The sequence below is a fragment of the Cenococcum geophilum genome, assembly GCF_001692895.1.
Source record: "Cenococcum geophilum 1.58 unplaced genomic scaffold K441scaffold_7, whole genome shotgun sequence".
Lineage (NCBI taxonomy): Eukaryota > Fungi > Ascomycota > Dothideomycetes > Gloniales > Gloniaceae > Cenococcum > Cenococcum geophilum.
The window spans coordinates 1686418-1830596 of NW_027137565.1; the positions used below are offsets into that span (position 1 = coordinate 1686418).

A 144179-nucleotide genomic window follows, 5' to 3' on the forward strand; every position below is an offset into this window, starting at 1 on the left:
AATCCAAGCCACTAATTTGGCTAAAAAGCTCCTCCGCAGCCCTAATCTATAGTTATTGCAATATAAGATTATATAGAGATAATATAATAAGGAAGTTTGCGTGGCCGAGAGCGTCTATCGCGAGACTTGGTATGGTGGTAAGGAAGGCTCTAGTAGGAAGGCTTTAGTAAGGAGAAAGATCCTACTAGTAACTCTAACGGTTAGCTACTAGTTATACTAATTGTAGTAAGCTTACTACCTTATCTACTAGATTTTTTAAAGCCTATTCTTAAATAGCTGTAATTATACTATAAGGCAGCAATAATATTAGGGTAAAACTTTAAGCGACGTGGCCCTAGTAGATTACCAGCTTTACTAAACGCCTGTTTACAGTTATTGCTTATAGCCGGTATAGTTAATATATTAAGAGCTATCTATACGAGCTTTGGCTAAGTTGTTTGCTCCTACCACTAATAGAATATAGGGTTGTTCGCTAGTGGGCAATTATCTAATAGTGGCGGTAGAGTCTTCTAAGCTTTATATTTGTTTAACGCGTTAATAAAGCTTTAAGCTACATGGCTGATATTAGCACGAATATAATTATCTTTAGCTGATAACGCGTGCGCGTATCTTGGTGGTAGATAAGCCAATAGAGTATTTAAGGAAGGACTTGGTCGCTTTATATATTAAAGCCAAAGCTTTTTAAAGGATGCGTTACCTTTAATTAACCACTTTAGGTAATTATTTAGAGACGCGTTAACTACGCGATCCTTCTTCTCTTTGAAAAGCTTAAGCAGCCAATTAAGTGTAGGAATAATCTCCTAAATTACTCTATATAGGCCTAACCTACCTCTAGCTTTAAGTATCTTTATAGCGTCTTAAATTAGTAATAGAATCTTAATATAGTTATTAATAATACCCTAGTTATAATCGTTTAAGGCGCCCATTACTATAATAGGCGGTAGTAGAGGGACCTTCTTTTATCTAGCGCGTAGAGGAGCTGCTTCCTTCTTATATTTATTAATTATGTATTATGCAATTAAGTTAATTAGGCCGCGGAGGACGACGGCTCGTAAAAAGGTATTGTAATAACTATTCCACCTAGTCTTAACTGGCTTTACTACTTCTAGTATTTTAAAATTGGGGCTCGGCAAGGCCTTTTACTTAGCCTTTTAATAAGATTTAAATAGTTAATAAAGCTGCGGTATATTAATGAAATTAAGGATATTAATAAGGACGCTAAGGGGGCCTTCTTTTCGCCATTCTTTAAGGAACCGTTTTTCGTCCTATATAGTAGAAGTGTAACGGCGCTATCGCACGTTACCTGCCAAATTCTGCCATATTCTGCCGACCCGCGATTGGCTCGCCTGGAGCTAGCGCCTTAGCGGCTCACCCTATATATTTATTTACATTGGTCCTAGCAACCCCTTTTTCCCTTCTCCTTAGCTTAGTATCTTCGTAATACAGCATTCTACAAGCTTCGGTTCAGAGGCATTTATATAAGCCGTAACATTATACTAAGCTCACCCTACCCTACCTAGGAAGGCCTTAATAATATACTACCCTAAAAGAAACTTTGTCTGTAACAACGCGTTAACGTGCTATACTTAGACACTAAAACAACTCTATATTACTTGGGAAGGCCTAGATAATATCCCACCTTATAAGCTAAATAGGACTGGACCTATACCCCCGGAATTAAAACTAAAGCGTATAATACTAATAAACCTTAAGAAGCTAATAATGGCACCTAAAGCAAGCTTATTTAAGAGAGCTGCCTCTACCCAAGAGGAACCTAAGATTTAATTAGGATTAGAAATCGAAGATAATAATAATATCATAGACGTACGCGAGTAGATTCGCGCCCTCGCAGCCAGCTAGGAAGCCGATTGTCTTAAAGCGAGAAATATATAAAAGACCCTATAAGAGATCCTAGAAAGCCTTACGGCCCTATAAAATAGCCTAGCTTCCCCTTTTTAAAGCCCTAGCTGACCTATTTACTCTACTAAATATAATACACTAGGGAGTACGGATATAATAACGAAGTAATTAAAGTCCGTTAAGCTCCCTAACCCCCTATTACTATCTAATAGGATAGACCCTACCTTTAAGAATTAGAGGATTTAAGTATAAAAAAAGCTCTATATTAACTACAACCATTTCCTTTCTAAAGAAGCTAAAATACTCTACCTCTTTAGTTAAACTACTAGGGACGCCCAACGGCACCTCTAAGCTAAGTTTAAGGATAATTCCCCTGTCCAATTTATATCTATTAATAAGATAATACGGTACCTAGCGGCTATTTATATTAACCTAAACAAAGTACGGGACGCCCAGTATAACTATAATCGCTTAATAATAAAACTAAACTAACCCTTTGCTAAATTTTAGACTTAATTCCTACACCTTACGGGAGAAGGCTAGGTTCCCCTTAAAAACTACTAATTAGACCTATATAATAAGCTAATAATTCGGCTATAAGAGAAGATCGCTATAACCTTAGATAACCTGCCAACTTATAATAAACTTATAGCTTATTACCTATTATTAAACTTAGAACTAAAGCGGATTAAAGCCCGTCCTAATTGGTAGAAGTGACTCCATAGTAATTGGAACTCGCTAGCTATACCTATAAAAGCTAGAGTAGGAAGATAAGCTACGACTGCTTTTATATTAAAAGCGGTTATAACTACGCACTAGCGAGCGACGCCCGACTAACTACGTACTACGCCATTAACTAGTGTTCGCCGCAATACTCTAATTAACCCTGCCTCGGCTACGTGCTATAACTGCGATAAAGAGGGTTACTTTGCCTTATTTTACCCGGAGCTAAAGGATATAGGCAATATTAAGGAGATAGAGGAAGGAGAAACGTCTAATAAGTTAGGAAAAGAAGAACCCTAGGGAAAGACTCCCCCCTAGGGTACCCTATCGATCTTAAAGAGATTAATCTTAGTTAGTTAATAGGTGGAAAGCATTTTACGGTTCTATATATAGTATCTTAAAATAGATATGGAGTTAATATAACCGCCCTTATTAACACTAGAGCAAATAGCTTTATCTTTATAAATACTGCCTATATAAATAATGTTGCCAAGTTTCTAAATGCAGAAGCTATCTAACTAGAGAAGCCTATCTAGGTAAAGGGCTATAATAGCTAAGCCAGTTAGCCCGTTACCTATATCTTAAAGTTATATATTGCTCTTAACGGATAACGCTAATATAGTATCCCCTTTTGCATCCTAGACCTAGGGTCCTATAATATAATCCTTAAACAAAAATAGATGTCCTATTTTAATATTTAGTTAAATATACGATAAAGATAGTTTATTTAGCCGGAGGATAGACCGAGGTTGCCCTCCTTTATTAGGGAGATCCGAACTAACCATAAGATACTAGCCGTAAGGGCTAACTCTACCTACTAGTAGGATGTCCTAGCCCGTAATCTAGCCTTTACCTAAAAAAACGCTCGCCGCGAAGCTAAAAAGAACTCCGTACTAATAAAGATACTCTCCTAAAGCGCTATATTTAAAGAGGACTCTATATACGGAAGTGGGATAGATAGTAACGTAAACAATATCTAAATCGCGTAGATTTAACTAGTATAGAAAAGAACGCATTAATAGGATATAAGGGATGACCTCTAAAAGATATAACAGGAGTTAAAAGGAGTGATAATAACGCTAGTGCTTTAGAAGACTATAAAGTTATATACGCCTTTATTATTATATAACCCCCCTACTATAGATATTGCCGCAATTAGCGCTATAGTGTTTTACTTTAATATATACCGGAAGGATAATAAGGTCTTTATAATAAGCCTATATAAGATTAACCGAATTATTAATAATAGGAAGAAAGAGCCAGCTAAGGAAATTAACGAGGAACTAGTTAAACGCCTTTTTCCTACTATTTATACAAATTATAAGGATACATTTTTAAAGGCGGCTTTAGATAAGTTACCCCCTTACCAGACGTATAATTATAGGATTTAATTAGAAGCTAATAACTTACTAGGTTATAGCCCCCTCTACTAATAATTAACGGATAAGCTAAAAGCAATAAAGTAGTACTTAATTAATAACCTAAATAAAGGGTTTATCAAGCTAAGTTAAGCCCCTTTTACTTCCCCTATCCTATTTATAAAAAAGCCTAATAAAGGCCTTCGCTTTTATATCAACTACTAAAAGCTAAACGCTATTACTTAAAAGGATTGGTATCCTATTTCTTTAATTAATAAGACCCTTATACGTCTAAGCCGGGTAAAGATCTTTACTAAACTTAATATCCGTTAAGCTTTCCACCAAATTAGGATAAACCCCGTATTTAAAGATTTAACCATATTCCGTACCCGTTATGGCTCCTATAAATATAAAGTTCTTCCCTTTAGACTAATAAACGGACTAGCTACGTACTAAAAGTATATAAATGACGTTCTTTTTAATTACCTGAACGAATTCTACACGGTATACCTAGACGACATTCTTATATACTTAGATAACGAACTTAAGCATTAAGTTTATATTAAGAAGGTCCTAGAGAGACTACGGAACGCGGGCTTATAAGTTAATATTAAGAAATACAAATTTGGGGTAAAACGTATAAAATACCTTGGGTTTATTATAACTATAGAAGGAATTAAAGTCGACCCTAAAAAGGTAAAAGTAATCCGTAACTAGAAGCCCCCTTATATAGTAAAAGGAATCCAATTCTTCCTTAGTTTTTATAACTTCTACTACTGGTTTATCCGCAACTATGGAATTGTGGCAAAACCTCTTATATAACTGTGAGGTGATAAGCTCCGCACCACTCAGCCACACAAACCTACAAAAGGTAAGCAAGTGACTGGCTTGATGCCAGGCACGGCTGTGCGGAACAATACATATAGGCGAGGTGACTTCGTCACCTGACAATAACTAACCAGAAAGGATACACCTTTTATCTTTAATAATAACTATATAGAAGCCTTTAAAGAGATAAAGGATTAGCTTATCTCTTCCCTAATCCTTTGTCACTATAACCCAGACCTTAAATTAATGCTAAAAATGGACGCCTTTAATAGGGTCGTAGTGGGAATCCTATTACAGTTATATTTAGACGGCGAATAGTACCCTATTACTTTTTTTTTTAAAAAAAATAATGGACCTAGCTAAGTGTAACTACAAAGTACACGATAAAGAAATGCTAGCTATTATTTAATTACTCTCCTAATAGCGTGTAGAGCTTAAAGGTATAAATTTCCGGATTAAGATATATACAGACTATAAAGCCCTAGAGTACTTTATAATTATAAAGCAGCTTACTAAATAATAAGCCTAGTAGGCTAAGACACTCTCCTAATTCTTCTTTATAATTATGTATCGTTCTAGCAAGTAAAACTCTAAGGCTAATACCCTAACCCAAAAAGAATAAGACGTAGGACCCTAGGATAAGCTAAAGACCCAATATTAGACGCGCGCCCTCCTCTATCCTAAATAGCTTAACCTACGGATTTTTAAGGAGCTAGACTCTTAGTTAAACGAGCTAGTATTAATAGAGGAGACCTTAGACGAACTAATAGGGCTAGTTAACCGCCTCCTAACTGTAAACCGCATAGCTAACGCCCTAAAGGCCCTCCGCAATTAAGCCGTAAAAGGAGACCCCAATTTTAAAGTAGAGGAAGGGTTGCTCCTATATTAAGAGCGGCTTATAATCCCTAATATTAATAATCTATGGACTAAACTAATCCGCGAAGCTTATTGCTAAGTTTCTATAGTATACCCTAGCAAGAATAAGACCCGTAAAATTATTAACTGCTACTACTACTGACTAAAAATGATTATGGATATTAATTAATATATATGGAACTGTAAAGACTATAGAAGAGCTATAATCCTATAGGATAAGACCCTAGGACTACTTAAGCTACTCCCAATACTAAAGCGCCCTTAGTAGTATATCTTTATAGACTTCTATAAACTACCTAGGGACCGTAACGGATATAATATAGTTATAGTTATAGTTAACCACTTTAGCAAACGCCCGTTCTTAATTCCCTATTATAAGAATATTAATGCTAAAGAGGCGGCCTAGCTATATATCTATTATATCTACTAAATCTACGGACTACTAGATACTATTATATCTAATTATAGGCTATAGTTTATATCGGCCTTTTAGAATAAGTTTACCTAGATCCTAGGTATTAAGCTAAAGCTTTTTATAGCTTACTACCCCCAGACAAACGGCCAGATAGAGATTATAAATTAGTACCTAGACTAGAGGCTTAGGCCCTTTATTAACTATTTCTAGGATAACTAGTCTAAACTACTACCCTTAATAGACTATGCCTAAGCAACCCTACCCTATAACTCTATAGGGTTTGCCCTAATTTAGCTAGAAATAGGATACTTACCCCGTATAAGCTTTAACTGGAAAAGGCTAGAAAAACCCTAGACTGTATAAGAGAAGCTATTCTATGCTAAGGCCTAATAGTACGCTAAACGCTTAGAGGAAGCCTAGACGGTAGCCTATAAGAACCTAGAAAAGGCTTAAAGGTTAATAGAACAGTAGGCAAATAAACACCGTTAGGAGCCTAAGTTTGCCTCTGGCGATATAGTCTAGATTATAATAAGGAATTAAAAAACCGAACGACCTAGCTATAAGCTGGACTATTAGATAGTAGGACCGTATAAGGTTCTTAAGAAGATAGGCAACTCGTATAAGGTAAAGCTCCTAGATTTAATTAGGGTTTATTCTATTTTCTCGCCAGATAAGTTACGGAAAGCTATAAATAACCTATTACCTAGACAAAAGAACGAGCTTCCCCTACTAGTTTAAGTAAACGGTAATAATAAATAGGAAGTTAATAAAATACTAGCCTGTAAGATAGTATAGGGAACGTTAAAATACCGTATTTAATAGAAGGGCTATAATCTAGACCTAACCTGGTACCCTACGTAGAACTTTATAGGCTACCCCTAGAAGCTTAAAGAGTTTTATAACTAATACCCTAATACGCCTGGACCCCTAAAGTACCTAGACGAATAGATGGAATGCTAGTATAATAAAGATAATAAGTTACTGGAAGAATATAGGGATAAAAACGCCCTAAAGCCCTAATATAGCTATCTGCCAAATTCTGCCAAATTCTGCTAAATTCTGCCAGTATTATAAAATTTCAGATATCTAGGAACTTTAACCGCCGGTCGAAGTTGTCTAATTAGTTAGATCCGCGCTAAGACTTTTAGCGGCTACTCTTTCTAGCCTAGTACTTCCACTTCCTATAATTGCCTTTTATACTTAGTCCGAACGCACTTATGTCCCCTTTATCTCCTTATCTTATATTTTGTAATCCTATATTTATAAGCCTAGTACTACCCTATTTCTAACTAAGCCTAAGGGCAGGCTTTCTTTTAAAGAGGGGGGTGATATAACGGCGCTATCGCACATTACCTGCCAAATTCTGCCATATTCTGCCGACCCGCGATTGGCTTGCCTGGAGCTAGCGCCTTGGCGGCTCACCCTATATATTTGTTTACATCAGTCCTGGTGACCCCTTTTTTCCCTTCTCCTTAGCTTAGTATCTTTGTAATACAGCATTCTATAAGCTTTGGTTTAGAGGTATTTGTACGAGCCGTAACAAGAAGTTAGTAAGTAAGTAAGAAGAGAATATTTATTCGCTAACTTACCAGTACGTTCTCTTAATCGTTCTTATATACGTCTTTATCTTTTTTAAATATAATTAACTAAGCGATAAGATTAAGTGTATAAGCTATGCACTAAATATACTAATTATTCTTCCTAAAATTAAAGACGGTAGCTAGATAATCTAAGTAGGTGTTATTATTTCTAGTATTATTAGTAATAAAATAGCCAAGGCTCTCTTTAGTAACTTTAAAATGAGCCAGAACATCGCCAATTACCGCGGCGTAGTTAATTCTAGTATAGCGGCCGAGTGCTCTAGTAGAGCAATTAAGTAGTTAATAACTCTGCCCTTATAATTAAGATAATAAACGCAAACACTAGTAAGTAAGTGCTTACCACTACGTGTAGTCTAGCTATTAAATAAGAAGTAAAGCTTTAAGCGGGGGTTCGCAAGTTTATTATATACGGTTGGTTAGTAGGCTTTATAGTTAGCCATTATATAGACGTGAATTAATTAATGGTTCTTTTAAATACAGCTTTTAGCGTTAGGATTTGCAGTAGCTATTATACTACCAAAAGTAGGTGTTTTAACCCCTTATAGAGGGTAATTATTTATAGTTATCTATTTAATTACTAATTACTTAAAGCGCTTTGCGCTAAAGCCGCTAATAAGTTTATTTGTAAGTTCTTAAGAGATTATATACCTATTATAAAGAAGTTCTAAAACTGTTGCTTTACGCTTCTTTATCTCAAATATAATCTCACCGTACTTATTATATCTATAGCCTATTTTATTCTCCATAAGGTGTCTTTTAGAAGTAGAAGTAGCTATAGTAATATTAAATTGGCCGCCTAGTATAGAGCGCTAATAGTAATATACGCATTTCTAGTATATTTGTTTACTAACACGATATTAAAGCCGATATCTATACTTATAAATAAAGCTAGGGTTCCTTTCTAAAGCTTTATATAGCTGCTAGTATACTTTAAGTCGGTCCTAGTTAATACCGTTATAATTGGTCTTATTATTAATCTTATCTATAGAGGAACTATTATTAGGCGCGACGTTTTTAGATAGTGTAATTATTAGTATAGGCTTAGCTGTTATATTTAGATTTGCTTTAGTAAGGTCCTAAGATATAGCTAATAAAAGGAATAAAAGAGAATAAGTAAATTGGTAACGTTGTTGAGGGGGTATAGTAAGGAAGACTTTCTAGAGTATGGATGTGCTAAGGGCTTAGCACGGAAAAACAAGTTAATTAGGCTTAGTGGTTACCTAAATAGTCCTATTTACTTTATTTGCATACTTAAAAATTATTAACTATAATACTAAGAGTCTATTACGAACTTTAGACCTTTACCAAAATTATATAGATATATTTTCTATTAAGTGGGCAAGTAAGTAAGTAAGCAGGCCCTCTTCTAGCTTGCTGGCTTGCTTAATTACTAATTAAGTAAGCTAAGCAAGCTGTTAAGCCAGCTTGCTTAATAGCAAGTCTAACTCTATCTAGAAATAGAAAAAGCGCCTCTCTTCTTTTTTATTATTATATAAAATAACTTCTTTAAAGAGAGAAAAGAGCCTAGTTGCCTTTATATTTCTTTTCTCTCTCCCTAATATAGACTATAATCTAGTGGTAGGTGCTTTGAGTAAAGATTTGTCTCTATCTAGGTTTTAAGTTATTATAAATAGATCTTGTTAGGCGCTGAGCAGGCTGATAGAAATGATACATATAATACTCTATAAGGAAGAATCTTAGGGGTTTGGAGGCCCCAAGAAGATATCTACACGATAGCCCGCGCACTATCACGTAACACGTCGCTAAGCTTAAAGAGACTGATTAAATACCCCCCCCCCTACTAACACACCCCCCCCTAGGCTCTATAAGCTCTAGCGAATAGGAAACTCCTCTAGGATAACTACACCATACTCTATAAGGTTGTAGTTAATAAGTAAGGGTAGTATAAGTAGTAAGAAATGCAATTAGGAAAAATGGAATTTTAGAATATTAACAACACTTAATCGCCCATCTCCTATGCTGAAAAGTAGTATTAGTAAGCTTTTAAAAATTGGAACTAAGTTAATTGGCATTAATTCTAAGGTTCCGCTAGTTATAGTATAATTTCCTAATTAGGCCTAGGTGACCTAGGAGACTTTAATAACTCTAATACCCATCTTAAACGCCTTATAGGCGACCTTTAGTAGAGCCTTTATTAAGCCGTTTGCTAGCTAGTCTACACCCAGTATATAGTATAGTTTAATCCTATCCTATTTAATATCATCCTTAATCTTATAGAGCTTAATATTTATATAGCGCTCCTTTAGCACCAGTTGCTTGCCCTTAGTAAGTACTTAGATGTTCGCACTATCTATATAGATCTAAATTGGAGCTAGGTCCATACCGTTATAGTTAAATACTTTTAGAAAGGTCGCAATCTTAATCGCTTTTTATAGTACCGATTTAATCGCTAGGTACTCTACTACCGTAAAGAACGTTGCTATAGTTAATTACCTCTTTAAAGCCCATTTAATTAGAGCTCTAGTTAGTTTAATAAACTAGCCTTAAGTTAATTTGCGGTTATTTAGATTATTACCATAAGCTATATTAATATATACCTCTAGGTTATACTACTTCCCACTATATATAATTCTATAATCTTTTATGCCTTAAATATATCTAAATACTCTCTTAACGAGCGTTTAATATTTATTAGGTGGGTTAGCTAAATATTATAATAGCTTTCCTATAGCCGTTAACAAGTCTAGCCTTATCTAATAGCTTTTAGGTACTACTTTTTATAGGCCTTATCTATAAGGTTATCTAAGTAGCGCTTTCTTAATTAAAGGCTAGTAGCTATTAGTATCGCTTTTAGGTTAATTCTAGTAAGCTTAAAGGACTTAAGGATCCTCGCTATATAGGCGCCCTATATAATCGCAATCTTTTAATTAACTTGGTTACGTATTATATAAATCCTTAGAAAGAATCAAAGCTTTCCTAGGTCCTTAATATTATATTATTTCCGCAGGAGCTCCTTAAGGGCCTTAATTACTAGTATTATCGCCGCCGTAATTATAATATTATCTATATATAAGCAGAGATAGGCGTCCTAGTGTTCGCGATATTGAAATACGCAAGGATCTTTATTAATTAGGTTAAATCCTATCGTCTTTAGGTAGTCCATTTGTTACGGGACACCCCTATAATACCTTATATACGTCCACCTGTTTCCACCAACTTAGCGATTAAAAACCGACTACAAGACCGCAATTTGCCGCAATCTATAGCAATCTAACGGCAATCTGCCGCATTCTGCTATATTCCACTAAGTTTTACTAAGTTTTACTAAATCCTATTAAGTTCTGCTAAGACTACTACCTAAATCCTATTCTACTCCGTATACGTATTAACTAAGCAACTAAGTCCATAATATATACCCTTTCTTCCCATTTTCCTACCTTCTTTCCTTACGCAACGTCTTAACCTCCTTATATAGTTTATATATATAGCTTAATAATATCTACCTTGCTATATATTATCGTCGCTTATACTTACTCCGTAATACTATATTACGTTAACTACCTATACTATTAATATGCAGAATAAACCCGAAGCTCCTATAACGGCCGCTAGTATTATATCTACACTCTAAGAATAATTCGTAGAGATATAAAAGTCTTTTATAGACGCCCTTATATAGAACTAAGCTACTTTAAATTAATAATAAGCTAAATAAGAAGCATAATACTAATAATTAATTAAGGACCTCTAAGAAGAAGTCCGTACCCTTAAGATACCTACACTAGGGCCCTAAAACTAAACGCTATCTTTAGAGATAAACACGCGGAACGAGAGTCCTAAACCTATAGTAGTTATCCACCCTAAACTAACTACTATACTAAAACAATCTAAATAACTACTAGACCCCCTAGTATTTACTAGTAAATAATAAGAACTTTAATTATTTCTAAGCTAGCTTAAAAATAAGTTAACTAGTAATGCTAACCGTTACCTAACTAAAACTAACTAACTCTATTACGCCCTAAGTTAACTAGAAGAAGAGGTAGCTAACCTTATTAAACCTCTTTAGCCAAACTTAGTATAAAGCCTAGTTATACTTCTTAAAGCCTTATACAGTAACCTAAACCGCTAAGCTACTACTTAGAGAAAGATAAACTATATAGCTTAAGGAACAAAAAGTTTCCTAGTATACTTCTCCGAATTTAACCGTTACGTAAGGGAAATAGGTTGGAATAACTCCGCACTAATTAACAGCCTTATTAAATCCCTAAGCCCTAAACTAAAAACCTCCCTAATAGGCGTAGACCTACTAGGAGCCCTTAATACCTACGCAAACATTATTAACAAACGGTATAATAATATACTACGCCTAATACTGAAATATACTCCTTAATATAATATAATAGCCCCGCAAATATCCACTAAATTATCTTAGCTTAAGCACCCTAACGCTATGGATATTAATACTAGGACCTTAGGATATACCCTACTAAGGTCTTCTAAATAAGAACGACGCATTAAGCTAGGCCTCTATTTTAAATATAGAAGTAACTCCCACCTCTTTAACTACTACTCCGCCCCTTTTTAAAAAGATCTATAAATAGTTAACACTAGTAGCCTACTGCCCTAATTCTCTAGATACCGTCCCTAATCTTTATCTAGCTTTAGCTTAATAAGTAGTAAGCACTATTTATAAAAATTAAGCTCTAACTAACGTCCTATAAGAACCCCACCCTAATTACCTCTAAAAGGAAGGTCCTAGAGCTAAGTTACTCTCTAAGACGGCTCTGCTATAAAATCTTATTAAATGTATTTAACGTTACGAACTCTAACTCTTAGGACTATAGTATAACTATTAACTACTATCTTTAGTAGGATAGTTAATAGGCTAACGCTTAAATCCTAATTAATACAGGAGCTAGCGGTATAGGATTTATTAATAAGATCTTTATATAAGATAATAGTTTTACCTTAACCCCCCTTAACCGGTATATTAATATATTTAGATTTAATAGTAAACGCACCGCCTTAGGCTGTATTACCTATATAGTATTCCTAAGACTCTAATACCTAAACTATAAAGAATTAATTAAACTTTTTATTACCACCCTAGGTTACTTAGTAATTTTTAAACAACCCTAAATAAAGCTATATAAAGTAACTATTAATTAAAACAACCTTAAGCTTCTATTTACCGCCTCCCGTTATAAGCAGAAGTGCCTTATAACTTACTACTTAGACCTAAAACTAAAATCTAAAAAATCCACTAGGATCCACTAGTCTAAAATTTTTACTAAATTTTACTAATATAAGAATTCTACTAATATCTACTAAGGATTTAAAAACTCTACTAAATTCTATAAGTTATTATTAAGTACTATACCGCCCCGAGCAAAGTAGAAGCTTAAACTTAATATATAAAAATACTAGAAAGACTAGTATTCTACTATAAAAAGGATTCTTAAAGAACTTAAACCTAAATCTAATACTAACTCCGTACCTAATACTAAACCTAAACCTAAATAAGAAACTATAGACAATCTAAGTAAGCTTAGCACCCTAAATATCTATATAATTAGAGCTACCCTACTAGCGCAACTTGCTAAGAAACCCGAATATACAATCTTCGCTATTACTATAGCTAATATTAAGAAGGCCTTAGCACTAAAGAAGTACACTAACCCTGCTATAAAGGTACTAGTAGAGTACCATAACTGCCTAAAGGTATTCTTATAGAAGGAAGCTAATAAGCTACTAGAATACCGATTATACAACTATAAGATTATACTTAAAGAAGGAAAGCAGCCTAGATTTAGACCCCTATACGGAATGTCCTAAAATAAACTCTAAGTGCTATAAAAGTATTTAGATAAGAACCTAAGTAAAGGATTTATTAGAGTAAGCTTATTACCTATAGCCGTACTAGTAATCTTCGTTAAGAAACCCGGCGGCGGTCTACGCTTCTATATAGACTACTAAGCTCTTAACGCCGTTACCGTTAAGAACTAATATTTAATCCTATTAATATAGGAGACACTAAACCGACTAAGTAAGGCTTGCTACTATATAAAGCTTAATATTATCTCCATATTTAACCGCCTCTGTATAGTAAAAGGAGATAAATAGCTTACTGCATTTTGTACTTAGTATAGATTATTTAAATACTTAGTGACGCTATTTAGCCTCGCAAATGCTCTAAGCTCGTTTTAATATTATATAAATAATACCCTACGCCCCTATCTAGACATCTTCTATACTACTTATATTAACGATATCCTAATATATAGTAATAACCTAACTAAATATTAGAAATACGTTAACTTTATTCTATAAGCCCTGTATAGAGCTAGTCTATAATTAAATATAGATAAATACAAGTTTTATAAAATAGAAGTTCTATACTTTAGACTCCTTGTTTTATAAATAGTATATAAATAGACCTAAAGAAAGTTAAAGTAATTATAAACTAGTAAGAACCTAAGAACATTAAGGATATAAGAGCCTTTATATAACGGAATCCCCTAGAAGGTATATATTAGATAAGACAGTAGAAGGTTTTGTCTATATCCTATTTATGTTTTATCTATATCCTAGGAGATATAGTTAGATAGATAAGGGGTGAAGGGTTTTACTAGTGTCTTAAAAGGATTATATAGGGAGCTGGTTCTCCTCTAGAGAAGAACTAGCGATTAGTCTCTAAATAGAAGAGGTTAGAAAGCTTTTGTCCTTTATATATAAAGATTGTTCTATCTTAACTTATCTTCTACTTACCTATAACTTTTATTCTATACTATTAATTAAATAATTATACGTTCTAGTTAGACTAGCCTCTTATAATTCTAATTACTTATAATCCTTTACGGAAGGAATATACGGCTATTAATTAACGATGACGGGCTATACCTCCTTACCCCCTAAAACGACGCCCCTACTATAAAAGGCTTAGAGAGTCTCCCTAGAGGAGCGCATTCCCTCTTCTTATAAAGAAGCTACGGCTAGTCCATCTAACCTTACGAGACCCTTAAAAACAATTACCGCTAGGGAGTTATTAGAGCGGTTACTATATAAGACCCTATAAAAAATAAAGGATTTGAAGATATAATTAAAATAAGTATATTAAAACTACTAAGAATAATTGTAAGAACAATTAGGGGAAGTATAAACACCCTAGATATAAAGCGGACTTAAAGTGGCAACGCCACACTACGCTATAATATTAGAAAACCCTAAATTCCGTATAAAGGAACCTAATAAGTACTATAGTAATAGTTTCCGGAACTATAATTATTTTATCCATTAATATAAAACTAAGTTTTAGCTAGATCCAAAACGTTACTCTAATAAGTGTAATTAGATACTAATTGCTTCTACCTTCCTACGTGGTACTATTAAGAGTTTATAGATACGCTATAAGAAGAAATTTACTATACCCCTTAAATTTAGCAAACTTAAGTTCTGGTTAGTTAATTAGGTCTAAGACCCTACTAATTAAGAAATGGATTATAACTAGTAATACTATAACGCTAAACAGCAAGAAGGCTAGAGTATAGCCTAGTTTATAAACCACTTAGAAGAACTAGAAGATAATATACCCTACTTAGACCTATAGGATAACACTATATAACTTTACCAGCTACTTACTAAGCTATAATCTAAGATTTAATAGGCTATATAGGAGAAGGGCGAAATTCCTACCTCTTAAGAAAAGCTTATTTTTAAAGCTACTTAGATTAAGAATACTAAAAGAGACTATTTAGGTAAGTAAAAGGAACGAGACGCTAATAATAAAGAGCGTAGGACTAGACCTAGCTTTAATAATAGGGGTAAATTCTAACCTAACTACTCTATGGAAGAACAACGCGAGTAGGCTTTAAAGCCCTAGAGTAACGCTAGTTAGCCCTAGAATAATAATAGGCAAAACCCTAATTTAAATAAGTGGAACTAAGAGTTACGCGTTTATTATAACTATAGTAAAAAGGGCTATATAAAGCGCTTCTGCCGGTAAAAGAAATGAGAGTTAAATTAACCGGGAAAAGAAAGAGCCTAGTAGATCTTTACTCCCTTATACTAGGCTAGTAAGAGAAGAAGGGAGTAAGCTGCTGTATAGTTATTCCTGTCTCTATTTAAGTTAATAATAAATAGGTAACGTAAGACTGCCTTATAAACAGTAGCGCGACTATAGGGTTTATTTTTTAATTACTAGTAAAAAAAATTGGATTTGGACCTTAGTAGCTCGCAGGTACGTACTATTTAAAATATTAGAGGCTACCGGATTCTATACTATAGGGAATAAGCTTTTTCCGTAGCTAGCTAGGACCGCGGTGGTCTATAGGATATATAGGAGATACGCTTCTATACCGTAGAAATTAAGGGGTATAACCTTGTTTTAGGATACCTATAGCTTCGCTAAGTTAATCCAGATATTAATTGGCCTTTAGCTTTGTATTAACATCGGAAGTCTTAACCGCGCATTATAGTTAAAGATTAAAAGACTTTCTTAAACTATATATAAGAAGAAGGGTGGGTATATACTATATATACTACCCTTAATACTAAGAACGGGGATACGGGATATTTATTTTCAGATGTCCGGCTATATATAGTTAAGGAACTAGAGATTCTATAGGAATATATAAACTTAGAGGATGTTTCTAATAAAGAGGCTATATAAACCTTATCTAACCCTATATTAGTTAAGTATAAGATAGATATAAGGGACAAATAACCTCCTTTTAGACTACTGTATAACCTATTAGAAAATAAGCTAGCGGTATTACATTAATATATAGTAGATAATCTTTAGAGAGGATAGATTTAGCCCTCTATAAGCCCAGTAGGGGTACTAATTATATTTATACCTAAGAAGGACAAGACCCTTTACCTCTATATTAACTATTAGGCGCTAAATCTAAGGGTACTTTTGGTCCTTACTCGGCTGCATCGCCTAGGAGCTCTAAGGGGTAGCCAAGGCCTAGCCAAAGGCTAGGCTTGGCACCTCCTTATAAGCACCTCGGGCTTGCAGCCCTTCCCTCCTCATCGGTTCGTCTCCGTACGAGGCTATTGCCTACTCTTTACTATATCGTCCTCTTCCATCGACTCCCTATGTGACTCATGCTCGGCTTGCCTGCTCCCTACCGTATACCCTAGCAATACTGCCTTACACTAAATAAGATTACTATAAAGAATTACTACCTGTTACCCTTAATAGGGGAGCTTATTAATAGGCTATTAGGCGTAAAAATATTTACAAAATTAGATCTAAAAGATGTATACCATTAAATCCGGATTAAAGCCGGCGATAAGTAGAAAACGGCGTTCTAAATATAGTATGGCCACTTTAAGTACCTAGTAATGCCATTTGGGCTTACTAACGTACTAGCGATATTTTAGGCCTATTAGACACGATATATATAATCTACCTTAATAATATTATAGTCTACTTTAATAACTATAAAGTATATACGCACTATATATAAATAGTACTAGAAAGACTATAAGAATATAAGCTCTATATAAACCTAAAAAAGTACATATTTTATACTTCTAGTATTAATTTTCTAGGCTTTATTATTAGCGTTAACGGAGTATTAATAGAGAAAAGTCGAGTGGATACTATTAGGGAATAGCCCTACCCTATAATATTTAGAAAAGTATAGGTTTTCTTAGGTATAGCGAACTTCTACTAAACGTTTATTATTTACTATTTATAAGTAATACTCCTAATTACTAATCTACTAAAAGAATCTAAGAATAGTAAGAAGTTAGGACCCTTTATATTTAGGGAAGCTACTAAGTAGGCTATAGACCGGTTAAAGGATTTATTTACGTCGGCGCCTATCCTAATATACTTCTACTAGGAGCTATGTATATATTTTAAAACAGATATATCTGTCTTCGCCCTAGGGGCAATTATATCTTAATTAAAAGACGGAAAATAGCATCTTATGGCGTTTTAGTTAAGGAAAATAACCCCTATAGAATAGCGTTATATAATATATAACTAGGAGCTGCTCGCGATAGTTATAGCAATAAAGCACTGGCGATATTATTATATAGGAAGTAATTACCCTATTAAAGTCCCCATAGACCATAATAACCCAAAATACTTTATAACTATAAAGGTATTAAGCGATTAACAAGCTAGATAGGTAAAGGTACTATTATAGTATAACTTTAAAATTACGTACCGCCTAGGAAAGATAAATCCCACTAATAGGTTATTAAGACGTCTAGATTATAAGATAGGAAGGATTCAGGATAGTATAGGGAAAATAATTCCTATATTATAAAATTTGCTTAAAAAGAAAGAAGACTCTTTTTCTAGAATTATAGAATTTTATAGTAAAGTAAAGGTCCTAATAATACAGCTGCGAAGCGCTATAATTATAGAGCTGTAGGATATAGTTACGGACTAGGTTATAGGCTAGGCAAATATTATAAAGTTAGCGTACCCTAGAATTAGCGAAAATTCTGCGGGATATATTAGGGGTATTATAGCACCTTTAACTTAATAGTGTATTAGCTGCAAGCGTCCGGATCTAAGGGGGATAGGTAAGATATCTATCTGCAGTATAGCATACTATATAACGGTAGGAAAATCTACTAGCACTAATGGTTTAAAACGTCTCATGCTATGCCTTATATCTATAATAGCGGTAGGCAAAACGGAAGTAAGCGATTTATATAAAACCTTTTTAGATTTTCTTCTTTAAGTATAATAAAGGGACGCCTTTATTTCTAGGGAGAGGTAGAAAGATATAGTAGAGACTAACTGAGCCGGAGTTACTAAGAAGCTATAGCAGCAAGACTAAAAGGGTTTATTACGCTTTAAGGGTGCTATATATATCCTAAAGAACTAAGCAGTTTAAGACGAAATTTTAAAGATCTTTTATAATAACCCTTTTAGGGGTTACTACGGTGCCAATAGAACCCTTAAGGCTGTTTAAAGGAAATACTTTTAGGATAGAATGTCTAAAGAGGTTAAGGACTATATATTAAGATATAATANNTNCTAAAGGGTATANNTNTCNAGANATCGCCTATATAGNGAGTTATTANTGCTTNCTATTCCGNAAGNACCTATATTAGAATTAATAATAGATTTTATAATAGGCTTACCCCCTACTAAAATAAGAACTAGAGAGGTTACTAACGCTATTTTAGTAATTATTAACAGATATATAAAGTTCTTAGGGTACTTTGCTATTATAATAATAATTACGGTAGCAGAACTAGTAGATCTATTTTTAGAATAGTAGCTCTTATTTAGTACGCCTAGGGGAATTATGTCTAATAGAGGTACCGTATTTAACAGCGCATTCTAGTCTTTATTCTATCTCTTATTAAAAATATAGTAAAGGATAAGTACCGCCTTTTACCTATAAATAGATGGGCTAACGAAGCGTCTAAATGCGTTATTAAAACACTACCTCCACTGCTATATTAATTATTAATAGGATAATTAGATATTGTGGTTGGCTCTAGCGTAATATATATATAATATAAGTATCTATAGCAGTATAAAAATGACCCCTTATAAAGTATTATTTGGGGTAAAAGCAAATAACCCCTAGAACGTTAAGGATATTATTCCTAAAAGAAAGGCACCAGCAGCATCCAAGAGAATTAAGTAAATAAGAATTTATAAAGAAGAACTTAAAAAGCACTTACTAGACGCCTAGGCTATATAAAAAAGGTACTATAATAAAAAATATATGCTAAAAGAATTTAAGATAGGAGACAAAGTCTTACTATTTATAAAAAAAATATCCGAATAAAGCGTATTAAAAAGAAGCTAGATTACCAGTAGCTTAGACCCTTTAAGATAGTTAGGAAAACTAAAGGAAATTAAGCCTATAAATTAGAATTGCTAAAATTATATCTAATATATCCTATATTTTATGTTTCCTTACTAAAGCTATACTAGAGAAGAGATAGTATAGAACCGCTACTACCTAGCGAAATTAATAGGGAACTAGAATGGAATGTAGAAGATATTTTAAACTAAAGATAGCGCTAAAAGAAGCGCAAATTTTTAGTTTATTAGGAAAGATACTTTTAGGTATATAATAGTTGGGAACCTAAGGAGCACCTTTAGCTAGGATGTAATATAGTAATTAAAACCTTCCTAAGGACTAAAGGTAAAGATTTAGTAACGGTTCCGGATACGCTATAAATAAGATAATAGAGAAGACCCTATAAATTAAAACTATAAGGTTAAGCATAGGTATTAAGAACGGAAATATTTTGCTATTATAATAGGGATCCTAAAACCCTATAAGGGGAAGCCTATAAGATCTATAGGAGAACTACTGGAGATACTATCTAAAGAAGACGCCGTTTAATAACGAGTAGTAGTAATATAAGAAGAGGTCTTGGGGATTTAGAAAGACCCCTTAGGGATAAAAGGAGAGTATCTGGTCTAGTACCGGAGATACGTAATAGAGTTAATAGTATAAAGAGGAGCAAAAAGATAGCCTATAAAGAATTAAAAATTTTAAGAAATTATAAAGCACCTATAGGAATACTACCCGTTTATTATATATAGGGATTATAGTAGTGCACTGCCTTTATATAAATTGCTACTAAAGCTTAGAATAAGGGCATCCCTAAAGTATAAAGTTAATTCCTAATAATAGGGCATCCTAGGGGCACCTAAGAAGTACTATATAAAGCTATTTTATAAGAAGAAGGAAAGAACTAAATAATAACTTAAATACCGGCAGTAGTAATAGGAGCCTCCTCCTCTTCTATTTTAATGTTATTATTAACGGTATTATTAGTACTTCTATCCCTAGAAGTATTAGCACTTTTACTAATATTCTTCTTAGTATAACGGGAACTAGAAGGACTAGCACAGGCGGAAGACCGGTAAGAAGAACGTTTATCTTAACTTTTATTGCTATTCTTAGTATCCCTAGGCTCTAAATTAGCATCTAAGTAGGGATTTAAAAGCCGTTAGCTAAGAAAATTAGTATAGTTCCTAAATATATTACTAGAGAAATTTACCTAGCTAAAAAGGCCCGCGTAAGAGTGCGAATATTATTATTTATAAGGGTAAGCTGCTCGTATATACGCTCTTAAATACTATATATCTAAGATTATTACGTCTCTATAGTAGTAGAGACCCTTATTAAATTAAAGAGCCTATAAGTAAGGGTGGATACCTTCTATCCCTATTTATTACTATTTAAATATAGGCGGAAATCCTAGATAGCGTAATAGAGCTTGCGAGTCTTATATATATAGATAGCGGGGATTTAATATAATTAGTGAAATTTAGAATAGGATAAAATGGAAAATACTAGAACGTAGGTTTTTCTCCTACTACGGCAATATAAATACTTAGATTTGTTTTTACTAGAGTAAGGTATCTTATAGGCGTGGGATGGGTCTAGTATAAGCGCGTAAACGTAATAATAGTAGTACTTTAGAGAGATTACCGTAGGAGCAATAGAGGTGGTCTAGGGTGGTACTAAAATAATACCGCTGCCGGTCTGGGGACGCGTAGCACGACTATAAGCTATTATAAGAGAATACTATAGGAAGTTAGTATCGTTAATAGAGATAAAATAGGGATCTTATTGCTTATAGATATATTATAAGAAGAGAATAGAGTAGTTATAAAAGAATAGCTAAAGATATGGAAGCTAAAAGCTAAGATATAATAAAAACAGTTTACTAAAAGGCGAGACGAATAGTATTGTTAATAAAAAGACGTATAAAAGGCGATAGCTTATAAACTGGAGGAAAATTAAAATAAAGACGTTATTATTAGAACCTATTTTAGGTAAATAGAGATAGTAGCTTATAAACGCGTTATATAGGACAACCTCTAAATTAACTTATAATAAACTCTTATAATAAGAAAGGTAAATCCCATCTAATTTTTATTATTATTATTTTAGTTCTATTATAAAGGTATTATAAAGAGCTATAGTGGAAGAAGAGTAGAGGAATTAAAGATAAAGTAAGGTTTTACGCTAGCGAAGAACTAGCTATAAGCCGCATTATAGAGTACCTTTCTACTAAGAATCTTCCCTAGTGGTTTTAGCCGGAACTCTATAAAAGTTTAGTAGAGGCGAAGTCTTAGAGGACTAAAACTCTTAAAGGGGAGGCAATTATAACGGAATCCCCTAAAAGGTATATATTAGATAAGATAATAGAAGGTTTTATCTATATCCTATTTATGTTTTATCTACATCCTAGGAGACACGGTTAGATAGATAAGGGGCGAAGGGTTTTACTAGCGTTTTAAAAGGATTATATAGGGAGCTAGTTCTCCTCTAGAGAAGAACTAGTAATTAGTCTCTAAATAGAAGAGGTTAGAAAGCTTTTGTCCTTTATACGTAAAGATTGTTCTACCTTAACTTATCTTCTACTTACCTATAACTCTTATTCTATACTATTAATTAGATAATTATATGTTCCAGTTAAACTAGCCTCTTACACTTTATAGGATTTACTAATTTCTACTAACGGTTTATTAATAACTTCTCTGCCCTAGTTTTACCCCTTATTACTCTAACCTAAAAAAATAAAGCTTTTATCTTTAATAAGGAATATAAGAAGGCCTTTACTTATCTAAAGGTTATATTTACTACTGTACCTATACTCTAATACTTTAACCTAGAATAAATAAGTGTTATAGAAGCTAACTTATTTAATTATATTACTAGAGGTATTCTGTCTTAATACAACGAAGAAGGAGTATTATACCCTATAGTATACTTCTTAAAGCAACTAAGCCCTACTAAATTTAATTATAAGATCTATAATAAAGAATTACTAGCTATCATTAGATACTTTAAGCAATGGCAACTTAAACTAGAAGACGCTGGATTTCTAATTAAGGTCCTAGCGACTATAAGAACCTATAATACTTTATAACTATAAAATAGCTAAGTTATTATTAGGCCCGCTAGTTAGAATATCTATTACGCTTCTAATTCTTAATTACGTACCGCCTAGGCGTCTAAGGTTAAAAGCCTAATACCCTAACCTAACGCTCATAAGACGCGCCAATATTAGAAGAAGTATGCTCTTACTAAAATTAGACCCTACTTCGTCCTAAACTATTTAACCCTCCTACTAAAAACCTTATAGTATATGTCCTTAAAATAACCAATTGATTAATTAAATAGATTATAATTAACGAATACCTAAATAACGAGTTTATTTAAAAGACGCTTAAGCTAATATAAGATAGCATTAGACACTCTAAAAAGATTTCTTTAAGTAAATATAAAGCTTGCGGAAACCGCTTATATTATTAGAACCGCTTAGTTATACCTAACTACAATAAACTTAAGCTTAAACTCCTTAAATATATATATAATCTACTAGTAGCCGGCTACCTAGGCTAAGGGAAAACTTTAGAGCTACTCTAATAAGAGTACTACTAGCCGAACATATATAATATAATATAAAGGTATATCTTTAGCTGCTATATCTGCCGATAAGCTAAAGCTTTATATAAGATATACAACAGCCTTCTAAAGCCACTGCCTGTTCCGAACTAAAGATAAAAGGATATCTTAATTAACTTTATTATTAATCTCCCTATAAGTAAAGGCTATATAAATATTATAGTAGTTATAGACTAACTATCTAAGATAAGACACTTAATCGCCTGCCCTAATATGTTAATACCTATCGTTGCCTAACTATTCCTAAATTATATATAGAAACTCCATAGACTCCCTAAAACAATTATCTCCAATAAAGGTAACTAGTTTATCTCTATATTTTAAAAAGAACTAACTACTTAACTCCGCATTAAAGTACTGCTGTCTACTATATATTACCCGGAAATAGATAGTTAAATAGAATATATAAACGCTATAATGGAACAGTATATCTGGATATACATATTATATTTATAAGATAACTAGATTAACTAGCTTACATTTACTAGGTTTACTATAAATAATTCTATCTTAGAAACTATAAAAGTCTTCCTATTCCTAGCTAATTACGGCTAGTATTTATAAATAGGTTTTAAACCCTTTAGTAATATTCCTCGCCCCGCTTATTACGCCTTATAAGTTATAGAAGCAAATAAATTTATAAAAAAGATAAAGGAACTATAACGGTTCCTTACTAATAAAATAATATGGGCCTAATCTGTCTATAAAGCCGTAGCGAATAAAAATAAACCCTAGCACCGGCCTATTAAATTAGTAACTTTATCTGGCTAAATATAAGAAATCTAAATACAAAATAACCTATTAAGAAACTTAATTAGAAGAAGGTTGTTTTCTCTTACGCCTATTAACTAAAGCTCCCTAATACGGTTAAAATCCACCCCATATTCTATACGTTAGTCCTCCGCCCTATTACTCCTATATTAAATGCCCTGCTTAGATAAATATAGGACCCTCCCCTACTAGTTAAAGTGGATGGCGAGAATAAGTACTTCGTTAAAAGAATTAATAATATTAAATATAATAAGCGGAAACGCTAATATATATACCATATAAAATAGAGAGGCTTTACTAAGCCCTTATAGGAACCCATTAACTCTATAGGACTTATATAAGCTATAGAAGACTTTTATAAACTCTACTTAAAACTACTATAGCCCTATCTTGCAGAAGCTTAAGTTTAAAGGGGGGGTACTATTATGGGACACCCCCGTAATACCTTATATACGTCCACCTATTTCCATTAACTTAGTAATTAGAGACCGACTATAAGACTATAATTTACCGCAATCTATAGCAATCTAACGGCAATCTGCCGTATTCTGCTATATTCTACTAAGTTCTACTAAGTTCTACTAAATTCTGCTAAGTTCTGCCAAGACCACTACCTAAATCCTATTCTACTTCGTATATATATTAACTAAGTAACCAAGTCCACAATATATACCCTTTCTTCCCGTTTTCCTACCTTCTTTCCTTACGTAACGTCTTAACCTCCTTATATAGTTTATGTACATAGCTTAATAATATCTACCTTACTATATATTATCGTCGCTTATACTTACTCCGTAACACCATTAAGGTGTTATACTATAGTAGAGGTGCTTATTTAAGGCTATATATCGCCTTTAGCAATAGATGGACTAGTATACGGTTGTCGTCTTTAAATCCTTTTAGCTGTTATATATATATAGAGTACTTCCTTATAAAGCTATTTAGAAAGGCCGTAATAATATTAATCTAGTAAGCCTCTAGGTTATACACCGCAATTAATGCTAGTAGGATCCTATATGTAGTTAAGGTCATTACCACGGTATATATACGGTTGTAGTTAATATTTGCTACTTAGTAGTTACTATATATAACCTACTATGCCTTATACCAAATCACCTCTTTAAATATATTATATTTAAAGTTAAATACAAACTTTAATAGTAGTATTTATACGCCCTTTAGTCTCTTAACTAATTAATACGTCTTAGCTTTCTAGTATTAAGTTATTTTAACTATTAGTACTTAACGCCAGTAAGTAGCTTCTGGTAACTATAGAGCCTCCTTTAATATTCGCGGTATTTTAATTTTATATAGAGCTTCTAGATAAGGTTTTAGAGGAGCTAGCTGTATCTATATATAAGACGAGAATGTAATTACTATATAGAAGACCTTCTTCTTTTAGTTATAAGTATTTACTCTAATAGAAAGCTCCTTTAGTTTAGCAGTGTTACGGCGCTGGTGGAAAACGGTGGATAACGGTGGATCTTGGCAGACGTGGATTATGGTAGACGCGAGTCACGTGACTTAAGGACCGCATAAAACATCGAGCGGCGCTGCTATTCTTCTCCTTCTTTTCTCTAGCTTTGGATCCTCGTTTATAGACTACCAATCGTATAGGCTTGCGCGTCCCTCTTGCCGTACTCGTACCTCGATTGACTGAGTTGCTAACAAGCAGCCTCTATATCTATACCCCCCTTAAGCTGTTAGTTAATTTAGTAGACTTTATTATTATCTAAATTAATATTATCTTAATCGTTATAGTCCTTATTATTGCTTTTAGCAATTAATGGTATTATAGTCTCCCTACCTGTTAAGAGGGAGTTAGTAGTTAATTTCTAGGCTGCCTTTTTAAAGGCTTATAGCGCCTTTTCTACGTCCTTTATAGTAGGTGTATTGGTTATTTAAAATATAGTGGCGTACTATTATATATCTCTATATAGATCTATCGCCTTCTTAAAGGCTAGCGCTAACGCTAATAAGTCCCTTAACTCCGTTAAGGAGCTCTAACTTAATAATTAATTTAACTATATTAACGGACCTAGTTCTAGTAAGGGAGATAACTATAGTATTGCCTTTCTTAAACCTAGTCCTTTTAGAACTAAGTTAGGAGTATAGAGTCCTTTTAGTTTACTATAACCGACTACTAGACCTTGTATATTACCCTATTTCACTAGCGTTAGCACTACCCTCGTATGTCTTGGATATGGTTGAAATGACTTATAGGCTTCGAAGTTAGGAGTCTACTTTTATATATTTATATCACTTGATTTCCATAGATTTACAATTAAGTCGCTCGTTTAATACCTATACTGCAAAAGCTTACAGTTATAAGCTCGGATCGCACTACCTGCTAAGCAATTAATCTACTACCTTATTTAAGAAGTCACTACTCCTTCCACCTTTATAAGCGTCTTGAGCTTCTTCATTTACCAAATAGACGGACGATAGAACATCAATTAAATTAAATATTGAACATCGAACGTCGAACATATCGAACATTAATTACGTTGAATATTAAATATATCGAACATCGATCGAACCGAATCGCGACCTACCGTACAACCCCCGACCGTACGACCGACCGACGGACGAACTGACGAATCAAATTAAAAGTTCGGAACGTCCAAATAAGGTTACGCTAAGACACTAGCTGGACCTTAACCTGGACCCTTCTTGACCTATTAAATTCCAAAAAATGACGACCTTTACCGAATTAAAAATTAACCTTATCCTTAACAAGCTATCTGATTGGATTCAATGGTTCTTTATTATCTAAGACACTGCTAAAACCAATAAGGTATGGCAGTACATCGACCTATCTAAGAAGAAAGACGAGCTTCCAAAACTGGAACTACCGAATCGATCCTTACTAAAAGACGTACTACCTACGGCCATATTAATAGCCCAGCTAGACTAAAACCAATTCGCTGTTTACAGTTAGCTATACGCCAAATATAAAGACGATCTCCGTATATACAAGAAGCAAGAATAGGCTATAAACGGTATTAGCAACTATATCGTTCGCTCTACATTGGTAGCCTACCTTCCCCTTATTAACGGTCTTAAAACGGTACACGAACGGCTTTAAGTATTAAAGACTGCACTTGCCCCTACTACATTAGGTTAAAAGCACAACGTCCTTAATTAATACACGGCTCTAAAAACCTACAATACAACACAGAGCATTAATAAATAGTTAAATAGCTAGCGGAATATCCAGGGTAGGCAAAAATCTAATCTTATCTCGATACGATCGACGATCAATACGATATCTCGTATCGATCAAAGTATCGTAATATTCTCTTGGCATTCCCATAAAAATTTCTTTTATTAAATTTACTGCCTTTCTACTACAATATTGTATGAAATATGGCTTTAAAAGCGGATTTATCTCTTCTTAAAAATACTCCTAGCTTAATTAAGAGCTCTGGCATACAATAGGCTCAGCTTTAATCTCTAGTCTATGAATTTACTCGCCCACTATATAAGAACGAGCTAATATACAATAAAAAGAAACAAAGGCTTATATACTGCAATTAGTGCGAAAGCTACTTAGTATTATTAACTATAAATATAAAAAGACACCTTGCTAAAGACCACGTAATCTCTATTAACTTAAAACAGCCTTATACGAAGAAGTAAGCATTTAAAAAGCTTAAGGAACTTTAGGTATAAATAGCATTAGATTTTAGGACAGACGAAGTTAATTCTATGATTCTTACGAAGGTTCTAAATAAGGAAGTTATTTGGTAGGCTCTTATTAACCTAGTTATTATACAAAACCTTCCATTTCGGATTATAGAGTGGGAAGAATTCCATGTCTTCTGTTAGGCTCTTAACCTAAAGTCGTCTAATTTAATAACAATAATATATATAGAAATTTCTTAAATGATTACCTATTCCTTCTAGTTATAGAAAGATATTATACGAAAACGAGTTTAATCAGTATTAACAAGTATTTATCTTTTTATCGATATCTAGACATCTCTAAATAACCACCTTCTTCTTGCAGTCTGCGCCCACTTTATTAATAGCCAGGAAAACCAGATAAAAGCTCTTTTTACCCTTTATACAGTACCTAGTTACAGTGGAGCTAAATAATAAAATACTCTTCTCCTAGTCCTAGAGGAGTATAGAATTGTATAAAAGCTTAGAGCTATTATTGCAGATAATTCTATAACAAATGATACTCTTTGTCGTATAATCCATAAGTATCTCGCTGATAATAAGAATATTACCTGGGATCCTATCCAGTAATATATCCGCTGCTAAGGGCATACTATTAATTTCGCCATCCAGGCCTTCCTCTTTAAAGATACTCTTAAACTTAAGGCTATTAAATTATATAAAAGGAACGACGTAAGCGGAAAGGAGCAAACTTATAAGGAAGAGATTAAGCAGAAACAGGCTTTCCGAGCAATGGGCCCACTTGGCAAGCTTTATAATATTATAATATACTTTTATGCCTTAGCAAGTTATATAAAGGAGTTTAAGACTTTAGTTGGAAGACAATTTCCACTTAATAATTATATAAGGTGGAATAGCTAGTATTAAATGCTAAGCGTCTTACTTAAGCACGAGTTAGGAATTAATAACTATATTAAGAGCAACTTTAATATACTTAAGGAGGATTATATCTCGCTATAAGACTAGAAGCTTCTTTATATAATTTATACCTTTCTAAAGCCATTCTACCGTGCAATATTAGAGATATAAGGGGATTACGCAACACTTAATCGAGTACTCTTTATAATGGATGTACTTATTAAATATATAGAGAACTCTCTTATATAACTCTTCTTCTAACTACTTTATTTAAGCTAAAGCTAATATTATATAATAGGTACTCTTTAAATTAAATAAAGCTTTTTTACTTTAAGTAAAGAATATATAGGTAAAGTTTAACGAGTACTACCAGAGGACAGATAACTCGCCTCTTTACGCCGCTGCGCTTATTCTTCACCTAAATTATTATACAAAGTATATTAAAACATTTTAGAAGAAGGAGTGGTAGAAAATAATGCTTTTAAAGGTCTAACGGCTCTGGGAAATATACCAAGAATTAGAGAAACCTTCTCTTTAAATAGTATTATACAATAAGCTATTATAAGATAAGTATAAGGAACTTAATAAGTACGATTAAATTATAAATAAGTTAAATAAAAAGGTTATTTAACTAGCAAGCTAGGATAAGTACGATAACTACTGCTCTAAAGCACCGTACAAAATTAAAGTTTCTCCACTTTAGTAGTGGTCTTAAGAACAACAAATAAAGCGCTGGCTGCGGCTTTCCCTTTTTATAAAAGAGGTACTTTTAATTCTAGCTATAAGTAACAAACCAGAGAAAGTATTTTTAGGAGGGCGTTATACAGTATTATAGGAAAGAATGCAGCTTAGATTACAAAACCTTAAGAAGATAGAGTGTATAAAGAGCTGGCACCGGAGTAGGATTTTAAAAGAAATATAGTGGTTGTATAAAGAAAGGTATATAAGAGATATATTATACAACGCTAAGGGGAAGGGTATAAGATATATAAATAAAATAGTTTTAGGTAAAAGGTAACCACTAAAGGCGTATAGGTGGCATAGGTAAATATATATTAACTTTAAACTTAATAGATTATAAGTTTAAATCCTACTAATATTGTCCTTTATTGGGAATCGGGCAATATAATTATTTGGTATACTTCCCGTCCTACCATATAAGATATTCTTAGGCAACATTACCATACTGTAAGTAAACTCTCCTCTCCGTATAATATACCTATAACTAATTAGCCTTAGGATAACCAGAAGAGGGTAGAAGCTTTACCGGCGATTAATATAAAGGTTTAGGTGGGGGGTATATTAGAGAAGCAAGTGCGGATAGGGAGGCCTTTATATATAAATGCAATTCTAATTTAAAGCCGTGGATCTCTAAATATAACTATAAGTAACCTATATTACTCGTACAAGATAGAAAGCTAATTAATGCTAGTTCTGCGAGGCTTATATGGCGACTCCACGTCGTCCGGTGGGCCCTCGCCCCTTTACTAAATATAGGAGTCTCCTAGGGTTCTATAGTAGGTGCTATGGAAATTATAAGTAGCGGGATCATAGAGCTCAATGTTCGTTATATAATAAAAATTCTTAGCCTATAGTGACGGCGGCGGGAGCACTAGAGGGTAAGGATCGGATTATAGAACTAGAGGATAATAAGGAATAGATAAAAGCTACTGAAATTTAACTACTAGGTCTCCTCTCTTTTTTACTATTTTTATTTTATTTTATAGTATCTTATATAAGAAAAAGTATAAATAAATAGGGTAGAAATTGGTAGGAAAGTTAAGGATATTAGTAGAATTCCCTATGGTCGCTTATTTAGTAGGGTTAATCAAAAAATTCAATTAATATGATATGATATGATATGATATGATATGATATCGCTTATCGTATCAATCTAATCGATACTGATTTTCGCCCACCCTAGGAATATCTATAAGCTTGCGGAATAATTAGACCTACTAGATATATAAGGATTTAGACCACACTATGATTTTATTTAAGCAATTAAACCTATCTCTTCTAGCTTTACAGGAGTACTAGATATAGATCTTATTTGCAAAGAACGGAAGGATAAAGATGCCCTATCTATTATCGACCTAATTAAAGAATTTAAAGAACTCTACCGCATGCAGCAAGCATCTCCTACCACTACTGCCAATTACTCTGCCTTTGCAACTCTTTAAAACAACTCCAATTTAGATACCAATTCTAATTTAACATGGCATAATAAATGCATATACGGCCTCACACATTAATACGACGACTGCTACTATATTATTAAGCAGAAGCGCCCTTAAGGATGGGAACTAAACCTAGACATGCAAAAGAAAATAGATAAAATGATCTCGTCTACACCCTAGGTTAAATGTATAGTTAATTAAATCTAAAAAGATATAGAAGAAGAACTAAAAACAGAGAACATAGAGTCTATAATTAATTTTGATTCTAAAACAACCCCAGCTTCTACAAATATCAACCTATAATGCTACCATGTTTAGCACTGGTTAAATTCTATTTAAATTTCATAAGCACGTCAATGCGATTGAGCAGCTTCTATAAGCACGTTAATGCAATTAAGCAGCTTCCTAGATCTACCTCGATTATAGATTAAATGACTACCTCGATTACGGATTAAAGATCTACCTCGACTACAGCTTAAATGACTACCTCGAGTACAGATTGAACCACTTCACAAAGACTTTAAGACGATATCTCAGATACAATTGAAGCAATTTCCATTCAACCAGCACCATTACCCTACCCTTTACCACTCCTAAATTTGTATCTAAATTTCCTATTTTGGTACAATTTTCTATCTTCATTTTGCTTTCTACGGCTTTAACTACACCGTTAAATCTGGGGGTGTGTGTAACCGACTACTGGACCTTGCGTATTACCCTATTTTACTAGCGTCAGCACTACCCTCGTATGTCTCGGATATTGTTGAAATGACTCATAGGCTTTGGAGTTAGGGATCTACTTTCATGTATTTATATCACTTGATTTCCATAGATTTACAATCAAGTCACTCGTTCAATACCCACACTGCAAAAGCTTACATTTACCTATATAGTATTCCTTTTCTTCTAGTACTTTTACAGTAGGGTAGGTAACTATAGTAACTATAGTAGTGGTTAAACCTTGTGGTTCTAGTGGTAATTCTAGCTCTAGTTCCTATATAGTAAGCTTATCTTCTAGCGTAGTAATTAGTAGATCTAGAGCCTTATTAAATATTATATCGCGTAATTATATAATCTTAGTCTTAGTCGGTATCTAGACGCGATAAATGTAACCATTATTGCCTTTATAACTAACTAGTTGTCCTTTTTTAGTTTATAAAGCTAGCTTCCTTAACTATACGCTCTCTGGTCCTTTAGTATAGACATAGGTAGTAGTACTATAACGTTATAGATATAATATATTTAGTATACGCATTTTAAACAGCTAGTTATAGTACTTAGCATTAATTTAAAATAGTAATCTAGTCTATTTTCTATAAGGTATTCTATTCTAAATTTAAATTACTGTCTTATAAGCTTCGTCCTATAGGTATTCTAGTAAATTAGCCTTAATTATTATTAATCTAGCTATACCTAATATAATACCTCTAATATGTTTAGGCGTTCTGTTCTGCTTAGAGGTATAGGGAGCTATACGCAGTACGTTTATACCTACTAATTTAGCGTATTTGGTAAGCTCTTTAATGCTAAACTCTCTACCGCTGTTAATTATAAGCGAGCCAATATATCGTCTAGTTTAGTTATATACTAGATTATTAAGCTCTTAAAGCCTTTTTACGGCGATTGTCTTTTTGGTTCTAAAATTGGCGTATATATATCTAGCGTGCGCTTCCATAAAGATTACTATATACTTATTACCCCCAACTCCCTCTAGTATAAGGTAGAAGGTATTAGCATATATGCGTTTAAACGGCCGCTAAGGTGGTATAGGTATAGTTTAAGAGACCTAGCGCTTTACCGTCGCTAGGTAACAGGCCTCGTATTAAGTTAGCGTGCCTATAAGGTTAAAGTCGCCTATATTAGCCACCTTCCGTAGTATATCCTTGCCTATATATCCTAGTCGCTAATATAGTATATTAATATCGAGCTGCTATACAGTGGCGTGCGCAATATATTAAGGCTTTGGAGCCAATTAAACTACATATAAGCCGTTTATATAAGTTGCTCTGCCTACTACAAAGCTATCTAAGTACCCCTGAATTGTACGACTATCTATTTCCTTATTAGGTCTAATATAAAGCTACTTACGCTTCTTAAGGGCTAACTCCAAGAGGAGTTTATAAGGTAATTTAGATATAAAGGCCTTAGTAGCCACCATATAGGTGCTACTATTATCCATTAGTAAGGGTATATACACCGTTTCTTTGCCGATTATATAATAGATTGTCTCTCCTAACGTTTCTATTATAATTAGTATTAATAAAGTCTTATAGTTAATAAGCTTACTTTAATTATTGCTTATTATAATATTAGAATAGAAGTTAAGGAACTAGTTATCCTAGTTACTATTATCTAAGTTATCTAAGTTATTAACTATAGCTATACTGCTAATAAATAGGCCTCCTGCTAAGTCTTTACCCGTTACTCTAACTTAAGAAGTTAAATTTAATAAAGCCGCTTTTAGTTTCTAGGGTGGACTTACATATAGTATATCCTTATTAGAAGGCTTTTATATTAAGGGTTAAAGGTCTAAGCAAAGGTAGAAGTACCTCTCCTTGCTATTATAATATTTTTTTACTGCAGTGCGTATAATCTTTATACTTCTTATTTAATACTAATCATTCTATATTAGATTTTTGTTAATTATCTTTAGATAGCTTCCTGCTAACTAAGGATATTATAGTAGAGGTAGCTAGTTAAGTATAACTCTTATTTATAAGATCGCTTACTAGCTCCTTAATTATAATAAGGTTATCCTCCCTTATAACTTTTCTAGCTGCTTTTTAACAATTATCTAAATAGGAAACTCCTTCTCTACCACGTAAAGTAATTAGGCGTGCGCCTGCTTCCTTAATATTAACATTAACGCCGCGTTTAATTTCTTTATATCTAAGACAAAAGCTTCTATATAGGCTTTAAGTAAGGTATAGTCTTTATGGTTAAGATTAAGCTATTAGTTTTATATTTGGTAGTTATAAATAAGACCTTACGCGGTATATAATAATTAAATTAAATTAAGCAATTCCTTAATAGAGTTGCGCGGCTTGCCTAATATAGTAAGTTAATTGCGAATTAATTCTAATACTACAGTCTTAATTATCTTAAGTCCCATTATCTGTTTATAACGCCAGTCTCTATACTTATCTATCCCCAAAGGTGGCTCTACAGCCGTACCTTATATTAGTGGCAGGAGGTCTTAAAGCTTAAGTTGTTGTACGATTTGACGATACCATTCTTTATAGTTGCTCTCCCCTTTTAATATAGGAATAGCCCTAAGAGAGCTATAGTATTCCTTCTTTTTTTATACTGTGTCCGCTATAGTATGCAATTAATTGTATTACCTATATCTTGCGTGGCGTTAATCTATATTAGTTTATTATAAATTTCTATCACACTATGCCTAGGTCTAAATTCGAGGTTCTATAGCTTTATATTAACTAGTTAATTAGAAAATAAAATGGCAGCTAATAGAGCTTTAATTAAAGCTGCAAGAGGGCTTATAACCTGTTAGGCGCTAAGCAGGCTGATGGAAATGATACATATAATACTCTATGAGGAAGAATCTCAGGGGTTCGAAGGCCCCGAGAAGATATCTGCACGATGGCCCGCGCGCTGTCACGTGACACGTCGCTGAGCTCAAAGAGACTGTCCAAGTACCCCACCCCCCTACCAACAGATCTTCTCGTTCAGGTCAATCCCCGCACCTGCACTTCGGGGCGTCGAGGCAGAGTTCAGGCTCTAATGTGCAGCCTTGGCGTGACGGACTGGTTCTTGGTGGACAATTTTGATTGCAGTGATGATGATCTAGTGCTCGGCATGTATCCACTACGACTTGTAACAGAGGCGGCTCAAAAAATAGGCGCTCAGCTCTACCTGGCGACCGACGTGGATCCCCATTGGCAGGACATTCCCATTATCCTAGAGCAGGAGCCGAATGGAACAATGCTTCCGTTTCGCAGATTCGACCCAGTGGACACCGTAATAAGCGGGACCATGACTTGCTGCTTCAACTTGCCTATGAGTGACCAACCCATACTCCCCTCATGGCTCATTGAGCAGGACTACAGCGTGCGGATCAGACAGGCAGCGATTCTGGCACTGCTATTAGGCAAGCACATCCTTCCCGAACGGGTCGAAGTCTTGCTTAGATGCCAGCTTGGAGAGAGGTACAGCCAGCGCGGCACCATGGTGCTTTCCAAGTGGATGGACCCGCAGAGTCAAAGTTATGATACCTATCTTGTCTGCCTCAGCGATGAGGTGGGTCTTCATCAACCAAGGCCTCATCCTGCAGGGCCCGAAGACTTCTGCACCCCCGCAAAAGCCTATCAAGTTAGGCTCCTACACAGTGGAGCCAGAGTGGGAATTGCATGAGCTCCCGCCCCATCAGCCCGTGGACCGGGTAATGTGGAAGATGCATGGCCAGCGAAGTATGAACTAGCACCTGAATGAGAAGAGATCGTTTGGCTGGCTAAGTTTGCAATGTGTCCTTCAAGGCTTTAACTGGATATGGTAAGATACTCGGAGTGCCATCTAACAGGGGGAACAATTTGGGCGACTACTACAACTCGCATTGCCGATGCACGCAAAAAAGGCAATGCGGTTTCATCATCGAGTGTCGGACAAGATATTTCCAAATGCGGGAGGGACTCACAATGCATCTTCATGACTTGCAAAACCTCTCCCTAGCGCTCCTATCACAAGGACAGGATGTAAGATAGAGTAGAATAGGCTATGATTTTCTTGCTTGGTGCGATTTCAGGCGGTTGGTTTGTATCGTTGGTCTAAGGACATCTTTCCTTTTCACAAGCGAGCGCTGGCTGGTATTTTTTTTATCTCCAAATAGAGTTTAAGAACCTAGAAAGCTTCGGTAGTTATCGCTAAGCTCGAGAGCCGCTTTTTGGGACAAGAGGGTATGACATCCTGTTTTAAGTTAGACGGTAGGTGTGAGGTGAGTTGATTTTGAGGTGGGTCTGAGGCGTGTTTAAGCGTGGGTTATCCCTGGAGCATGGCCGGTTGAAAATGCCATTATATGGAGGGAGGCTAGTCATTGGAGGTTTCATTATACACCTAGTGCTTTTTGCTGAAATGACTGTGGGTCAATCGCGCCATTGCGAAAATCGCAGCAACGCGCCTGTTCAGGAAAGTGCTGTGTAACACAGACGAGTTGGTATGACAGTTGTCAAGACCTATATTTGCGGATATTTCGCTCCGTGTTGGCTGCGAGGGGCTAATGTCAGCGCACTCTATTTCCGGACGTAGGACGCGGCGTACAACAGGTGATGCTGTGCGACGGGGTAGTACCAACGCTGTGGACGAGGAGGCTGCTGCTGCTGGAGGATTGAGGTAGAGCTGACTGCGGCGTAGTTCAAAGGACAGCTATGGAGAGTTACGCGCAATTGACAGGTCTAGCTGAAAGTCAGTTCATGTGGCAAGCTGTCCAGAAATCAATGGGAATTGCGAGTCACAACGTCGCACAGCACTATCAGAACAGAACGAGTTTGATTCCGCTCACTCGAAATAGACATTGGTAGAATTTGCAGTAGAGTGTATACCACCCGCCACTCCGAAGAATCGGAAGTTGCACGTAAACAGTTAAAAAGTATCGAATCTCAAAGCCTCGCCCCATTTTCCCAAGGGCCCGTTGATCCAATTCGGAGCAGCAGCAGTTTTCCATAAAAACACACAGTAACCAGAAATTACAAGAACAACAAAACTCCCCACACAGGCAAAAAACTCTGCCTACGAAAGGCACGTCTTGATCGCCGCCGCGTTTCCTAAACCTCCACAGCCACCGCTGTCCGCGCCGTTGTACTGGCCATAGTTGGCGCCGGGCTGGCTGCCGTTGGCGCAGTTCTTGAGCGAGTAGCCTGTCAGGCAGCTGTCGCCGCTGTCGCACACGAAGACGCACGTATCCATGTTGGTGGTGCAGCTCGGGCCGACAGCCTCGATGGAGTGACCGCTCATGTGGACCTCGCGCGAGACGTCCAGGACGCCGGTCGGACCGTACGTGTGCTCGATCCAGCTGTTGCAGATTTGGCCGTTCACGAGCTCCGTATCTGAGTAGATGGCCGCGCAGGCGCCTGAGTTGCCGTTCGCGAAGCTGAGCGTTGTCTTGCCACCTGATGGGAGAGAGACGGTGATCAGCGGTACGACGGCGTTGACCCAGCTGCCCTCGCTGCCCCAGCACACGAGGATGAGGTCCTCGCCAGAGGCGTTGCTGAATTCATTGGTGTAGGGACCGTCTTTGCCGATCCAGGCGGCGCCATTATTGGTCTTCGAGTTGATACCAATGGCCTTCAGGCCGAGTGCGAGCGCCTTGGCTTCGTCCTCTGCGGAGAGGACCTCAGAGACAACGTAGTCGCTGGTGCTGGCAGCTTTGGAGGACGTGGTGGGCGCGGCAGATGAAACGACGGCGGCGGCGGGAGTGCTGGTGTAGACGGCTTGATCGGCCACAACGGAGATGAGAGTTGTGGACGGCGTGGGAGCAGCTACGGCGGGCGTAGACGTCGACGTCTGACCTGAGGCGTAGTTCACCGTAGCCCAGTTGACGACTTTAGTCCAGTCGATTGTCGACCAGTCAACGTCGCGCTTGCCGACATCGCTGTGAAGTCAATTAGCAACGCACTTTGAATTTATAGTCACGAGCATCTTAGGTAGGGCTTGGTAGGGTGTGATAGGAAGGAGAAGACATACATTTCGTTCGTGCCTTGAGCTTCAGCATTACGGCGAGCGTGGAAGTTGGCATGGCGGATGGCGCCAGCAGCGGCCTGGCCGATAGCGAGGGTGCCCAGCACCAGAGCAGAGGATGAGCAGCGCATATCGAATCGCTCTGTTGATATTAGGAAATGGAGGATAGGTGTGTAGAAGCAAGAGTCGTCAAAGTCGTTGGCTTGTATACACGTGGGCAGCAGCAGATAGATTCCCAAAGCGTGTGGCGGTTTAAAGACAAGAGGGAGAGAGTTGATTTTTAGAAGTAGAGAGCGACCAGAAGCAAGGTAGCGCTATTCACGTAAAGGAGTGAACGTGAATATGTACCGATAAGTGAAGGACAGGAAGAGGGCGAGTGCACGCGGCGGTGTGATAACTAGACAGAAAGCCTCAACGGTGGTGGAAGAGAGAAAAGAGAAAAGGGAAGAGAGATGGATGGGCTAGTGGTACTTCCACGGACAATCCCCTGGGCGGGCAACGAAACAAGTCATCTCGATTGCTCGATGTGGCCCCATCAACTGCAAATTAACCCTTGCCAATTGGCGGCCTTAGCCTCGATAATCCTCGACAAAGCTCGACAATCATAGTTCACTCATCAAACTGTCTGACGAATAACGACGGGGCTCGTGCTCGGGGGAGCGCACACGCCCATGCTGATTGGTGTACCTGCGCCAGGAACCCGCTATGGCCTGCCTGGATCCCTACCATCCGGCGTTTCAAAGGCTGGAACTCCCCGGTGCCATTTAGGCTCGAGTGCTTGCCTAAAATATCCTAGTTGCACCGCCCAGCACGTGTGTGCTGTCCATCTGCCGTGGCGCCTCAGGACGGATGCAGACTTCATCATTAAACTTGCAGTGCCGTCGGAGACTTGTTGTCTCTGAAAGGTGCCCGCTGTCCACGGTTCCTGCAGTTGGTTCAGCGTCCCTAGGCTCTACGCCCCGGGTCGAGCCGTCCGGCACAGGTGGAACCTGTTTCTCTAAGTGCTGTACGCGCAATCGGGCGACTAGAGCGGAGTCCGGACGTGCAGCGGCCATCGTTTTCACTGCGCCTCATTGGCTTATGGCCCGCGAGTTTTGAACCGAAACGAAAAAGTCCTCCATCTTGCCAAGACAGCTGCCCGAAGGGGGGAAAAACGGAAACTCCGAGTCTAACCAGGAACCGCGCAAATCTTTTCTTCAACTCTGGAATCTCTCCATATTACTTTGCCCACTGGTTCTTGGTACTTGAAAATCTTACATCGCTGGAACAAACACTGAAAACACAAAACCTGCCAAGCTGTCTGCAAAAGCTGTCACCCAGATTCCCGCCCAAGTGTTGCTAAATTCACGACACCATCAGGCCAGCTGAAGGAAAAGAAGTTGGAAAGTCCGTGACGCCAGCACGACATCCACATGCAAGCCAGTAACATCGCGATGCAGTTGAGGCATTATCAACATTAGCCCTAACGCAAGGCTACGCGAGCCATCGATAAGATTCCACTGTACCAACTAACAGCAATCTGATCCTCAATTGGTAAGGAAAGCTCCTTAGGCAAGGCCCATTCCTAGCTCCGCTCCAACTGTCAGCGTTGCTCGCATGGAGACTCTGCAGATCTGCAAGCCATTGAACTCTGCGCTGCATTTGCTGCTCTGGGGAACAAGGCTGGGGAGCCGAAAAAGGCTTGGGAGATGGGATGGAGGAACGCAACGGGCCGTGAGTTGTTGGGTAAACCAGTGCGCTTTCTTCATCCGTCGATATTGCTTCAGCTTGGCTTGCCGCTTGCTGTGAGCTGTAAGTCTTACCTAAGCCGCTCACCATGCACTCTCCAGAAAGCTGCACACATGTTGTCAGTCAGTATTGTGATTTGTTGCAAGAGCTAAGTTGAGAGGGGACGGCGACATGCAGGTTGTGTGCCTTATAGTAGGGCGACACCTGCATAGGGAAGTTAGACATTGTCGGCGATTTTTACGTCCACCCACTACAACACTGTTCAACATATCTCGTCTCATGTAGCCCTCTTTAATTTTTTAGCCACCAGTTTCAATTTCTTAGATTAATTACTCCACCAAAATTTCTTCTTTATCCTCAAATTTAAATAGACCGAAGCACATCTTGCCCTCTATTGGTTGAGATAAGAGAGATCTATTTCTTGAAATAGCATCGGCAGTTTCGAATATGTTTCGATACTCATATTCCTTTCATGCTCACGACTTCGTATACCCGAGCCAAGATTGCGCAGTAGCTCTCCTAAGTTTACTCGTTGTCGGTGCAACAGAACATCCATTCCCACCTAAACAACTGTTACCAGGAAAATATACACTCGCAACCTCGGAGATTTTCCGATACTTCTCAAAGCAAAGAATCAATTTCCTAGCCAGAAGCGGTTGAAGACAAGAATCACGCAACAGACGGAAGCAATAAAATATATCAAGGTCTCTAAGTTACACATCACTTATCCTCAGGCAAGCATGCTAACGCTCAGAAAATTCACCGAGCCTCTCCAGCTTCAGTTCCATATTATGCCTTTCAGAATTTTATCATCCGACAATTGTGCATCACTCTCCTGGCCTGTATGTTGCAGGTATCCTGCAATCTAATGAAGCGTGCTTGTCATACTCTCAGTCCTGCGGATTTTGCTTTCCCTCTCCGCCGACACCCTCAGGTTTGACTGAGAGACCTTCATTTGTAAGGCGGGTAGGATGGTGTGAGATGTCTTGAGGCTCAGAATTGCTCTCCGCTGAATCCGATATCCAGTTTTGATGGATTTCTTCTAATGTTTCGACTGCTTATGTCAATACGCAACTAACCGCGAGGTGTGACATGCCACATTACCTCGCAGTGTTTCCACTACGGAAAGCTCATGGGTGCTAGCTTGCTGGCTATTTGGTATATCGGTATTCCGATGTCTTCCGTGGTTGAAGTGCAGGTATGCTACAACAAGTGAAGCTGCTGCCAAAATAATCGTAAAGATGCTGAAGGTGAGGTTTTGCAGGTTGGAGTTAGTGGGCGAGTCGATTGGTGATGATGACCTGGTGATCGAAGAACTAATGCTAGAGGTTGTGATTGCAGTTGATGTAATGGTAATTAATGAGCGGGCGGATGTGGTGGTCTCTAAATGCTGGGAAATAGAAGAAGTAATTAATATGACAAGGGTGTGGCTGGTGTTTGGGAGGACAGGCATCGTGATATAAGGCTATGATATTACTTCCAGGTGTTCTAGTTGCATCAAGGGCCTATGATATTATGGATTGCCAAGTGGAACGGCTGTTCAGGAGAAAGTCTTTGCTTGTTCTTGTTATNCATGACGCCGCTTGCGTGACCTTGATAAATTAGATCCTGAAGAGGCATACCATACCCGTAATACCTCAAACATTTTCCGTAAGACGAGAAATTTCCAAGGCCATATGAGGCATGGAGAGGACAGCTACAGAGATGTTGTGGCGACTTTCCTAGAAGATGGATATAATTGGAACATGTTAGAGGCATACCGCATAAAAGTTGATATACTTGAGTCACGATTGGCCAGTGGACATCGATAGTTTATCCGTGGGCGTTTTGATCTGCAAGATGTTAGCAGCTGTAGAGCTCATGGTAACGATAGATGTGCATGAACTCGTAATGTCTAAAATCCAATAGATCTTGACAGTGCAGTGATTATTGTGCTTGATAACATTCACTTTCACAGAATCTGCACGTGATTGGATCCTTCTTGCATGATCAGAGGCATATCGGGCCAGAATATCAATGCCTGACACATCCGCGATAGGTTTAGCCGCGAAGTTGTGGCGAGTAACACGGCCTTACGATTCGTTGGCTATGAGGCATACCACTACCAAGTTATGTTGGGTCAAGGCAGGTAGCTGTGCGTGAAAAATAACAAAATGACTGGTGAATGTCTCCACCTATGAGACGACTATTCTCGAGGCCTTTCTGGTGGTATGCCTCTTTCTAACCTGAAGCGGCAGATAAGGAGTCATTTTCCATGGTATTTGCATCCGCCATGTGCATACCTCAAGGCGTTCTTTAAGCGCAAGTGGGCGTTGTTGTCCACCGGATCTGCACGGTCCCTGAAGGCTGCGAAATGGTGGTTGGCTTCCTGCACCATCAACTCGGCGCCAGCTCAGCCCCACATGGTATGCCTCTTGTCTCCGCTAAGCATAAAACACCCAACGCTCGACTCTCTTCAACAGTGCCCCTCGTTCATTATCTACATCGATTCATCTTAGGGATATTCCCAGAGCCACGCCTTTACGGCGCTCGGCGAAGGGGTTGTCTTTCCGCCTACCTTCTACCGCCTACCCTACCACTTATATCTATTAGAAACGCCTCTGCGCGAAGGCTTCAAGTCTTCGCGCACCACCAATTCCGAGCGATTTCCGGGACCATAGTTTAGACAACAACTTTGGTGATCAACTCACAGAATATGTCAACCCCTTCGAGGTCGAATTCAAATTGAATCCCATCCATTGGCCAACGCGGCCTCATGTTCCTGATCATCATGCAAATACTTCAACAACTGGACTAAGAAACACACCGGTCCAAACCACCCCCGGTACTTATAGCAATTCTTCTTCTTCGCCGCCAGATATATTCACAGTACCTTCGCCTGAAGACCAGCCTTCCTTAGGCGGGTCTCTGGAGTCCTTCAACAGCACGCCGTCACTGGATCTATATGCGCTGTCTCAATATACACCGCCAGACGAGATAAGATCGCTTGAAGACAGTCACAACTCACCAGTACTGTCCTCAAATCTTCAGCCGGACGTCAGCCTTTCGCCTAGACCACCAACGCACAATGAGCCAAGCCCAACCTACCACTGCTCCGAATGCGACAAGGTGTTTGATAAATTCTATTTGCGAAAGTGAGGATAATTTTAGCTTTTCTTATATTAACGAAGAGCACTGACATGTCTAACAGTAAACATAACAACCGGAAGCATAAAAGGCGTTACCCCTGCGAGGTACCAGGCTGTCAACAAACCCCGTTCGCTCTTAAGGCCGACCTCGAGAGGCATAAGAACAGCCTTCATCGTGAACTGTTTCGTTCTCGCCTGTTTCCGTGTGCGTTCCCGTCTTGTCTATATGCGCTTAAACCCTTCTCACGCAAAGATAACCTCACGCGACATCTCCAAAATAAACATAATTGAGACTTGCCGGCTCGTAATGGACTCCACTATTCCCCCTGCAGAGATGCGATCTACTAGCGAGGAGGAACAAATCGACAATCTTGCTATAAATATCCCGAAACTTTACCCGACTCAAGCATCGCCTCGTTACGGATGCTTATGTTTGCATCATCAGAACATGATAACTAATGAAACCTAGGACTGGCAGGATGTGGCATGCGGCAGGGTTCCAGGCAACTACCTTTTGGTGATCTTTTTTTGATCTTTTTTTACCGGCTTGACTATCGCAACATGGCCCGCAACCAATACGAATGAGGATATAGTTACGCTGCTGTATGAGAATGGAAGGGCACAGAGGCTCACCAGGGAAATTTCAATACATTCGTTGCAATTTGCTAGCTGCGGCCTCTGTGCCCTTCCATTCTCATATATTAGCGTAACTATACCCTCATTCGTATTGGTTGCGGGAGGCGTAACTATCTCCTCATTCGTACTGATTACGGGAATCATAACTATATGATTTATTACCGTTTCCTGGTGAGCCCTGTGCCCTTCCATTCCCATACAGTAGCGCAGCTATGCGTTCATTTGTATTGGTCGCTGCTCCGGCAGCACGTCGCAAGGTTTATGGAACCTCATAATCCGCGAACCGACAAACTTGCCAACCCTCCGCCACCTCATTCTTCCATCCAAGGTTTATGGGTTTCGAGTTAGATTGCCTTTGCTGTATTCCGGTCAAACCATGGCTCCCGTGATTTCCTTGCGTTATGTTTCAATTTTACTAGCTATCTCTGTCTGTTTGTTTGTACTCAGGTACTTTTTTCGGCTTTCTGGCTTCGTTTATCTTTTTTTCCTCGACTTTGTTCGAGCTAACGGCTATTCTATCCTAACGAAAGTACCCTTCTCCTTGTCGGCTGCTAGAGTTATAAGCGGGTCCATGTATCATTTAGAGGCTTTCATGTTTTGGTTGGGTGAGCGACCAAACAAGAGTGGTAGTGATATGATTACATGGGGCTCTCATACTTTAGATAGTGCTCTTCAGGTTACCCTATCTTCCCTATTCAAACCGTTAAGGAAATGTGCAATTCTCTACTGCTAATCCGTGATGCTTAGTTATAGGAAGTTGGGTAAGTAAGTATAGGCGACGATTAGGTGTAGCCCTCTGCATTCTCTTCAGTATGAAAAGGCGTGAGGGGTGAAGCCTGCGGTGGTTAGAAGGGAAATATCATAAGGAGGGGTGGTAGTTTCTGCCGGAATTTTAATGAAGTCTGCGAAACGAGCCCCGATGTATCGCATTAATACAACTTCAGCTGTCAGCCATACTACAAAAATCTCGCGGTATTCGTGGTCCAATAAGCTACATGTTCTTATTCGCACTGCGACCAACCATTACGCTATTATTTGCTTTTCAACAGCTACCCCTCTTCACATATTGTCAGGTGTACTTACGTTAGGCTGAACAGCTAAGGCTGAACAGCTAAGGCCTTTCAGAGTTGTGGCGGCAGCACGAGGTTAATCGTGGTTGGATGTACACCGCCGTGGCGCATCCGGTTGAAAGCGCGTGTCGATCTTGGTGATCAAACGGCAGAATTTATACCTTTTGAAGTAATAAGCACGGCCATTTTAACGTATTTTTACCTACTTTTGGGTGCAGATGTACGCATTTTGGTTAGCGTGATCAACACACGCTTTCAACCGGATGCGCCAAGACGGTGTAAGCGTGTCTAGGCATCTGGGCTGAGCTGAGATCAACAAGCGGGAAACATCGAGCTGAACACCCTAACCATACCCCACTATGGCGTTCATCATGTATAAAGGCTGAGTATTTCTCTATTTTCCTTGTGTTCTTGTTTTATCCTTTCATTCCTCAAGAAAGTCCATATTTCCTTTTTGAAATTTCGCGGTTAGTGTTAGTGGTATTACCCTTGAGAGAATGGCAGCCTCGCAGCCTACGAAGAGGTTGATTGTATGTTGTGATGGTAAGGCTGGATCTTTTCATCTTCATTTTCTCGTTCCATCTTGTAGAGCCACAGTCTCTATTCAAGTCTTCCTATTTCCATACGATGTGCATTGTCTTCTATATATTTCTTTAATACCATCAAGACAACGGAGCTTACCAAATCGCAGGTACATGGCTGGACAGCAACAATGGCGTCGATGTCCCCTTGAATCCGCTGGAACTCTTGTCCAGGGAGCTGACAGGCAAAATAACACTGCAAACGCCATCAAATGTGACCCGGATCTGCCGCGCTGTGAAGCAACTTGACACCAGCGGAGGCGGTGCTGTCCAGCAAATCACGTACTACCAAAGCGGCATCGGCAGTCAGAATACCGAGGACAGGCTTGTAGGTGGTGCGACGGGCTTTGGCCTTGCAGAACATATCCGCGAAGCGTATCAATTCATTACGGCCAACTACAACCCTGCTGCCCATGACGAAATTTATCTGATCGGGTTTTCCCGCGGTGCATTTACTGCTCGTAGCATTGCTTCTTTTATCAACGATATCGGCCTTCTGACAACGGTCGGCATGATGCATTTCTACACCATCTTCACAGACTGGGAGAACCAGCAGAAGAAGGATTATAAACCCCCAATTGCAGATAATCCATTCCCAGCGCCGCGGCCCAACATCTTCACAGATAAAGCTAGATATGTAGAGAAGTTGGTATCCCTAAAAATGACGACGCCTAATGTAAAGATCAAGGCGGTGGCGGTTTGGGATACTGTGGGTATGTCAGCTTTTGTCTCTAACCACCTTCCACCGCTGAAGCAGCCGGGAATTGACACCCCAATCAGGTTCTCTGGGTTTGCCCCGCCTCGGCATATTCAATTCAATGAACCAGGAATCCATCGACTACGCATTCGTTGACACCTCCGTCCCTCCTATGATCGAGCACGCCATCCACGCAGTCGCCCTGGACGAAGACAGGAAACCTTTCATGCCCACGGTCTGGGAGCTGCCGCAGCCTCAACCCGGCCAGACCTTAACCCAGGTGTGGTTTGCTGGCGCGCACTCCGACGTCGGCGGCAGCTACGACGACACCCGCGCCGCGGATATCACGCTTGCATGGATGATCAGCCAGCTCGAGAATTACATTAGTTTCGACCACACGGCGTTGAAGCGGGAACTATTCAGCCCGCAGGGAAAAGAGCCGCCTGTGCCTTGGAGCTGCGGTAAGTACCTCTGACACCTCGCCCAAGGACGGTATGCTGACTTTTTCAGGCCCTATCCACAATGAATTGAAAGGCATCTTCGGTAAAGCCGGTGGCGGCCAGCTGATCCGCTCACCGCACGAATATGTGCGCTACAACCACGATACCGGGCTTCCGTACGAACCCAAGCAGCCGCTCCAGCAGACGTACGAGAAGGTGCACTCGTCTGTGCGGCTGCGCTGGGGCCTCAAGGGCAAGAACCCCAGCGGCGGCGAGTACAAGAGCAGTGCGCTGGACAAGTGGCAAGTGAGGGGAATGGCAGCGCAGCCGCTGCAGGACGGAACCACAGTGTCGCTGCAGCAGATCCAGCAGGGGCAGAAGAACATTCAGTGGCGGAAGCCGGCGCCGGGAGGCGGCTATATGGTTATGCAGGAGGATTTGCTGAATCCATTGGAATGGGAGTTGATGAATAACTTTGTGCCTAGCTTGGAGACGAAGTTCTTGAGTGTTGCGCCTTCAGCTGCGGCTCCATGACTATCCGCTCAGCTAGGAGGAGTTTGGAAGTTTTGGGATTTTTTGAAAAGTCTAAAATTTTGGCAATGGTTCAAGTAACCGGAGCCCTCGCATTATCAATAATATGCTGTACAATGAGACATAGTTTAGCATAGTGTTATCACTGGCTCTCTGGGTTGACGCTAAGTATATCCCTTTTGACGCCGGCGTCCTGGATCTGAGGAAAGCAGTCTGGCCGTATAACAGCCAACCTCAGAGCTATAAATCGATCCTAAACCTAGCATGGTCAGCAAAGAAAGCAGCATAATATATGGTGCAAACAGGCCTCTTAGGGCAGTTTCTGGAGGCCAGGAACAGACTTGAAGTGACCAACTGAGTCTCTCTCAGTGGCAGACACGTCATACGCGACGTTGGCGGAAGACGGACAGTATCAAAGCAAGAACTCTAGGCCCGTAAAATAGGCCCGGCTCCAATATACGGTACGGAACGGAGGTAATTTAGGTACTCACTACTTTTTGATTATTTGATTTCGATATCTCCCTTGCACGGGAACTTACCCTGCTTGCATATATCCTTGTAATTGTATTGCTCTGGCGTTCGATTCAGACTTGGCGATTCTAGGCGTTTGCTTCTCTCCTGGGCACCGTACACCTACAGCATGTGGTAGACAGGCGGATGAGGGCCTCACGGAATCACTGCTGTAGATGAGACGGGTGATTACTTAGGATCTACCTCTGTAAAATAGAAGACCCGGCATGGCGCCCTTAGGGCAGCTAAAACGGCGTATGATTTCAAAAAAAAAAAAAGACGCCGGCGTCCTACGCTATCGATAAGGATTGTAGCCCGTACGCGAATAGTAGGACGCGCTGGCGTCACAAGGGATACCTGTCTCAGTATCTCTGGGTCGGCATAGTTATGACGGTTCTTAACAAATTTCGTCTGTGCTTAGTTTTGATGTGCCAAACCGCCATAGCCCTATCGCTCACGTTAGTTATAAATATAAGGTATATAAAATTTATATAAAGATATTAAAGAATTATATAATTATTAGTAGCGTGCACAAGTTGTGTCCGTGCACGAGCTGAATGACATCCATTGCGTTCTGAAAAGTGCTCACCTAATGCTGAAAATTGCGCATAGCTTACCACCCGAACGAAATTCCCTCCACATTTATGTACATGTACTTCGACCCCCAACCTCAAAAAAAAAGCAAGGCCTCAAGAATATACGCACTTACAATGATATACATTAGTGCTGGCTAGATCACAAGCTCGTCTAGAGCCAGGTTTCTCGGATTCCACGATACGACTGGCAGCTGCTGGAAGACCTGACCATCACCTGATAATTCCCAAGTCTATGAACCTGTAAACCTCCGCTCCGAATGTTCCGCGCGGTACTGGGCGCTTCTTTATGGAGCCCTCAATCCCTCCATGATGAGCCGTAGACGGGCTCTCGTTATTCTTTCATTCTCTTTGACTTGCATTCTCATCGCCCACCCCTACAGTCGCAAGATGGCTAATACCACGAAGTTTATGCCGCCGCAGTCTCTGACCAGAACAGGGGCTATAGTTGTCGGGTCGGGCCTTGCAGGCCTCTCTGCGGCATCTCAGCTTATCTCCTATAACGTTCCGGTTCATCTTCTAGAGCGATCACCAAAGCCTGGCGGTAACTCCATCAAGGCTTCGTCTGGAATTAACGGCGCGCCCACCAAATATCAGCCCATCCCAGACACTGAGTTTTACGGTGATACATTGAAGTCAGTGGGCAAAGTGCTTGCCAACTCTCGTGACAAACGCGAAAATCTCATCTCTCTTTTAACAACTTTCTCAAGCGATGCCATTTCCTGGCTTGTGGACGATAGAGGGATTGATCTCAGCAAGGTCGCCCAACTTGGCGGCCACAGCCGGCCACGCACTCATAGAGGCTCGGGACAGACACCTCCAGGCGCATCCATTGTGATGACTCTCCTTAATGCCCTCAAAACTAGTCCGCTGTTCCAGCTTAAGACATCATGTCTTGTGACTAAAGTGCTCAAGAGCGGGGACGAAGTTACTGGAGTAGAATATACTTGTGAAGGAGGGGAAGCGGGAGAACTCCATGGCCCCGTAGTCTTCGCCAGTGGTGGCTTCGCTGGCGATGCTGAAGGTCTCCTTGCTCATTACCGCCCCGATTTAGCTGGATTCCCTTCGACCAACGACCCCAAACCAGGATCTCAAACGCTTCTTACGGATGTAGGGGCTCAGCTCTTAGATATGGAGCTTGTTCAAGTCCACCCCACAGGGTTCGTGGATCCCAAAAACCCCTTGACGCCACTCAAGTTTCTTGCCGCAGAGATCCTCCGCGGCGAAGGCGGCCTGCTCATGCTTGATGGCCGCCGCTTCTACAATGAGATGGAAACAAGAGAGAATGTTACGAATGCTATTACACGTAATCCTGCCGCCGATGCCTCGCCAAGGCAATGGAATGTCCAGCTCGTTCTTGATGAGGGTGTCTACAACGCCGCGAAGTCACACATTGATTTTTATCTTTGGAAAGGCTTGATGCGCAAGGCTACAGTAGCGGATCTTGGGCCAAACGCTCTCGCTTCCATTCAGCAGTATGCCGACGCCGCTGCAGGACGTGTTGGTGACCCGTTCGGTCGAAGTACATTCGCTGACTGGAATCTGAGAGACGCCACGCCAGAGTCTGTTGTGTATGTAGGCAGAGTGACGCCTGTTGTGCACTTTACTATGGGTGGAGTGGTAATCAATGAGCGTAGCGAAGTCCTCAATGCGGATGACACCCCAATTAGAGGCCTTTGGGCAGCTGGTGAAGTTACCGGTGGGGTTCATGGTGAAAATAGGCTCGGAGGTTCTTCTTTGTTGGAGTGTGTAGTATTTGGGAGGATTGCAGGAGATCAAGCTGCCGCGTTCTTTAATAAATCCAAGTAGCAGGCCGATGTCCTCAGAATGGCACCTACCTCACTCTATTTTCGAAGTTCCTTTAACTATTAATTATGTCCAAATAACCTTTTTTTTGCGTAAGAAGCTGCGTAGTCTAAATTCCAATTGGCCCGAAGCTAGTGGACTTACTGCATGGCTAATTTGGATGGGGTTCTTAGAAGAGGAAACCTATCTAATGTAATGAATCCGGAAGGTTTCTCGAAAAGCAAACTTGATTTCTGTGGTATTACATACGCACTATACGGTCATTTAAATTAAAGCCGGATATCCGTTGACTATAGAGGGAATACTCTAGATCATAAAGGAATTAGAGAATTTAGCGTCCCAAGTCAATAATCGGTCTCTACTAGCAGATATTTAATTTTTTTGCTAAGAAAGAACCAATGAGCTCAAACCTTGACCTTATTTAGAACACGCCTAGCGTAAATCACAATGGCAGGCAACTATGTTACCGCTCTTCTAGATGGTCTTCTGTATGGCTCAAAGATGCTTACATTAATTCTTAGCGGGATTCTGCACACATCCAACATGAGCAGAAATCCTCGGTTCTGGCTTCTGAATTGTCAAAGAAAAACCGATTGAAGGCGTGATCCATATAAATGGAAGGCAAAAAACAAGCACGCGCTTACCGCGTCCGATTTCGTCACTCCACCTGTCCGACAGCCGCCGTAACTCCTGAGGACTACAAAAAGTTTGAGTTTTTCTTTGAGCCACAACAGATTTGAGTAAGAACGAGAAAAAAACGTATGTGGCCCAAAGAGCTGTGCATAGCGTCAATCTGACTCATATTGGGTCTGGTTACTTTCCACGATCAATCTCAGTCAATCTACCATAATAGCACCAATGTGGAAGAACACCCTGAAGCAGAAGAGGATATTAATGTGACGTCTAGTCCTGAAACATCACCTCCTTCATCTCATCCATTGCTTAATTCAAGAGCCGGAAGAGACCCTAGCAACTCCCTGGACTAATGCACCGCAGCCAGATATTCACGAATCTGCAGTGACAGGAAGTCCTTCAGCGCACAACCTCCTATTCCTAGCCAGTACAGCTATATCTAGGGATACCTTCGCGCCCCAAGCGGCTAGGGAGTTTCAAATAGAAGCAGGAAAAGCTAAAGAGTGTCCTTTCTGGGATAGATCATCGACTAAGGACTCGGTATCTTGCAAGTTCAGCTCTGTAAAAGAGGCCGGTTTATTTCGGCACTATATCGAGAACCTTGCGCCTTTGGTAAGCCTTTTCTTTTAGAACAGAATCGCGATCCTACCATTATGAGTGGTAGTAAAATGTGGCTATCTAATCAACGCTGGCCCCTCAAGAGATGAGAACTACTGCTGACGGGATCATGTGAGTTTGATGTGTGTGGCCAACAGCAGCCCTTCACACTTGTCGTACCGAGAACGGCTGCCTCAAGCCCGATGTTTCTCAAGGCAATTCTCGCCCACTCCTCTCATCATATAAGTAGAGTTACTAACTCTGATCATTCTCTACCCCTCCAATATCAGGAAGAATGTCTTTGATTGTTGATTCCAAAGCTTCACAAGGACGACTACTTCAAAGATGAGAGCATAGTACTTGCTACAATATTTCCTCGTTCGTTTGGGGAATTTGAAGGTGAGTTTATGCAGCCATTCGACATACCCGCTAAGATTAATAAAGTAATACAGATATCGAAGCTGGGAAGTGCCATCTCTCCGGAACTTCTCTTTTCATCCAGGCTGGAGGGGATAACTTACTAGGACAACGGAATAGAGTTCTTGATGCAGCATACCGGATACATCTGCGCCAAGAAATTTACTATGCTTTGGTTTGGCAGTGCAACATCCGCGCCAATCTTGATGTTTGTCCTTTCGATTCACTCGCCGATCCAAGAAACGATTCTGATTGGTGCAATCGTGTGGTATGAATTTGCGTGCAAATCCTCCAGTGGGAATTTGGGGGAAACAGCACTGCCGACCGGTGGCGGGAGCTACAGCACTTAGTCAAAGAATGGGAGGCACATCGCCCGCGCACATTCGAAGCCATCTTGGACTTGCCCGGGTATCCGAGCCCCAGTGATTGGAATGCAGAGCCGTGGTACTCTCACAATGAACACGGTCTGCCTCTCTTCAACTGTATTAGCGTTTCCGTGTTAAAGTTTCTGCATGCAGTTAATGCGATGGAATATTTACTCATTGCAAATTTAACCCTTACAATTCTCCTACTATTCCAAAAGTGGGATTTCGAGCGCAATCTGCCGCAGTCAATGTTCAGGTGAACATTTTGTTCTACTCGATCGGATGTACTGACATGCCTTTAAAGGAAATGACCCAAGAATGCATTCGGAAAGTGTGTATAATAGCGAAGTGAACGAAATTTATTCCGGCAAAGTTCCTCGCATGCAATGTCCTGAGCCAGCCTAACAACCAAAATCGAAGCAAGCAGAATTTCTGTGTATGCGTACACTGACATGACTAGGCGGCTCCGTCTTTACTCGAAACCAAGATCAAGACAATGTGATTTATTTCTTGCGGGACACCGAGAGAAGCTATGGGTACGCAACACGCCGACACGTCGACGCAATCTTAAATGCATGGAGTGCGAGCCCTTGATATTGATGGCACGAACACCGTACCGTACGGGGTCTCTTGAGAAAACTTTCCGCTTGTGGAGTTGCAGAATTGCCTAATCGGCCGCAACTGGAAAGCTGGCGCTCTGGATCAGTCAGCATGCATAGCCCATCTTTCAGCCACACCCAGCATAACCGATAACTTTGAGACCTCGCCTTCGTGAGGCAGATGCTTTGACACCATGGCCCTGCTGCATCGATCCATCATAGGAGACTTTAACTGACTGTACAGCGCACAAATCAACCCCTTCTTCCTAGCTTCAGCTTAGGTATCAGCACACGAAAATCACGACACCATCGTTGGCGCCAGAGTTCTCTCCGTTTCTACATTAGGACTAAGATACCATTCAATCCCTTGCCGTCCGCCGCACCACTCTACTTTGTCCTGCTTTCGAATACTACAAACGATGATCATGATTAACATGACAGAAGGGGTCCTGAGTCTGGTGAAACGTGCTTGCGTCAGCCGTTTGGGCAAGGGAATAAAGGGCTAGATGTAGAAACATGGGGTAAGGGAGGACAGCCAGTGTGCTCAAGCAAGTATGCTAGGTCAATTAAGGCAGGCTTCTCTAGCCGCCTCTTGCGTATTCGATGCAGCAGGAAACCATTCCGCCGCGTACAGGACTCGCAACTGAGTAATGCTAGCACAAAAGCCAACCGTGCCTGTATATTATATCTATTCTATCCACTCATTAGACTGGGTATCTAACTCTCATCATGCCTGGGTAGTCGTAATTAATCCCCGAGAACTGACTGGCGAGCTGGTCATTTACTCTCATGCTTACTCCTGAGATAATCCTCTACAGTCCTATCTTCCACACTGTCAACCCGCCGATTCAAATTGTTTGGCTACTCTCGCGGGGATTTCGTCCGGAATGTTTGATTCAGATGAAGAAGAGCAGTCAGACACCCGACGACCAAATCCGAGGGATGAGAGAGCTGAGTAAAGTGAAGAGGCTAGGTATCCTGCGGACCCTGACGTGTCTGATTGGTTTGTTTGCTGTGAGTCTACGACCGCCTTAGCGTCATTTGTGCTGGTAAGTTGGGGCTGATCTTTTTCGACGCTGATATTGGGGTGCAGTCGGATGCTGTTAGGTGACGACTGGCTTTCTCTCGGCGATTCGCTCATGGAACTCTGACCTGACCTGACCTTCTCATCTTTCAACGTAGCCTCCAAGTTTTCGCCGAAGAGCAGGGTGAATACAACGAGAAAGTACACCTCGCCGGTGTTACGGTTCTTGAGCACATAGCGCAACGTATGCGTTTTGTCGTCGATGTATTTTGCAATAGATATCGAGAAGCCTGGAATTCTCAGCGCGAAATCTAAGCATTCATCAGCTAACCCCGGCGTTCATTTCTAAGACCATGCGACTTACTTGCAAAATCCAAATACGGGTTGAAGAAATCGGCCTGGTACAATCTTCCCTCCTCGAATTCAAAAATTTCTATATTGTCCTTCTTCAGGAAATTCTTCCGCCGCTTTTCCGGTCGGATGGGTAAGTTGTGCTCCTCTCGAATCCTCTGCCCACTCCCATCCGCACCCTCCACAATTACGCCGGCACTGTCTTTTTGCAGAGCATCCGCGAGCTGCTTCTCCACTGGAGTCTCAGTTACGTGCTCGCCGATCCTGAAAACAAAGAAACTTGAGAGCGCGGGGCCGTAAAGATATGGTTTGTCTGAGTATGGATCACTGTAAATTCCAGGATCCAGAATCGTGGTGACGATTTTCATGGCGGTTTTGAAACCTGGCGGGAGGCGATCACGAATCGGGCGGTCAAAGTCAAAGCCCATGACCACGTCCTTGCCGGGTATAGGCTTCTTCGGCACGAATGAGTAGCCAATGGAGTAGCGATCGGACTGGTGCATTGGGTGCGAAAAGTAATCGTTTGTGGGCGGAGAAGATTTTGGGAGGCCTGGAGTAATCAGCTATCGCAACTCTCAAGCCTTTCTCGATCTGGCTGAGCACACTGGCTCGCCGAGTGGTATTTACCGTGGTAGTCGCGTATGCGGACCTTTATCCAGCAAGCCATCAAATCGTTCTCGACAAAAATTGCCTCATCGCTGTTGACATTGACCACCTTGTGCGTTGATTGATCGTAGGAAGGTCCAGCTGTGACTTGTAGGAGGTACTTGTCCGTCTGTTTAGGGTCTACGATAGCGGAGTCGGGAGAGCTGTGGCGGGATGTGGATTTGCCCGGGCCTGCCCAGATTGCAGACGCCATGGCCCTACCAAAATTATTTATCTTATAGCAGTCGTAGATTGTAAAACGCAAGAACTCGTTTCTAAAGACGACAGTGGTGTTGGATGTCGAAATTGATGTGCCAGGAGGAAATAATAATGTATCGTTGACGTGCCTGCCAGCTCAACACACCGCAGGACGTCTTCCTATGATTTAAGTAGCTGGCTTAGGCGCATCGCCACACTTGTTGGCTACACAATGCGCGTGAATCACCGTAGGAAACAAGCCATCTTACCGTCCGTAACTTCGTTGACGCGTCAAAGGTTTCGGCATGCCGTGCAGGACTTCATGACGGCATGAAGCATCAGTGTGCAGCTGCGCAGCCAATGAGATGGTTAAAGAGTAAGCTTATGTGGCTGTTATTGGCCCCAACGCCTTATGTCATCAGGGGCAATTTGCAAGGAGAGGCAAGAGGACGTACGTCTAAGGCAAACGGGACAAAATAGTATAACGTTGAGTTGGAGGAAAGCCATTTTAGGTATGCACACTAATACCTATCGACTGCTGCTTTTGGAATCCACTCATTTCACGTGATATATATGCGCCATCGCTTTAGCCATCTATCATAATTATTTATTGGGCCATTAGAGGCTTTTGCATTCTCTTTGAATAATTAATGCTTAGCTTTGAAGATTAAAATGTTACAGTTCTTTGTCGTAACATGACTTTCACATGCCAGGTCCTTTGGTGTTTTGCGGACGGCATTCTCCGAATTTTCAAACCCCTCAAAGATGTCTTGGTATGCAGCAATAGAAATGGTGGGGTACGAGGGGTGTGGAGGGGTCAGTATCGCAATCACATCTTCACCATCAGCACCTCTTATCAGGATGTCAGGATCGTCAAGCCGATAGGACACCCATGACTGTCAGCAAAACACTAACTAAGGCATAGATGGGAATGTGACAACCTAAAGAGAGTAAGCTTGCAATATGGCTAGGTACAACCTCGGGCCGTGCAGCGGCAACGATTCTGCCCGAAGGCACGGTTCTACCTCGTCATCCGGGTGTATGGAAGAAACAGTAACCTCCACCAAGCTTGAGAATCTAGCTAGGTGTGAATATGGAACCACATACATGATCTTAAATAGTTGCCGTACAATTCCTAGCGCAAGAGAGGGCATTTATATACTACAGATCCTCACATTTTGCAGCCACTCTTTCTTGTTCACCCTGAGGAAACTGCTACGCTTCCATACCTAGACTCAGCCTGGCTTTACCTATTTTCGTAAACCTTCCAACACAAGGTGTAGCACCGCGCTACTACTCCGGCCTTTCCGCACTCCCCCAGCACAAAGCACCACAGTATACACTCACCCAGTCAGCCCTCATTTAACCAACTCAGCCAACTCAAAACTAACATGTCACCCGCCGCTATCACTTCTGCAGCTCCTCTGCCATCATTCCCTACCGAAGCCGACCCCATCTCCTCCACGAAACCAATCATCACACCCTCTACAACCTTCTCCCTCTCTACCTCCACTCCCAAATCCCCTCTCATTCCCGCCTGGGTCCAACCCGACCTCTCGCGCCTCCTCCGCGTCGAGCACACCCCCGGCTCCTTCGCCTCGCGGGCCGTATCCCTCGTCTCCCTCCCCGCCGGCGCCCTCTTCGCGCGCATCACGGCCCCGACCCCGTCCGTCAGCGCCTACTCAAGCGTACAAGCGACACGCGACCTGCACGTCGAGTTGAACTCCGACCTGGTCTACATAAACCACTCGTGCCGGCCGTCGCTCGAGTTCGACATGGCGCGCTGGGAGATCCGCGTCGTGGCCGGCAAGGCCGACGGGTTGCGTGCTGGCGAGGAGCTCACGAACTTTTACCCGAGCACCGAGTGGCACATGGCGCAGCCGTTTGAGTGCCGGTGCGGCGAGAGTGTGTGCAGGGGTCAAATTACGGGGGCGAGGGATATGAGCGAAAAGGATCTGAGCAATTATTGGTTGAATGCACACATTGAGGAACTGCTCGAGGAGCGGAGAGCTTCTAGGTACGAGAAGAATGATGCTAGAGTGAATGGGAATGGGAGCGGGAATGAGCATGTGAGCGGGAACGGCGAAAGTGCCTAATTAGAACTAGCATTGGGAGGCTACATTATTTTGTCAAGCTCTGGGAGGGTTCGTGTTGGGTCACTACTGGAGTTGGGGAAGATTTCTCGGGAGAGGCCGGACACAAACCATCAGGATAGACAGTGGCTAGAGTGTGCTTTGGAAATTTATATTACCAATAGGGGAGGCGCGGAGCAGAGCGGCATAAAGCTCTTCTGCGTCATTCCATATCCGTTTAAGGATGCAGGTTGTAGCCTGAGTAGCTTGGGTTCTGGCCCGACATACTAGCATGAGAAAGTGGCGTCTTGGCATTTCATTTCGTCAGTCGTGTTGCTTTGCCAAGGTATCAATCATGCTCAGCTCGTTCAACATTCTAGATACTCACCTTGCGCTCAGGTCTTCCAACCTGTCTTTAACGTCATGTGAGAACTCACCTTTGTCCAGTGAGCTGCGTGCTCTCCTTTCACCTTTCTCCAATATCTGCTATTATGTGTTTCGGATTTTATGAAATTCGCTTTCAATGAGCGTATTTCGACTCGGAGATTTTCGACCCGGAGATCGAAAACCAGACTAAGCCAAGAACTAGGTGTACATAAGAAAGATGGCAACACGGGTATATGAAAAGAAAAGCCTCACCAATCCTTGCAGCAAATATATGAGACGAGAAATCGAATATTAACTTCTCCACCCACATGGCCTCAAAACCATCCCTTCCCCTCAAATAATCTTAATCCTAATCTTCTCGACCCGCACAAAATCCCCCGGCCACACCTGCGCCAGCCCAACCCTCCTAAACGCGCCCTGCGCCTCGATATAATGCAGCAGCAATCCATACCCGAGCGCGGGCCCGCCCGGCGCACGCGTCGCCACCAGCAAGCACACGACCGGCACCAGCGGCGCTGTCTCCGGGTCGTCATAGTCAGCGCGAATGAGGTCAATCGGTGGGATACGGCGCGCGGCCTCCTCCATCTGCTCAGCATCCTCCTTGCGGAAACCAAACATGGTATCCAGCGCACGCACATGGCCCGTGATCTCGAACATGCCGAAGTCGACGGCGCCGAAGGGGTCCGGGCCGACGGGGTGGTTGTAGATGGCAGGCGCCTCGAGGTGGATGTGGTCGAAAGGCGAGCAGGGGTAGTGGACGGCGCCATCGACGCTGGCCCAGCTCCAGGTGGGCGCGCGGGGCTGCGCGGGGCTGCGCGGGGCTGCGCGGGGCGCGGGAGGAGGTGGCCTTGCGTGCCGTAGGGGGTCAGGAAGCCCGTCGCGCTCCACATCAGGCCTGCTGGCAGGTCGTTCGCCCAGAGCCCGCTGATGTAGGCGTCGTTGCAGATGGCGGCGGCGAAGCGGCGCGCTACGCCTGAAAGCGCGGGTAGCTTGTCCGTCCCTTCGGTGAGCTGCCGCTTCGTGTACGTCTCGACCATCCGATACCAGCTCCCGTGCGGCTCGCGCGAGGTCACAGCGTGGCTGGAAGGTTCCCAGAGCGGACCGTCAGATGCTAGCCGCTGCCGCATGTCGCCTGCGTCGTCCTTAGCGGTGAACTGGGCCCGCGTGCGGCGCTCTGAGGAGTTCTCGCTGAGGATCCCGGCTGAGCATTCCCAGTGCGATTGATCTCGTCCGAAGTGTAGGATCCTGCGCGGGAGTATCCGTTCTTGTAGACACCAGCCTCGTGCGCTTAAGGATCCTGTAAGGACGTCTTCTTCAAATGTTGAGAGGATGCGGTCAGATACAAATGATCCAGTTCCTCCCCCGGGGTTGTTTATAAGAGGAACTGCCACCATGTTGATTGTAGTTCTTGGATAGAACGCGCCGCTGGTGCCGGATGTTGAGATCGATGCGGATATCGTGAGTAGAGCGTTCTCATAAATATCAGCCATTTTTGCCAACTCTTGCGCTTTATCTTCGGGAGAATCCTGGATTATACAAATACTGTCAATCCAAAGATATCTCTGGCGTAGCTTCCGGGTTACTGTCACAGCATCTTGGAAGGTCTTACACAGAGAACTAAACATGAGTCGTCTCTTATAATCCGTAATTGTCGCTTGTGTAGTTTGCGTTACTGACTCGGGGCCACCCCACCGATAGGACAATGTCAAGTAGGCACCTCTGCGGTGCTCGCTCTCTTCCAAAAATGGTTCCTGGGACCCATCTTTGGGGCCTACGTCGATCAACCTAGTTGGAAAAAACGGCTTCTGCTCTATCTCGCCGCCGCCTGCAGCCGGCAATCTTTTTACGCGACATTCGCTGTGATTAGCCATGCAGTCATCAAGCCAAGCTTGTGCCGTTGAAATATCCTCTGCTGGACGAATTATTCTTCCACTTATTTTGGATAGGACTTGGTCACTGGCGTCGGCTTCCGCTGTTGTAAGCATGCACATGCGCTCATTCATGCGTCGGGGTACTTACCATAGTCAATAAATAGCTGTAAATCACTACATCTCTCAGCAGTTATGTTTTCGCGCTCTTTCTCAATGCATGGAAATGCAATGGTGAGGCACTTTGCGCTGCCGCGTACTACCAAGCTCCGCTTATCATCCGGCTGAAACGACTCCGGCTCTAGGAGAGAATTCAAGAACAGCGCGCAGAGCGGGCAGTGTGCGGCAGATTCTCGTAAAGCATCAAACGTGGCATGATGAGGTATGTCGGTCTTTCCTGCAGTCAATCTAGATATGTTAAGTTTCGCACAGACTGCGCACACGGGCCGCCTGCAGAACTCTCCCTCAAGTATCTGGCTTGGCTGACAAGACTCAATAAGATTGCGACGGCTGATTTTCAAAGGCTTCCCTGGAGTATAGGATTCGACGTTGCCAGACGGTCTCAATGTCATAAGTGTGGCCCCTTTGGAGGTAACAATTCGACAGTCGGTACAACCCGACATTCCACATCCAATGGCAACTGACCCTTCACGAGGAAGATGAAATCAGTTTAAAGGCTACGGAGCCATACATTCGGTGTTACTCACCTGCTTCAGGAACTTGAGCGTCAGGAAGTTTTAATCCATTATGCAGAGTTAAAGTCGTCCCCTCCGGCACCTAGAACGTATCGGCTGCGTTCCATGACATAGTGTTTGAAAGAAATAGAGACTATGATGAATCGCTAGAATGAATTGGGTTTTGAAAAGTCGTTAGATGCTATAAAATTTAAGGTTCCTAGTGAAAGCAACACTTCGCCCTATCGTGCAATACTTGGCAAAACACTCACAGATCAGTCGTTGATGCTCATAAGAAACGTAACAGATAAATCTTACCCCGCAGCATACTTAAAGAAATAAGAAGAGATTCGAGCGACTCGAGGGACTCAGCTCACCTTGGCATGCGCCACATGCTGCCTTTGGGCACCAAGCCGAAAACGATACGGGGGCTTATCCAACCAGGCCTTCTTGGACCAGGATAAGCGCCACACTTGCGATTGACGTTCAAATAGCCATTACATTGGAATACCATAGATATACAACTATTTACCTTGGTGCGCTAAAAGATAAACACAGATATCAAAAGATCACTGGATAACGGTCACGTTATATTTGATGCATTTTAAAAGTCCGTCCGGTCGGCTCGCCCACGTGCGCACCCGTAAGATTATTTATAGGGTCCCGCCACAGTCGCGATAGATTCGCGAATACCGCCGTCTTTTTAGCCTATCAGGCGACGTGGAGGCGCCTTCAGGGGATCTATCGCTTATTACTTCTTAATAGATATAAGAGCCACGTGTTAATGTAGTTCGCTAAGTATGATAAGGCTTATAAAATTATCTCTCTCTATCTACAACCTTATTCGACACACTTACTTTTAATCCCTGGATATTAGTATATTTAGCCCTTAGTAAAGGCCTATTAGAAGCGCCTCTACGACTTTACCTTCTATAGAGCTGCTAATATTACTAAGCCTAAGTTCCTTAAGTATTACTAAGCTGTATAATATAAAGCTATATTACTAAATAATATAACAAGTAGCTCGCCTTCTACTGTTCAACCTTTTAGTTATTTTAAAAAAGATTCGACTAACGACCTATTAGGTGACGGAGTCCGCAACCGAAGCTCCCGGCCTGCACCAGCGTTATATATTGCTCTACGTAGTGTATCTAGTAGTGTGCTAGATACTCGTTTAGTTTATTCGGTTAGCTAAGTAGCCTAGAGCGCCACTTTACACGACGCCTTTCTATATAACTTTTATAGATAAGAATAGCTACTAATTCAATATACCCGTGTCTCTTTCTATAGAGGAGAGACTTACTAAAATATTTAGGTAGCTCTTATAAAGTATATTTCCTTTCCGTTCTAAAGTTATACGTAATATTTAGTAGTTATTATTAGTTCTATTTATTGCCCGATTCGGTCCCTTTTCTAGGTCCATTTAGGCTTCTACCTTCTATTTACAGGAAAAACCCCTAGCAAGGGAAAAACCTAGGTATGTCCTTTTAGCTAGTCTTACGCGCTCTGCCTTCGCCTAGCCTATTTATCTTTATAAAATGTCTGCCCTTCATACCATGCTTCCAAGGTATCTTAGAAGGTCTAGGGGGTAGTAGGAGGGTCTGGAAGGGGGCGTGTCCTCCTGTTGGATCTCATATGCTGTCTAGAACTGCTGGAGGACTTCTTGACCTATAAGCCATTGTGCTGCTGCACGTAGGCCCCTACTTGTGGAAAGCATTTGGGTAATATTATTTGTACCCGCCCTAGCGAATCGCTGGTCTCTTGCCATACGGTGATTGCAGAAGAGTAATGTTTAGTAGTTTATATTAAATACAAGAGCTAATAATATAATTCTTAGGCGAATAAATTAAAAGCTTCTTAAAAGATAGAAGAAGGGGTATTATAGTAAGATAAAAGTTACCTATAAGAAGGTATAAGTTCTATTAGTAATAGAGATATAAAAGATGAATAAGGAAAAGCTTTAAAAGAGGTAGAAAGAGGTTAGGGTAAATATGACGTGACAAGTATTAGGTGACGAAGTCACCTCGCTTATATATATTGTTCCGCATAGCCGTGCCTGGCGTCTTGCCAGTCACTTGCTTACCTCTGAGTGGTGCGGAGCTTGTCACCTCACAACAAGCTCCACCCAGCCATCGCAAAAGGTAAGCGAACAACTGGCAAGATGCTAGGCACGGCTGTGCGGAACAAAGTGAGGTGACTCTGTCACCTGACAGTAAAGAAAAGGAAGGCTATATTATATGGGTTATTACCTTTATAAAGGAGGTTTAGAAGGAATTATTAATAAATTATAGCGTATTTATATAATAGGGTAGATTTAGGTCAATTTTGGGGTTGATTTTGATTATGACAAGAGTGTCTCGTTGGCATCACGGCTCTCTCGGCATTCAACGCTGCATCTCTTTTTCACCAGTCCGCCAGCGAAACCTACTGGCCCATTCGAAGGCAACGGGCGATTTTCTCCCAAGTCCAATCATGGCACATTCTCCGCTTTCTAGCTCAATTCTGTACACTTCTCTCACTTCATTTCTCTTTCACATCTCTTTCACTTCTTCTAGACGCCCCTCCCAACCCCAGCTTTTACCTACACTCTGCTTCTATCTTATCAGAATCTTATCAGCCCCCCCGGTCCTCCACCCTAATCGTTGATGATCTCCGAAAATGAAGCACGCGACAGCCTTGCAAGCTCTTCAACATCATCAAAGAATTCCCAAAAACCCGAATCAGTAGTAACGAGCACCAATTCTTCAAAAGAATACTTGCATGATGGTGGAAATATTTACCCCAAGGTGCACAGTTCCGACTCAAGCAGTCAATCTTCAAGTGATGAGAAGATAGACGCCGCCAATTCTCGTGGGCGGTGGCCAAACGAACAAACCCTTCTCCTTAATACTAGCATTCAAGCCGGAACAGCATCACCCCATATTGATGAAGGCGAGCAGGCGCCTGCTGCAAAAGAAAAACCGGTGACATGGTCCTCACTTCCTCGAAAGGACCAGCTGCTCATTCTCACCTTGGCAAGGCTTTCAGAGCCGTTGACTCAAACTTCTCTCGGCGCGTACCTCTTCTACCAGCTTAAATCATTTGATTCTTCCCTTTCGGATTCCACTATTGCTTCTCAAGCAGGAATCCTGCAGGCAGCATTCCCGGGCTCGCAATTTCTAACTGCCATGTTGTGGGGCCGAATTTCCGATTCAGAATGGGGAGGGAGAAAAAGAGTCTTGTTAGTTGGCCTGTTAGGAACTACATTTTCCGTGATAGGCTTTGGCTTTTCGAGAAGCTTCACAAGCGCCACCATTTTTCGATGCCTAGGCGGCGCATTAAACGGAAACATCGGAGTCATGAGAACAATGGTTGCAGAGATTATCAAAGAAAAGAAATATCAGTCTAGGGCTTTCCTTATTCTTCCAATGACTTTTAACATCGGAGTTATCGTTGGTCCTGTTCTTGGTGGACTTTTGGCTGATCCAGTCGGGAGTTACCCATCCGTTTTCGGTCCTGACTCATTACTCGGCGGCAAAAATGGAGTATATTGGATGACCAAATGGCCATACGCGCTCCCGAATCTCATGAGTGCCATCTTCCTCTTCGCGTCCGCTTGCGCTGTTATTCTTGGTCTTGAGGAAACCGACGAAATCCTGAAGCAACGGCCCGACTATGGTCTCCGCTTTGGCAAATGGTTGCGCAGAAAACTTTGCGGCGGAGCTAGATCACACGATTATAATGCTCTCCCTGGAGACGATAGTTTTGCTCCCGAGCGTCTCTCTACAGACCTAGAGCTTCAGCCAACTCCCACATCCGCTACTTCACGGACAGGTCAGCTTTCTGATAAACCCATCTTACCTATTCGCAGACGCAAGCTTCCTCTCCGCCGCATCTGGACTCGCAATGTCATCACCACTCTCATTGCCCATGGTCTCCTAGCCATGCATGTCGGCACCTTCAACAGCCTCTGGTACATCTACCTGTCCACGCCGCGGTTCGACCCTTCACATCCCGACCACCTAAACTATGTCCAGCGCGGCCCTATCCATTTTACCGGAGGCCTATCTCTCCCACCACCACGCATCGGTTTAGCGCTCGCAATTCTTGGAGTTATCGGAATCACATTGCAATTGCTACTGTACCCGCAGCTCAGCCATAGACTAGGAACTGCTCTGTCGTACCGGCTTTCCCTCTTGCTCTTTCCGTTTGCATACATTCTCGCGCCTTATCTTTCGCTGATCCCCTCAACCACCAAGGCGCCCTACCCGGTCGCAGGCATTCTCGTGTGGGCAGGTATCACGGGAATCCTCTTCATTCAAGTCCTTGCACGCACCTTCGCTTTACCGGCCACTGCGATTCTCGTGAACAACTGCTGTCCGCACCCTAGCGTGCTAGGGACTGTTCATGGCCTTGGACAGAGCGTGTCGTCTGCGACAAGGACTGTCGGCCCGATTCTTGGCGGGTGGATATTTGGTCGCGGCTTGAAGATCGGAGTTGTGGGGATGGCGTGGTGGTTCATTGCCGGGATTGCAATCATAGGATCGATTGCTGGGACGTTCGTTAAAGAGGGAGATGGTCATGAAATATTACTAGAAGGAGAAGAAAGAGAACAAGTGAACAAGACTGTGAGAGGGGGGAGTTGAGTTCTCAAGTCTAAAGATATGGTAAGGAAAAATCGAAGGATCCCCGTTAAGGGAAGGAAGAGACTTGAGATGAGGGTATTAGGGACGGAAGGTTCAAGAAAATTCCGCACGGAAGAACCATGGAGATTGAACGAGGCACATTCGAAAACTTAAGACTTATAGAAAACGTATTAGCAAGACAAGAAAAATAGTCGAGTCGTTAGAAAAAAGTTAAGAATCTACCGTCAACTTAGTATCATGGTCAGCTATGGTGCCATATACGCGACGGTATTCAATTCGGCTCGCAATCGGTTTTTTTTTTTGGGTTTCCATTTTGACAAACAAGTAGAGAGTACATTTTTGGTTTCTGAAGCGGCGAACTATGGGTTTTTCTTTTATGCGAACGACAGATATGCTTTCATGGATTAACGATTGGTACGAAGTATAGGTTGCGTCAAGCCCTTCGCCACAGCGGTGGACGATGACTCGAGCTTTGTATCGAGATAGATTGTCTCATCTTGGTCCTAGCATGCTCAATGAGACACTGCACACATTTCTTTACACTCAATGGGCATGGGGGTGTCTTCACTACTTCATAGACATAGATTTCTTAATAAAAGACTTCAGAAGCAAGCAACTACGCGAACGAGCAAACGAACGGTGATGTGACAACGATTTACATCTGACGTTCCGCTTCGCTTTATGTCAGAATAAATTGTGCAACACTAAAACGAGTCAAAAGACCTAATTCGTGCCAACATCATATCCTCATTCTCATGCCCTGCCATTTACAAATGTTCCTCTGCAAACCCACGATCAACCAAAAAATATGCTCCTCTTCAAACCATCTTACAATTCCAACAATACACTTCTTACGCCCCACTTGCCTGCTCATCCGGACTGAAGTTGATGCTCACGCTATTCACACAATGTCTCGCGTCCGTCGGCGTATCGAACTTTTCCCCCTTAAAAATATGTCCCAAGTGGCCCCCACAATTCGCACACATTATCTCCGTCCGTGACCCGTCCTCCCCTTCCTTTATAGCTCCAGGGATAGCGTCGAAGAAGGCAGGCCAACCGCAACCAGAGTTGAACTTGTGCGAAGCACGGTAGAGGGGCGCGTCGCAGCCGACGCAGGAGTAAACGCCGCTTGATGGATAGTGCTTGTCATATTTCCCTGTGCTCTTCATTTCGGTACCCTTCTCGCGGAGAATATGGAATTGCTCTGGGTATTAATGTCAGGATTTTATATAGGCTTCAAGGTAGGGTTTGGGGCTTGCCTTTGCTGAGAACTGCTTGCCATTCGCCCTTCGTCTTCTGGACGGGAAAATCCTGGCTTGACATCTTGTCTGAGGAACTGCTGAAGAGAGAGCTGATGAATGGGATCGTAGGCATAGACCTGAGGACTGTAATTCGAGGTGCGGGGTAAAGCGTGCTGCCTCGGATATAGGGAAAGCGGCGGCTTGTAGTGTTCGAGAAAGTGTGTAGAGTGTAGATGATGGCTTGGATGGAAGGAAAGCGCATTGAGGGTAGAATATATACAAAAAAGGAGCAATTTACAAATTGCTGATCTGGAATCAGAGGATTTGAGATGGGACATAGGGCTACACCACCACGAATGTCCCATGCGGAATTGGCGGAATTTGTCAAGACCCAATCGCTTGCGTCATAATGAGATGTCAGCGAAACGCGAGGGTGATCCGGGCTTTCCGTCAGAAGCTCGGACCAAGAAATCGATTGTGCGGATATAGGAATATCCGCACCATCCGCTAGGCTAATTTAGGACGGCAATCGTTTTCTTGGTCTGAGGCACTTCGGCGAGATTTATAGAAAACCTAAACACGGTTTATATAAGAAGATCTTATTAACTTTAACAAAATTGGTCTACCCTTCTATAATACCTTTTTATATAAAAACTACACTAAATTATAGAGAAAAGCCTACTCTATAAGTGATCTTTAGCCCCTTATATATAAGGGATATTATTGCGGTTATCTTAGGTTACCCTTAGGACAACCCCTAAACGACCCTTAGATAGTCGCTAGTTACGTACTGGAGGTACTGCCTGTAGTATATAGCCTCTACGATCCTAGAGGCCTTACCTCTTTAAGGATTCGTCTCCTTGTCACGGGACACCCCCCGTGACACCTTACACACGTCCACCTGTTTCCACCGACTCAGCAACTAGAGACTGACCACGAAGACGGCAATTTGCGGCAATCTAACGGCAATCTGCCATATTCTGCCATATTCCACCAAGTTCCACCAAATTCTCTGCCAAGACTACTACCCAAATCCTATTCTGCTTCGAGTACGTATTGACCAAGTAACCAAGCTAACGATATATACCCTTTCTTCCCGTTTTCTTACCTTCTTTCCTTACGCAACGTCTTGACTTTATTACACAGTTTATGTACGTAGCTTAATAATATCTACTTCGCTATATATTATCGTCGCTTATACTTACTCTGTAACACTTCTCTACAATCTATTCTATTCCTATAATCGTGCCTTATAGCCCCCTATCTATAAAGTCCCCTTATATTTAAATCCTTTATACTCTATTAAAAAAGGCAGCCAGCTTTAAGGACTAGATTCTTTATATCTACTATTCCTCCTTTAAAATTCTATAATAATTAAATAGAAATTCTATAGATACCTTATAGAAAGCCTATAGGACTAGAGTAAGCTAGTAGTAGAACCTCAAACCCTTAAAGAAATTTAAGGACAATACCTAAATTTATAATTTAATTAGTAAGATTAGTAATTTAAAGTATTAATAGATAGCGGAGTAATAAGAAACTATATATTATTAGTAGTAGATAAATAGATAAAAGCAGCATCCTTATTTATTAATTATAATTTTAGAAGATCCAATAGCCTATAAAGGAGGCATTATTAATCTTAAAATAGGACCTATTTAGATAACTATTAAAGGGAGACTAATTAAGATATCTTTTAATATCCTGCTATTAAGATGAGATAAGGTAGTATTAGATCTACCTTAGTTATAGAAATATAATCTAAAGATTAATTAGGTTATAGGTTAGTTTAATATTAGAGATACTTAATAATATAAAATATAATAACAAACTAAGTTAGTATAGTACTAGGTTAGAGTAATATATAAGGAGACTAAATAAGGGCTAAGTTATATAGTATAGGGCTATAAGATAGAATTAGAACTAGGAATAGGTTTAAGGTTTTTTCTAATCTATAAGCTAACTGAAGAAGAGTTAAGAGTACTTAAAGAGTTTATTTAGGAAATTTTATAAAAGAGATATTTTAGACTATTATAATTATTAGCGGGATATTTAGTACTATTTATATTAACTATAAATAGTTAAATAGTATTATAAGAAAGTATAGGTATCTTTTACTCTTAATTATCGAAATCTAGGATAGGATAAATCTTTACAAAGATAAATCTAAGATGGATATACTATTAGATTAGAATTAAGGAAGGTAATAAATAAAAGGCAGCCTTTAGGTTAAAGGAAGGGCTATATAAACTATTAGTTATATAATTTAGGCTTATAAATACGCTAGTGACGTTCTAAAAGCGGATTAATAGTATATTAGAACAATACCTTAATAAGTTTATTATAATATACTTTATTATTATTATTATTTACTTAATAACTAAGAAAGAACACAGAGAGTATATTAAGTAGGTTTTAAGAAGACTAGAGAAAGAATAGATACTAGTAATAATTAAGAAATATAAGTTCTTTACTAAGAAGACTAATTTTATCGGATTTATTATTAAGCTAGGTTATATTAATATAGACCTAAAGAAAATAGAAGCTATAGTTAGTTAGTAAAAACTAGAGGACGTTATATAGTTAAAATTATTTCTAGGGTTTTATAACTACTATAGGAGGTTTATTATATAATGGTTAAAGAATATTAAACTATTTATAGGATTAATAAAGAAAGAGGAACTATAGGTATAGGGAAATAAGTAAAAAAGGCTATTTTAAGAACTTAAGGAATTGTTTACCTATGAGCTAAGGGGTCGTTCGGTTGCAATATGGAGGCCTTAGATTCAGTTTATAATCTATTGATTCGGAGTGATTTTGTCTGCACAGCCTCAAATTTTTGATGTTCCTCTTACCGCTCGCAAAACGCCAGAATAGTACGCTAAAATATTGGCAACTTTACCGTATACAGCTTCTGAATTGGAGCTCTTGGCGTCATTTCAATATGGAGCTTAAATCTGCATATTTAGATTCCATTTCAATCTGAAGCCTCCATATTGCACACGTCCGTGCAACCCGTAGAGCCACAGACGCGTGTCAAATCGGGAAGGAACGCGTTCTTTCTGCCGGACTTTTGGTTCATATTCAATCTGATGGTTTTGCAACCGAACATTCCCTAATTCTTAAGATCTACTAACTGAGGCTAAATACGGTCGTAGAGACATATATATTAGACTTTGCACTAGGAGTATACCTACTATAAAAGCATTAGAATGCATAGTACCTAATAGCATACTATAGTTTAAAAAAACAACACTACTAAAGTTAAACTATAATAATTATAATGAGTTATTAGGTATAGTTGTAGTACTTAAAGAATAAAGAGTATTCTAATAAGGTATAGAGAAACTATTTATAGTTAAGACAGATTATAAGAACCTAATAGGGTTCTTAATAACAAAAGAACTAAATTATAAGTAGGTTAGATAGGCAGAGATACTTAAAGAATACTATTTTAAGATTTAGCATATTAAGGACACTAAAAATGCTAGGGCAGATATACTAAGCAGAAAGGCTAAATTATAGGACAATAAAAAGCTATTAGGGACTATATTACGGAAAGATAAAGATAGGCTAATTAGGTATAATTATCTAAAGATTATATTAATATAAGAAAAATGGAATTATAAGATACTAGAGAGTATATAGTCTTAAAAGATCTAAAATATATAGGATAAGGATCTAGACTTAGAGAAGTATAAAAATTAAGAAGTAATATATATACTAAGAATGTAACGGAGCCTTATAGCAAGAACTACGGTAGACTCGTTAATGGGCTAGGTGTATAGGTAATGCAGGAAGTCAACAACGTAATAATAACTAGTGGAGTAGTTGCCCAATAGATTAACTCTAATTGTATTCTAAGAATTACTATAAGGAAGGAACTATCTAGGTAGGGACTAAGGGTCCTTAAATATACAACTATACTCCTATAAAATCCTTCTTATACATAAGGTATATGTTATACGTGTTATATATAAACGTATACTATATACACTACGTATATCGCGTATAACATTATATAACTCGCTTACTACTTTTTATTACATAGTTCTACCGGCTCCATTCTAAACCGTGCCTATATTAACCAACTAGCTTCTTCTAACTCCTCTTTAAGTAGTTATAACATTATACTTAAAGCGTCTATAATACCATCTCCCTCCTTTTTATCTTTATCCTTAAAGATTCCTAGCATCTCTAAGTCGTTTANTAGAGGTATAATATCTATCTAGTTAATTTAGTTAATATTATTACTTATTATAAGCTTTGCAGTGTAAAGAATTGAATGAACGACTTGATTGTGAATGTAGCTCTAGAGGCTCTATATATACACGAAGAAGGTAGAAGTGATGGGGTAATGGATAGCTGAAATGGGAACGGTGATCTGCAACCAATATTGATCTGCAACCAATATATTGGGTGGCGTTAACGCCGTCTTGGAGCCTTCCAAGCGGTGATCTTGTGTCTCAGCGCAGTGTCGGTAGTCGGTTACACTTATTATACCTAAAGCATCTCCTTCTTTATAAGCGCAACGTTATGCTCGCACTATTGCTACTATATTATCGCTTAGTAAGATAATACCGTCTTTATATTCTTATTGTGTAAAAGAGGGATTAGTTTATATTGTGTTAATAAGTCCCTTATCCCAACAACCCTCTTCTTATTTAGAGTGCACTAGAGCGAATATTTAATTATCTTATAATATTTGCTCTATTTCTAACGCTAAGTATACGCGTCCTATAACTCTTAGTAGTCTCTAAGTTCTTTAAGTAATTTATTTTAGGGTCTTATGTTTAATCTACTACTATAAAGCTTAAGTCTAAGTTGGCCGCAGCACGTGCTAAACTCTATTAATCCGCCAAGGAGACCGCTTGGGCCCTTAAGGCTCAACGTTACTCCTTTAAGTCTTAGTAGGTTACATTTACTCAATTAACTCGTCTTAAGAAAGTTTATAAGAAGGTCTATTTTAAGAAGTAAAAACTTATAGAATAAGGTTTATAGGAACTTAGCAATAAAAGAATAAATTCTCTTCTAACAGAGAAGGAAATAACTCTAAGTAATTCGGCAGTCGTTCCTCCTAGGTCCCCCTTAGGTAGTTTATTCTTTAGTAATCCTTTTTTATTAATACTACCTAACCTTTTCTCTTCTAATACTCCTATACCTTTTCTATAGCGTTCTTTAAATTTTCTAGTAGCTCTTAGGTAGTCTTATTATAGCCTATCCACTTAACCTTATACCATATTTTATTATTAACGTCCTTATAACTTACTATTTATCCTCTTTTTATCCTTTATACGTATCTACTTCGTAAACTAGTAGCTTAATATTCCTATATACTAGCTCTAGTATCGTAATATACTATATAGGGTAAATCTTTATTTTAGCTAGTAGGTTTAACTTAAATATAACTAGTAAAATTCTCTTTATAATTTTAAAAGGTTCTAATCTAACGTAGTCTAATTTCTTACTTAGTTGTTAACTCTTAAAATTTTTATATAGTAGCTATACTTTATCCCCCTCCTTAAGATTTAGTCCCTTAGATTTCTTAGCATCGTAGTACTTTTTTATTCTCTGCTATACCACCTTAGCTATTTCCGTAAGGTTTATATAAAGATTTATTAATATCTCCATTCTTTATTTAGCTATACTACTCGTTTTCTTTACTTATTATAGCAATAACGATATTTTTAGCTCGTATCCATAATTCGCCTTAAATAGTAATATTCCTATTCCTTCTTAAGGTGTTATATTATATATAAACTATATAATTAGTAACAATAATACCCAATTATTTTATATATAATTAACATAGTGTTTTAGATACTACTCTAATGTCTAATTTAATCTTTCCGTTTAACCGTCTATTTGTGGATAATATATAATAGAAGTTACTGCTTAAACTCCTTATTCCGCTAAAAATACCTCCTAAAATACTGCTATAAATCTTAAATCTCTATCTAATATAATCTTATTTAGTACTCTATGTCTTATAAATACTTCTTTAATATAGATTTTAGTAATATCTTCCGCTAAGATTTCTTCTATACATACTATAAAGTATCCCTACTTTATTAGCTTATCTACTATTACTAAAATCGCGTTATAATCTTACCTAGTAATAGGATCTCTTAATTTTAGCAACTTTACGATAAAGTCCTATAATATAACCTCCTATAGTCTCTCTAGTATTTTAATAGGTTATAGCCCTCTATATAGCTTATGCCTTATTAGTTTATTTCTTTAGTAATCTAAATATTCCTTTATAACTTATCTTACTAGTTCCTAAATTCTATTAATGTTGGACTCACAAGGGGATATCACGTAGCTACGGTTCGTAGATAGTATAATGATTGTTTTTATATATTTTTCTTCTATTAGGAAGGGCGAAGAGCTTAAGGCTCCTTGCCACGCTAGCGCCGCGGCGACACGTGACGGCAACTTGCCCTACGTGACGGCAATTTGCCTTATATGGCGGCAATTTGCCCTATTCCTAACACTAGCAACTCTTCTTTTTATAGTTGCTATCTATAGACACTTATAGATTGCTACTATATAAAGGTATAAAGCTAAGGGAAGGAAGAAGAAGAAGAAGGGCGTTAGGGGTTAACGCGAAGATAAATGGGCCGCTAAGGCGCTAGTTATAAGCGAGCGAATAGCGATTTTCTATCCCGGGGATGGAAAATCCTAATTAGCTATTTAGAATTAGGGTCTACAGAATCCTTCTACTCCCTTTTAACCTAACCTTTAACTCGTATATATAGAGTATTCGTATTAACGAACGTCTCTAGTGCCTTATTTAGGTTTACCTTTATTATTATATTTGCTGGGTTATCTTAGCTATTAATCTATTAAATCTTAAAGAGTTCTTAACGCTTATAGGATTGCTAAAGGGCTATGATATTAATTATAAGACGCTTCTCCTTTATAGTACTAAGCTTAACTAAACACTTATAGAGGGAATATAAGTTAGTGCATATAATTATAGGAATAGCGGGAAGTTCAAGCCGATCTATAATTATCTTAAGGGTAGTTCTAATTGCAATTACTATATTAACTTCGCCAACCATTCTATATATCTCTAACGCTAGAACGCTTTAAGTAATGCGCTTACTCTTAGTTAAGCTTTAATAGATAAGATTACTGTGGATTATAAAGTTATTCTCTCCGGTAGATTTGTTCGCAATAATAATCTTATATCTTAGCTAAGAGCTAAAATCTTTATTATTTATAAACAACCTATTAATAAATATAAAGAGCTTAGCGGTGGGAAGATTAATAGATATATAGAGTAGTCCCCAATTAAAATGGGTTATTTGCTAAGAAAGGCGCTTATTTAGGGTAAGAATATCCTCCTTAATTAGTTCCTGGTATTAAGCGGTAATAGAGAGATTAAAGGAAGCCTTAGGCTGATAGATAGAAGCAACATAAGCTCCGCGAGCGCATTACTCCACGTATCCTTACTTTAGGGAATTAACGTTAATAACGTTAATCTTCTTGCCTTAACCCTTCTGGCGTAAAGCAATGGAGTTCTTATTTAGGGAAAGGATACATCTATTAAAGAGTAATAGCATTATTGCATTAAGTCTTTCCTTTAGCTTTGCTATAAGATTTGCCTTTACTAGCTTATCTTCCTTAAGAGCTAAGAATTAATTGTCTCCTAAGATAATTATATTATTAGTTTATATGCCGACGATTCTAAATGAAGTTCCTATGGTTATAATGAGGAAGTAGGGATTAAATATAGAAGTAGTTATTAGAAGCTTCTCTTTATAGTGCTTGCTATAGGTAGTCTACTAATAAGTTCCTACCTCTGTAATTCTATATAGTAGCTTAAGCACAACTATAATTGTATCTTTGGGATATTAGTGGCGAATTTACTTCGGAAGATATGCTAGTATTAAGCGCTAAAGGCGCGTCTTTAATTGGGTGTAGGCCTAAGTAATATTTTGTAAATAAACTGCCATTCCGTTCTTTATTAAGGAGGGAGCTAGTATAATAATAACTTGCTAACTAGCTCGTTAAATTATAAGGGATTATATAAGGATCGTCTCCTTACCGTTATTATTATAGCCTTAGATAATAAGCCTTAATTTCTTAAATGGGGCGTTAGTAGCCTTACCCTTAATCTCGTTGACTATTCTTAACTTAAAGATGCGAATTCCATCGAATTTAGTAGGGTTATACTTCTCAAATTTAAAGACTCCTCTTGTAATAAGATTGTCAATTTTCTGCTTATTAGATGCTTGGAAAGGAGCTCCTAAAGTTATAATATAACCTTCCTTTTGGAGCTATTTTGCAAGCTTAAAGTTAGCCTTTTCTTTAGCTATTATAAAGGCTATTAACAACTCGACTCTACTCTCTATAATAGCAACGAATTACTTTTTAAAATTAATAAGATGTTGGCGATTTCGTAATCCCTTTAGGCAACCTCTACCGCGTTATAGTTGCGGCACGTCTACTACAATTATATTAGGATTATAGTCGCCTTCTAGGGCACGTTAATTGTGGTTCTCCTTTAGGGCATCTTCTAGGGTATCTTCTAGGGTATCCTATAAAGGCTCGGAACTGTTATCTTTATAGTAAGGCCTAATAACGGTTAAACGGAATTAAGTAGGTCTATAGGGCATCTAAAGAGTGTAAGTTTAACTATTAATTATAATGAGTTTATATGGGCCTAACCATTCTCCCTTTTTACGCCATACCTATACTTTAGATTAGAGTGGCAGATTAAGCGTAGTCAAGGTATTTGGGCTATTTCTTATTCTTAGTATATTGTTAACCTAGCGCGTAGCGTATAGACGTTATACCTCCTTTATTACTTTATAAATAGCCTTAGCTTATTACACAATAGAGGGAGATAGTGGAGAATTATTAGTTATTTAAGGGTAGGCGCTAAAGACTAGTAACGTGGGTATAAGCCTATCTAGGCTAGCGGAATCATTAACGGCCTTAACAGCTATCTATAAGATAATTTCTTTGCTAGCATCCTTTAGTTTTAAAGAAATAATCTTATATACTTAGCGTAATAGCGTGTAGTATTACTCTACTTTTTTAATACTGTTATATACCTTAATAGGGACTTCCTTAACCTTAATTGCCATTACTTTTACCTATTATTAAAACTCCGTAGATAAGAAGTTCTTTCCTATATTATAAATGATTTAATTAGGGGGTCCTAGGTAGACATTAATCCAGCATAACTAAAGGGTATCCTATGCGTTTCTAGCTAATATATCCCTTAAGAAACGTGCGGCTTAGAAGGAGGTTAATAAGTTAACAGCTTAGAGGACTGGCTTGCCGTTAAGATATATAACATTAATAATAATATAGAAGTTAAAGTTGTAGTTATCTTTAAGGGTAAACTTAAATTAGCTAGGGGACTTCTAGTTTATTTAGTAGTAATAGCAGTACTTTATAAGATGCTTAATTGCCTTAACCTTAACTTTATAACCTGCTTGTTAAAGAACCCTAAGCAGTTAGTAAACGGATGGGTGGCTAAAATGATAGTGTAGTTAACGTAGCTCTGACTTAGTTAAGTAACTTTAAGCAACGCTCCTTTCTGGTTATTAGAGGAGCAACTAAGGGTGACCCCACTTACGTATAACGGGCACCCGATTATCTCCCTAAATAAGTATATTCTTAAGGTTATTAAGCTTAACGCCTAATTTATCTATATTTTAGATATAGAATAGAAATAGGGTATTTACGGGAATAATATAGAAGGTAATACATCCTAATGGGGTTTAGACCTTAATTGTGCTAAGAGAGATTATAGTACCCTTACCAAAGCGAATTGTATATTAGCCTGCCGTTAATTAGTTAATTTAAACAGAGCTATTAAGCTACTAAAGAGCTTAAACTTGAGGTTCTCCTACTATAAATACTCCTACGGCTCTAGTATCTAGCATAATATTATAGAAGACGTTCGCTAAGTATCTGTCGTTAAAGGAGAACGCGGAACTTTCCTTTAGCTCATTAAAGATATTTAACTTTATAACAGAATGGAACGTAAATTAGTTATTAAGGATAGCGATGGTTTATGTGCTATTTACCTTACTATACTTAGTAAAGTATTAGTCGGGAGAGTAGTCCTCAATATCTATATCCATAAGGAGCTGTTCAGCCTTATTAACTTTATCCTTAAGGTCTTTTATGCCTTTATATTAGACCAGAAAGCTTTAAAAGTAGGCCATAGTAACCTTACAATTTCCAATGTTTCTTATATTCTATCGGAACTTATTATATACCTCCTTTCGCTTATTAAGAGAGTGTCTATTTAACTAGCAATTTGGCTTCTTATAAACGTAGTACTTTTTCTAATAGTTGTTCCAAAATAAACCTCCACAAGGACCTCCATAATTGCTTTATAGTTAACGTTAATTATACCCTTTACCGTATCCCCTACTCCGGCCACTATATATTTAATCAGTCTAGTTATAATTATATTAGTCTAGAATCCCGGTTTAAATAGGGTTTTTAGTATAGAATTATTAGGGTTCTTATATTCGCATTACAGTACCTATAGCGGAGCGTAGTTCGGTATATACTCCTTTAAATATATCTATAGGTTTATATAGCGCCAAGTTATACTTAGGAACGCTACGGCATACTAAGATAACCTAGTCCCTTAAACTATTCTTGTTTTGGTAGGTTTTAATAAAACTATATTAAATTTTCTAGAGTTTATTAAAGAGTAGTTAAAGACACTCTAGGTAAGTCGTTATTAGATTAGAAGCGATAACTCTCTAGAATATAGTCTCCCGCCATTTAGATATATAGAGTTGGCGGTTCTTATTAGTTTTAAAGTAGGCTCTAGTAAGCTAAAGCATTATATTAAAGCTATAGTTTTTACCTATAATATAGTCGTAATAAAACGTTGCCATCCGTCCCTTTAATATAACAGAGAAAGCATAATAGAACTAGTGGCGTTAAATTCCGACCTTATTGCAGCAGTTATAAAAAACCTATAGTTTTACTCCAAGTATATTATACAATTCTCCTCTAAACTTCTTCTCTTCGTCTAAATATACCTTTATTAGATTCATAACTTCTTAAAATAGAGGCTTATCGGTTAGCTGGGATAGAGGAGTTAGAGGTAGTAAAGGTAGAGGAAAAGCACCTCTAAGTAGGAGAGTACCTCTAGGTAGAAGAGTAGCGTTCTAGGGGTTTCGTTCTAAATTAAAGTTGCCTTCTAAAGAATATAGGTTAGTTTTAGGTTTCTATAGTTAACGTATAATCTTAGCTTCCGTCTATACTAGTTCTTCTATACTAGTAAGAACAGCGTAAATATTACTAGTAATTGGGTTACCATCCTTAGCAACATACACCCCATTTCTTTAGAGGGAGTCTTAAAAATCCTAAATAATATTAACATTGCTAAGTGCCTAGGTGTCGGCGGTTTATCCTACAAAATCCTTCCTAAAGTATTCCCATAACTATAAATCGGCGTAGTAGCTATCTTTATAGAATAGAATATGGTATAGGAGAAAGCTGTTAACTTATTTTATAATATAGGTTGTTATATTAAAGGTAAATATATCCTAATCTTTATTAATAAGTTTCGCGTATATAGCTACCCTTAGTAGTAAGGAGTCTCTCTAGTCGTTTAGAGTGGCCATAGTTATATCTTCGGAGGAAGGGAATATTAGTAGTATAGGGATTATTATTTGGTACGCGTTTGTAATATGTATTTATAATTATAGGGCTTAGGACTAGTTCTAGCCTTAAATCACGAAGACTTATAAAGCGTGTTATTCTGCGTAATGGACGCAAGAATTTATAATCTGGGGAAGGCTTAGGACTAGTTCTGGCCTTTAAATCCTTAGATTTATAAAAGAGTTCTATTTAAGGTTTAGGACCAGTTCTGACCTTAAAAGATAGCTTCCCTTAATACAAGTAGCACTGGTATAGTAACTCGTCTCTTCTTAGTAAATACCTAGCTGTTCTATGGTATAACTATAAAGTTAACCACTAATTAGTATTAGACTCATAAGGGGATATTATATAGCTACGGTTCGTAGATAGTATAATAATTGTTTTTATATATTTTTCTTCTATCAGGAAGGGCGAAGAGCTTAAGGCTCCTTGCCACGCTAGCGCCGCGGCGACACGTGACGGCAACTTGCCCCACGTGACGGCAATTTGCCTCACATGGCGGCAATTTGCCCTATTCCCAACAATTAATAATATACTCCTTTTAGAGTCTTAATACTAAGCCTATAGCTCTATTATATCCTTAAGTTAATCCCCTATAGAATAACTTAATAAACTCTTTTATAATATTTCTTAGCACGTACATTACTTCTCTATTCTTATACTACTCTAAGTTTAGATCCTTTACCTATATATCTTAGATCTTTTATAACTAATTACTCTCTAGTAATTCGTAGGTCTAACTAATTTCTCTTATTACTGCAATTTTTAGGTAATTATATCTAATTAATCCGTCTATATCTTTTCGCAGTAAAGCCCCTAATAGCTTTTTATTATTTTATAGTTTAGCCTTTTTCTTAAAGCATCTGCTCGTGTATTATCTATACCCTTAGTATACTAAATCTTAAAATAGTATTCTATAAGTATCTCTACCTATCTAACCTATCTCTAATTAAGTTCTTTTATTATTAGGAACCCTATTAGGTTCTTATAATCCATCTTAACTATAAATAGCTTTTCTATACCTTATAAGAACGCTCTTTATTTTTAAAGTGCTGTAACTATACCTAATAACTCCTTATTATAGATGTTATGGTTTAGTTTCGGTAGTATTATTTTTTTTTAACTATAGTATACCACTAGGTGCTATCCGTCTTTATATTTCTATAGGAAGTATACCCTTAGTACAAAGTCTAATATATCTATTTTAACCACTATCTCTAATTTTAGTTGGTAGATTTTAAGGATTAGGTTTTAAGTAAACAACTCCTTAACCTCCTTAAATAGTTTCCTTTACTCTTTTCCCTATACCTAAGGTTCTTCTTTCTTTATTAACCTTATAAATAGCTTATTATCTTTTAACTATTAAGCTATAAACCTTCTACAGTAATTGTAAACCCCTAAAAACGACCTTAACTACGTAATATTCTCTAGTTCTTACTAATTCACTATAGCCTTAATCTTCTTTAAATCTATACTAAGTTAGCCTAGTTTAATAATAAATCTAATAAAATCCGTCTTCTTAATAAAGAACTTATATTTCTTAATTATTACTAGTATCTGTTCCTTCTATAGTCTCTTTAAAACCTATTTAATATATTCTCCGTACTCTTCCTTACTTATTAAGTAGATAGTAATATTATTAAGGTATACCATAACAAATTTATCTAAGTGTTCTCTTAATATATTGTTAATACGCTTCTAAAACATTACTAGTGCGTTTATAAGCCCAAATTATATAACTAATAGTTTATATAGTCCTTCCTTTAACCTAAAGGCTGCCTTTTATTTATTACCTTCTTTAATTCTAATCTAATAGTACGCCTATCTTAGATCTATCTTTATAAAGATTTACACATTACTAATCCTATCCTAGATCTCGCTAATTAAGGGTAAAGGATACCTATCCTTCCTAGTAATGCTGTTTAACTGTCTATAATTAATACATAGCCTAAGTTTTCCGTTTTTCTTTAGTACGAATAGTACTAGATATCCCGCTAATAACTGTAATAGTCTAATATATCCCTTTTATAAGTTCTCCTAGATAAACTCTTTTAGTGCTCTCCCTTCTTTCTTAGTAAGCTTATAGATTGGAAAGAACCTTAGACTTATTCCTAGTTCTAATTCTATCTTATAGTTCTATACTATATACTCTAACAGCTTCTTACTTTTTAGTAACTATAGTTTCTTACTATACTTACAGTATCTTTATAGGTTACCCCTACTTAGTACTATACTATCTTGGCTTATTATTGCATTTTATAGCATTAAGTATCTTTAATAATAACCTAATTAATCCTTAAATTATATTTCTATAACTAAGGCATTCCTAGTACTACCTTATTATTCCCTAATAGTAATATATTAAAAGATATCTTAATTTATCTCCCTTTAATAGTTATCTAAATAGGTCCTATTTTAAGATTAATAATACCTCCTCCGTAAGCTATTAAATCTCCTAAAATTATAACTAATAGATAAGGGTGCTTCTTTTACCTATATGGTAGCCCTATCCTTTTAACTACTATTAGTAAGATATAGTTCCTTATTACTCCACTATCTACTAATACTTTAAACTATTAATCTTACCATTTAACTTATAAATTTAGGTATTATCCTTAAATTCCTTTAAGGGTCTAAGGCTCTACTACTAGCTCCCTTTAATCCTATAGGTCTCTACTTTTCCTAACTATTAGCTGCTAGATCCTTATATACTTAACTTATTCTTTAGCTAATACTTTATTCGCTTTTTATCCTTAATATACTATAGACACATGTTCTCTAAATATTCCTACTACTATTATCCGTCTAAGCATTCTTCTATAAGGAATCTTTTTAGTTAAAGTATTAAGTCTTTTAACTCCTAAACTTCTACTAGATGCCAGCTATATATATACTTAGTATTTCTATACTATTACTTATCTAGCGCCTAATATATCCTTATAGGGCATTTCCGGTTTTTCTTTTTTGGATTTTTATATATGCAATTTATGCTAATATATAATACGCTAGGTGCTTTAAGTTAACTCTTAACTTATCTTTATCCTTAAGTTTAAACCTTTATTATATTAATCTAAACGTTATAACTTTATTTATAGGTACTAAAATATNTCTTTTACTTCTCTAGTCCTCTAATNATTCCTCTAGATCCTTTAATATTATAATTAAGGCTCCCTTAATATAATTTATTGCTTTTTCCGTAATTAAGTAGTCCTAAATAACTCTCTCGTTTAACTACATATAGAAATCTTCCTACTTATTATTATACCTTTGCCTATACCACCTTTAGTATAGCTATTAAAGTATATACGGTTTATCCGTAAAAAAGTATCTTCTTATTACTGCGTTATAATAGCCTTTTATATACCGTTTTTTAAACCTAGTTAGAATTCCTAGATCCTCTTTATTTTCTAATTTAGTAAGTTACTTAGCTCTTAGCGTACCTACTTTCGGCCTATTAGTAATTCTTTATACTAGTACTTTATCTTATATATAACTTAGTATGCTAGACCTTATATCTAGTTTCTGTTCTTACTATATAAGAATTCTTACTCTAAACTTATCTATAGTTTCTTATTATTTACGTTTTATAATTAGATTCTTAAAGTTTTTTTACTTCTTAATCGTAGTATTAACTTTTTAATCTTTAGGCTAAACACTATATTCCCCTAGTAAGTCTTCTAGGTCTATATATCTGTCTCCTAATTTAACTACTATTTATACTATAGATTCCCTAATTTATAGTAAAGCTTCTTACCTCTTGCTTATAGGTGTCCTTATTTATACTCCAAATTCTTAATCCCTTAGATTCTTTAATCCTAAGCTCGCTTCTTTCTTAAGCTATACTCTAGCCTTAGTTTAACTAGGCTTTACTATTGTTCTTATTTTATCTTAAGAGTCTTAAATCTTACTTATTTTATCTTAAGAATCTTATACCTTTAGGAAACTTCGTCCTAAGCTTATTTATATATTACTAAACTAAGCCGTTGCTCTATTCCATCGGTTATTATACGTTATAGGTCCCTAAGTATACCTTATCTCATCCTAAGAATCTTAGTTATCTCTTATCTTATCTTAAGAATCTTAAGCCTTTAGCCTTTTACCTTTATTAAGTAGTAAGCTAGTACTAGCAGTCATCTACTTACTTAATCGCCTTTAAATATTACTCCTTCTATCTTATAAAGTAATAGATATCGTATCTAATAGTGTTATAATACCCGTTACTAAACCTTACTCTATAGCGGTTTTAGTCTCTACTTCTATTACGTTATTAAGGTTTAAATACCCCTAGTTAGTTCCTTTTTCTACCTTATCGCTATTAATTAATAAGTACTCTAACTCTATTATTATTATTACTAATCTTTATCTATATATTGCTATAATATCTTAATCTAGCTTATAGAGTTAATTTTATTCTTTATCTAACTCTCTAATTTCTTTAAGTTCTTTTAACTTTAGCTCTTATAGCTAATAGCTTACGCTATACTTAGCATCTTTATAATTTTGGTATACGTTATTATAACAAAACGTATAACTTTTAATTAAATATTCTTTTGTTCCTTATAGTATACTATTATCCCTCTATATATATATATTATATACTATTAGTCTAGTTCCCTTTACTATATAGTAACTTTAACCACTTCTATAGTCTCTAGCAAAATAACCCTATTTTCTATAATTTATATAAGCTCTATCTTTAAACCATTACTTTTACTATAGAGTCCGCTTAAACGTCTTCTGCTATTAAGATCCTTAGTTTAGCCTATACTCCTTAGTCCTATAATTACTTAATCCTTAACTTCTAGGTTTCTATAGTTGTTTTCTCTATTTCTTATAGTTTTCTTTAATACCGCTTAGGTCCATTAGCTCTGCGCCATACTATAATTTCTAATTTAGCTTTAGTTATTACGTGCTCTATACCTTATATAACTACAGAACTCTATCTTAGCTTCTCTTAGCCTGTTCCCTTTAGAAGATCCTATTATTAATTTTAATTACTTAATCTATTAATTCCCTAAGGGTATCCGTATCTTCTATTAGAATAATTACATCCTAAACTTTAGCCTTAAGTCCCTGTTTGTACTGTGCTATAAGCGCCTTATTATTTTATTTAACTTATATAGCTAATGTCTAAAACTACGTTATATACTTAATTGCTAAGGTTTGCTATATTAGGTTCTAAAACTTTCTTTTTACTATAGTTATTGCTTCTGGGTCCCCGAATATTTATATTAATTATTCTATAAATCTAGTCTAGCTTATAAATATATATCGTACTTTCTAATTAGTAGTTATTATACTATTGTCCTATATTTCCGTAAGGTAGGGTTTAAACCATTTAAGCGCCCTTCCCGTTAGAAATAATCCTGTGTACACTATTTAATCTATAAGTGTCGCCAACTTTGCTCCTTCCTATATAACTTTAAAGTGCATTTATATAAGGAATCCTTTAAGCTTTGATCTCTCTTCTAAGAATTATTTAATTAAAGGTAACTTAACCTTAGCTACTCCTATTCTATTAACCCTATTTTTAAGTGCCGTATTATTATCTATTAACTAATTAACTATTGCCTATAACTGTCCAACTGTAACTAGTTATAAGTTAATATCTGTTATACTAGTATTGTTACCTAACCCTAAGGTCGTTGCTGCCGTTAATAGCGTCGTTATAGCTGCTTTTAGTGGTATATTATTTGACTTCTAAGACTATAACTAGGTAGTGATTATATAACGGAGCCTTATAGTAAGAACTACGGTGGACTTGTTAATAGGCTAGGTATATAGGTAATATAGAAAGTCAATAACGTAATAATAACTGGTGGAGTGGTTGCCTAACAGATTAACTCTAATTGTATTCTAAGAATTACTATAAGAAAGGAACTATCTAGGTAGGAACTAAGGGTCCTTAAATATACAACTGTACTCCTATAAAATCCTTCTTATATATAAGGTATGTGTTATACGTGTTATACGTAAACGTATACTATATACACTGCGTACATCGCGTATAACATTATATAACTCGCTTACCACTTTTTGTTACATGGTTCTACTGGCTCTATTTTAGACTGTGCCTATATTAACTAACTAGCTTCTTCCGACTCCTCTCTAAGTAGTCGTAATATTGTACTTAAAGCGTCCGTAACAAAGAAGCATTATAGAGAAATTTGTTAAAGATTTCTATAGAGGAATAATATAAGGATATAATAGAGCTATAGGCTTAGTATTAAGACCCTAGAAGGAGTATATTATTTAAGGAATTTAGGGCTTAGTAAGATAAGTTATAAAGAAGTATCTAAATTACTAAAGAAATAAACTAATAAGGTATAAGCTATATAGAGGGCTATAACCTATTAAAATGCTAAAACGCCTATAGAAGATAATATTATAGGACTTTATTATAAAGTTATTAAAGTTAAGAGACCCTATTACCAGATAGGATTATAACGTAATCCTTATAATAGTAAATAAGTTAACTAAATAGGGCTACTTTATAGTATATATAAAAGAAATCTTAGTAGAAGATATAGCTAGAATCTATATTAAAGAAGTATTTATAAGGCACGGAGTATTAAGTAAAATTATATTAAATAGAGATATAAGATTTATAGCAGTATTTTAGGAGGTATTCTTAGCAGAATAAGGGGTTTGTATAGTAATATTAATAGTATATTATGTATAGACAGACGGCTAAATAGAAAGATTAAACTAGATACTAGAACAGTATCTAAGGTATTATATAAATTATATATAGAATAATTAGGTATTACTGTTACTAATTATATAGTTTATATATAATATAACACTACAAGAAGGAATAGAGATATTACTATTTAAGGCGAATTACGAATATAAACCAAAAATATTATTATCGCTATAATAAGTAAAGAAGATAAGTAGTATAGTAAAATAGAGAATAAAGACACTAATAAATCTTTATATAGACCTTACGGAATTAGTAAAGATAGTATAAAATAAAATAAAAAGTACTATAATATTAAGAGATTTAAGAGACCAGATCTTAAGGAGGGAGATAAAGTATAGCTACTATATATAAAAATTTAAGAGTTAACGACTAAGTAAGAAATTAGACTATATTAAACTAGGACTATTTAAGATTATAGCTAAGATCTTAAAAGTTATATATAAGTTAGACTTGCTAGAGAAAATTAAGATCTACCCTATATAGCATATCGCGATACTAGAGCTTATATATAGGACTATTAAGCTATTAGCCTATAAAGTAGATATATATAGAGGATAAGAAAAAGATAAATAAGAAGTTTTTAAAATTTATTAGTTATAAGAATATTAATAATAAAATATAGTATGAAGTAAAGTGGATAGGCTATAATAAGACTACCTAGAAACTACTATAAAGCTTAAAAAACGCTCTAAAAAAGGTATAGAAGTATTAGAGGGGAATAGGTTAGGGAGCATTAATAAGGAAAAATTACTATAAAAAATAAGTTACTTAAGGGGGACCTAAGAGGAGCAGCTGCTAATCTACTTAGAGTTATTTCCCTCTTTATTAGACTAGAACCCTTTTTAGCCTCCTTCTACTTAAGCTTAAGAAGACCTTATTTAGTAAGTTTCTACTCCTTTAAACGAACCTTTTTATAACCCTTCTTAAGACGAAGTAACTAAGCGTAAGTAGCTAGTTAAGCGTTAAATACTTGCCACTTTTTAATTTAAATACGCTCTTTATTATCTTAAAGCTTTTATACCTTAGTAAGGGCTAAGGCTAGTTTACCCTTAAGGTAGGAGGCCTTAGATTAAATATAAGACCCTATAATAGATTAAATAAAGTACTAAACGCTTATATAGAATAATAAGATATATAAACTTAGCGTTAAAAACCGATTAAATATTATAGAATAATTATATATTTACTTACGTACGCTTAGTATAGAAGAAAGGTTAGTAACTAAATAGAGCCACAATTATAATATATACTAACTTCTTCCCCGTATAATAAGAATAGGATATCCTTAAAGGCGAAGATAAAGAGAAGGGGGATAGTATTACGGACCTTATATTAACAGTAGTATAACTATTAAAAAGAGATATAAATAGTTTAGTTAAGATAGTATAGGAGGTACTAAAACCAATTAAGCTATAGGATAGGGGGTAGCTAAGTTATATAGAAATATAGAAACGTAGGAATATAGGACGTACTAATATACTAGCGTACTAACGTACTTAGTATATGTTCGTACTAACTTAATAGCATGAGTGAGTCGTATCTACGGGCACGAAATACATGTAGTATCGTATGCTTGTTTGGATGGTGACTGTCGATTGTATAAAGTAGACTACGTGGTTTATATACTGATGCACCTCCCCCCTAATTAGTTAGTGCTTCATAAGTGCACCAGACGCGTAAGCGAGTGGTTGGTGCACTGAACGCGTAAACGCGTACCTGGTGTACCGAATGCGTAAGCACGCGTTTAGTACAACAGGTGCTGTAATTATATACTGGTAGTATTTGAAAAATAAAACCACCTGTATACAGCCTCCGTAATTGCTTTAATAAAACCATAGAATATAAAGGAAAATACATAGGAAATCTCCCTAAGGTGCTGTTTAGGCTGCCTTCCAAACGGTGCCCCAAGCTAGCCGTAAGTTCTGCTTACGGTCCGTAAAATGAACCGTACGGCCTTTTGACGGGCAGTAGACGAGCTATAAGTTAGATTTTAAGGGCCGCTAAGGCGCTAGTGCTAAGTGAACCAATGGCGATTTTCTATCCCGGGGATGGAAAATCGTAATTAGTTAATTTAACTACCCTATAAAATTCGGCAGGTTACGTAAGTCTACTAAGTTCCACTGTAGCTTTCTACCGTTTTCCACCTATACTGTATAACGAGCCGTACGGCCTTCTAACGGGCCGTAGATATACCATAGGTGCTCCGTTAGTCCCATTCTACCCATTTTATAACTTTTAGGTTAAGCTTATTTATGTTAATTAGGGTTTTAAGGGCTTAATACGGCTTTGCCTTAGTTATAGCGTCCGCTAGGTTGTCTCCGCTGCTGATCCATTTAACCTCCGTAATCTTACGTCGTTCATAGGCCTAATATAAGCATATTAGGTCAACCATAAGCCTCTTCTTTTATGTCGTACCTAGTTTAACTAGGCAGTCGTAAAGGGACTTTAAATTGGTGTATAAAACTAGGGGTAACTGCTCCAGTTATAGAATCTTCTAGACCGTTGATTTAATTGTAGCTGCTATATTAAATCTATAAGCTAGTATATATAGTTTAGAAGCTAGTACACTATGGGTTACTTATTTGCACTTAATTAAAGACTAGTGCAGTATATTTACGTCCTAATTATAGTCTATAAGTACAATTATAAAGCTAATTTGTGATAATAGGTCTTTGTTATTGGTAAAGGAGGCGTCTGTAAATGCTAGTAGGCTAAGGGAATTTAGGTCTAGTGGTATAAAAGTAAGTCCCCTTGCTGCATTATTAATTTGCTACTAAATACGCTTATTAAGCTGCTTAATATTTTCTTCTTACGGATCTACTGCTTGGGCCGTAAAGGATAAGTCGTAGGCAGATTCGGGTTAGCAGACTGTGGCAATGTAGGCGCCTTTTGCACGCTGTGCAGCGTATTAGTCCTTTATATTTACGGTCTTACGGGTCTCTTCGCGGGAACTAGTGAGGTCTATAGGCTTTACTGTAATGAGCTTTAGGTTTTAAGCTTGGCGTTTCTAAGTTAGCTTAATTAGGTTGCCCTTTTGTGTAATTAGGCCTCCATTAAACTTAATTAGATTTTACTTAGTTAACTACTCTTATAGCTTTGCTAAGAACTTGGTCTTTTATAGTTTAGTTTTTTTAGCGTCTGTAAAGGTCTAGTCTGCTAGGAATAGGGTATTATTTGTTTAAAGTCTAATAATACTAAGGCCGTTTAATGGGCTGTATAGGAGGTAGGGGTTGTAGGTCGACTGTTCCATTTTAAGCTTACTAATATAATACTAGTGGTATGTTTTAAACCAGTAGTTCCTAGCTTCTGGTACTCCGTAAAGAGGTTTTATAACCTATAAAATTGTTCTTAGTTATAGGTTAAGCTTATAGGGTGGTCGTATAAAGATGTCCCTACTTAGGTAGGTATTAGACTGCACGTAGGCTTATAAGATATTCTATAAGTATAGGGCTACGGGTTTAGTTTGCTATAGTCCCAGCGCAAGTATAAGTATAATTCGTTAGCTAACTTGTTAAATTATAGGTAATTACATAAGGACTAAGTTCTTTCCCTTATTGTTATAAGCTTATATAATAAGCCTTAATTTTTTAAAGGCTTTATTAGTACTAGGGTGCTTAATCTTATTAATAAAGCGTGAGTTAAATATACGGACGCCTTGTGGGACGTCTTTCTCTATTATAACCGCAAAGACACCCTTTTTAAGTAGTCTATTAATCTCTTTACGTTATAAGTCCGTAAATGGGGTTTCCTGTACTAGAACTAATATATCTATAGGCGGAGATTGCCTTGCGGATATTCCTACGGAGGTTAGGTAATTTTCTATTATAGTATTCTTAGTTATGGGGTGCTTTTGGGGGCGTCCTTAACCACGCTTTATAGTAGGTTTAGTAGGTTTAGTGGGTTTCTGGGGGACTTCTAGGGTAGGCAAGGGTACTTTTAGTTTATCTAATTCGGCGGGTGCTTCCGGTTTGTCTAGTTTAATGGGTGCTTCCAGTTCGTCTGGTTTGACGTTATGGGTGTTTTTAGGCCGAAAGTAGGGTTTTACGGACGTGCTTCTGAAGCTGGTTGGCCTACTAGGAAGCTATACGCAGCACGTCTTGTTTTCTACGGCTAGTAAACAATAAGGTCCATTCTAACTACCGCTTTCACGCTATATAAGGACTTTAGAGTTAAGCGGGAGGTCATATACTGGGGTTGTGTTAGGTCCGTTGCGGTAGTATAAGGCGTTATTAATAGCTTACTTGGCCTATAGCTTGACTATTTTAGTTATTGCCTTCCGTATTATAGCTGCTTATTCCGTAATAGATAGGGCAAAAGGGCCTAGGTTACTTATCCTTAGGTAGGCTCTATAAACCAAGAGGGTGGGTACTAGTTCGTCGGGGCTAGCGGTGTCATTAATAGCTTTTATAGCCATCTATAAAGCCAGTTCCTTTTAAATGTCCTTATACTTGTTTATAATAATCTAGTAAGCTCTCTATAAGGTTAGGTAAGCTCGCTTAATAAGCCTAATAGACTAGTGCACCTTAACTAGAACAGCTTTTGTTAATATAGCTATAGCCATAGTATACTGCTAGAATTCCTTACTAATAAAGTTCCTACTGGTGTCGTAGGTAATATACTACGGAGGTCCGACGTATATATTGATTTAGTAGGTCCGTAAAATATCCCAAGTATGTTTTGCGGATATATTTTGCAACTAATAGGCGGCTTAATAGCGGGTTGCCTTGTTAATTATATGTAATACTGGACTACCGTTAATGTATATAATGTCCACGTATACTAAGTGGTTAAAGTTAAGGTCCTTATAAAGGGTGAACTTAAATTAGCCTAGGGAACGTCCGTATTTCTGGCAGAAGGAGTAGTATTTAGTTAGGTGGTTAATTGCCTTCCTATTAACGTCGTTATGTTTAGAGCGTTTAAGGACTCTATATAGCTTTTCGGCTAACAAGTAGCCGAAACGGCGGTGTAGGCGGTGGATTTCCGTACTAGTAAGGTAGTATGGGTTATAGTCGAAAGATTCCTAAATATAGGTTCGTAAAGTCTCTCCCCATATAAGGAACGGGTGTTTAAATTGTTGTATAATTAGTAGGGTAATATGCTTACTTTTTAGGGTAGTTGCGGGGCCAATTAGGGTGTCCGTAATATTATTGTAGTATACCTATAACCTGTCTATGTCTACAAGATAGAGTAGGAAGGGGGTGTCCGCTTTTACTATATAGAAGTTAACTAGGCTAATTAGAGTCTTAACTTTAACTAATCTAATTAATGCGGTTAAGCCGATGCCGAATTAGACATTTACGGCCCTAGTTTGCGTAATATTAATGTCCGTATTGTTATTTGTAGTGGTCCTATATATAAGGTATTATCTATAGCCTGCGGTAGACTTCTTAGAGGTACCTATATTAATTATAATACTATAGAATTCCTTAGGGGTATAGCGTTCTATAGTAATATATGCAAATAGGTCCTGCTTATGATTTATAACATTTGTAATAGAGGTACTTACGGAATGGTTTTTAGGCGCAACTAAGTGTATAAAGGAACGGTCGGCTAATATAGTTGTAATATTAAAGGCTTAGCTATCCGTAAAAGGTCTAAAAGTGGTTAAAAATGTCTCTAAGGTCTCTTATTCCTAAGTGTTTAAGTTAAAGTTAATTATAAGGGCTTTTATTAACTTATTAGGGGGCTCTTCTACTTCCTTTCCTTTGTATTCTAAAATAAACTAGTTAATACGGCTATTAAGTCTCTTCCTAGACTTATTACGTTCTTCCTGGGTATGCCTTATAGACTAATATCCTTCCTTACCGCACACGAAGCACTTCTAGCTGGTTTGTTTGTGGGGGTATGTTTTTATACGGGGGTTGCTATAGGGGTTACGGGTGGGACTTAGTCGGTACAGGTGCTGCTAGCGGTAGCGGTGGTCTGTAAAGTAGACGTCTAAGTCTATTTGCGGATATTAAATATCCGCAATAAAGGCTTAAGTGCTGCCTAGTGGGTTTAAGACTTTATACGTTATAATAGAGGAGCGTAGGTCATTAATAAGGCCAGTTAAGGTATTTATAGGCTTATAGTAGGCGTACTTGTAGGGCTCTACTTCCTAGTAGGCTGTAATAAGTTTATTATATAGAAAGTCATCTATTTAAAGCTTGGTGTTAAGGCCGTGCTATAGGTACTAAAGGTCTTTAATAAGAATTTGCAGGCACTTTATAGTCGATTTTTTAGTGTTCTTGTTAATTACGGTCCGTAGCTTAGTCGCATTCTATTAGGTAAGAATATTACGCTTATATTCCGGTCCTTTAAAGTAGTTATATATAGCTTTATATAGCTTATTAAAGGGAACACTAAGGGGGTTACTTTTAAGGTTAGTGTAGTAGTGGTTAAGTGCTAGGCCGCGCAGTATAGTGGAGTAGGCTTAGCTAAATTCCTGTTTAGGAATATTAGCCTTCCAATAGAGGTCTATAAAGATAGTAAGTTTAAAGTTAAAGTTATTGTTTTTACCGCTGTACTTGGATTTGTTGGTATAGAGCTTGGCTAGGTTAGCTAGCTCCTTACTATAGGTCTTTACTTAGGTAGGTTATAGATCTATAACTTACGGATCTATAACTTGCGGATCTATGGCTTGCGGATATATGGCTTGTAGATTTGTAACTTAAATAACAGGGGTAATTTAGTCCGTATTTTGGTTTATAGGGGTATTATAATCCATAATTTAGGTTACGGGGGTATTATGGTCCGTAACTTGAGTATTAGGTATACTTTGGCTAGTAAGATTAATTTTAATGCTACTTAGGTTTATAGAACGAATTTGGTTAAATAGGTTAGCTATAAGGCTAGAGATTCTATTAAGTTTAAAGGAGGTAAAGAGGTCGCTGGTTTTAATGTGATCTAAAATCTACTCTTTAGTCTATTCCGTTTAGTCCTTTTTATGTAGTATATTATATAGAGACCGTATAACAGTAACTCGTTTGTCCCTTTTAACCCATATACCTTAGTGACGTAAAAGGGTTCGTAGGTTACGGATAGCAGTAGGGTTGTAAGCCTTAAAAATAGCTTCTGTAAAGTCCGCAAAGTCTTCCTTATATTGCTCCCATAGGTCGTTATTTATAAGCTTAAAGTGTCTATATTTAAGGATTTTAAAGCTGATGTAGTTGTTAACGTTGTTTGTAGACGTAACGTTAACGCCTTATTTCTACTTCTTTTGACCTTCGCTGACTTGCTTGCTAATGTCTGCTATACTATAGTGTAGTATAGTGTATAGTGGGTGGTAGCAGTTTATAACGGGTGGGGGAGGTCTTATAACGGTCCGTAAAATCGATTAATGGGTCCGTAATGGTTTATAGGAGGGTAGGGGGTTTCTATAAAAGGTCCGAAGAGGTTTAAGGTTTAAGGGGGTTAAGGATAGGGGTTCCATATAGGTCTGTATTCGCATCTATAACTTTTAGTAAACTATACTAAGACTTAAATAAGTATATAGAGTTAGAGATAAGTCCGTAATCCCCAACTTTTAACCTTCTAGTAGGTCGTACTAGGAGTCTAAACAGGTGGTTACTGTCGTGTGTATCGCTCGGGGGGAGGTGTTAAGTAATTGCTGATCTGTGCGCGCTTACTAATTAGTGTTTGTACTAACTTAATAGTATAAGTGAGTTGTATCCACGGGCACGAAATATATATAGTATTATATGCTTATTTGGATGGTGACTGTTAATTGTATGAAGTAGACTACGTGGTCTATATACTAATGCACCTCCCCCCTAATTAGTTAGTGCTTTATAAGTGCACTAGACGCGTAAGCGAGTGGTTAGTGCACTGAACGCGTAAACGCGTACCTGGTGTACCGAACGCGTAAGCACGCGTTTGGTATAACAGGTGCTGTAATTATATAGTACATTTCTTAGACGTAGTATTATGTATTTAAAGGACTACAGTCCCTACCTAGGTAGTTCTCTTTTTTATAGTAAATCTTGGAATATAATTAGAGTTAATTTATTAGGTAACCTACTTTACTAGTTATATTTACGCTATTAACTTCTTATTTACCTATATACCTAGCCTATTAATAAGTCTACCATAGTATTTCCTACTAGGCTTTATTATAATATCCGTAATAAAACTTATAGATATCTACTTCTATAGGTTATTAAAACTATTCCTAGCTATATTAATTACCTTATCTAGCTTAACTTTATAGGTATTATTTAATATTAACTGCTTAAGGCTCCCTTTAAGTATATAAAGTAAACTTACTAATAACTTAATATTAAGTCTTTTAGTAATAGTTAAAGTTATTATAGATAATATAAATATTATTATAAATAGATAAAGACTTAATTGGTTTCTTAAAGGTTATTAGCGCTAGAAGGGCTAGTAGAATTAATAAAACCTCCCTTAAAATGTTTAGCTAGCCTAAGCTTTTTAGCGTTAAGAGTTTTATAACTATTAATTAGACTAAGGCTATATAAGAAAGATAGTATATAGCGCTTTATACTAAGCGCTTAAAGATATAGACTAAGTAAACAAGTAAAACTATTTATAGAGTTTTAGGCAAACCCTAAGAGAAATATAGAGGCAACTATAACTATATATCCGCCGTATGGATCTTAACTATATTCCTCTCTATTTAGTATAAATATCCCCTTAATAAGCTAGAATAATAGCGGGCCATACTACTAAATAAACTTAGCCATATTCTTAAAGTTAATATCCTAAAACTCTATATCTAAAGTTTATATATTAAAGGGGCCGTGTTATAATTATAGTTAGTAGAGCTCTTTTTAGATATAGTGGATAGTATAGATTATTAGCGTTATATAAATATTATCCCTATTAATAAGTTCTTATATTTCCTTATCCTCTAGTAAAGAAATAAATAGGTCCCCTATTTTCTTTTTCTTTCTATTACCTCTATACCCGTTCTCGCTTTCTAAGTACTTAGAGACTAGTATATTTTTAAAAAAAAAAACCAGCCCTATTAACGTAGAAGGTCCTTAATAATATTAACCTTCTCTTTCTTTAATATCTTTATCCAACTAGCAGATAGAATATCTACTAGAATATTCGCTAAAATATCCGCTAGAAAATCCGCCAGAAAATCCGCTGGCCATAGAGAGGGCTAGCGCCGTAGGCGTAAGCGTTTAACGTTAGTATTTACTGCGCGGCTCGGCAGTGCAGAGGTAGAATTAGGGCCTCTACGGCGACGAATTCCTTTTAACGTCGCGCGTATATAAGGAGCTAAAGATCTTATAGCTTTATAGAGTAGGCTTTTCTCTATAATTTAGTATAATTTTTATGTTAATAGGTATTATAGGAGGGTAGATAAATTTCGTTAAAGTTAATAAGGTCTTCTTATATAAACCGTGTTTAGGTGCCTCAGACTAAGAAAACGATTACCGTCCTAAATCAGCTTAGCGGACAGTGCGGATATTCCTATATCCGCAATCGATTTCTTAGTCTAAGCTTCTGAGGTAAGTTAATCGTCTGGTCTGAGCTTGCTGACTATTCTTTACAAGGCCTAAGGCGTACTCAGCCCCACTTCTTTTACCATCGTGATTCACCTACCTTGACGCTTTGTCGGCAGTGTCGCGCTGGGACCACTGGTCAAGAAGGCTTTATTACGGCCACCGTACTCCCTAGTCGCAGTGAACATGAGTTTCGGCTTTAGTGTTAACGATTTCATTACCCTTGGAACACTCGCTTGGAACGTCTATAAGTCCTGCAAGGAGGCTCCAGAAAGCTTCGGGAATATCTCTGCAGAGATCTTATCTCTGCATGTTGTGCTCAAAGAGGCTGAGGAAGTAGTATTTGCGGCGCCTGTAACATCGGAAAGACGAGCTAGGATCGAGGCAGTGACAGACGGGTGTCACTGTGTGGTGACAGATCTGCAGAACCTCGTGCAGAGGTATCAGGGCCTCGACACACAGTGCAGGCGAACTTGGGATCGGTTGAAATGGTATTCTGAGGACATTGCCGAGCTGAGATTTCGACTGATAGCAAATGCTACATTGCTTACGGCATTGATAAGGTGAGTACATCCGCCACGCTGTACAACATTGATACATTATAGAGCCTGGTTCTAATGTGGTTCTCTATGTTTTAGTACGTGTCAATTTACTGTCGAGAAGCAACTACATGCCTTTATACGAGAGTCAAACGAAGGGAAGCGTGAGGGCTCAGTCATCTCAACGCAGACGGTAGACTCCCTCTCTCCTGATGAAAGGGAAGTCTGGCGAAATATTCGGAAAGAACTCGAAGGGGCTGGCATAACTGTGGCTGCTTTTGAGACCAACAAAGACTTCATCCTTAGTTGGCTGAGGGAAGCAATAGCAACAGGAGCCTTCGGATGGCAAACGTTCAACAGTGCTTCAGCCACGGTACCATTTGAACTGCCCTTTGCTGAGGAATCACCCGGTTTTCTAGTGACTAAGTCTCCAAGTGCAAGCCATATGCCACCACACACGAAAGTTAAAAGACCCAAACTATCAATTGCTCTATTCCAAAAATCGTCTATCGGGAGTCCTCGGATCCCACAAGTTCCTGCATTAGCGGCAAATCGCCTATTGAACAAGCTTAGGTGGAATAATCTATTGAACGATAAGTTGCTTAATGCAGCAAGGACCGGGGATCTGCTCCAGGTCAAGGAACTACTTAGTTCCGGTGTCAACGTAAATTCTCATGATCCCGAGAGCAGAACCACAGCGCTGCATGAGGCAGCTATGAATGGGCGATTTGAAAGCCTGCAACTGCTTCTTGAGCAGGGAGCTGATGTTAATGCGAAAGATCTCTCTGGTGATACAGCGCTGCACCTAGCATCTTCCAATGCACATAATGAGGCAGTGCAATTGCTACTTGAGAAGGGAGCTCACATTAATGCTAGTAATACTGCTGGGTATACGGCACTGCATGAGGCAGTATTCCAGGCGCACAACTCAACAGTATTACTGTTACTTCAAAATAGAGCCGACATTGATGCAAAGGGTAATGGCGAGGATACTGCACTACATCTGGTGGCCAGAGAGGGGCACAAAGAGTTAGCTCTTCTACTTCTGCAAAATGGGGCAAGCACCAAAGAGGAAAACTGTGAGGGGTGGCTAGCAGTACATGATGCAGCATGGGAAGGACACAAAGCGATAATCTCGTTGTTACTGGACAATGGGGTCAACGTTGACACGCAAGATGCTTATGGAGGCTCGGTGCTGCAATTTGTATCCTACCGGGGTTATATTGACATTGTGCTGATGTTACTATCTAGAGGCGCTGATGTCAATTTAAAATCGGTGTTGAGGAAATATATTTGGGATGGAGACAACGAATCATACGAAAGGATAGCGGAACATCGGACACCGCTACACGAAGCGGCTTGGGCCGGGCAAAGAGCAATTGTCGAGGTGCTTCTGAAGAATGGAGCTGACCTCCAGGCAACAGATCAGCGTGGGCGTACAGCACTTCACTGCGCAGCTAGGAATGGACATCTTGAGACTGTGAAGCTCCTAGTACAACATGGGGCCAGTACCGAGGCACGACAAGTTTATGGAGAAACTGCGCTGGAAGAGGCTGTCAGCCACGGACACGAACCTGTTATAACACTGCTAAGCCACAAGTGAAAGGAAACAATCTCTACGACCTTTAACAGAGAAGAGTACTATTCTGTCCAATATCGGGATTATTTCTGCCCTATTCCGGAATAGATTATCCTTAAAGAGGAGCAAACTATATATCGCTTTAAGCGGCTTTATTCCGGAAAAAGATTTATTATTATTATTTATTCTTGATTAACGTCTAAGGGTCCTTCGGTTACACCTCCGTTACAAATATGGAGGCTCCATATTGTAACGGAACCGGAGCTCAAATCTGAATATAAGGGCGTCGTTCGGTAGATCTAACGCCGTTTAAATATGGAGCTCCTCCATATCGGTAAGCGCGTCAAATTTGCAAGCTATACCGTATACAGTAGTTGAAATGAGGTTCTTGGCTCCGTTTTAATATGTAGCTTCGAGCTCCCGTTACATATTCCGTTTCAATCTGGAGCTCTCGCATTTGCGCCCAAGTGACGACTTCTTGTCAGTGTCCAACAGCCAGCGTCCAGCGAGCTTTGAGGCCTTACCTCTCGCTCGCTGCCACCAATCAAATCGCTCGCTGTTCGCTGTTAGCCTAATTTCCTAATTAGGCAAATTGTAGAGATTTAATAGTGTTTTATACTAGATTTTTAGCAGCACCTCTGTATATACAATATTGACATTGCCTAATTAAAAACTAGCCTTAACTTATCTAGTATAGTATTTAAATACAGTAGAAAGCGCTCGGCACGTACACGAAGGCTTAAATAAGGTAGGTAGTAAAGAAGGTAGTAAGGGCTCTGGAGGCTCTATTTTAGTATTAGATTTTAATTTAATACAAAGCTTTAGTTAAAGAAGCTTACTAAGCTAGTGTTTCTGCCTCCGTATTTAACTTATAGCCAGTAAGATTAATATTAAAGCCTATTAACTGTCACAGCGACTCAGTCAATCGAGACACGAGCGCCGTAAAGAACGTATGCAAGCCTGTACAATTGGATTGTCTATCGACGAGGATATCAAGATGAGGAGCAGAAGGTGGAAAAGGACACGTCTATATACATATACCAAGGCTCAAGCGAGCCCCCTGACTAGATCCGTTACGGAGCCGTAACATTAACTAGGGCGTAGTTAAGGCTCCGTTGGTATTAATGCAGTTAATTAAACTACTTAATAAAAGGCCTTTAAGCAGCCACTATTTCTAATATTAATCTGCTTTAATTGTATTGGCCAACAATCTATTACGCTTATTAGTAACAATCTTTTTGGCTTAACTAAAGACTTATTTATATATAGAGCTTATAGTTAGTATTAAAAAACATATTAAGAGCAATTTTGGTAAGCGTTAGATAGAGAATTTAACCGACTTTAAGCTACTAGGTAAGAGGGTTAGGAACAACATTATTTACCTTATTACTATTATTGGTACGGATTTTAATAAACTTAAGGCCTGCGTTATAGTAGCGATTAAGCTTGCTAGCAAGCTTAATACGCTTTTAACTACGCCTAGAGGAAGTAAGGCTCTCGTCTATAACTAATAACTGCGCATATGTATTAGCTGAATCGTTATTGGATATATAAGGAACCTTTCTATATTATAGCTTAACTAATTCCTTATCTTCCTTATCGTCTTAATTATTAATATAGTTAGTAAATATAGTTTCTATACACCGCTTAGCGTGCTTTTACTATTAAGGCTACCGTTTCTACTCATTGCGAAAGTAGGCGCGTTTAAGAGACGGATAAAGGATTACTATAGTAAAGTAGTAAGGGCTCTTGTCCTTTATTTTATTAAAATATTTATTAATCTTTTAGATAGCTATATTAACGCCTAATTTAAGAAAGGAGTTGCTTTTATTCTTAAGGCTTTACTAAGTTCGCTAGAGGATTTAATAAAGGAGCTCTATATTAGTAATTAATTCCTATAGAGCGCTATATAAGCCTTTAATACTAAGGCTATTAGCGTTGCCTTTTATACGCTTAGTAGCTAATATAAAAGGCTTTAGGATCTTAATAAGCTGCTCTACCTAATGTGTTTTATTACTTATCTGGTAATATTAGTCATCTAATAGCCCTAAAAACTATTAAAAAGTGGAAAAACTGCACCTTAATATCTTGATAACGGCTTAATAATAAATTCTGAAATTTTATAATTAGCCTTTTATACCTATTTTAGACCTCTTATTAGATTTAAAAAATAATCTATTAAGTAGCTCTAAAAATATCACAATTTAGCTTAAAATTGGGGGCTAAACCCTAATATTTTAATAATGGCCGGGCTTATTACACTAAAACTTTATTAAAAGTCTTAATATAGGTATAAAAGGCCAATTATAAATTTTTGGAATTTATTATTAAGCCGTTATCAAGATATTAAGGTGCAGTTTTTCTACTTTTTAGTGGTTTTTAAGGCTATTAGATAACTAATATTACTGGATAAGTAATAAATTACGTTACTTCTAATTATTATTAGTAAACGAGTCCTGATTTAGATTGTAACTATTATTAGTAGGCTTCCTCTAAGTAAGTAAATATTTATTAATTGCCTTTTGAAGAAGTAATGCGCGGCGGAGTATAAAGTAGGTAGAATTCCACCGAACGCCTCTATCCTTAATAAGCGGAAGCTCTGCGTAATTAAATAGCTTGTCCTCTATATAGGCCTTAAGCTAATTCTTAGTAAAGTCTTTACGACGTCCTAGTAATTATATAATGTATTTAACGATATTATATATTTTGCTAGCGAAGCCTTTCTACCATATAAGGTCGAATTTAGCTTAGTCGCTTATACTAATTAAAAGGTATTTAAGCTTATTTATGCCTTTACTATATATCAGAGCCTTAATAATATGGTTAATAATATAACCAACACACTAAAGCCGTTCCTTTTTAGGCACTAAGAGGCTTTATAAAAGGTAATTATAGAGGTCGTTGTTATTATAGGCATTATTAGTTATTAAGTAACTAAACTTAAAATTAAATTAATACTTTCTAATTACCTCTACTAAAGCCATTGCGATATTTTTAGCAGTATATAATCCTTATAGTTATAAAAGCCCTAAAAGTACTAATTAAAGTTTGCTGTCTTTATTAATAAAATAAGCCACTATACTAAGTAGTAATATTCCATTTATAGACGTCCAAATGTTATAGCTAAGGTGGATTTTACTAAGCGTGGTAGGAAGGAGGTCTTTAATATTAATATGTTACTATTTAAATAAGGTCTTAATCTAATCGCTTAATAATATAGGTGCCTTTATAAGACACTCCTATATTTAAAAATAATTAAATATAAGAAAAGCATGTGTCTAAGCACTAGTGGCTTAATAGAAGGTAATATCCTATAGGATTGTCCAATTAATATATACTTAAATATAGCCAGCTACTTAAAACAGCTAGCGTTTATAGCCACCTCTTAAAGTAGATAAAGCTTAAGCAGCTGCTTTAAATGGGCTTAATATAATTAGTAATTATATATTACTCTTATAGCTTCTAGGGCCTATATTAATATTATACTTTAATCTTAAATGGCTAGTAATATAATCGTTGCCATTAATTATAAGTAGAGCACTTAGTTTTTAAGCTAAGTAGAAAATTTTATACAGCTAGAGTCTCTTTATGCCTATAGGACCGTTTTAAAAAAGGTCTGCTCTATACTGCTAAATAGCTAATATTAAAGCTTTACTAGATATTAATCGCTTATAAAGAACCTAGTATCTATATTTACTAGTAAGCTTACCGTACTTTTATAGGTAGAGATTATCCTAGTTAATAGGAAAGATATATCTATAGTTCTAATTAGTTAGAGGAGGCTTTGGTAATATACTAGCGGAGAAAGGATTGTTTTAATCGCCCGATTTAATATTATTATCAATTAGAAGGGGGGAGGAAGTAGTTAATTAATAAAGCCTTAATATTAAAGAGCTTAATTAACGTATAGATTATAGAGATAATAAAGAAGAAGTAGAAGAAGAAGCTCTGCTACCTAGTTAGCGCATAAAAAGAAAGGTTCTTTACATAGTGGTAGTTAACTTTTAGTAAGATATTATGTAGGTACCCTAACGCGTACGCGGAGAAAGTTAGATAAGCGAGAGTTTCTTAGGAGTTTCTTACTAGCTAATCCTCCAAATATTAACCAAATATCCTTATAATCTACAAAAAGCTTTAAGACACTAAAATTCTTCCTTACCTTACCGCTACGGTATCGAGCTGTCAGCGCGCTGTCGACTTTATCGCTTGCTAACTCTAAATAGAGACCGCTCGCTGGTTGCTTATTGACCCGAGGTACGAGTGGTCTATTACTTTTAGGTAGTTGGGTATTTGAATTTTCAAACTCTTGCCAAGCCTGCTTTTAATTGGTCTAAATAAAAACCGTAGGTAGTATCTACCTGCAGAATACACGTGACGAATATTAAAATATTTAAGATTCCACTATTAATAAACTAACCTTTTTATTGGCGTCTTTATTAATACTACTATACGCGTCTTAATTATAGTAGAACCTGCTTTAATTAAGTGTAGGAAGTATTATTTAATATAACCCCGTATTAATTTAATTAAAAACGGCCTATCTACTAAGCTTTTAAAGTAATGTCAATCGTGTTGGTTAAAGGCACGTTTTCCCTATATATTGCTTCTACTCTTACTTAATTTCCTAGGGCTCTAAATATAATTTAAATAGGCGGAAAGCAGAGCTTAGTTCTACTAAAATTCGTCCTATAAAGCGCTAGCGAAATACTTTACCTAAAACCGATACTAAAGATGTTTTTTTACCCCGCGGCTAGAATAGTAAGATATCCCTAAAATAGCTTAACGGCGGAAGATAATTAGGGCAATATAACGGGAGCACCGTATTCTTAATTGGCGGGGTGAAGCTTACTCGCCTACTCCTCCGCTATATACCATACATAAAGCTCTATATAGTAGAAGAGGCACTCTAAATAACCTAAATGCGTCCTTACCGAAACTAGCTTCTATGCCTGCTTTACCGCTAATACCTACTCTGCTGCTAATACTACCTTCCTTACGGTAAGCTCCCTCTTAGCAGGCTCCCTCTTAGCAGGCTCCCTCTTAGCAGGCTCCCTTTTCGCAAGCTCCCTCTTGGTAGGCTTCCTCTCTATAAGCTCCCTCTTGGCAGGCTCCCTCTCTATAAGCTCCCTCTTAGTAGGCTCCCTTTCCACAAGCTTCCTCTCCGTAAGCTTTAACTACGGCTATACTACTACCTGTTTCGGCTGTCTATTGGGAGCGAATTAAGAAGTTTAGGAGTATACTATAGGCTAAATGTATAAAGACATGCAGTTATTGTAAGGAGCGGTGGTTCTAAATAGGCCTAGTTATAGAGGGTAATAATATAGGTGTATATAAAGCCTGTATTAAGGATGCCAATAGCCTTAAGAATCTAACCCTTTCTCCTTTATTTAGTAAAAGCAATGGGCTTGATCTAGGGCCTATTTCTAGCTTCCTACCTATACTTACCGCAGTGGAGGAGCTTCTAATTGCGCGCGTATACGTTTATTTGTAAGTCGTGCGTGTATATAGCCAGCAACATCGCTATACTGGCTATGTTTACTACTTTGGCCAGAATATACTAAAGACTTAGAGTTAGCTACTATGGCTACCTACTAAACTCGATATACTAGTCGTAAGGCCTACGGCAGTAGAGGGTGGCGAATACCTAAGTCGGCGGTTTACTAAGCGGTATACTATAAGGCGCTTTGCTATATTACTATGGCTTTACTTTCTAAAGGTCAATTATTTTAATTATTGTAATGTTAAAATATATAGCACCTGGCTTACTAGCTTACCCGAAAATAGCTTTATATTAAATTAGCTACCTTATATTGATAAGTTAAAGTCTAATAATTCTGCTCCTATATAACGTCCTCTTGCTATTAATCCTCTACCTACTAAGCTTGGCAGTAATGTACTAGATGGCGAATTTAATGACAATATACTAGATACTTTGGTTCCTAATCTAGTACCTAACCTTAATAAATTAGAACTTTTAGGTCGCGAGGTTTAATACTAATAAGACTTATAAACAGGCCTAGAGGTTCCTATTGTGCGACAGACACCTCTCTCTAAGCAATTAGCTAGTTTTATTATGCGTGGCGCCTTTCCTACTCTGTTTCCCTATAGTAAAGCCGACTTTAATATGCCACAAAGCCGTATAGTTACCCTAGCTGCGTATGCCAAGCATATACTTAAGTATTAGGACAGTTGGTTTGGCCGCTACCCTTTATTTCGCTACTACGTGTTTAATCAGATTATAAGAGAGTAAGCCCTTAATGCCACCCGCTTCCTTTACGGCTAATTAAATAAAAATAGTCTATCTTTAGATAAGCTTAATAATCTTATAAATAGTACTAGGGGTAACTAGGTTCTAAATAAGAGTGTATAGTATATATGGAAGCTTAAGGGCACTAGGCCTTACTAGAAGCAGAAGAGAAATAAGCTTACGGCTTATACTAAAAATATTAAAAGCGGGTCTCTATTCTTTATACTTAGCGCTACTAATCTATATTAGTATAATATACACTCTTATATACCTTAATTTAATAAATATAAGGCTGCTAATAAGGCTTAGCGCTACCGGATTGCTTTTTAGAATCTTAACGATAACCTATATATTACTGCTTACTGGCTACATCGCCGCTTCGATCTATTTAGGAAGCACATACTTATAGGTCTATTTAATAGCACTAACTTTTAGTCCTGATATAAGTAGTAGGCGCGAGGTAGCGGCTATATATATAGCTTTTTATGGAGTTTAATAGCCTTAAGGCTAGATCCGTTAACTAGTGAATTAAGGGCGGCTTTTGCTAAGCACTAGGCTGCTTTTATATCTATAATAAATCCTAATTAATCTAGGCCTCCCGATCTTTAATATTCTTCTACTCTTAGCTTTAAAGAACAGCTTAATACTAGTAAGCTTCTTACTGCCTGCTTTAATTGATTTCAACGGTACTGTAATTATACTAAATCTTACTGCTTAAGATTAAAGAAAGGCTCCGCTAGAGTGAAGGAGTGCCGCTTTTACTTTCTACGCTTTCTCCGCAATAAGGCCGCTGTATTAAAGGATTAAAATCCATATTACTAGACGTTCTGTCTATAGCGTAATAATAAGCTTCTTAATAGCTATAATTCAGCTATAATACTGGCGTGGATGGCAAATATTACAGTAGGGAAGAGAAGAAGTTAACTTCCTATTCGGAGTTACTCTAATTAGTACAGGCACACGCTAACAGTCTTTATACCTTTAGTTTAATAGTAACTAAGTTTATAAATAAGCTTATTACTAAACGCGATTAGTTAGCGTAGAAGGTATACTATCTACTTCTTAATATCCCCCTTTTTAAAGGCTTAAAGAATATAGTAACTTTAGACTGCCGCTAGAAGGACGATTGAAGCGCTATATATAAGCTTAAGGATAGGCAACTAAGAGGGTATAGACTGTCAAACTATAAGAAATATAAGCGCCGCCTAGATGGGGTAGAGGACGTTACTTTCCTTAATTTTCTACTCTATTTTAATTACTCTACTTATAAGCGTTAACTAAGAGCAAGGCCTTGAGTTATATTATACTTTCAGTAATATAAAGGCGATCCTTCCTATCCGCAGTATTCTAAGTTCTGCTATATAAAGCTTATTCTTTATTATCTATAATGGGAGTATAAGGAAGTGGCTACTTATACTAATAAATTCGGGGCCCCTAATTATATAGCTTCCTATTAGGCTTATATTGACTCTTATTAGCACCTACCTAACTACTTCTATAATTAGAAACTAGAAAAAGGTTGTAAAACTACTAATAATATTAATAAGTTTAAGGGCGATTTCGCAGACGACTTAGAGCTATACTAGTCCTTTAAGGCCCTATATACCCACGTTTAAAATACTAATAGAGTTAAAATTAAGGATCCTAATAGGCTTGGTAATAGGGAGCTTAATTATAACTATAACTAGAGTACGTATTAGGGTACGTACCCGCAGCTTAATAAGAGGACTTATTAGCAGGAAGTACGGCTATAGCCTTTACCGTAGAGCCGCCTATCCTAAATAGTAACTCCGTTCTCCTTACAACTAGGTTAGCGTTATGTCTATAATATTATAGTTAATTACTACAGGTAGATCTAAGTGGGCGTTAGCCCCTCCCTACTGCGGATTAATGTTAATGGAGAGGCAGGAACTGGCAAATTATATCTTATTACTGTCCTCTCTACTACGCTCTATGATATGGTAAGGGCTAATAGTAAGCCAATACCATTGGCTTAAGCGGCCCCTACTAGGGTAGCTGCCTTTAATATTAACGGCAGAACTATATACAATCTATTAAGGTTGCTAGTAAATCGCCCATTTAAGGACTTACCTACTACTAGTCTTACGCCTCTATAACAGGCTTTTAAGGATATTTACTATCTTATCCTTAACGAGAAATCTATAATCGGGTAAGTATATCTAGCCTAGATCGATTACCACCTCCATTAGATCTACCCTACGCGTAATAACGACTACTTTAAAGGCTTAAACATCTTGCTAGTAGGTGATTTCCATTAGCTTCCCCCTGTAAATTAGGCGGCCTTATATAGCAATCTACCCGCTAGGCCGTTAGAGCTCGCTAGCTATAGAAAAGAAGCCTATAAGGCAATTAACTAAACTACTATTCTAGATCAAGTTATGCGGTAGGGCAGTAATAACGCTAAGAGCTCTGCTTTTAGGACTGCCCTTACGGAGCTATGTAGTGATTCTGTAAGTAAATCGACCTAGAAGCTTTTTTTAATTAGGTGTAAGTAGGGCCTATCCACTAGTAAGGTTGCGGGCTTTAATAATGTAATTTGGCTATATAGTACACGCGCTGCTATAGGTAAGTATAACACTACTTGGCTTCGCGACCTTTTACAGCCAGTAGTAGCTATTAAGTTAGTTAATACTAGTATAGGTGTACGGAAAGTCACTCCTAATTAGTGCGATACTATAGAGAATCTAGCCCTATATATTAGCGTAAAAGTAATACTAATATAGAATATCTAGATTAAACTAGGCTTAGTAAATAGTACTACTAGTATAGTTAAAGATATTGTATAGAAGGGACACGCGGATATTAAAAAGGATTAGCCTTAGTTACTACTAATTACGGTAGATGGGTATAATGGACCTACCCTATTTACTTGGTAGGATAGTAAGTCATCCCTATATTTTCCGTGCTTTGTAAATAGGAGGGTATAAAAGGCTCTTACTTACGGCGTCAATTTCTAATTACTTTAGCTTTTGCTCTTACTATATATAAAAGCTAGGGCCTAATACTTAACTAGGTGGTTCTAGATGTTAAGAAAAAGGATAAAATAGCTAGGCTAACCTATATAGCAATCTTACGAGTTAAGAAGCTTTTAGGGCTTATATTTAAATGTAGGTTTAATATAAAACGATTTTAGTTATCTACAAGTAAGACTAAAGAGGTATAATAAGAAGATTTTATATAGAGGCAGCAGTAACTACTCGTAAACAACTTTTCCTAATTAGGAAATTATATACTAGCTTAGAGGTAAGCGGAGAATATAGTATATGTTTTAGTTTTTAACTTTTAAATAGCTTAACTACGAAATCCAATTTTCTAAATTTTAACCCCCCTATTTATTCTACCTTCTTACTGCTTTTAGAGCTGTTAGATATATATATAATAGTATATAAAAAGAATTGACAGTACTACCGGATTAATATTACTGCTATTTATAGCGTTAATTAATTTTTAGAATTTTAGAATTTTTTTAAAGGGCGGAAATGTCGCTTATATAAGAAGTCACGTGACCTCTAAGAATACTTGGGACCGTATATTAGCAGCCACGACTTCTCTATACTATAGTTAAGATTTTATATATACTGCACCTGGAGTTACTTATAATAACTATTACCTATAGATCTGCTAATTTATAAATTAAAAATTAGACGTAGTTAGAGCTGTTAGTAGGGGTTATTAATCGCGCTCCCCGTGACAAAATTTTAGATTTTGGTAATCTAAACTAATGAATTAAATCAAAAGTTCGGAACGTCTAAATAAGGTTTTACTAAGACGCTAGCTAGACTTTAACCTGGACCCTTTCTAACCTATTAAATTCTAAAAATAATAACCTTTACTAAATTAAAAATCAACCTTATCCTTAATAAGCTATTTAATTGGATTTAATGGTTCTTTATTATCTAAGATATAGCTAAAACTAATGAGGTATAGTAGTATATCGACCTATTTAAGAAGAAAGACGATCTTCTAAAGCTAGAACTACTAAGTTGGCCTATACTAAGGGATATACTACCTATAGCTATATTAATAGTAAAGCTAGACCTAAACTACCTTACTATTTATAACTAGCTCTACGCTAAATATAAGGATAATTTACGCGTATACTAGAGGCAAAAATAGGCTATAAACGATATTAATAACTATATCGTTTACACTATATTAGTAGCCTACCTTTTACTTATTAACAGCCTTAGTAGTTGGTTATATTAAATATTTAAGGCGTCTCTACTACTGTAGTAGCTACTATAGTGACAGAGACACCCTATATTTTAGTAAGTAATTAAGCCCATCTTATATAAGAATCTCGTGCTATTAGTACTTCCTAAATTACGTGCTTATAGGGCCTTCTCCTGTTTATAAATACTCCCTCTTTTATACCTTTTTTTTCTTTCTTCTTCCTTATAAGAGCTAGAGGTGCTCTAATACCCCTTCCTAGTCCCTATTAAGGGATTTATTAGTTAATATAGCAATATAGATAGTATTAGACGACAAGACGGGCGAGAGAGGATAGGAAGGACGGAGGAGCCTCTAGTATATGTTAGTCGAGTAACGTTACTAGCTATATTATAGCTGCCTAATCTCCTATACTCACAGGCCTCCTTCTATCTATAAATACTCCCTCTTTTATACCTTTTTCTCTTCTTTTCTTCTTCCTTATAAGAGCTAGAGGTGCTTTAATACTCCTCCCTAGTCTCTATTAAGGGATTTATTAGTTAATATAGCGATATAGACAGCATCTAAAGAGGAAATGGGTAAGAGAGGAAATAGGAAGGACGGAGGGGCGTCTAGTAGGTGTTAGTCGAGTAATATTAATATTTATATTATAGCTGCCTAATCTCCCGTTTGTAGGCCACCTCCTATCTATAAATACTCCCTCCTTTATACCTTTCTCTCTTTTTCTTTCTTCTTCCTTATAAGAGCTAGAGGCGCTCTAATACCCCTCTTTAGTCTCCACTAAGGGATCTATTGGTTAATATGGTAATATAGATAGTATTAAATAAGGAGACGGGTAAGAAAGGAGATAGGAAGGACGGAGGAACCTCTGGTAGGTGTTAGTCGAGTAACGTTAATGGCGGTTTTTATTACCTAAAAGTTACGTTATATAATAATATTTAGGAACGCAAATATATACCCCCGTCCTATACTTATACTACTACTAAATATTCTAGATTTTATACTTGGAGCTGCTTATAATAGGTATTCCTAAAAGATCTGCCGGTTTAAAGCTCTATAATTAAACGTTGTTAATATTTTATATAGGGGTTATCAATTAAGCTCCCTGGATATAATTTTTAAAGTTTAACACTATACCAATATTACGACCTTCTTATAGTGGCTAAGCCACCCCTAATCTCCTCCCCCTTCTCCCCCCTCCTATTACTTGGCGCCGAGCTATTACATTATTGCTAAGCTATCGCGTCGTTATACATCCGAACTAGGTAGGTAATAATATGGTTACTTAATTATATTAAACGTCTCTGTATATAGTTATATCTCTTCCTATATACGTATTTAATTAAGTTAGGGTAGTAGACTTACTTTAATTCCAGCTATGCGGCGATTTAGTTATTAGGTATTAAAAATATTTAGTATATAAAGCTTTAAATTGGAATTATAATCTACTATATTAGATCCTATATAGAGGGCTTTATATTAAAGCTCTATAGTCTAAATATATACTAAATTCGTGACTAATATAATCCTTAAGCCTAGCTTAAGTAGGGCGCCTTGGTTATTATAGTAGATTTTTACCTAGCAGTAACTAAGGCGCCTTAATCTTATTACTACTTCTAAATTAAGTAAAAGCTCTATATAGGGGGGTCCCAGGGGGTCTCCCCCTGGAAAACCTTATCTCTATATATATTAATTAAAGTCTATATAATAAAGCTCTAAAATTGATTGGCTTATTACTTATAAACTTGGGTTAAATTTTACGTTGGGGGATTAACGTTCCGTATGTTATTATCAGCTTCTTGGCAGCGTCGCTACTAGCGACGCTGGCTGTTAGATATAATGCTTCTTATAATATAGAAACCCTATATACCCTAACCGCAATACTGCTGTCGCATTTGCAAGCCTTATATGATGTTATTATCTTAGACGCGCCCTCCTGTGCCCCGCGGGCGTCGCGGTAACTCTGCTGCGACTTGTACGGGAGGTTGACGAAGGTGTAGAGAACGTTGACGGACGAGAGGGCGTTGGTTGATAAGGAGGAGGCTTTATTACTACACTAAGGTAAAGAGTCGCGATAGAAGTCTAGTGGTAGAGGGGGTCACTCGAATCGCTTACTAAAATCAATCACGCATTATGCGAAGCTAAATCTGGAGCCAAATCTGGAGGCTTACTGAATGATTGACTTAATTACAGATTCAACTGAACTACGGTAGTAGCAGCCACTAATTATAAAATGGGCGGCGCTAAAATATGTACAGATCGAACAGATTCTGTAACGGAGGCAATTTGTAATTAAATAAACCCTAATATAGTCCCTATCTAGGTCTATATAGATAAATACCGTTAAGTTAGGTATAAAAAACCTCTAAGGGAGACGTAAGCGGTAATATAGTATATATCCCTCTAGGTAGTATACCCACACTATATTAATAGGAAGAAAAATACTATTAGGCCGCTACTCTAAGGCTCCTATAAGGGAGTGTCCTAAATATCTATCTTGCCCTATCTACCCTTTATACTATACTTCTATATTATTATAGACTTCTATTAGGTATTATATTTTCCCTACCCCTAACTCCTTACTACCCTATATATATATACGCCTACTTATAGTCCTTTTGCTTAATAACTTAACCTAGCCCTATTTTAATTACCTCTTTAAAAGCTAAGTATTTTATTTTAGAACCCTAACCTAGGGATAGTCTTAGCAGCTAGTATTCTATAGGTTAGCTTAGTATATATTAAAAAAGAATCTCTCTACTAATAGTTTTATTCTATCTAGTAGAGTATAGATAGGTAGGGGTTTCCTAGCGTTTCCCCTACGGCTTTTCTACTCCACTTTAATATACGCTAAAGGCCCTAGTTATATAGTTTAGTAGGGCTTAAGGTAATTTCCTTTAGGAATTGGCGCTAGCTATTTTTATTTTCCTTTTATATTATCTTTTTAAGTCTATTCTTTAAGGCCTTATAGCTCTAATAGTAGTAGGCCCTACCTATTACGCTATGCTATTACCTTACCCTCCTTATACCTATAAGTAGCTATACTACTTTTAGCAACAATTTGTGCTAGGCGTGTTTGCTAGGCTAGGCTTTTAGGTAGTATTCTTTTAAACGGTTACTTATAGTCCTTTAGATATCCTCTAGCGTTACATCTAGTATTATTACTAGTTTATAAATAATTTCCTAAAAGTATTTTTCCTAATTAAGTTTTTATACAGCGTATCTTTAGTAAGTTTATTACACTAAGGCGTTAATATTAAGGGTTATCCGTATAGGTATATAATCTATAGTTATTGCCTATATATTTTCTAGCCCGTAGAATGCTAGCTAGTTTATAAATACCTCCTATATAAATATTAGGTTAATTATACTCTCTTAAATATCCCTTTTTTAGGTAGGTTTGCTAATTAAAGTAATTAGGGTAAGGCCTTATATTTTTAGTTTGTTAAGTAAATATATTACATATACTTCTACTATAGCCTACTATCCTCCCTATGCTATATAGTATGCATTAAAGTCCCTTAGGACTATTAACTCGCCTTCTACTATATTAATAGTATATTATAGTAATCCCTATATAGTTCTCTAGGGTCTATTATCTCTTATATTATAGATATTAATTATACTAATTTAGCCACTATCTGTAGCTATTTATAATTTAGCTATATTAGGGCTAATAGTATAGTAGCTCTACGCTTATATATTAATATATTAGCTAATTAAGAAATATACGCGGGTAGCTAGGTCTAGTTTATATAGAAGGTAATATCTTTTTAATTAGTATATTTTACGAGTTTATTATTTATACTAGTTCCTATATGCTATTATTTAATATTTTTTAGGTCTAGGCTATTAAATAAAGGGCGTGTTATTCTATAGTTTAAGTATCCGCAGTTATATTATACTATTATTAACCCTTTTATAACTTATCTAGTAACTTATAAACGTCTTTTATTTATATTTAAGGCGTTTTATCTAGAGTTACTACAATTAGAATTCTCTACTAAAATAGGTCTCTAGCTATACTAAGACTACCTTATAGACGTTTTACGCCCTATTTTGCTACTAGTTAGGTAGATACTACTTCTACTAGGGTAGGTACCTTAGCTCTTTTCCATTATACAACTATTGTAATAATCGCCCACCGAGCCAAACGAACGCAACTGGCTAAAAAGGTACAGTGTCGAACCGAATGGTTTAACGAGCTCGGTAACTAATATATATACATTCGTCCCTATCGTTACCTAACAACTATCTACCTATTATTATTTACCTTACTTATCTCCTTCTCCTTATATACATTTCCCTATAATATAGCTATAATCTAGTATAGCTAGGCTTACCTTTTCTTAGTGGCTCCTAGTATAAGGGAACTTTATAGACAGGGGGCTATAAGGACAAAATTATAGAATAAAATGGATTAGTAAGAGAGACAAATCCTTAAGGAGGTAAGGCCTCTAGAATTGTGGAGATTATATACTATAGGCATATGCCTTTAGTATATAACTAATAGATATCTAAGGGGTATCCGGGGGTTATCCTAAGGGCAACCTAAGGTAACTGCAATAATATCCCTTATATTACCCCCTCCCTTCTTATAGTTAGCCCCTAATCGCTATTATTTTACAGTAGAGGGAGATTATAAGGGCTCGTTCTAGAAGAGGTTTGGAGAGATATTAGCATGCCATTATATATTATCTATCAATTTAACCCCTACTTTAAACTCCTAAAAAACCTTAGTAAGGAAAAAACGTAACTAGAGAAAAGATGTAAGGATTACTAGGAAACCTATTAGAAGCCTACTAAAAGCCTATTAGTAACTACCTAAGCTAACCTAACCTATAGAATTTTATGCAACTTTATATCTAAGCCTTTATACTAGCTTGTAATTAATTATAAGTATTATAGACAATTTAGTGTTCCTAATATAGTTCCGTAAAACTATTTAGTATATAGCTTAATATATAGGGCCTTAGCTTACCGTTTTCTTTAACTATTAAAATATAATCTATAATCTATAATTATATTTTATAATTCTCTACGTTACTAACAAATTATTCTCGTATTTACCCTTAGGCTATTAAATACAGTTAAGGTATTAATTAGTTAATTAAGGAGACTTATCTCCTAAGATTTAGTATATATACTTTTAAATCTCGTAGTTCTGTGCTATATATTTAGCGTAGTTTTACTACCTAGTAAATAGGAGGGACACTTTATAATAGCACCTATAGCTATTATATAATTATTAAGAACGTTTATAATATTATTCTTTAATACTATAGTATTATTTAGGCATAATTTAACCTATAACGTGTTTTATAAGTGTTAGTAATACAAGGTAATATTATATATCTACAAGTTATAGGTAGTATAATAATTATTGTTCTATATCCCTCCTGCTTAAGAAAGGGCAAGGAGCTTAAGGCTCCTCGCCACGCTAGTGCCGCGGCGACACGTGACGGCAACTTGCCTATATTCCCAACACTAGCAACTCTTCTTTTACAGTTACCATCTACATATATATACCGCTCGACTAGCGTAATAAATATTAATCCTCCTTACTTACTATTACCATTATAATATAAGTCTCGCTATTCTAAAGTTTGCCTCTTAGCACGTAGTGCTTTCTTACTTAGGAGTTATAGGTAGATATCTTGTTTAGAGGGCCGCTAAGGCGCTAGTAGTAAGCAAGCTAATAGTAATTTTCTATCCCGGGGATAAAAAATCCTAATTAGCTAAGTTAAGTTAGGGTTTATAAAATATTATACTTCTATTCCCTTTTAACCTAACCTTTAACTTATATATATAGAGTATTTGTATTAATAAACGTCTCTAGTGCCTTATTTAGGTTCGCCTTTATTATTATATCTACTAGGTTATTTTAGCCATTAATCTATTAAATCTTAAAGAGTTCTTAACGCTTATAGGATTGCTAAAGTGCTATAATATTAATTATAAGGCGCTTCTTCTTTATAGTACCGAGTTTAACTAAACACTTGTAGAGGGAATATAAGTTAGTGTATATAATTATAGGGATAACGGAAAGTTTAAGTTAATCTATAATTATCTTTAGGGTAGTTCCAATTACAATTACTATATTAACTCCGCTAACTATTCTATATATCTCTAACGCTAAAACACTTTAGGTAACGCATTTACTCTTAGTTAAGCTCTAATAGATAAAATTATCGTAGATTATAAAGTTATTCTCTTTAGTAGATTTATTTGCGATAATAATCTTATATCCTAACTAGGAGCTAAAATCTTTATTATTTATAAATAATCTATTAATAAATATAAAGAGCTTAATAGTAGGAAGATTAATAGGCACGTAGAGTAGTCCCTAATTAAAATGGTTTATTTACTAGGAAAGACGTTTATTTAGGGTAAGAATATTATCCTTAGTTAGTTCCTAGTATTAGGCGGTAATAAAAAGATTAAATAAAGCCTTAGGTTAATAGATAGAAGCAACATAAGCTCCGCAAGCGCGTTACTCTATATATCTTTACTTTAAAGAATTAACGTTAATAACGTTAATCTTCTTACCTTAACCCTTCTGGCGTAAAGCAATATAATCTTTATTTAGGGAGAGGGTGCATCTATTAAAAAGTAATAGTATTATTAGATTAAGTATTTCCCTTAGCTTTGCTATAAGATTTACCTTTACTAGCTTATCTTCTTTAAGAGCTAAGAATTAGTCGTCTCCTAAGATAATTATATTATTAGTTTATATGCCGACAATTCTAAATAGGGTTCCTATAGTTATAATAAGGAAGCATAAATTAAATATAGAAGTAGTTATTAAAAGTTTCTCTTTATAGTGCTTGCTATAGGTAGCCTACTAATAAGTTCCTGCCTCTATAATTCCATATAACAGCTTAAGCATAACCATAATTATATCTTTGGGATATTAGTGGTGAATTTACTCTAAAAGGTATACCAATATTAAGCGCTAAAGGTGCGTCTCTAATTAGGTATAGGCCTAAGTAATATCTTATAAATAGACCGCCATTCTATTCTTTATTAAGGAGGGAGCTAATATAATAATAACTCGTTAACTAGCTTATTAAATTATAGGGGATTGCGTAAGAATTACCTCCTTACCGTTATTATTATAACCTTAAATAATAAGCCTTAATTTCTTAAATAGGGCGTTAGTAGCTTTACCTTTAATCTCGTTAACCATTCTTAACTTAAAGATGCAAACTTTATTAAACTTAGTAGGGTTATACTTTTTAAATTCAAAGACTCCTCTTATAATAAGACTATCAATCTCCCACTTATTAGATACTTAGAAAGGAGCTTTAGGGGTTATAATATAACCTTCCTTTTAGAGCTATTTTGCGAGCTTAAAGTTAGCCTTCTCCTTAGCTATTATAAAGGCCATTAATAACTTAATTCTATTCTTAATAGCGGCAATAAATTACTCTTTAAAATTAATAAGATATTAGCAATTTTATAATCCCTTTAGGTAACCTCTACCGCGTTATAATTGCGGAACCTCTACTATAATTATATTAGAATTATAGTCGCCTTCTAGAGCATATTAATTATAGTTTTCCTTTAGGACATCCTATAAAGGCTTAGAACTATTATCTTTATAGTAAGGCTTAATAATAGTTAAATGGAATTAAGTGGGTCTATAAGGCATCTAAATAATATAAGTTTAACTATTAATTATAATAAGTTAATATAGGCCTAACTACCCTCCCTTTTTACGCCATATGCGTACCTTAGACTAGAGTAGCAAATTAAGCGTAGTTAAGGTATTTAGGCTATTTCTTATCCCTAGTATATTACTAACCTAGCGTATAGCGTAGAGATATTATACCTCCTTCATTACCTTATAAATAGCCTTAGCCTATTATATAACGGAAGGAAATAGTAGAAAATTATTAGTTATTTAAGGGTAGGCGCTAAAGACTAGTAACGTAGGTATAAGTCTATCTAGGCTAGCGGAATTATTAATAGCTTTAACAGCCATTTATAAGGTAAGTTCTTTACTAGCGTCCTCTAGTTCTAAAGAAATAATCTTATATACGCGGCGTAATGGCGCGTAATATCGCTCTACTTTTCTAATACTATTATATGCCTTAATAGGGACTTCCTTAACCTTAATTGCTATTGCCTTTATCTATTATTAAAACTCTATAAATAAGAAGTTCTTTCCTATATTATAAACGATTTAATTAAGAGGTCCTAGGTAGACATTAATCTAGTATAATTAAAGGGTATCCTATACGTTCCTAGCTAGTATATCCTTTAAAAAAACATACGGCTTAGAAGGAGGTTAAAAAGCTAATAACTTAAAGTACTAGCTTACTGCTAAAATATATAATATTAACAATAATACAGAAGTTAAAGTTATAGTTATCTTTAAGAGTAAACTTAAATCGGCTAGGGGACTTTTAGTTTATTTAGCAGTAATAGTAATACTTTATAAAATACTTAATCGCCTTAACCTTAACTTTATAACCTACTCGCTAAAGAACCCTAAGTAATTAGTAAACTAATAGATAACCAAAACAACGGTATAGTTGGCGTAACTCTAACTTAGTTAAATGGCTTTAAGTAACACTCTTTTCTAGTTATTAAAGGAGCAGCTAAGGGTAACCCCACTTACGTATAATAGGCACCTAATTATCTCCCTACACGAGCATATTCTTAAGGTTATTAAGCTTAACGCCTAATTTATTTATATCCCTAATACAGAATAGGAACAGAATATTCGTGGGAATAATATAGAAAGTAATATATCCTAAGGGGGTTTAGACCCTAATTATGCCGAGAGAGATTATAGTACCTTTACTAAAACGAATTATATGTTAGCCTGCCGTTAATTAGTTAATCTAAATAAAGCTATTAAGCTACTAGAGAGCTTAAACTTAGGGTTCTCCTACTATAGATACTCCTGCGGCTCTTATATCCAGTATAATACCGTAAAAGACGTTTGCTAAGTATCTATTATTAAAGGAAAACGCGGAACTTTCTTTTAGCTTAGTAAAGATATCTAACTTTATAATAGAATAGAGCGTAGATTAATTATTAAGAACAGCAACGGTTTATATACCATCTACCTTGCTATACTTAGTAAAGTATTAGTTAGGAGAGTAGTCCTCAATTTCTATATCCATAAGGAGCTATTTAACCTTATTAACCTTACCCTTAAGATCTTCTACGCCTTTATATTAAACTAGAAAGCTTTAAAAGTAGGCTGTAGTAACCTTATAATTTCCAACGTTTCTTATACTTTAGCGAAAATTATTATATACCTCCTTTTACTTATTAAGAGAATGCCTAGTTAACTAGCAATTTAGCTTCTTATAAACATAGCACTTCTTTTAGTAATTACTTTAAAATAAACCTCTATAAGGACCTCTATAATTGCCTTATAGTTAATATTAATCGTACCCTTTACTATATTCCCTACTACGGCTACTATATATTTAGTTAGTCTAGTTATAATCGTATTAGTTAGGAATACTTAGTTAGGTAGGGTTTTTAGTATAAAACTATTAAAATTCTTATATTTATATCGCAGTACCTACAGCGGAGCGTAGCTTGGTATATACTCCTTTAAATATATCTATAGGTTTATATAGCGCTAAATTACACTTAGGAACGCCACGGCAGGCTAAAATAACCTAGTCCCTTAGACTGTTCTTATTTTAGTAAGTTTTAGTAAGGCCACATTGGATTTTCTAAAGTTTATTAAAAAGTAGTTAAAGGCACTCTAAATAAGTCTTTATTAAGTTAAAAGCGATAACTCTTTAGAATATAGTCTCCCGCTATTTAGATATATAAAGTTAACAGTTTTTATTAGTCTTAAAGTAGGCTCTAATAAGCTAAAGCATTACGTTAAAGCTATAGTTTCTACCCGTAATATAGTCGTAATAAAATATCGCTGCCCGTCCCTTTAATATAACTAAGAAAGCATAATAAAACTAGTAGCATTAGATTTTAACCTTACTGCAATAGTTATAAAAGACCTATAGTTTTATTCCGAGTATGTTATATAGTTCTTCTCTAAACTCCTTCTCTTCGTCCAAATATACCTTTATTAGATTCGTGACTTCTTATAGTAAAGGCTTACCGGTTAGCTAAAGTAGAGAAGTTAGAGGCGGCGGAGGTAGGGGAAGAGTACCTCTAGGTAGGAGAGCACCTCTAGGTAAGAGAGTACCTCTAGGTAGAAGATTAGCGTTTTAGGGGTTTTAATACAAATTAAAGTTACCTTTTAAAGAATATGGGTTAGTTTTAGGTTTCTGTAGTTAATATATAATCTTAGCTTTTATCTATACCGGTTCTTCTATGCTAATAATAACGGCCTAAATATTACTAGTAACTGGGTTACCGTTCTTAGTAACGTATACCCCATTCCTATAAAGGAAGTCTTAGAAATCTTAAATAATATTAATATTTCCAAGTGCCTAGGTATCGGCGGTCTATCCTATAAAATCCTCCCTAAAATATTCCCACAGTTATAAATCGGCGTAGTATTTATCTTAGTAAAATAGAATATAGTGCAGGAGAAAACTATTAACTTGTTTTGCGGTATAAGTTATTATATTAAAGGCAAATTCGTCCTAATCTTTATTAATAAGTTTCGCGTATATAGCTACCCCTAGTAGTAAAAAGTCTTTCTAGTTGTTTAGAGTAGCCATATTTTCAAAGAAAGGGAAGTATTATTAGTATAGGGATTCTTGTTTAGTACGCGTTTGTAATAAAAATCTATAATTATAGGGCTTAGGACTAGTTCTAGCCTTAAATCGCGAAGACTTATAAGGTATATTATTCTGCGTAATAAACACAAGAATCTATAATCTGGGAAAGGCTTAGGACCAGTTCTGGCCTTTTAGATCCTTAAATTTGTAAAAGAGTTCTATTTAAGGTTTAGGACCAGTTCTAACCTTAAAAGACAGCTTCCTCTAGTATAAGTAGCACTGGTATAGTAGCTTATTTCTTCTTAGTAGAATACCTAGCTATTCTATAGTATAATAGTAAAGTTAACTACTAATTAGTATTAGTAATATAAGGTAATATTACGTATCTATAAGTTGTAGGTAGTATAATAATTATTATTCTATATCCCTTCTACTTAAGGAAGGGCGAGGAGCTTAAGGCTCCTCGCTACGCTAGTGCCGCGGCGATACGTGACGGCAACTTGCCTTACGTAATAGCAACTTACCTGTATTCCCAACAATAAGCGAGCTACCACCCTAAGCAAGCCGCTACCCTTAAAACCCCACTAAAAACCCACAAATCCACACCTTAATATCTTAACAACCACTTAATAATAAATTCTAATAATTTAGATTTAGACTTTTATATATACTTTATAGCTTCTGTTAAAGTTCTATAGTAGATAGTTAGGTAATTTTTAAGATATATTAATTTGGCCTAATTTAGGGGCTAAATTAAGGCCAAATCAATATATCTTAAAAACTACTTAACTATTTACTATAGAACTTTAATAGAAGCTATAAAGTATATATAAAAGTCTAAATCTAAATTATTAGAATTTATTATTAAGTGGTTGTTAAGATATTAAGGTGTGGATTTTTGGGTTTTTGGTGGGGTTTTAAGGGTGGCGGCTCGCTTAGGGTGGCAGCTCGCTTATAAAACACATTATGCGTCTTTAATTAACGTTTTAGTTGCCTTCCCCTAGTTACGTAATTAGTTTTTTTATAAGGAGATAATAGTTAGGTAATATATACTTGTATTTCCTTCCTTTTAAATAACGCTATTATAACGGAGTTATATTAGTAAGGTTACAGCTATTTACTAAAAGGGTATTAGAAAGTAAAGTATAAAGATACCTTACTTATTAAGCTTAATCCTTTTCCTTAATACCTTACTTCCTATTATTAACCTTTATCTAATTTAGACGTATCTTTAATATATTATTAAGATTTTCTTCTTTTTATTATTAATTTAATATACCTCTTTAATTTTCTACTAACTGCTCTTCTAAGTAAATTTAATAGCGTATTTTAGCCCTACCTTTATATATAGAACCCTAACCTTCGCTAACCTATAACTGGTGCTAATCCTACCTAAATAATTTTACCTATACGCTTTTAAAAGACTAGAAATCTAATAAAAGGATTCTAGAGGCTTATAATAAGACGTATTACGTAAAAATCTAATACCTTCAGTCCTTATAATTGATATATGCGTACTAAAAGCAGTAGTTATATTAAGGTAAGCTTTTCTAATTTTAATAGATTTTTATTACTAACTTTAAGCTTTAATAACCTGGGCCTAAGTAGCAACGTTCCTTTAATATTCTTAACTATTATATTGCCTAGACTCTCTCTTATTTTAGCGTAAATACTAAATAACTTAGTTAAATTTAAGACTATATTACAGCTATTTATACTACCTATAATTTCTAGCAAGCTAGCTAATAACGCCTAATATAAAAGTAAGGCTAGTATATTAAGGATAGGGTAAAGAATAGGGGTAATAAGAAGAAGGTTGCCATCTACTATAGAAAGAAGTTTACGTATATATATTAAGTTTTAAAGAGCATAATATAATACGTTATTAGGTAGGTTACTTTTTAGGTACCTAGCGGATAGGTAACTAATAGTTACTATAGTAAGGTCTTAGTGGTTCTAGACTATACTAGCCAGCTAATATCTCTATTTATTTTAGGCTTAAATATATCTTTATTAACTATAGGCTAACGCCCTCAGAGCTTTATTAGTATTAGTTTAGACCTAATATTAGTGCTAAGCGTTTAAGAATCTCTACTTCTGCTACATCTTATTATCCTACCCCTGTTTTTATGCCTACTTATACCCCTATTAAGGGGTCTAGATCTTATTCTTATTAGCTATCCCTTAAAGGGCTAATAGATACTAATCCTACTCCTAAGGATAAGGCATAGTGGCTTTTTAGATTAGGTATTTGGGATTTATTCTTATATATAGTAGTAATTATAATAATAATAATAATTCATTGCTTAACGTCCGATTCGGATCCCTATTGGGCCCACGCGGACTACTCCTTATTTACATGTGGGGAGAAAACTCTATTTAAGAAAAATGAGAAAACCCCGCGATCTATCTCCCCGCCTTTTGGGACTCGCCTGCTTAGCGCCTGCGAGTCGCCTATGGTGCTCTATATATAGTAGTAATTAAAGACCTTAATTAGGTACTTAAGAAGGCCTTAAAAGGCTTTTAAAAAGGGCTTAGGAGCCCTAGGAATAATATTCTTGGTATAAATTAATTAATAGAAATACAATTATAGCAAAATGCCCTATTAATTCTATACTATATATATAAAGGCTATAGCCCTATCCCAATAGTTTCTAAAGCCTATCCATTTTATATCCGATTTAGCCTATTTCTTACTCTTTAAAGCCTCTTTATGGCCTACTACAAGCTTTCTTTATAGGTTGTAATAACACTATAGTATTAGAGCGCTTTTTATAATTTATGGATTATAGACCGTAGTCCTAATATTCTTTTAAAATATCTTTATAATAATTAAGGTAATCCTCTAGTTCCTATATAAAGTCCTTAATAGGCTAGTCTAGCTATTTAACTTTATAGTAAAGCTTATTCTTAATAGATTTATAGTATAGTATAGCTTTAACCTTATACTACTTACCTACTACTTTAGGGTATTTAATTAGGCCTAAACGGAAGTTCTTTTTTAGCGGTAGTCTATACTATAGCTTTAGTAGGTTTATATAAAATACTAGATATATATAGGCTATAGATAGGGTAGCTAGAGATAGTAGGCTAGCTTAATAGTTAATAGGTTTTAATATTTGTTAAACGTAATATAACCTTATCGCCTACTCTAAAATACTTATTTTAGTGTTTATAGTTATACTAGAGTCTTTACTACTCTTAGGCATTGTTATAGTATGTGCCGGCTATTAAGGTATAATGTATAAGGTGACTGTATATTATTAATAAACGATGTCGTGTGAGGAGCTATGTAGGAGGTAAGGCGGTATATATACGTGTCGGTTAGGGTATTATAGCACTAGTAGAAACTGGTAGATTGTAGCTAATAAATATTAGTAAATTATAGCAGACAGTTATAGATAGTCGTAGATAGTCGCAGATAGTTATAGATAGTTTTATACAGTTCTAGACAGTTACCGTTACGTAACTAGAGGATCGTATATAACGTTAAGCGGCGCCGCCTTCCGTCTCCTTTTCTTTCTCTAGCTTTAGATCTTTATTTATAGACTACCAATTATATAGGCTTACGTGTCCCTCTTACTATACTCGTGCCTTAATTAACTAAGTCGCTAATATTATCTAAAGCTTAACTACCTCTTCTTCCTAAAAAGGAACTTAAAAATATTTATAGACTATAAATAAGAATAGAACATAGAAGTAGACCTAAAAACAATTACTAAAACTTAAAAAATAAAACAAAACTAAAAGAATAAAAAAGAATAATAAGATCTATAGAACACGTATAGACTAGAACCCCTATAGAATCCTACTAAAAGTTACCTTAATAACTATATTACGATGCTAAGAAATACAGTAGCCGGTAAAGCAGCCATAGGACCCTTAAATACCTCTAATAGTAAAATAGCAACTAACTTAAACTCCTAGGTAGGGCTTATAGTAGCTAATACCGAAATTAAATAACTTTAAGAGCTACTTAAAGCTAGAGAACCCCCTATACCTAGAGACTTACTATAGTCCTTAAGGCTCTAGCCCAATATATAGTATTAATATTATTGCGGTCCGTAAAGGTTATAGACTCTTTATTGCTTATAGATGGAACTAACCCTATATTTAATAATTAGAAGCTTTAATTATAGGATAAGCTTAAAGTTAATGCGGACTACTTCCCTACTACTTAGGCTAAAATGGCCTACGTTTTTAGCCGTACCGGTAGAGATATATAGACGCACCTACGTCCTTAGTACGTATAGGACTTAGCAGATCCCTTCCTCTCTAAAGAAGAGATAATTATCTACCTGTCTTCTATTTATAAGGACCCCTTTAAAGTATAAAACGCCTAACTTAATTATAAAAGCCTAAATATAAAAACGATAGAGACCTTCTTAGCCTTTTAAACCCACTTTCTGCACCTAGCTAGCCAAGCTTAAATTCCCTAGAAAGATCTAATACTAGACCTATTTAATAAGCTTACCCTAGACCTATAGTAAGCTATACTGCTAGTTTTTACTACTATATAGACGCTAAAGGAACTTACGGATTAGTGCTTAGCTATTAACTAAGGCCTCTGCCGAATTAAGGTATACGCCAAACGGTATAAAGCTAGAAACCCTTTAAATTAGACTATAAATAATATAAGAACAGCCCGTAATACCCTAGCACGATTAGTAACCCCTATAGTACCACCTATATAGCCTACTGCTAATTTAGCAGCTAGCTATACGGCTAGTCCTACTATAGGTCCGGCGAATGCTTAGCCTATATATAGTAACCCCTATATATAGGCCCTTAGTAATTAAGGAGCTTACTTCTTTTATGGTTAAAAAGGTTACTATATAAAGGATTACCTAATAGGCGTAAAAATAGACAAGGTTTTATTAATCTAGAAGAATAACGCGGAATTAAAAAAAGAGGAACCCTAAAGGAAGGCTCCTCTCTAGGGTTAAAAGGGATTAATATATTAGATATTAATCTAGGTCGGCTAGTTAGTAGAAAAAGCTACACTATCCCTTATACTTTATTCCGTAATAAATACTAAGTTTTAACCTCTACTTTAGCTAACTTTAAAGTAAATGCCTTTACCTTAATAGATACCCAGTATACCGTAAAGCTGGCTAACTTTCTAAATATACCTACTAAAGAACTACCTAAACTAATTCCTATTCGTAGGTATAACGGGCGGATAGGGCCACCTATTATAACTATTTTATGAATTTACCTCCGTGTTAATAAACAAAGGTAGTATAATATCCCCTTCCTTATTATAGACCTAGGTAGCTATAATATAATCTTAGGGCGAAAATAGCTAGCCTATTTAGGCTTATAGCTTAATATATANANTANACNGCTTANCTNGCCTAAAACNCTACCCNTAACCCCTTCCTTTATAAAAGAAATTAGTATTATAATAGAAAACCTTATATAGCCCTAGATTAATACTATTTACTAGGCTAATACTATACGTAGGGATTAGGCCTTTAAGAAAGATATATAGCTTAATTCGCAACAGATCTATATACTATATTACCCCTAGACTACCTATATTACGCTACCCGCATTAAAGACCTAGAAAGTTAGTAGTGACCTAAAAAATCCCCCTACAGAGAGCTTAGGCCCTATATAGCTATAAAGAATAATAAGAAACGTTAGACGTTATACTAAACTAATAAATTAAAGGGATAATCTATAGAAAATAAAATAGGAGCTAAGAAAGATTACAAACCCTAGACTATAAAATACGGTCCGGAAAATAGCTATAAGGAAACTAGTAGACCTCCTACTAGTTAATATCTGCTATATTAGTGCCGTAGAATTCCACCAGAACTTAGTTTAGCCTAATACCGTCACCTTTATAATAAGCTTATATAAAATTAATCAAATAATTAAGGAAAAGGGAAGTAAGCTTACGGATAAGGAACTAGTAGAATAAAAGCTGCCCTATTAATACTAGAAATTTAAGGACGTATTCTTTAAAGCAGCGTCTAATATATTTCTACCTTACTAACTATATAACTATAAGATTAAAATTAAGCAGGGTAAGGAAAATACCCTTAGCTTTAGCCCCCTCTATAAGCAGTCTATTACTAAATTATAGGCTATAAAGTAGTATTTTATTAATAACCTAAATAAGGGCTTTATTAAGCCTAGCTAAGCCCCCCTTACCTCGCCTATTCTCTTTATTAAAAAGCTAAATAAAGGATTCCGCTTCTGTATTAACTACTATAAGCTAAATAATATAACCCGCAAGAACCGCTATCCGCTGCCCCTACTTAATAAGACTCTAGCCTAAATAAGTAAAGCTAAGGTCTTTATAAAGCTTAATATCCACTAGGCCTTTTACCAAATTAGGATAAACCCTAGGTTTAAAGATCTTACTATATTTTAGACCTATTACGGAACGTATAAATATAAGGTACTCCCTTTTAGACTAACTAACGGACTAGCTACGTACTAGCGGTATATAAACGATATACTCTTTAACTACCTTAACGACTTCTATACGGCCTATTTAGATAATATTATAATCTACTCTAAGAATAAGCTAGAATATAAGGAGCACGTCTATAAAGTCCTATAATAGCTCTACGAGGCTAACCTCTAGGTTAATATTAAGAAGTTAGAGTTTAGTATTAAGCGTATAAAGTACCTAGGTTTTATTATTAGTATAAATAAAATTAAAACCAATCTAGAGAAAACGGCCGTAATTAACTAGTGAGCACCCCTACGGACCATAAAGGGGGTGCAATTATTTTTAGGTTTTTGTAACTTCTACTAACGCTTTATTAAGAACTATAGTAGGATTACTTAGCCTTTTAACCGTCTTACTAAAAAAGACCAGCCCTTTTACTTTAACGCTATATATAGGTAGGCCTTTAATAAGCTTAAGAAACGGCTAGTATCGGCTCCCCTACTTATCTATTTTAACCTAGAACGGCCCTTAATACTAGAAACTAATACCTTAAACGGCGCAATAGCTAGTGTTTTTTCCTAGAAGTAACCGGATAGAGAGTAGCACCCTATTATATACTATTTAAAGACTATAATAGATGCTAAGCTAAACTACTATATCTATAATAAAGAAATACTAGCTATTATCTCTAGCTTCTAGCACTAGTATATATAGCTAGAGGGGACCCCTAAGCTAATTAAGGTAGTTTTAGATTATAAGGCCCTTACGGCCCAGTAGGCACGCTAGGCGGATACCCTATCTTAATTTAACTTCTTAATTATATATAGACTAGGCGCTATAAACCGTGCGGACGCTCTTATAAGGCGTAAGTAAGACCTAGATAATTAGACGGCTGTAAAGATCTTATTATAGACTTAGACGCTACTATAACCAGAATACCTTAACCCCTAAATATGGGCAGAACTAAGTATAGACTTCTTATGCGCCAAGATATATTCTATTAACTTCTTTAAACTTAACCTTATTAATAAACTACTATAGGCTAACTAAACGACCCCCTCTCTATAAGAGTACCGCAAAAAGATAAAGAATATTATTAGCCTATAGTCCCTTAAAACGGACTACTTAAGCATTAGGAACTGCTAGTAGTAGCTAAGAAACAGAACTTACGGACCCGGCTTATTACTAAAGCTTATACCTAGGTCTCTACGGCCTACCCTAGAAAAAATAAGACCTGTAAGATTATTGGCAACCGCTACTACTGGCCTAAAATAGCTATAAATATTAACTGCTATATACGGAACTATATTAACTGCTATAGATTTATAATTCTATAAGATAAAACCCTAGGACTATTAAAACTACTCCTAATACCAGAACGCCCCTAGTAGTATATCTCTATAGACTTTTATAAACAACCTACAGACCGTAACGGATACGATATAGTTATAATCCTAGTTAACCGCTTTAGTAAGCGCCCGTTCTTAATCCCCTGTTATAAGAATATTAATACTAAAGAGGCGGCCTAACTATATATCTACTATATTTACCAAATTTACGGACTACTAGATACTATTATATCCGATTACGGGCCGTAATTTATTTTAGCTTTTTAGAATAAGTTTACCTAGATCTTAGGCATTAAGCTAAAGCTTTCTATAGTATACTACCTCTAAATAGATGGTTAGACGGAAATTATAAATTAATACTTAGACTAGATACTTCGGCCCTTTATTAACTACTTCTAAGATAACTAGGTTAAACTGCTACCCCTAATAGACTACACCTAAGCGACCCTACCTTATAACTTTATAGGATTTGCCCCTATCCAGCTAGAAATGGGCTATTTACCCTATATAAGCTTTAACTAGGAAAGACTAGAAGGACCCTGGACTATACGCAAAAAACTATCTTATAAGGAAGCCTAGTAGTACGCTAAGCGCTTAAAAAAAGCCTAAACGGTAGCCTATATAAATCTAGAAAAGGCCTAGAAATTAATAAATAGTAAGCAAATAAGTATAGGCAAGAGCCTGACTTTGCTATAGGAGATATAGTCTAGGTTATAATAAAGAACTAAAAGACGGAATAACTTAGCCGTAAGCTAGACTATTAGATAGTAGGACCGTATAAGGTTTTTAAAAAGATAAGTAACGCATATAAAGTAAAGCTCCCAGATTTAATTAAAGTTTACCCTATTTTCTCTTTGGATAAACCACGGAAAGCTATAAATAACCTATTACCTAGATAAAAGAATAAACTTCCCCTACNNATCTAAGNNAANNGNNACAATAAATAGNAAATTAAAGAAATACTANCCTATAAGCTTATAAGGGGAACGTTAAAATATTATATTAGTTAGAAAGGGTACAACCTAGACCCTACTTAGTACCCTATATAGAACTTTATAGGTAGCCCCTATAAGCTTTAGGAATTTTATAGTTATTATCCTAATAAACCCAGACTCCTAAAGTACCTTAATAAGTAGATAAAGTGCTAAAATAGCAAAGATAATAAGCTGCCTATTAAGTATAAAAATAAGAATACCCTATAGATATAATACGGACGTATAAAGCCTAAGGGCAGGCTTTTTTAGAGGGGGGGGTAATATTACGGCACTAGTGGAAACTGGTGGATTGTGGCTAATAGATATTAGTAGATTATAGCAGATAGTTGTAAATAGTTACAGATAGTTATAAATAGTCGTAGATAGTTTTATATAGTTCTAGACAGTTACTATTACGTAACTAGAGGATCGTATATAATGTTAAGCGGCGCCGCCCTCCGTCTCCTTTCCTTTTTTTAGCTTTAGATCTTCGATTATAGACTACTAATCGTATAGGCTTACGCGTTCCTCTTGCCGTGCTTATGCCTTAATTGACTAAGTCGCTAATATAGGGGTTAGGTCCGTGCCTATGCATACGCGTATACAAGCTATAATAACGCGTTAGGTTAGTGCCGTGATAGGCATCTTATAGGCTCTACTTTATATACTTTTATTACTCCTCCTATTCCTAGAGGTATCCTTATACTCTTTAATAGATATCTTTAAACTTCCTAGTAAGATCCTATAATTAATTATACGGCCTTAGCTAGTAATTACTAGGTATACTATTAAACCTAAATAGTTAGACGCTATAGGTAATCTAGATTAGTATATACTTATATAATATATATTACTTTAAATTATAAGCGTACTCTACGTATAGAAGTAGCCTATACTAATTATCTTGCTAGTACGGAGGTACGTTTCAAAAGTCTTTACCGCCCTTTATTAGGCGGTCTTATAGGCGGTAGCTGCCTTAAGGTTAGTAGGGCAACGGGCTAAAAGCCGCCTAATAGCGCCTAAGGTCCCCCAGAACCGGCTTAAAATGCGCCTAGTTTTTGGCTATATATAGGCTCTTTAGGCTTAACCTAGGCAGGGCCGGCAAACACTTTTAAAACGCACCTCCGTAGTTTAAATATATTTATAGGTAAAACTTCAGTTCCTAGTTTTAACATTTTATTTACTCGTCTATTTATAGATAAAAGGCTATACTATAATAGTAGTCTATTTTTAAATAAAAGTATAAATCTAACTAGTACTAGCTTATAAAGACGCTGCCCTTATTAGTAATAATAGAGTGCGGTTAGTTTACTTTAAGAAAGCATTTCTCCTTAATTATGTTAGTAAGCGCTTATATATTAATTGTCTTATTAATAAAAAGGTATTAGACGCACTTTAAAGCCCTATTAGTAAGTATAAGGACTAAATTATATATTTATCCTTAGCCATCTTTAGATAGCGGGGGATCTATAATAAAGTCTATAGCGTAATATCGCTATAGCTTGCTAATAGAGGGAACTAATTTAAGAAGACCCTATGGCTTTTGCCTATAGATTTTATATACTTAACACTTCTCGTAATAGCTAATATACTCCTTTACTTCCTATTTAAGCTTTAGCCAATAGTATTTACACTAAATTAATTTTACTATCTTAGCTTAACTATAGTAGCCGCCTAGAGGATTATTATAATTCTTTATAAAAATCTTCTATTATATTTACTTCTTATAGCACCTAAACCTTATTATATCTATATAGTAGGCCTATTAGGTCTAGTTCCTAATAGTAGCGCCTAATAGCTTTCTTTCCATTATATTTCTGGTTTACTTTTACATTAAAAATAGTATAGAAGATATCTCTTTATAACGAAGCCTTATAGGAAATACTACGATAGACTTGTTAATGGGCTAGGTATATAGGCATAGGTTAAATTAATAATATAAATATAACTAGTAGAGTAGGTTACCTAATAGATTAACTCTAATTATAGTCTAAGATTTACTATAAAGAAGAGAACTATTTAGGTAGAGACTGAGGTCCTTTAAATATACAATACTGCGCCTAAGAAATGTACTAAGTATATTAGTACGTCTTATATTCCTACGTTCCTATATTTTTACATTCTAAACCTATAATATAACTAGCTGTATAACTTAACTACCCCTTATTTTATAGCTTAATCGCTTTTAGTACCTTTTATACTATCTTAACTAACCCATTTATATCTCTCCTTAGGCCGTCGAAAACGGACTCTGCACCTATATATGGTGACGGCTACGAACCTAGGTCTTTAAAGTTTAGACTTAGAGCTAACGCAGAGACGTTATATAGCGTGCGATAGGACCTAGTGGTCGTGGTTGTGAGCGTTATAGGCGGTGGTGAAAAATTTTCAGATAGTGAGATCTTAAAAACCACTACTGTGGCCCTCTACAATTTAGCTACGCTATTCTCCTATTAAGGCACCTATACGATCCAACGTGGATAAACGGCATTTGATAGCATCCCCCGACCCCTAATAGAAAGCATTAACGACCTCTTATATTGATAGACGAGCGATTGCGAGTGAACGAGCAACGAGCAAATATACGGCCCCTCCTAACCCCCAGGGCGATCGCCCGCGGAGCATGCGGTTATTCGCTGTTTTTTCTACCAAATACTACCTAGCAGCCTAGATTGCAACCTACGGTTTTCCCTATCTTCTTTTAACGGAGTGGTAACCCTTAGAAAGGGCCTAGCTGGGGCCTAGGTATAAAAGATACCTAAATATACAATATCCCGCTTACTTATTAGTATTATGGTAGTTAGAACAAATAAATCCCCCTTACGCCTTTAATAGGCCCTAGGGGGGGGGAGGTATGGCGTATATGGCAATAGTTAAATAAGAGATAGCATATAAGGGATGGCTAAGATATAGGAGACAATAGCAAGACACAGCAATTAAGTGGTAAGGCCTAGCTGGGACGTAGTAAACCCTAGCTTGGATAAGCTAAAGAAGGAAGCAGTGGTTTCTAAGGAGTTTAAATATCTAAAGAGGATAGGACATAGCTGTAGGCCTATAGGGCCGCTGCTATGTGCGGATATAGCAAACGGGGTTTTTTATCCTACTAAGGTGGCTTATAGGGTTTTTCCTTCCCCCTAGCAGCAAGGGTTTTTTCCTATTAATATTACTTTTCCCTTATATACGGAGTAGTCTGCGTGGGGCTAGATAGTATCTGTATCAGACGTTAATTAAAGAAGAATTATTATTATTATATCTCTCCTTAATAGTACTATTACTGCTAATATAAGGTCTATAACACTACCCCCTTCCACTTTATCTTTGTCCTTAAAGATTTCTCCTATCTCTAAGTTGTTTATTAGAGGTATAGTATTCCCATTCTTAATTTAATAACCTTTATTATTTTTAATACCTTCTATTAGATTCTCTATATCTAATTATTATAATTAGCTAGTAACTATGGTTTTTTTTATTTAGTAAAGTTATACCGTCCTATTTTTATTATATGAAGAAGAAGCTAGTATATATTATAATTACGGCTCTATCTAGTTATTAACCTTTTTTCTATACTAAGTATACGCAAGCGAATATATAGTTATTCTATAACATTTAATTTATCTTTAACGCTAAGTATACGCGTCTTATAATTCTTTATAATTCTCTAATACCTTATCTAATTTAGTATAGGGTTTTATGTTTAATCTAAGGCGTCCTACCTTAAGGGTAAGCTAGCCTTAGCCTTAGCTAAGGTATAAAAGCTCTAAAGTAATAGGGAGTAGATCTATACTAAAGAGCAGAGGATATTTAAGGCTTAATAGATCGCTTATACTTAACTAACCCGTCTTAAGAAAGTTTGTAAAAAGGTACGCTTAAAGGAATAGAAACTTGCTAAAAAGGCTAAAAAGGATTCTAATTAAGAAGAGGCGGAAATAACTTATACGCTAGTGGTGGATTTCTTAAATTATCCGGCTTATCTATTACCTTTAACTAATCCTTTTATTTTTTTTATATTTTTTATATCCGATTGTATTATACTACGTATAATACTGCGCATGCAGCCTCTAGGCTATGGCGCTATAGTTCTATATACATAAATCCTTTCTAAACAGCTTAATATGTACTAGTAGCTATGTCCTAGTAGTTTATAAACCCCTAAGGGTTTATAGTTCCTTAATAAAACACTAAGGTACTGCGACTACTAGGGAATAAGAAAACGGTAGGAAAAACTATAGGAAATCCTAACACCTATCCCTGTCCTTTTGCAATTTATTTCTATCCTTTTGCTCTCTAATATCTTTTTACTAAAAGCCTAGTAGGAGTTACCTCCTTCTAAAATCCTATTTATTTTGTTTTATTCTTCTATAGAACCTTCTAAGCTAGTATTATCTACTAGCTTAGCTACTTTTAGAACCTTGTAATCTTTACTATTTATAAAGTGGTTTTCTTTACAGTTAATGCAAAGAGGGGTAGTATGCTTATAGGGCTTGCCTATTATTATATAGGTAGAACAGGAGTGGTCTTTAGATAAATATATAGCTGTACAAAATCTACAGGCTCTAGTAGAGCATCTATCTCCTATATGGCTAAATTTTTAGTAGCTAGTATATTGTGTAGTAGGAGAGACTTTGAGGTATTTTACTACCTTAGTAGCTGTACCTGCAATTAATATCTCTTTTTACTTAAGGATTTCTTGTCTTTTTTCTTTATTCTTTATAATAAAAACTATAGAGCCAAATCTGGTCTGTAGATTATATCTTTTTTCGCTAGATAAGATCTATCTAGGTAGTCCTTATATCCTTATAGGATTAAAGGTCTTAATTTCTTCTTTTAGAAGCTTAGAGCCTCCTTCTCCTAGGAAAGGTAGGGTAGGAACCCTNTNGGCTANAANTTAAACCCATNGTTCTANTTTTTGTTCTNTTTANAAGGTAAAGCAGTTATGCCAGATCTCCTTATATTTAACTAGGAAATCTGTATTATACTCTTCTATAGTTATAAGGAGAATCTTTTATTTTCCTTTAGTTCTAGCTATAGACGCTAGTACTGGCTTTTTTACTTGCAGTTTTAATGTAAATAGTTAATTGACTTTGTTTCGTATAAAGAATATCTAGGAATTAGTCCTTTTTATCTGTAATTAGGACTAGCTTCCTTTTTTATAGCTGCTTTTTTTTACTTCTAGTAGAGGTAGAGCTAGAGCTAGGCGTGCTACTAGTTACCCTACTAGAAGAAGGAGGGGTAGACGATAATAAGGAAGGTATAGAGGATAAAGAAGGGAGGTCCTTTTTTAGCCTCTTTGTATAAGTTTCTTTAATAGGAGCCACCTCCTTACGGAGAGCTCTTACTTCTTCTACTAGTCCTTTTAGGACATCGTTTGTCTTCTCTTTTTCTTTTTTTTTCTTTTTCTTCTTCTTTTTCTTGTGTAAAGGGATTTTCTCCTAATAGGATACTTTGTGTATAGTACACTAGCTATTTAACTTGTTCTTTTATTTCTTCTCTTTCTTCTTCTTCTTCTTCTAGCCCTTTATAGGCCTAGGTTAGGCTTTCCAAAGCGAAGCTTAGATGTTGTTCTAGAGAAAAGGAATAGGAGGGTATATTATCTATACTATCCGTAGTAGTTATTGGTTTTGTTGTCTTTTTTATAGGTTTTTGGTTTTCTTTTTTAGGAGAAGACTAAGGATGTCTTCTTTTTTCTCCTGCCTTAATTGGGCTAGGAGAAGGAGAAGGGGGAGAATAAGTAGATGTAGAACCTTTATTACTTATTTCTATAGGAGGTTTTTTTTTTAGACCTATTAGGCCTTAGTATTTTGTATCTTATATAAGGGTTCCTAGTTTTTACTATCCTTATACCCTTTCTCCTTACTAATCCTACTAGAAGATTTCTAGGGAGATTAGGCTAAAAGGTAGTAGAAAATCTAGCCTCTATATTTCGTGGTTTTAGTATTTAGTTTTGGTGTTCCTATCCGTGCCTTGCTTACAAGCTAGGACCACCCCTAAGAAGAATTTTCTGTTGGGGGAAAGGGGGTAAAACGACAAATAAATCCACCTCTAGCTCGCTAGGCAGTAGGAATTAAGTCTTAAAAGTTAAAAAATCAATTGTTTTTGATGGTAAGATGGGTATGCGTAAGTTTTGAAGTGTTGCGCTACCTTTTGGTAAGGTTGCATGTCCGGTAAAGGTTTTAATCCTTTTATCTTTAGCTTCTTTTTAATACTACCTAACCAGTTCTCTTCTAATACTTCTATACCTTTTCTATAGCGTTCTTTAGATTTTATAGTAGTTTCTAGGTAGTCTTGTTATAGCCTATTTGCTTTACTTTATACTATATTTTATTATTAATATCCTTATAACTAATAATCTTTAAAACTTACTATTTATCTTCCTCTTATTCTCTATATATGTCTGCTTTATAAATTAGTAGCTTAATATTTCCATATACTAGTTCTAGTATTATAATATACTATATAGAATTTTTTTTTTTTACTAGTAAGTTAAGTCTATATATAACTTCTAAAATCTTAGCTACGATTTTAAATAGTCCTAGTCTAACGTAGTCTAATTTTTTTTACTTAGTTGTTAGCTTTTAAAAAAATTATATAGTAGTTACACTTTATCCCCCTCCTTTAAATCTGGTCCCTTAGGTCTCTTAGCATTATAGTACCTTTTTATCCTTTTTTTATACTAAGTTGGCTGTGCTATAGAGGTCCTTATAAAGATTTATTAGTATCTCTATCCTTTACTTAGTTATACTACTTATTTTCTTCGCCCATTACAGTAATAATAATATTCTAAGCTTATACCTGTAATTTGCCTAAAATAGTAATATTTTTATGCCTTCCTATAGTATCGCATTATATATAAACTATATAACTAGTAATAATAATACCTAATTATTCTCCGCGTAATTAATATAATGTCTTAGATACTATTCTAGCGTCTAATATAATTTTTCCGTTTAACTGTCTATCTATAGGCGGTATACTATTAATATTACTATATAAACCCCTTATTCCGTTAAGAATACCTCCTAAAATACTGCTATAAATCTTAGATCTCTATCTAATATAATCTTACTTAATACTCCGTATTTTATAAACACTTCTTTAATATAAATTCTAGCGATATTCTCTGCTAAGATTTCTTCTGTATATACTATAAAGTAGCCCTATTTAGTTAACTTGTTTACTATTATAAGGATTATATTATACTCCTATTTAGTAATAGGGTTTTCTAATTTTAGCAACTTTATAATAAAGTCTTATAATATAACCTCCTATAGTCTTTCTGGTGTTTTAATAGGCTATAGCTTCCTATATAGCTTATACCTTATTAGCTTATTTCTTTAGCAATCTAAGCATTCCTTTATAACTTCTCTTACTAAGCCTTAAATTCTATTAATAATATACTCTTTTTAGAGTCTTAATACTAGACCTTAGGCCCTATTATATCCCTATATTATTCCTCTATAGAACTCTCTAATAAATTCTTTTATAATACTTCTTAGTATATACGTTACTTCCTTATTCCTATACTACTCTAAGTTTAAATCCTCCTTTTATATTTCTTATATTTTTTTTACCTAATTACTTTCTAGTAAATTATATTCTAAGGTTATAGTAATCTTTAAATAGTTATACCTAATTAATCTATCTTCGTCTTTATATAGTATCGCCCCTAATAGTTTCTTATTGTTTTATAGTTTAGCTTTCCTACTTAATATATTAGCCCTCGTATTCTCTATCCCTTTAGTATACTAAATCTTAAAATAGTATTCTATAAGTATATTTACCTATTTAACCTATCTCTAATTAAGTTCTTTTTATTATTAGGAATCCTATTAGGTTTTTATAATCCGTTTTAACTATAAATAGTTTCTCTATACCTTATAAGAATGCTCTTTATTTTTTTAAACTACTATAACTATACTTAATAACTCCTTATTATAGATATTATGGTTTAACTCTAATAGTGTTATCTTTCTATTATAGTATGTTACTAGATGCTATATATTCTTATACTTCTATAATAAATATACTTATAGTATAAAGTCTAATTTACCTATTTCCATAATTATTTCTAACCCTAATTAGTAAATTTTAAGGATTAGTTCCTAGGTAAATAACTCCTTAAGTTCCCTAAACAACTTTCTTTACTTATCTCCCTATATCTATAGTTCTTCTTTCTTTATAAGCCTTATAAATAGTTTAATATTCTTTAACTATTATACTATAAACCTTCTATAGTAGTTGCAAACCCCTAAGAATAACCTTAATTATATTATATTCTCTAGTTCCTACTAACTTACTATTGCTTCTATTTTCTTTAGGTCTATACTAATATAGCCTAATTTAATAATAAATTTAACGAAATCTGTCTTCCTTATAAAGAACTCGTATTTCTTAATTGCTACTAGCATCTATTCTTTTTATAGTCTTTTTAAAACCTATCTAACGTATTCTCCGTATTTTTCCTTAGTTATTAAGTAGATATTATTATTATTAAGGTATACTATAATAAACTTATCTAAGTATTCTCCTAATATATTATTAATTCGCTTTTAGAACATTACTAGTGTATTTATAAGTCCGAATTATATAACTAATAGTTTATATAGTCCTTCCTTTAACCTAAAGGCTGCCTTTTATTATGAGGTGAGGATGTAGATAAGGAGTCTAATAATAGAACAATAGGTATATTATATAGATAGAGACGAATCCTTAAGGGAAAAGGAGGAGTCTGTATGCGAGGTAGCAAGGGTTTTCCCTAGGTATATGCAGAGCACGTGCTTTATGGGCAAGTTACCCCTAGGTTGCCCTAGGGTCGCCCGTACCTTATGGCTATCCCATGCAACGCTGGCGTCCAACGAGAGTTGGTCCGTGCGCGAACACCATTTTCAAATGTTCGCAGACGCGTCTGTGGAAGAACCTTGTTTGGCTGTAGCGTCTATAGAATTCCATTCTGTAGGAAGGACGAGTGCTAGGGCTCACATATTACACAACTCTCCACCAAAAATTAAGCTCTTATAGCGTTTTATATATATATNAAAAGCCTTAAATATCTTATTACGGCTCATTGATCCTAACGATTTGATTAGCTGATCCTTATCGATAACCGTTGGACGCGAAGCAGCGTTGCATGGGATATAATTATCTACTTAGGTTTTACCTAATAATGCCCCCCCCCCTTTAAAAATGGTCGTCCCCAATTCTTTATATACTTAAGCCTTAATAAAACCCCATAAAAAACCTTAGTAAGGAAAAAATTTAGAGGGGAAAGAGCGTCTTAATTTTGTGTATAGAGAGATAGGTAGTATACATACGTGGCGCGAAGATGTTAAGGAACTTTGACCAGCGGTTAAAGTTATCTAATTAGTTAAATTTACCTTACTAAGACTCCCCCGCATTTAACTAAGCTAGTAGCGATTTTATATACCTAGTATAGAAAATCCTAATTAGTCCATTTAATAGGTAGAGCTAGTGGAGCTTAATACTATTGCCTAAATTTGGTAGACTAGAAATATTCTAAAAGCTTACTTATATAGGTAGGTCGTTAGTACCTCGTAGGTTAGTTGTAGGTTATTTATATATAGCCAGATTTATAGATGGTGAGGCTATATACCTATTAAATCCGCCGCTAACCTATACTTTAGCCTTACGCGTTATTTATATAGCATATACGTGGAATAGTATAAGTTCTTAGTACAGGTTACTACTAGCGGGTTACTAGTAGGTTATAGACCCCAGTTAAATAGACCCCAGTTATAAATAGGCCTATTTTTTAATATATAAATAATCTGCTTAACTAGTATAGAGTAATAGACTAGGTTTAGAAAGAGTGCTTTTTAAATTAAGCTTTATTGCTAGTATACGCTATAGCCTTACCTATAAGTCACTAGTATTACTAGGTTACGTTAGAGTGTGGCTTATATAGGATATTAATAAATTAAAAGTTTATCCTGTATATACGCCGCAGTTCTTATAGCAATTATTACTTGTTCTTTAATCCCTTAGGACGTCCTCTGCTCCGCTTTAATATAGGTTATATTTTAATAGCGGCGCTTACTTTTCGCCTACGCTTCGGCTATAAGGCTAGGGTATTCTACTTACGGTACTTATCCAGTAGTTATTAACAATTCTTAAGTTCTATCTTATATTTCTATTTATTATACTTATTTAGCTATCCTAGCTATTTAATAAGGTACTATGGTTATCTAGCATAATTCTAGTGGGCGGTAATTGCTTTTATTTCCCAGCTGCCTTCCTTAAGCTCTTTTACTACCGGGGGTTAAAACCTAGGGCGTGACCTATAAGGCTTTAGTAGGGAGATATAAAAGACTAGGTGGAGCCGTGCTATAGTAGGTGGGAGCTCTAGCTTATATACTTACTGCCCTATACGCTTTAGGATCTAAAACGGTCCTATAAACTTATAGTTAAGCTTTTTATAGGGACGTTTTGTGTGGATATTCTTGGAGGAGAGCAGGACTCGTTTACTAACGGCGAAATGCTTGGCCAGATAGTGACGATTCTAGTATTTTACCTAAAGCTATTAGGCGTATATTATCGATGCCGCCGCTACCTTATATATAAGGCGCAGGCGTTATAGATGCGTCTCTATAAGTTTAATATTTATTAACTTAGACTCCTCCTTACCTTATTAGGCATCTTAGACGCCATTTAGGACTCTGTCTGGGATGTTTAGTAGTTAGCTATAGGCGAGCTTAATAGGGGAACGCTTCGTTATAGTATGGACCTTAGAGTTGTAGGTAAAGGCCGCTTCTTTAAGTAGGGAGGCCTAATTAGACTATTCCTAGTTTGTAAATATGCGTAGGTATACCTTAAGCTCCTAGTTCTAATGCTCCATCTAACTATTTATCTATAGGTGGAATGCGGTACTAAGTTTATGTTAAACGCGGAGATAGTAGTATATAGTGCTCTAGTACTCGCTTATAAATATACTACCCCTATTAAAAATAATATTATCTAAAAGCCCTATTTACGTAAAGACTCTAAATAAGAGTTCTACAAGTTATATAGCATTAATTATCTTACGCACTAAATAGTAGCGTACTAGCTTTATAAAACGGTCTATAAGGATAAGGATAGAGTTATACTCTACGCTATTAGAAGTCTTAGACTCTGGGAAATCTATAATAAAGTTAAGTAAATAATGCTGCTAGGCTTGGGTAGGGATCTAAAGAGGCTGCAGCTTACTATAGGGTTTATAGCGGCGCGATTTAGAGTGTTAGTAGGTATTATAATTATCTAGGTATTTGCGGAGGTTCTAGGTAAGGCCGTTCTAAGTATACTTCTATATAATTACCTTAAAAGTACTGTTAAAACTATAGTGGCCGCCTATAGGATCGTCATGATTCCGCTTAAGGATCTCCTATTATAATAGTATATAATTTAGTACCTAGACCTTATTATTTTACCTTAGAAGTCCTTAATTATTAAGGGTATAGTCCTTATTACTAGTAGGAACTTATTTTTAGGTTAACTAATTATATATAGAGCGTATAAAGGCGTCCCTTTTTTATACTCTATAAATAAAATTAACTAGTGACTTAGGGGGGTGTTCCATAAACGTCGTTTCGGCTAAAGTAGCTACTATTGTCGTGGTGTAGATTGGACGTCGCCTACTGTCTTGGCATTTCCCTATATTTATAGAGCCTTCGGCTTCCTTCCTTCTTCCCTCTATTATATACATATCACGACCGACCGGGAATACATTCTTTCCTTTCTTCTTACTGACTGCTTTCCTACTGATTGATTACGACTGACTGACCGACCGACCGACTGACCGACCGACCGACCGACCGACAGACAGACAGCACTGTGACTTTCCTATCTGAGAGTGGTCGTACCCTCCCACACTATTACCTCCTGCTATGGCATAAGACTCTATATAAAGTTAGTGCTAGTAAAGTAATATATAATATATAGGTGACTTACTAGGTTATCGCGGGGGACTATAGCCTAGGCTAAGGGGTCTTCCCTAGGGTTAAGCGCTATTAGGCCAGTTAAAGTAGTCTTAAAGAGAATAGTAGGACGCTTTAGTTCGCCGGCGCTAAGTTCGCAAGGGTCGCTTATATACTACACGCATGCTACTCGCTAGTTTAGTATAGTAGCACTAAGGCTGCCCACAAGGCCTATAACCTGCAACTTTTGCTATAATATAGGTAGTATAACATTAAGGATTATCCTCTTACTACTATCTTTAAAGCCTTTAGCATAATCCGGGCGCTAGAATAGTATATTAACGGGATTTACTTTACCTAGCTTATATTTAATCTTAAAATTAAACTTAGTTAGTTTCTTAGCGTATCGGGCCTAGCAAGTAGATAAGCTCTTAGTGGTTATAAAGTACTTAAGATTATTATAATTATAGAGTATACGCGTTATTTACGCGGCGTGTTTAAGGTAATAGCGCTACGTCTTAAAGCATTATACTATAGCGAGTAGTTCTTTATTATATGTATTATACCATACTTCTAGGCTAGTAAGCTTTTAACTATAATAAGTAATTGGGTACTAGTAAAGTTAATCTCCTTACCCTAAAGGCTATAGAAGTATACCGCTATAGGTATAATTAGAAGCGTTAGTAATTACTATTAGGGGTAGATTAGGGTTAAAGTGGCGAAGTAGAGGAGCCTATATAAATATAGCGCGTAGCTTATAAAACGCCTACTGCGCGTTATTAGGCTAGGACTAAGGTTAATACTATTTAGTAGGCCCTTTTAACTTACGCTTCTACTTTTTCTTCCTATTTAACGTTAGGTTATAATATGCCTATATAAGATATATATGTAGGGGGTATACGATATCTAAGTAGTTCTAGATAAATCGCCTATAGAAGTTAGTAAAGTTAAGGAAGACCTAGATGTCCCTATAAGACTTAGGCTTAGGCCATTCCTTAATAGCTTTTATATAGTTAGGGTCTATTACAATACCCCTAGGGGTAATAATAAAGCCTAGGAGCTTAACGTTTTTAGTATAAAAAATACATTTTAATAGTTTGGCGTATAGGCCCTAAGTACAAAGCTGTCGTAGTACCTACTTAACGTGCTTAACGTGCTTATTCTTATTATTTAAGTAGATAAGAATATTATCTAGGTAGACTATATAGATAGTATCTACTAGGGTTTCTAGAGCTTTATAAATATAGCTCTAGAAAGTTATAGGGGCGTTAGTAAGACTAAAGGGCATTACTAGGTACTTAAAGTGACCGTAGCGTGTCTTAAATACGGTCTTCTATTTATCTCCTTTTTTAATGCAAATCCTATAGTACGTATTATAAAGATCTAGCTTTATAAATATCTTTATATAGCTAAGCCTATTAAAGAGTTCGCTAACTAGCGGTAGGGGGTACCGATTTTTAATTGTGATCTTATTTAGGCGTTTATAGTCAACGTATAGTCGTATTATACCGTGTGCTTTCGGTATAAAGAGGATAGGTGCTCTAGTAGGCGACTTACTAGGCCTAATCTAGCCCTTTTTAAGAGCACTGTCTAGGTACTTTTATAAGATCTGTAACTCTTTCTATAAGAGGTTATAGAGGGGCATTTACGGTGGCGTCTTGCCTTCTTTTAAGTTGATTATAGTTGTACTTAGAGTTCTACGGTAGCATACTTGCTAGCTTATTAGAAAAGATATTAATTTCCTCCTTATATATATCTAGTAGGCTAGGGGCTATAGAGGTTAAAGTAACTATTATATAGTAGTGTGCTTCCGGGAGCTAGTAAAGAAAAGGGTGCAGCCGATATGTGTTTTGTAGGTATGCTTATACTAAGAGTATATATAGCTCTGCTGTAGTATACTTAATAGTTTTAGGGTTTTAATTACCTCCCCCTTATATATAGGTAATCTGCGCTAGCACTAGAGGGTCTCTATAGGTACTTACTACCAGTAACGGTAGGTCCTCTACTATATTTATAACTGGTATCTCTACGTCCGGAGAGTTTGTATAGGTACTCGCTACTAATAACAATAGGTCCTTTATTATATTTATAACCGGTATAAAAAAGGAGTCTTTTAGCTATAGTAAATAGACTATTTTACTAGCCTTAATATCTGCTAGGAGAGCGTTAAGGGTAACTATTTAAAGGCGTCTAGGGTCTAAAGTACCCTAGATAAACTATCTAGAACGGAAGCTAATTAATAAACCTACTTTTGCGAGCTAATCCTATTTAAGAACTATATTATAACTATTAAATAAGCCGCCTTAAAAGGTCTACGGGCCGATAGTGCGAGAGGTACCCTAGAAGTCGCTAGTGGTAACTATTAGATTATAAGTATCCCAGATTATTATCTAGTTGCTATTAAGGAAATATATAATAGGTTTACGTAAACGTAGCGCGTAGTGTATAGGTAGGTTAAACCTATAGATAACGCCTTAATTAATAAGGTTAATTTGGTACCTATTATTATATAAAGCACGTAGGCGGATTTTACCCTAGGGCGTATCTATCGCAATATATACTATAATACGTTTCTTCTTTCCCTCTATATTAGGCCCTAGTTACAGTTAAGAGAGATACGCTACTAGGGCTTTAGGTTTTCTAAAGGCCGAGCTGATTTTTCTTTATTAGCCTACTTCTAGTATTTCTTATAGTGGCCGCCTGCAGTCCTTTAACTTACCTACGTAGCACTAGCATTTAGGGGGTCCCCTAAGCTATCTGGCTTTTAGGTAATCTCCATAGAAGTTTACTTAGAAAAGCGTCGCCCTTTTTAGGTTCCATTCCCTAAGCCTAAGTCTATAAAGCCTATACTGCAACCGCGCTTTTTATATAATAATTTACCGCTACTACTTACGCAATCTTCTGTAAGCTTTATGGTATTAAGTAATTACTCTACACAGTGAATTTTGTTAAAGAGGTCTTTAGTAATTCTTACCTATTAGGCGAAGTTCTGGCAAAAGAGCTCTGCTTATAGATAGGCTAGGAAATATAAGAACTAAAAGTCTACCTATTATTTAGGATTAATAAAAGGGGTATAAGAGAAGAGGTCCTCTAAGCTATATATATAGGCTAGGAAGACGTTAAACCTCCAGTTCTCCTTTATAATAGCCGTATAGTATATTATAGCGTTATTAAAGCGTCTTACTATAGGGTTCCTAATCTAGTCTTAGACTATAGTCTTAAACTTATCCTATAGTAAAGGACCCTTATCCTTAGTACCTAACCGGCAATAAACTAGTTAGGCGATTATCTTTTCTTTTATAAGACCTTTAATGGCCTAGCGCGTGCATCGCTTATAGTTATAGTTAGCGTTATTAACCTTAAATTAGTTCTTAACTGCGGCAATCCACCAATTAAAATGCTGTTAAGTAATACCGCTAATATTAGGTAGTAACTTCTTAACTAGGGCGTTGAGATTTAATCGGCGTATGCGTTCGCTACATAACTTATACTCTTTACTAAAAAGGCGACGGGAGGGCTTTATTAAATTGATAATACTCTATAAGTTAGCTATTTTCTTAGCTAGCTTATCTAGCTCCTTTATATTAGCGGTATTAGGTAGGACGCTAATAACCTTACTAAGCTTCTATTAAGCCTAGGTATATAAGTTAAACTAGTTTTTAACGTTTATAGATATCTAATCGTTTTAAGGTTTAGAAGGTGGCTTAGATGCTACTAGTATACTTTTAGCGGTTTCGTCTATACTAGATCCTAAGGCGTTTTATAGTTATATTGCTAGCGTATTACCATTAGATATAGGCGTTAGTTTTCTTTTTAGAGGCATTATAGAAAAATTAAACCGGCTATCCTCCTAAGGGGATTAGTAAGGATTTAAATATAAGGTAAGAATATAGATAGGGAGTCTAATAATAGAATAATAGGTATATTATATAGACAGAGACAAATCCTTAAGGGAAAAGGAGGAGTCTGTATATAAGGTAGGAAGGGTTTTTCCTAGGCACGTGCAGAGCACGTACCTTATAGGTAAGTCACCCCTAGGTTGCCCTAGGGTCGCCTATACCTTACGGCTATATAACTATCTACTTAGGTTTTACCTAATATTTATTTATTGCCCTTCTTAATCCTAATTTAATGGTATACCTATTTTAGATCTATTTTTATAAAGATTTATATATTACTTATCCGATCTTAAATCTTACTAGTTAAGGGTAAAAAATATCTATTCTTCCTAGTAATGCTATTTAACTATCTATAGTTAATATATAGCCTAAGTTTCCTATTTTTCCTTAATATAAATAGTACTAGATATCCTACTAATAACTATAATAATTTAATATATCCCTTTTGAAGGTTCTTTTAAATAAACTCCTTAAGTACTCTTAACTCTTCTTTAGTTAGTTTATAGATTAAAAAGAACTTTAGACTTATTCCTAGTTCTAATTCTATCTTATAGTCCTATACTATATATTTTTACAGCTTTTTACTTTTTAGGCTTTATAGCTTTTTACTATACTTATAGTATCTTTTTAGTATATAGGATAACCCTTTCTTGGTTTCCTTATATATTACTCTAAATTAGTACTATACTAACTTAGTTGCTATACGCCTCTTGTGTTATTAAGTATCTTTAATATTAACTTAATCTATAACCTAATTAATCTTTAGATTATATTTCTGTAACTAAAGCATTTTTAATACTGCCTTATCTTGTCCTAATAGTAGGATATTAAAAGATATCTTAATTTATCTTCTTTTAATAGTTAACTAAATTAGTCCTATTTTAATATTTATAATACCTCCTCTATAGGCTATTAAATCTCCTAAAATTATAACTAACGGATAAGGGTACCTCTTTTACCTATACGGTAGCCCTATTCTTTTTACTATTATTAGTAAAATATAGTTCCTTATTACTCCACTATCTATTAATACTTTAAACTATTAATCTTACTAATTAACTTATAGATTTAGGTATTGTTTTTAAATTCCTTGTTGGTTATACAGAGTGACTCACCAATAACGACTACTCGAGTAGGGTTATAGTGGTGTTGGTTAATAAAGCTTATTAATTTGGAATGAGGAAGGGCAAGGAACGTAAGGCTCCTCGCCACGCTAGTGCCGTGGCGACACGTGATGGCAACTTGCCATTACGTGACGGCAGTTTGCCGTACGTGACGGCAACTTGCCTCATTCCCGACACTAGCAACTCTTCTTTTATAGTTACCATCTATAGATAAATACTGCTTAACTATTATAACAAATATAAATCCTCCTTACTTACTATTGCTATTATAATATAAGTCTTACTGTCCTAAAATTTGCCTTTTAGCACGTAGCTCTCTTACTTAGAAGTCGTAGGTAGATATTTTATTTAAAGGGCCGCTAAGGCGCTAGTAGTAAGCGAGCTAATAGCGATTTTCTATCCTAGGGATAGAAAATCCTAATTGGCTAGGTTAAGTTAGGGTTTATAAAATCCCCCCTCCTAAAAAGTCTTAGCAAGAGAATCTAACTAATTAGATAACTTTAACCGCCGGTTAAAGTTCCTAGATATCTTAAGACCTTATATAACTAAGAAATTTCTAAGGACTCCCTTTTAACCTAACCTTTAACTTATATACGTAAAGTATTTATATTAACAAATATCTTTAGTACCTTATTTAGGTTCGCCTTTATTATTATATCTACTAGGTTATCTTAGCTATTAATTTATTAAATTTTAAAGAGTTCTTAACGCTTATAGGATTACTAAAGTGCTATAATATTAATTATAAGGCGCTTCTCCTTTATAGTACTAAGCTTAACTAAATACTTATAGAGGGAATATAAGTTAGTGTATATAATTATAGGGATAACGGAAAGTTTAAGTTAATCTATAATTATTTTTAAGGTAGTTCCAATTGCAATTACTATATTAACTCCGCTAACTATTCTATATATCTCTAACACCAAAACACTTTAAGTAATGCGCTTGCTCTTAGTTAAGCTCTAATAGATAAGATTGCCATAGATTATAAAGTTATTCTCTCCTATAAATTTATTTATAATAATAATCTTATATCCTAACTAGGAGCTAAAATCTTTATTATTTACAAACGATCTATTAATAAATATAAAGAGCTTAGCAGTAGGAAGATTAATAGGTATATAGAGTAGTCCCCAATTAAGATGGTTCATTTACTAGGAAAGACGTTTATTTAGGGCAAGAATATCGTCCTTAGTTAGTTTCTAGTATTAGGCGGCAATAGAGAGATTAAATAAAGCCTTAGGTTAATAGATAAAAGTAATATAAGCTCTACAAGCGCGTTACTCCACATATCCTTACTTTAGGGAATCAACATTAATAACGTTAATCTTTTTACTTTAACCCTTCTGGCGCAAAGCAATAGAATCCTTATTTAGGGAGAGGATACATCTATTAAAAAGTAATGGTATTATTAAATTAAGCTTTTTCTTTAGCTTTACTATAAGATTTACCTTTACTAGCTTATCCTCTTTAAGAGCTAAGAATTAGTCGTCTCCTAAGATAATTATATTATTAGTTTATATACTAATAATTCTAAATAGGGTTCCTATAGTTATAATAAGGAAGCAGGGATTAAATATAGAAGTAGTTATTAAAAGCTTCTCTTTATAGTACTTGCTATAGGTAGCCCACTAGTAAGTTCCTACCTCTATAATTTTATATAATGGCTTAAGTATAACTATAATTATATCTTTAGGATACTGGTAGCAAATTTGCTCCGGAAGGTATACTAATATTAAGCGCTAAAGGTGCGTCTCTAATTAGGTATAGGCTTAAGTAATATCTTATAAATAAACCGCCATTCTATTCTTTATTAAGGAGGGAGCTAATATAATAATAACTCGCTGACTAGCTTGTTAAATCGTAGAAGATTATATAAAAATTATCTCTTTACTATTATTATTATAACCTTAAATAATAAGCCTTAATTTCTTAAATGGGGCGTTAATAGCTTTACCCTTAATCTTATTAACTATCCTTAACTTAAAGATACGAACTTCATTAAACTTAGTAGGGTTATACTTCTTAAATTTAAAGACTCCTCTTATAATAAGACTATTAATTTCCTACTTATTAAATGCTTAAAAAGGAGCTCCTAGAGTTATAATACGACCTTCCTTTTAGAGCTATTTTGCAAGTTTAAAGTTAGCCTTCTCCTTAGCTGTTATAAAGGCCATTAATAGCTTAGCTCTATTCTTAATAGCGGCAACGAATTGCTCTTTAAAATTAATAAGATATTAGTAATTTTATAATCCCTTTAGGCGACCTCTACCGCGTTATAGTTGCGGCGTATCTACTATAATTATATTAGAATTATAGTCGCCTTCTAGAGTACGTTAATTATAGTTCTCCTTTAGGGCCTCTTTTAGGGCATCCTATAAAGGCTTAGAACTACTACCCCCACAGCAAGGCTTAATAACAGTTAAACGGAATTAAGTGGGTCTATAAGGCATCTAAATAGTATAAGTTTAACTATTAATTATAATAAGTTAATATAGGCCTAACCACCCTCCCTTTTTACACTATATGTTTACCTTAGACTAAAGTGGCAGATTAAGCGTAGTTAAGGTATTTAGGCCATTTCTTATTCCTAGTGCGTTATTAACCTAGCGTATAGCGTAGAGACGTTATACCTCCTTCGTTGCCTTATAAATAGCCTTAGCTTATTATATAACGGAGGGAGATAGTAAAGAATTGTTAGTTATTTAAGGGTAGGCGCTAAAGACTAGTAATATAGGTATAAGTCTATCCGGGCCAGCGGAATTATTAATAGCTTTAACAGCTATTTATAAGGTAAATTCTTTACTAGCGTCCTCTAGTTTTAAAGAGATAA

General features: G+C 36.6%; 15 protein-coding genes across 15 annotated transcripts; 9 read left to right on the top strand and 6 right to left on the bottom strand.

The window, feature by feature from the left end:
* Positions 1-8293: 8293 nt before the first annotated feature.
* On the bottom strand, positions 8294-8455 carry K441DRAFT_543905 (uncharacterized protein; the record flags this gene model as incomplete). Its single annotated transcript, XM_067642754.1, has 1 exon — positions 8294-8455. A coding segment is annotated over one exon (162 nt), but the record flags the coding sequence as incomplete, so codon positions are not given.
* A 27558-nt stretch (positions 8456-36013) lies between these two features.
* Positions 36014-37738, bottom strand: K441DRAFT_629268 (uncharacterized protein). The gene is made up of 2 exons (XM_067646221.1): positions 37240-37738; positions 36014-37147 (listed from the first exon to the last, which is right to left on the bottom strand). The coding sequence occupies exons 1-2, from the start codon at positions 37362-37364 to the stop codon at positions 36286-36288; spliced, it is 987 nt and encodes a 328-aa protein (XP_067507802.1). The 5' UTR covers positions 37365-37738; the 3' UTR covers positions 36014-36285.
* Positions 37739-43012: 5274 nt separating this feature from the next.
* Positions 43013-43684, top strand: K441DRAFT_318623 (uncharacterized protein). Its single transcript, XM_067641154.1, has one exon. The coding sequence runs from the start codon at positions 43102-43104 to the stop codon at positions 43456-43458; it is 357 nt and encodes a 118-aa protein (XP_067507803.1). The 5' UTR covers positions 43013-43101; the 3' UTR covers positions 43459-43684.
* Positions 43685-44479: 795 nt separating this feature from the next.
* On the top strand, positions 44480-45780 carry K441DRAFT_454618 (uncharacterized protein; the record flags this gene model as incomplete). Its single annotated transcript, XM_067641727.1, has 3 exons — positions 44480-45089; positions 45157-45475; positions 45504-45780. Coding segments are annotated over 3 exons (1206 nt in total), but the record flags the coding sequence as incomplete, so codon positions are not given.
* Positions 45781-47237: 1457 nt separating this feature from the next.
* On the top strand, positions 47238-49407 carry K441DRAFT_654384 (Flavocytochrome c). The gene has a single exon (XM_067647678.1). It carries the CDS (start codon positions 47460-47462, stop codon positions 48954-48956), a length of 1497 nt encoding a protein of 498 aa, XP_067507805.1. The 5' UTR covers positions 47238-47459; the 3' UTR covers positions 48957-49407.
* Positions 49408-50165: 758 nt separating this feature from the next.
* K441DRAFT_543991 (uncharacterized protein) lies at positions 50166-50488 on the top strand (the record flags this gene model as incomplete). The annotated part of the gene is made up of 2 exons (XM_067642758.1): positions 50166-50198; positions 50321-50488. Coding segments are annotated over 2 exons (201 nt in total), but the record flags the coding sequence as incomplete, so codon positions are not given.
* A 147-nt stretch (positions 50489-50635) lies between these two features.
* On the top strand, positions 50636-51332 carry K441DRAFT_629276 (uncharacterized protein; the record flags this gene model as incomplete). The annotated part of the gene is made up of 1 exon (XM_067646222.1): positions 50636-51332. A coding segment is annotated over one exon (239 nt), but the record flags the coding sequence as incomplete, so codon positions are not given.
* A 788-nt stretch (positions 51333-52120) lies between these two features.
* K441DRAFT_604170 (DUF1769-domain-containing protein) lies at positions 52121-54259 on the bottom strand. Its single transcript, XM_067645332.1, has 3 exons — positions 53567-54259; positions 52953-53489; positions 52121-52899 (listed from the first exon to the last, which is right to left on the bottom strand). Exons 1-3 carry the CDS (start codon positions 53796-53798, stop codon positions 52400-52402), a joined length of 1269 nt encoding a protein of 422 aa, XP_067507808.1. The 5' UTR covers positions 53799-54259; the 3' UTR covers positions 52121-52399.
* A 580-nt stretch (positions 54260-54839) lies between these two features.
* K441DRAFT_654388 (uncharacterized protein) lies at positions 54840-56249 on the top strand. The gene has a single exon (XM_067647679.1). It carries the CDS (start codon positions 55174-55176, stop codon positions 55876-55878), a length of 705 nt encoding a protein of 234 aa, XP_067507809.1. The 5' UTR covers positions 54840-55173; the 3' UTR covers positions 55879-56249.
* A 325-nt stretch (positions 56250-56574) lies between these two features.
* K441DRAFT_543739 (HET-domain-containing protein) lies at positions 56575-58112 on the bottom strand (the record flags this gene model as incomplete). The annotated part of the gene is made up of 2 exons (XM_067642745.1): positions 56575-57088; positions 57130-58112. 2 exons carry the CDS (start codon positions 58110-58112, stop codon positions 56575-56577), a joined length of 1497 nt encoding a protein of 498 aa, XP_067507810.1.
* A 2960-nt stretch (positions 58113-61072) lies between these two features.
* On the top strand, positions 61073-63710 carry K441DRAFT_654391 (MFS general substrate transporter). The gene has a single exon (XM_067647680.1). The coding sequence runs from the start codon at positions 61429-61431 to the stop codon at positions 63406-63408; it is 1980 nt and encodes a 659-aa protein (XP_067507811.1). The 5' UTR covers positions 61073-61428; the 3' UTR covers positions 63409-63710.
* Positions 63711-64259: 549 nt separating this feature from the next.
* On the bottom strand, positions 64260-64911 carry K441DRAFT_684856 (methionine-R-sulfoxide reductase-like protein SelR; the record flags this gene model as incomplete). Its single annotated transcript, XM_067651824.1, has 2 exons — positions 64260-64612; positions 64668-64911. The coding sequence occupies 2 exons, from the start codon at positions 64909-64911 to the stop codon at positions 64260-64262; spliced, it is 597 nt and encodes a 198-aa protein (XP_067507812.1).
* A 27740-nt stretch (positions 64912-92651) lies between these two features.
* On the top strand, positions 92652-93344 carry K441DRAFT_431760 (uncharacterized protein; the record flags this gene model as incomplete). The annotated part of the gene is made up of 2 exons (XM_067641643.1): positions 92652-93028; positions 93104-93344. Coding segments are annotated over 2 exons (618 nt in total), but the record flags the coding sequence as incomplete, so codon positions are not given.
* A 618-nt stretch (positions 93345-93962) lies between these two features.
* Positions 93963-94277, top strand: K441DRAFT_428248 (ankyrin; the record flags this gene model as incomplete). The annotated part of the gene is made up of 1 exon (XM_067641606.1): positions 93963-94277. A coding segment is annotated over one exon (315 nt), but the record flags the coding sequence as incomplete, so codon positions are not given.
* Positions 94278-131433: 37156 nt separating this feature from the next.
* K441DRAFT_544830 (uncharacterized protein) lies at positions 131434-135521 on the bottom strand (the record flags this gene model as incomplete). Its single annotated transcript, XM_067642782.1, has 2 exons — positions 131434-131571; positions 135474-135521. Coding segments are annotated over 2 exons (186 nt in total), but the record flags the coding sequence as incomplete, so codon positions are not given.
* Between the last annotated feature and the right edge of the window lie 8658 nt (positions 135522-144179).

Coding starts and splice junctions, on each gene's coding strand:
- K441DRAFT_629268 (XM_067646221.1), bottom strand. CDS start 37,364: ATGCGCTGCTCATCCTCTGCTCTGGTGCTGGGCACCCTCGCTATCGGC. Junction 37,148..37,239: donor GCTCAAGGCACGAACGAAAT/GTATGTCTTCTC, acceptor TTGACTTCACAG/CGATGTCGGCAAGCGCGACG.
- K441DRAFT_318623 (XM_067641154.1), top strand. CDS start 43,102: ATGGCTCCCGTGATTTCCTTGCGTTATGTTTCAATTTTACTAGCTATC.
- K441DRAFT_654384 (XM_067647678.1), top strand. CDS start 47,460: ATGAGCCGTAGACGGGCTCTCGTTATTCTTTCATTCTCTTTGACTTGC.
- K441DRAFT_604170 (XM_067645332.1), bottom strand. CDS start 53,798: ATGGCGTCTGCAATCTGGGCAGGCCCGGGCAAATCCACATCCCGCCAC. Junction 53,490..53,566: donor CCGCATACGCGACTACCACG/GTAAATACCACT, acceptor TGATTACTCCAG/GCCTCCCAAAATCTTCTCCG. Junction 52,900..52,952: donor CCCGTATTTGGATTTTGCAA/GTAAGTCGCATG, acceptor ATGAATGCTTAG/ATTTCGCGCTGAGAATTCCA.
- K441DRAFT_654388 (XM_067647679.1), top strand. CDS start 55,174: ATGTCACCCGCCGCTATCACTTCTGCAGCTCCTCTGCCATCATTCCCT.
- K441DRAFT_654391 (XM_067647680.1), top strand. CDS start 61,429: ATGATCTCCGAAAATGAAGCACGCGACAGCCTTGCAAGCTCTTCAACA.